This window comes from Acartia tonsa, chromosome 5, assembly GCF_053477335.1.
Source record: "Acartia tonsa isolate MP-2025a chromosome 5, ASM5347733v1, whole genome shotgun sequence".
Taxonomy (NCBI): domain Eukaryota; kingdom Metazoa; phylum Arthropoda; class Copepoda; order Calanoida; family Acartiidae; genus Acartia; species Acartia tonsa.
In genome coordinates, this window is record NC_137264.1 from 2,670,335 (window position 1) to 2,787,503 (window position 117,169).

General features: G+C 32.6%; 4 protein-coding genes across 4 annotated transcripts; 2 read left to right on the forward strand and 2 right to left on the reverse strand.

The window, feature by feature from the left end:
• Positions 1 to 15,637: 15,637 nt before the first annotated feature.
• LOC145320213 (uncharacterized) lies at positions 15,638 to 19,111 on the reverse strand. The gene is made up of 7 exons (XM_080162649.1): positions 19,041 to 19,111; positions 18,758 to 18,981; positions 18,373 to 18,505; positions 17,931 to 18,009; positions 17,713 to 17,838; positions 17,562 to 17,636; positions 15,638 to 15,851 (listed from the first exon to the last, which is right to left on the reverse strand). The coding sequence occupies exons 2-7, from the start codon at positions 18,952 to 18,954 to the stop codon at positions 15,763 to 15,765; spliced, it is 699 nt and encodes a 232-aa protein (XP_080018775.1). The 5' UTR covers positions 18,955 to 18,981; positions 19,041 to 19,111; the 3' UTR covers positions 15,638 to 15,762.
• A 6,852-nt stretch (positions 19,112 to 25,963) lies between these two features.
• Positions 25,964 to 38,903, reverse strand: LOC145320214 (neo-calmodulin-like). Its single transcript, XM_080162650.1, has 8 exons — positions 38,840 to 38,903; positions 37,658 to 37,736; positions 37,088 to 37,140; positions 35,453 to 35,522; positions 30,967 to 31,009; positions 30,099 to 30,134; positions 26,881 to 26,930; positions 25,964 to 26,096 (listed from the first exon to the last, which is right to left on the reverse strand). Exons 1-8 carry the CDS (start codon positions 38,879 to 38,881, stop codon positions 26,008 to 26,010), a joined length of 462 nt encoding a protein of 153 aa, XP_080018776.1. The 5' UTR covers positions 38,882 to 38,903; the 3' UTR covers positions 25,964 to 26,007.
• A 5,732-nt stretch (positions 38,904 to 44,635) lies between these two features.
• Positions 44,636 to 60,655, forward strand: LOC145319898 (solute carrier family 35 member G1-like). Its single transcript, XM_080162299.1, has 15 exons — positions 44,636 to 44,722; positions 45,394 to 45,542; positions 46,116 to 46,218; positions 48,903 to 49,023; positions 49,654 to 49,696; positions 49,884 to 49,940; positions 50,327 to 50,410; positions 50,891 to 50,948; positions 51,835 to 51,955; positions 53,193 to 53,341; positions 54,257 to 54,333; positions 54,683 to 54,756; positions 56,590 to 56,639; positions 58,294 to 58,446; positions 60,515 to 60,655. Exons 1-15 carry the CDS (start codon positions 44,636 to 44,638, stop codon positions 60,638 to 60,640), a joined length of 1,452 nt encoding a protein of 483 aa, XP_080018425.1. The 3' UTR covers positions 60,641 to 60,655.
• Positions 60,656 to 79,655: 19,000 nt separating this feature from the next.
• On the forward strand, positions 79,656 to 112,699 carry LOC145318536 (sex peptide receptor-like). Its single transcript, XM_080159852.1, has 14 exons — positions 79,656 to 79,822; positions 81,029 to 81,056; positions 86,151 to 86,272; positions 88,833 to 88,916; positions 93,131 to 93,261; positions 95,712 to 95,788; positions 99,491 to 99,575; positions 99,696 to 99,789; positions 101,945 to 102,025; positions 105,402 to 105,467; positions 110,832 to 110,981; positions 111,785 to 111,895; positions 112,085 to 112,198; positions 112,340 to 112,699. The coding sequence occupies exons 1-14, from the start codon at positions 79,755 to 79,757 to the stop codon at positions 112,500 to 112,502; spliced, it is 1,374 nt and encodes a 457-aa protein (XP_080015978.1). The 5' UTR covers positions 79,656 to 79,754; the 3' UTR covers positions 112,503 to 112,699.
• The last annotated feature ends 4,470 nt before the right edge of the window (positions 112,700 to 117,169 follow it).

Consider the following 117,169-nt stretch of genomic DNA (forward strand, 5'->3'; position numbering starts at 1 on the left):
TGACATCTGTGATTGATGGATTGAGAACTACCTGCGCTCTGATTGGTTGAATGATGTATGACACTTCTCCAATCACAGATGTCAGTGTTAAATACCTAAAACTGCATTTGCGCTCTTAAAATCTAATGTTGATTTCAAAACTACCTGTTATTATCATTCTTTATTTACTCACTAGCGGCTTCGCCCCTAGGCTCTAGGGGCTTTGCCCCAAGAGGTGATAAAAAAAATTAAGGTGAAATTCGTAAGAGGACCAGGGAAATCTTCAGCAAAAAAAAAGGACTAAGGAAATGTTCTGCAAAAAAGGACCAAGGAAATGTTCTGAAAAAAAATGTGGGGGGATTTTTTTGTTTTTTGGGGGGTTGGGGGTTTCCCATCCCCCAAGAAAATAGCCTAAAACCACCACAGGACCAATAGGTATATTCCCTGAAGAGTAGAATCTGATCGGTTCAATGGTTACCAAGATCTTAAGCTTCAGACGGACAGACGGACAGACGGACGGACGGACGGACAGACAGACATCAAGCTACTTTGTATTATAGATATAGTCTATTGAACAGCCTTTAGTTTGTAAACAAAAAATTGCCTTGCCTTTAAAATGTAAAGTAAAATATACTACTTTATAAAAAGTAAAAAGCTTGCAAAGTTGACTATGCAGAAAAAAAATCCAATATAAAAGGATACTCTACAATGAATAATAAAAAACGGCGACATATGCCTATTAGTACGAGAATATACTTAAGTACTAAACTACTAATTTTATTATTTATTAATGTTATGTTTTTAGAATTACACTGTTTGGTACATTTTAGTTAATAAACCTCCGAAATTTTTAAAAATAATTTTATAACAATTCTTATTTATTAAATTTTTAATAAAAATCTTCAAATATCCCTTTTATTCTATTTATAACTAATTTTGTATCTTATTGCAGGGCAAGACTTTGTGACTGGTTCAACTTTTATCAGAAGAAGCCATATAACAATAATTTGTGATTATGTATTGTATTAATTTATTCTTATAAACAGGGTGTAGCTTGCTATGAAAAATCTGCATAAATAACTTAGATCTTTGAAGTAAGTCTTTTTTACACATAGATGAAGCCCGTGTAGCACAATTGTTAGTTATTATAAATTTAGGTTTGTTAGAATTGTTCTTTCAATCACAAACCTTACTAAAGATTAAATAAGTGTTCTATCTATAATCTTGTTTTAGTTAATCTAAACAAATTTATTTTATAGTTTTATCCCATTGAGTTGAATTTTGAAATAGAGATTACCAGAACGATTAGACACAAATGGTTGTTACGTCTCTATTAGACAACATCAATTCATATTGGTTTTATGGCCGAATTAGATACAGCTTTTAGCGTATTTGTTATGACGCAGTTTTGGCCGAGAGTCGTGTTCCGTCTTAGTCACCGGGTTAGTTAGGCTAGGAGCAAGCAGTGAATTTCCTGATATTTCTCAGTGAACATATGATTTCCAACATATTTACATTTTTTGGCTTCCCTTTATAACTTTCTTTCTCGTATTCATTCGAATCCGGTGGATAGGAACCGGTTCTTATCCATACGAAAAAACTATGTCTAGCATCGTATTATATCCAGCTTTCTACGAATATAAAAATGTACAATCATAAGATTAAAACCAGTTTTTTTAGCCCGTGCCTTCGGCACCTCGGGGCTAAAAAACTGTTTTTAATCTTATAATTGTACATTCTATATCCGCGGAAAGCCGTTTATAATACGATGAAAGAAATAACTATTCTTTTGCCTAGCCCTACCTACATGGTCCCTACCATCTTTACCATTTATAAACACTTAAAACAGATTACAAAAAAAATATATTATGATGAATAAAGAATAAAATATCTGGTTTAGATATTCTTTGAATTGTCCTATCAATTTCAAACTTTGCATGGTGATTCCTGTAGTGGCAAGTAAGTATCCTAAAAGTATTATGTAGGAATTTGATTTTAAACATCTTGATATTTTTTCTTTTTTGACAACAAATTTTTATGTGACATAATTATCCGATTGATCTGTTTTTTTTGGAATACTGATTTCTAGGACAACAAAGTATATCCTGTATATATTATTGCAGTTTTTCAATAGATATACTTACAATTTTGTTTCGACTGTTATACATTTATATTCTGATTATTTGGTTCGGATATTCTACGAGTGTTTATGCTTATTTGTCCTACCGTTTCCGATTTTCGTTTTTATGAATGTTGTCACTAGATCTTTTCATGAAAATACCCATTCTCGAATTTCATTCTTCTGCTAACCTAAAAAGTTACTTTAGGGGCCTAGAAATACATGTACAAAATTTCAGCTCTTTATCTCTACTGGCGACCTAGCGCCAGGCATGTAAAATATCAGGCATGTAAAATATCAGTAGCACGGCGGTTTTAACAATATCTCAGCAATGTGCAGGTTTTAAGCTCTTCTGCATATTTCAATTTAAACACATAAGGCCAAAGATATTATATTCAAAAAATCTTTTGTCAAAGTCTACTCTACACCTAGCGCCAGTCAGTTTTCTAAAATCATGCATTTTATACCTGTGAAAAATGAAATCGCCAGCGCTAGGTGTAGAGTAGACTTTGACAAAAGATTTTTGGGATATCATATCTTAGGCCTTATGTGTTTAAGTTGAAATATGCAGAACACCTAAATTCACCTTCCAAGCCATTCTCTATGCATTTTAAATTTTTTTATGAAATAACGGGATTTCAAAACTGCCTTTTGAAAAGGCCTAAAAAGTATCTTTTTTTGTCCCTTTTTTCACTGTTTATAGTTACAACTTATTAAGACATTATTCTCAGTTAAAAAAAAATTTGTGCTTCCAGCACCAAAACCGGCAAAAACAGGCAGTTAAACTTCTGTACCCCTACTTAACCCCCTAACAGACCCCCCCCCCCTCTATCTCGGCTCCTGTTACAGATAGAGACGTAAAACTTTTTTATGGTGGTTCATGTGTATTTTTAGAGAAATTTACTTTTCTAGTCATAGCGGTCAGACTGCTCCTTATCCGCTTTTTAGCGGCCAGCCGCTAAATATTAAAACTACTGTAGAGCAGCCAATTTTAAAGCTAAGAAAACCAAATTTTATGACGAACTATTATTTTTTATAACAAAAAAAATCCATATTTTTTTATTGTACTACATAAGTTTTGTTGTCCCTCATTTTTATTTTATTTGTCAAAATTTATTCAGAAGGTACCATGTGATCAATCATATATATTTATTCATACTTTTCTACACATTTTGTGTGTCAAATCAGATTGATTCCTAGATTTTCAAGTTCTTGGGAAGTTGTTGTTACCCTCACCAAATTAGTTATAAACCTTCCCAGGACCTAAGAGAAGGTACCCTGTTATGGGGAACCATATCAGTTCAGCAGTTAGTGAGATCCTTCAGTACAGAGAGACATAAAAACAGACATCCTGTTATCCCCCCTAAATAAAATATCCTTCCCCCACCCCTCGCCTAATAAACACATTGGACGTCCTTGAAGGGGAGAATGGTAATATTACTACAATTATTTTTTACACTATATCAATATTAAATATTTTACAAAAGTTTATATAAAGACAACCATAGACACAATTTTTCTCACTATCACTGATTATAAACTTTTTTTTGTTAGATACTATAAAAATAGGTCCTTCACTTATTGTATCCACCTTTCAACTAAAATCAGAAGACATTTCTAAAGTCATTTTATGCATACTAGCACATAAGAATCAACGGCAACTTCATTTTCTGTCAATGATCCAGAATCTTTCTATCAACAGTTAAATTTTGAAAATACATCTTGCATTTGAAAAGGAAAATAAGAAAGATAATATGTAATAGGATGGAAAAGATCATCTTGAAGTTTTTAATAATTAGATTTGTATATTTTGATTTTGTTTTTAACCCTTTGTAGACAAATTGATAATATTTCTAGGAACATGGAAAGATAACAAAGTCATTCCTAAATTAGGACAGAAGTCACCTTCCTAGGAAGGACATAAGTAGCCTTCCTAATGTGAGAATTTGTTAGATGAAGGGCATAATATGCCTCCCTTAAAAAAGATTTTGCAAGATTGAGGACATAAGTAGCCTTCCTTCACCTCACAAAACCTAGCTTTTTGATCCTTCACATAGCAAAATCTTGTAAAATATAGCAAATTCTTGCAAAACATATCAAATTCTTACAAAACATAGCAAATTCTTGCAAAACATAGCAAATTCTTACAAAACATAGCAAATTCTTAGAAAACTTATCTTTTCTGTCCTTCAAATAGCAAATTCTTGCAAAACATAGCAAATTCTTACAAAACAAAGCAAATTCTTGCAAAACATAGCAAATTCTTGCAAAACATAGCAAATTCTTGGAAAAGATAGCAAATTCTTGCAAAACATAGCAAATTCTTGCAAAACATAGCAAATTCTTGCAAAACATAGCAAATTCTTGCAAAACATAGCAAATTATTGGAAAACTTAGCTTTTCTGTCCTTCACATAGCAAATTCTTGCAAAATATAGCAAATTCTTACAAAACATAGCAAATTCTTGCAAAACATAGCAAATTCTTACAAAACATAGCAAACTCTTGCAAAACATAGCAAATTTTTGCAAAACATAGCAAATTCTTGCAAAACTTAGCTTTTCTGTCCTTCACATAGCAAATTCTTGCATAACATAGCAAATTCTGGCAAAACATAGCAAATTCTTGCAAAACATAGCAAATTTTTGCAAAACATAGCAAATTCTTGCAAAACATAGCAAATTCTTGGAAAACTTAGCTTTTCTGTCCTTCACATAGCTAATTCTTGCAAAACAGCAAATTCTTGCAAAACATAGCAAATTCTTACAAAACATAGCAAATTCTTGCAAAACATTGCAAATTCTTGCAAAACATAGCAAATTCTTGCAAAACATAGCAAATTCTTGCAAAACATAGCAAATTCTTACAAAAAATAGCAAATTCTTGCAAAACATAGCAAATTCTTGCAAAACATAGCTTTTCTGTCCTTCACATAGCTAATTCTTGAAAAACATAGCAAATTCTTACAAAACTTAGCAAATTCTTGCAAAACAAAGCAAATTCTTATAAATCATAGCAAATTCTTGCAAAACATAGCAAATTGTTACAAAACATAGCAAATTCTTGGAAAACTTAGCTTTTCTGTCCTTCACATAGCTAATTCTTGCAAAACATAGCAAATTCCTGCAAAACATAGCAAATTCTTACAAAACATAGCAAATTCTTGCAAAAGTTCAAAAATTCAAAGTGTCAAAAAATTTTTGGACTTAACCAAATTTACTAAGGATTCGAACCATTTCCCAAATCTTACCGTCAGTACCAAGGACACCAGGTCACCGTATCTCAAGAACCGGTGGTCGGATCGCGCTGAAACTTTTTTGTAAGAGTTTGCTCTGTTTTGCAAGAATTAGCTATGTGAAGGACAGAAAAGCTAAGTTTTCCAATAATTTGCTATGTTTTGTAAGAATTTGCTATGTTTTGCAAGAATTTGCTATGTTTTGTAAGAATTTGCTATGTTTTGCAAGAATTTGCTATGTTTTGCAAGAATTTGATATATTTTGTAAGAATTTTCTATGTTTTGCAAGAATTTGCTGTTTTGCAAGAATTAGCTATGTGAAGGACAGAAAAGCTAAGTTTTCCAAGAATTTGCTATGTTTTGCAAGAATTTGCTATGTTTTGCAAAAATTTGCTATGTTTTGCAAGAATTTGCTATGTTTTGCAAGAATTAGCTATTTGAAGGACAGAAAAGCTAAGTTTTCCAAGAATTTGCTATGTTTTGCAAGAATTTGCTATGTTTCGCAAGAATTTGCTATGTTTTGCCAGAATTTGCTATGTTTTGCCAGAATTTGCTATGTTATGCAAGAATTTGCTATGTGAAGGACAGAAAAGCTAAGTTTTGCAAGAATTTGCTATGTTTTGCAAAAATTTGCTATGTTTTGCAAGAGTTTGCTATGTTTTGTAAGAATTTGCTATGTTTTGCAAGAATTTGCTATGTTTTGTAAGAATTTGCTATATTTTGCAAGAATTTGCTATGTGAAGGACAGAAAAGCTAAGTTTTCCAATAATTTGCAATGTTTTGCAAGAATTTGCTATGTTTTGCAAGAATTTGCTTTGTGTTGCTAGAATTTGCTATGTTGCAAGAATTTGCTATGTGAAGGACAGAAAAGCTATGTTTTGTGAGGTTTTGCTATGTGAAGGACAGAAAAGCTAAGTTTTGCAAGATGAAGGACATAAGCAGCCTTCCTAATGTAAGAATTTGTCAGACAAAGGACATAAGTCATCTCCCTTAAGTTAGATTTTGTTAGATGAAGGACATAAGTAGCCTTCCTTAGATCAATTAGATGAATTTCCAGTGACTTCTGTCCTAATTAGGAATGACTTTGTTTATTTTCCTATTTCTAAATGTTAATTTATTTAATTGCCTGCGTCTGGCATCTGACTAAAATAAAAATCTATTACATTAGTTTCAACAATTAACTGTGTTGCCCCTTTCCGGACCTCAATCAGCCAATTTTTGTATTCTTTTATTGTGATCATAAACAGATAAAAATATTAATTAGTGCCACCAACCGCCATTTTACTGCCAAAATTGGCGGTTTCCGTTATTTGTCGTTTTTTGGCGATGGTCAAAATAGGTATTTTTTTGTTATAAAAAATAATAGTTTGTCGTAAAATTTGGTTTTCTTAGCTTTAAAATTGGCTGCTCTACAGCAGTTTTAATATTTAGCGGCTGGCTGCTAAAAAGCGGATAAGGAGCGGTCTGACCGCTATGACTAGTTTTTTAACTGAGAATAATATCTTAATAAATTGTAACTATAAACAGATAAAAATATTATTTTGCGCCGCCAACCGCCATTTTACCGCCAAAATTTGCGGTTTCCGTTATTTGTCGTTTTTCGGCGATGGTCAGAAAGGTATTTTTTTGTTATAAAAAATAATAGTTTGTCATAAAATTTGGTTTTCTTAGCTTTAAAATTGGCTGCTCTACAGCAGTTTTAATATTTAGTGGCTGGCCGCTAAAAAGCGGATAAGGAGCGGTCTGACCGCTATGACTAGAAAAGTAATTTTCACTAAAATTACACATGAACCACCAGAAAAAAGTTTTAAGTCTCTATCTGTAACAGGAGCCGAGATAGAGGGGGGGTTCTGTTAGGGGGTTAAGCAGGGGTACAGAAGTTTAACTGCCTGTTTTTGCCGGTTTTGGTGCTGAAAGCGCCAATTTTTTTTTAACTGAGAATAATATCTTAATAAGTTGTAACTATAAACAGTGAAAAAAGGAACAAAAAAAGATACTTTTTAGGCCTTTTCAAAAGGCAGTTTTGAAATCCCGTTATTTCATAAAAAAATTTAAAATGCATAGAGAATGGCTTGGAAGGTGAATTTAGGTGTTCTGCATATTTCAACTTAAACACATAAGGCCTAAGATATGATATCCCAAAAATCTTTTGTCAAAGTCTACTCTACACCTAGCGCTGGCGATTTCATTTTTCACAGGTATAAAATGCATGATTTTAGAAAACTGACTGGCGCTAGGTGTAGAGTAGACTTTGACAAAAGATTTTTTGAATATAATATCTTTGGCCTTATGTGTTTAAATTGAAATATGCAGAAGAGCTTAAAACCTGCACATTACTGGGATATTGTTAAAACCGCCGTGCTACCGTTATCTGTTGATATTTTACATGCCTGGCGCTAGGTCGCCAGTAGAGATAAAGAGCTGAAATTTTGTACATGTATTTCTAGGCCCCTAGAGTAACTTTTTAGGTTAGCAGAAGAATGAAATTCGAGAAAGAGTATTTTCATGAAAAGATCTAGTTGTCACCCTATAATTTAGTAACACTTCTTCTCTATCTCTAACATGGGATAAGATAATTAAGAATGAGGATGAATAAATCTCCTATTCTTAGTTTGAAATCATGTCTTTGAAAGCTGGAAAACTTTTTTGGGAGGAAGAAAGAAATGGATGCATGTTTATTATGAAAGTAATTGTTTCTTCCTTTTCATTTTTGGTTAAAACTGTCCTTTTCAACCCTTTGAATAAGCAAACTGGCAAGCCTCTAGAGGATAGGGGATAATTTTTGAAATAGTACATTGAAAAAAGTTTTTAGATAATACCCAGGGTGGGAGGGGACATTTGACAGTAGTTTACACTGGTACCCAAATTTTTATATGAACGATCCCTCTTTCGCTTGCTCCTTTGTACTTTTATTGAATTTTTATTGATTGATCTGCAGGAGGGATAATTTTGTAAATCATAATCTATCCCTTAAGATTCACGATAAAACTCTTTAAAGGGCGAATATAGGTTCGATATGATATTAGCTTATATCAAAGGTGCCATTACATAGTTTTAGAATATCTATGCCAAATTTAAAAATTCAAAAAAATCCTTAAGTAGATTTTGCAATTTTCTGTTTCAATTGAACATATAATAAATCAGATGGCCTACAAAATCGTTTATTTTAGCCCTTTACAAGACTTTTTTTGACTAGTTTTCTTAAGTTTAATTGATTATTTCATTGGCATGCATCTTAAATGATAATTTAAATGTTTATTTTCTTTAATTATGTACTATTTTATTCAAATTTTAAATAGCGTCAAAAATTTTGCTTTATAGTGCATCATAAAGATAAATATTAAGTTTTTAAATTTATTTTCTCTACTAAGATTTTAGATTGATTCATGATGAATACAATATATTTATATAAAAATATATAATATGTAAAATATATTTACCCTATGGAGCCCACAAACATGATGCAACTTTTAGCAAACAAAAATAATATTTTAATTTTGAAATATTTTTTAAAATTAGTTTTCAGCCCTCCCTTTTTCAATGTACTTTTACAAAATTATGTTATGAAAAATTTATTTGATCAAAAGTAAAAGTTGCAGCATCCTTTTTTTTCCCATTCCTTTCGTCTTTATTATGACTATGATTGAACAAAAGCTTTATAATACAACTTTCGACGCAGCCTTGTGTGATGCAGGGATGTTTGAATTTCTTAGGGAACCACACTAGTTACGCGAAATGGCGTAATTATATCGACGAATCAGTTCGGTTTTAGGCTAGAAACGGACTTATACAGTTAAATATGTCAATGTCTTTTAGTTATTTATAATCTATATAATTGCACGCTTGAAATAAGCTCATATCATATCAAACCTATATTCGCCCTTTAAAAGTATTAAATAGTTTTTATTATTAATGAAAAGAATTTTGATATGAAAATATTACTGAATGTGTAAAGAATTAAGTAAAAAAAAGTTTTGTAATAGACTGTAAAGAGTGGTATCCAGTAAAAACTGCTTTTGATTGCGAAACTATTCCATACCTTCATATGTATATCTTTAGTCCGTTTATTAATTATTTTTAATGGGGAAAATAAAATTTCTGAAGAGCTATTTTAGCTTAACCTTTTTTAGTGCCACATAATTTCCCTGGCTAATTACTGCATTGCTACCTATGATTGTGACTAACCCCAAACTGTCCCAGTTTTAAGCAAGACGATTCCTGTGACGTCATATAAAAAGGAAAGGGAGAAGAAAATATCTTCCCTTTTCTCCCATCTTTTAAAGAGATTTTCTTCCCCCCTTCCCTTTTTCTTTCCCGAAACGTATATGACGTCACTGGAATCGTCTTTCTCAAAGTGGGACAGTTTGGGGTTCGTCCATACCTTCATATATCTGTAGTCTGTTTATTAATTATTTATGAAAATATGATTTCTGAAGTGCTACTTTAGCTAAACCTTTGATTTTAGTGCCACATAATTTCCCTGGCCAATTACTGCATTGCTACCTATGATTGTGACAAACCCCAAACTGTCCCAGTTTTGAGCAAGACGATTTCTGTGACGTCATATAAAAAGGAACGGGGGGGGAAGAAAATCTCTGGCCACTGCCATGTTTGAAATATTCCTGTTAAATAGCAATATTTCCCTTTTTAATTCTAATTTCCCTTTTATTACACTTACCCCACAATTAGAGGTTGATAAGATTCACACAACTCAAAAGTGGTTATTTTGGCATGTTTGTCTGATATGGTGGGGGGTGGGAGGGTAGTGGTGTTTCTTGATTTTAATTGAGGGAGTTGGGAAATGCTATAAATATTGCTACGCTCTGCTACAATTCACAGTATATCAAAAACCTTAAACTGATCAAATTTAAATAATGAATTAGAGAGGGGGGGGGGACTGAGACAAATATCATAAAAATTCCTTATTTCTGATTTTACAACGTTTACGTAGGTGTTAAAAGTAACAATATAAAAGTAGTCAGGAAAAACTTTAAGGTTAATAGGTCCTGGGAAGGTTTTTAACTATTTTGGTTGATTTGAGGGTATCATCCACAATCCTCCTAAGATAAACCGCCACTAGATATGATTTAAATTTTTGGTTATCGGATAGCAAGATCCCTCTATGTACAAAGACAGTCAAACACACACAAAAGCGGACACCCTGTTACTTATAAATAAGTATGAAACTCATTATGTAATTGTAACTTACTTTTCCTAAATATTTTACTTTAAATTATAATCCTTCGCTACTTAATATTGTAAATTATAGCAGTGCGCCCCTAGCATCATGAGGCTCCGTTTTAAATTGATAGTAAGGGGGCAGAAAATAGCCTAAAACCATCATGGGACCTTGTGAAGCTTCTCTAAAATGAAGAACTCAACCGAATCAGTGGTTAGTGAGATCTTAATTGAGAAAAAAAACAAATATTGCTTTATTGTCAGCCTTGCTTGCTTGAGTTTACAAAGCATAAAAAGGGAGGGAAGATACCTAATTTGAATTTAAAACGAATTTATCTCCCCCACTTTTCAATATATTATAAAATAAAAAGGCGCGCCCAAATTTTGGCGCGAAATTGGATATGAAGATAGAAACAGTTAAATGTATACGTAAAGATCTAACTCTCCTATATCCTTCCCCCACCTTTATTAATGAAATAATTGAAGCAACTGTCCCTTATCAATCATTGCTGTTTACCCCCTAAGAAAATGTGATAAGGGGTATGGGGAAAAAACTCCTGTAAGCCAGTAATCTTCTCTCATTGCTGGTAACCTGGAAAATTTGCAGATTGCCAGCTAACAGGAACCTAGGATTTAGGGGAACATGCGTGCTGCTGGATCCAGGAATCTTGTAATATTGCCAGGAACCAGGAAGCATTCGTTACCAGCAATATTTTACCATGAACTGCAGTAGATCCCTGCTTTGCTACCTATGATTGTTATTATTCTTGAAATCTAATTAGCACCTTGCCTTGTAATAGTTTTTAGTAGCGAAGCTACTCTATGATTCGAAATGTCCGTCCGTACGTCCGTCTGTTAGAGACAGATAGGGTGAAACGTGATTTTCTTGGCTCCCATAAAAGATAGAAGGCTGAAATTTTCAGGGATTAACTTAGTTAACATTCGTCATATTTTCACCAAATTTCATAAAGATTCGTCGATTAATTGGGGTGCTAGATCGATTAATACATTTTTAGTTTCCATGATTTTCTCAACTCCCATTCAAGATAGACAGAAGAAATTTTCAGGGATTAAATACTTTGATATTCTGCATACCCTTATCAAGTTTTATTGAGATTTGTGTATTGGTTGGGGTACTAATTCGATTCCTAGATTTTTATGTTTTCTTTATTTTCTTTACTCCTATTCGAGATAGACAGCTGATATTTTTAGGAATTAAATTAGTTCACTATTTACATATCCCCACAAAGTTTCATCAAGATTTGCTTATTGGTTGGGGTGTTAGACCGATTCCTAGATTTTCACATGATAAATCTTACAAGGTTTCGTGATTTTTTTAGTTTAATGTTTTTTTTGTGAATCTGCTCTATAGTTCATTTTTTCCGGATATCCATTAATATTTATCTAGCTGTGCTACTTATGGATGTAGTCATCCTTGTTTTTATTTTATTAACACATTCCGCTAAAACTTATTACATTTTTTTGGTGCTTTCCCTCATATCAATTATTGACAACTGAAAATGCCCCTCTCCCATTGTTTTTAGTAGCGATGCCACTCTATAATTCGAAATATCCGTCCGTCTGTTAGAGACAGAAAGGGTGAAACGTGATTTTCAAGGCTCCTTAAAACATTCTTCATATTTTCACCAAGTTTCATTAAGATTAGTAAATTAATTGGGGTGCTAAATCGATTCCTACATTTTCAAGTTTTCATGATTTTCTCAACTCCTATTCAAGAAGTTTTCAGGTATTGAATACTTTAATATTTTGCATACTTTTATCAAGTTTTATTGAGATTTGCCTATTACTTAAATATTCGAGATAGACGGCTGATATTTTTGGGCATTAAATAAGTTCACAATCAACATATCCCCATAAAGTTTCAATAAAAATTGCCTATTGGTTGAGGTGCTAGTGTGGTATCCGCCGAGGATAAATGGCAGACACCGGAGTTCAATTAGATTACGGCAGTGTGACAGACGTGGACACCTTACTATAGAGAAGCTACGCTTCTCTAGCATTCACTAAATAATAATCAACATCTATTTCAGTTGTCACTTTATTGAAGGTCTAAGAGTTACTAAAGTTGTACAACATAATATAAATACATATGGATTAGGAATAAAGATAGTTAAAGATAAATCATACAAGTAAAACATAGATAATTGCAATGGTTAGGTAGATAGCTATCCCTGTCTGGGGAAGGCAGGATAGCCCATGGAACAGCACAATAGGTAGATAAGCATAGAGGGGTTGAGTGGTAGGTCTGGGTACTAAAGAGGGAAGGTTTGATGATTACTGTGACAACAACAGTCTGTGTGGGGGGTGATTCTATCAGGTGAGGGAAGGCTTAGATCCTTTATCCTCAGGGTTGAGGTGGTGCTGATAACTTGGTGGTTGAAGGGGAAGGTTCCGGTGCTTAAGATGGGAGAGGGAGGGGTAACACCCCTCCCTCCATTTGCAGGACAACTGAGAGATGAAATCAATACCGTTATCTGACATATTTTCAGGTGGCTTTACAATTGTAGAATAACAGGATTTAGCTGGGTGCGTAGCATCACTATAATGTCTTGGTTTCTGCATGGTCCAGAGTTGCCGCATACCACACTAGATCGATTCCCAGATTTTCAAATTTCAATCTTAATAGTTTTTGTAATTTTATTAGTTTTATGTTTTTTTTTATGAAACTGCTCTATAGTTAATTTTTTCCGGATATCCATCCATAATTATCTAGCTTCGCTACTTATGGATGTTGTCATTTGTTTAAAATAAAAACTGCAGGAAACTGCCGTTTTTTAAATAGCCTATGAGGATCAGGGCCGATTTGAAGCAAGCCAAGTTAATCACAAAAAAGAGCAAAGCAGTTGAAGACGCGTTAAGCTGCCCCCCCCCCCCCATCCTCCCACCAAAAATAAATTAAATTAGTGAATGTAGTAAATTAAAAATCATAAAATTAGTACCAGTTTTGTTAGCCAGGACCTTTCACCCCTCGTGTGCAGCAAAAATGGTTTTAATCATATAATTTTTATTTTCATATCTGCAGACAGCTGTCTAATGATGAATAACTACATTTCATTTTTTTTAGATGAACAAAGTGTACAACCTTTTATGCATTGATAAAATGTCTCAAAATGTAAAAATCTCATAATTGATTTCACTTAATTGGATCATTACAAAATCTCTATTCAATCAGTATACATTATATGAAGAGAGTAGATAGTCAGTCACTAAATTTGACCAATTTAAGAATTTTATGTGATTATACATAAACAAAACTCTCTCACTGTTATAAGGGGGAGGGGGGCGGGGTTGGCAATGCAACCATCTCGTAATCAATTCACAAATAGCACTTAGAATCCGAATTTCGTTATGAAAAATGGTTATTGCTTTCATTTAACATGAATTAAAGTAAACATATGCTTCTAAAAGATTATTTCTACCTCATTGATGATAAATTTGCCCTGAAAACAGCAAAAATCTAAGCCGCAGCAAACAAAGGATTATTCATGCCAAGTTTTATAACAAAATTCGGATACTAAGTGCCATTTGTGCACTGATTACGAGATTGTTACTTTACCTCCCCCCCCCCTCATTTATTTTTTAAGTGGACATACTATTTTATCTGATTTACCATCTAGGGTAATTAATCTATTACTGATTATGACAGGATGTATGCTGGAGAAACATGTTCAAATTGGATCAACTGAAAATCAATTGCCTATTTCTCTCCTAATTTCTGAAATTGTACAGCAGATAACCCAAATATTGCAAAACATATTTTCAGCTACTCTGGTCAAAGGAAACAGCGCTATAATGTATAAACGATTTATACCTTATACATTCAAAATTTAAATTTTTCAAATTTAAATTTTTCAAATTTTGATTTTTCAAATTTTGATTTTTTTGGAAGTTTGAAGCTTTTTTAGCTAGTAGTAAATATTGAGATAGGACGAGGAAACTATGTACACAATAGGAAACTCAAATTCAGCTGAAATCAAATTTTGTAATATTTTTTTTAATAATTATGTAGAATGTATTAAAAGTGCATTATGTTAGAAGTTGAATATATCATATTCCTCCCTATTTAAATGCAATAGAGGTCTCCCAGTTTCCCAGAATTACAACTAGCAAATGTTCTATATCAAATAACAAAATTAAATTATTTGGTCCTCTGACATAAATTTATTATCATTAGTTAGATTCCAGTAATTTACTAAGTATATTTGCGAATACTTTTATTTAATGAAATATTCTAATTTTTAACATTTACAAAACGGCCTGCTTTATTGCATCAAGATCCATGACAGATCTATATAGAAAATAAACGTCTATAAATGAGCTCGAGTCTTCCAATGGTAAAGTGTTTAAAACTCATAGTGCTCCAATAATCCTCATTAAACTCTCATTGACCAAAGCAATAAGACCTTTATTCTATTTGTTTATGGAATGAATTAAGTTTTTCACTTCATGTAGGTGTTTGAATTACATTGAAGTATTTAATCCTTTTTTCATAAATTAAAAATATATGTTCATAATAAGGTAAATCTAAGAAAACTGTATTTTAAAAGAATTCGATTGTGGCGACACTTCCTTTGTGTTAAAATATTAAAACTAAAATTTTAATCATATTAACCCTTTCGTGATGGTAATGTGCAAAAAATATAATTGAAAAAACCTTTTTAAAATTAATAAATATTTACTTCTTTCTTTTAGATAGTAATGGCGGGGGGAGGAAAATTGATTTATTGAGAAATAGATAAATAGATATGTACTTATAGAAAACTAGCCAATAGCGATATAGTTATATTGAGCCAACTCTAGTATGACATTTCTTAACAGTTCTAATTGTAAATTTTATTTATTTTCAATTAATTTTTTCAACTAACGAATATTCATTTATTTTTAAAATTTATAAAAGATAATTTTTTTTTTATATATATTTATTTAATAACATCTTATCATTCACATTAGAAGAATTAATAAGAGATTGTAACTTTTTTTATTATAGCATCATAAACGATTAATATCAACTGGATTAGAACCAGTTCTCAGCCATACAGAAAAATCATGTATAGCATCAAATCAAAGACAATTTTCCACAAAAATTAAAATAATAAAATCAATACCAGTTTTGTTAGCCGGGCCTTCAGTCCCTCGGGGCTAACAAATCTGGTTTTAATCTCATTTTAATATCAACAGAAAGCTGTCTATAATACGATGTGATAAATGACTATACTATGTTTTTCTTCTTGTCAATAATTATTCCAGTTCTTCTTTCTTGTAGGAAAGAAGTGAATTAAAGTATCAAAAATGCTGAGAGCTGATAAACCTAACCACAGACCTAAACAAATAAATTGTTATTAGCTTCTAAAATAATATACAAACACCTAAACACCTTACAGACAATCTACCTTTTGTCAGAACTTTGTCTGAAAGGCCTAAATTTACAAGATAATGAGTCAAGCATATGGACAATTGCTATATATAGACACTAGCGGCTACGCCCCTAGAGGCCTCTAGGGGCACTTGAGGAGGAGAGAGTCAAATTTAATAACCCAATTTCTTATTGTAAATTTTAAAAGAAAAAGTAAAAAAAAATTTGGGGGGGCGAAAATTTTTTTTTTTGGGGAGGGGGTGCCTCCCCCCTCATTTTTATTTTAATTAAAAAAATTTAAAATTTTTTTTTGGGGGGGGGATTTTTCATTTTTGGGGGGGGTTGGGGGTGTCCCACCCCCCCAAAAAATAGTTATAAACCTTCCTATGAGAAGCTACTCTGTTAAAGGGCGAATATAGGTTTGATATGATATGAGCTTATTTCAAGCGTGCAATTATATAGATTATAAATAACTTAAAGACATTGACATATTTGACTGTATAAGTCCGTTTCTAGCCTAAAACCGAACTGATTCGCCGATATAATTACGCCACTTCGCGTAACTAGTGTGGTTCCCTAAGAAATCCAAACATCCGTGCATCACACAAGGCTGCGTTGAAAGGTTGTATTATTAAGCTTTTGTTCAATCATAGTCATAATGAAGATGAAAGGAATGGGGAAAAAAAAGGATGCTGCAACTTTTACTTTTGATCAAATAAATTTTTCATAACATAATTTTGTAAAAGTACATTGAAAAAGGGAGGGCTGAAAACTAATTTTAAAAAAATATTTCAAAATTAAAATATTATTTTTGTTTGCTAAAAGTTGCATCATGTTTGTGTTTGTTATGCAGGCTCCATAGGGTAAATATATTTTACATATTATATATTTTTATATAAATATATTGTATTCATCATGAATCAATCTAAAATCTTAGTAGAGAAAATAATTTTAAAAACTTAATATTTATCTTTATGATGCACTATAAAGCAAAATTTTTGACGCTATTTAAAATTTGAATAAAATAGTATATAATTAAAGAAAATAAACATTTAAATTATCATTTGAGATGCATGCCAATGAAATAATTAATTAAACTTAAGAAAACTAGTCAAAAAAAGTCTTGTAAAGGGCTAAAATAAACGATTTTGCAGGTCATCTGATTTTATTATATGTTGAAGTAAACACGAAAATTGCAAAATCTAATTAAGGATTTTTTTTAATTTGGCATAGATATTCTAAAACTATGTAATGGCACCTTTGATATAAGCTCATATCATATCAAACCTATATTCGCCCTTTAAGGAGAACCCGATCGGTTCAGCTGTTAGCGAGATCCTGCAGTACAGACACACAGATACACACACAGACAAACAAACATCCTGTTACTTTAGTATAAGGATACCAACTACTTATTTTTAAACTCAAAATCCCAAAGCAAGCAGGAATGTAATCATTCACTTTGATGCTATTGTTTTAAATAAATTGTTTATTGTCTTTTTTTTCATTCTAAATTTCATATCTGTAGAAATTTAAAGTTTATGTTTTTGAATTCAGCTGCCAGGTTTGGCAGATGACAAATTATAACTTGAGAGTTATGTTGTTGATAATTTAAATACTTGTTGACTATCATAGCTACAGCCTCAGCTGCTTAAATCTAAACACCTATTTTTGTACCTAAAGCACTGCCAAGGTCAACAATCAGACTGAAGACATCATAGGCATAAACATCTGTGTGCACAATAATGTTATCTGAAAGTTTTATTTCCAAAAATTATAACAAAAATCATAAGTTATTTGTGGTAAAAAGTATTAAGAAGAAATATACCTATGAATTTAATTTCCTGAAATGCATAATCAGAAACTCTGTAGGCTTGGTAGTACAATTCTTTTTTCCTCCAACTCATTGTTATGCAGGGAGGTAGACATATGTCAAAGCTTTTCAGAGTTGGTCCTTAAAGGAAGAAAATTTTAGATTAAAAAAAAATTATTTGAGTATTCAATGATTTTACATGACTTTTCAATGAATTGTTATAATGATAATACCTTTGACAAGTCTGAGAATTTCAGTCCAGGTCTCAGTATCATTTGGGGGTTTTATTTCTTGATCACAAACATTACCAGTCTGAAAAAAAACTTTGATGTTGTCTTATAAAAAAAAACCTAGCTTCTTTGCACCTTACCTCTAGAGGCTTTGCCCCAAGAGGTAATCGAAAAAAAACCCCGGAAAAATAAGGTACATAAATTTTTTTTTCTAATTAGGTCCCTAAATCAATTTTGTTTCTTGGTTGGGTTAGGGAGTCACACCTTAAAAGAAAATAGCCTAATACCACCACAGTTCCAATATGTATTTTCCCTGAAGATTAAAATCCAATCGGTTCAGTGGTTACCAAGATCATAGGCTTCAGACAGACGGAGGGATGGACAGACTGACGGACAGACAGACAGACGGACAGACATTCTAAATAATTATAACTCTATTTTGAACCTCTATTGAAGGGAACCAAGGTGGTAAACATCCATACCATTCCAACAATTTTTTCTTTAGTGCATTTTCAATACAGTTACCATAAGTTTGATTATTCCATTTGTAATCTGTACATGTTACTCCATCATGAATACTAATTTTTATCCAGATTTAATTAAAATACAATGACAAACATGTTTTCCTTTATTGAATTGTGGTAAATCAGAAATCTATACTGATGACTTAATCTTTCAAATCTAAATTCTTCAATTCAATTTTATCTTCTTGATAGGTTTGAAAACAAAACAAAAATATATTAATCATTTATTGAAATTAAAAATTCTATTGCCAGGAGTTCATCAATTGTGTAAAACCTGAGTTTAAAAAATTTTAAAACTGAGAAAACCTTGAATCTTCAATACTGATCTGTATCTCAAATAGTCCACCAGTAAAAGTGCCATTGCCACTAGGTCCAAATTCACCCTTTCCATGGTCCATCATGGAGATTCTTAGATTGTTGACCAATCCTGGATCATTGATGGCATAGAATGATTGCTTGGTCACTCTAAAATTCAATCCCTTCTTTATCAACTTTGGCTTCATACAGGATCCTTGTGGTATCACATAAACCTAAAAATTATATGATTGAATTATATTTGATTATAAAAAAGAGAAAAAAATCTCTGCACCTTTTCAGCTGTAGCATAAGACCATTTGCCATCATCCCCAGTTTCAGAGGTTTGATACACAAATCCAGTGAAATCTGTTGTTAAAACTGTTCAGTTTTAGGTAATTCAAAGTGGCTAGTTATTATATACAAAATTTAAAAAGCTCCCACTTTTAAAGTTTGATATTTACAAGATTGAGGATAGATGAATGCACATGGCAATAACACATGAAGGAGAATCAAATATATGTTCAGAAATGAGTTAAAATTAACTTTTAAAAAGATATAATATATGATTAATTGATTTAATATATGTATATATGTAGAGACGGACATAAACCACTTAGAAGTCAGACATATAAAGAAAACTAATCTATACAGAATACTGTTATAAAACAAGACTAAAATATTCTAAACAATTTCCTGAATCAAATATGTTTAGTTGAATTTGTTGAAATGTTAAACTTCCATTAAGTCCATTCCATGATATTTTGTCTGAGTTGAGTAACCTAGTTGTAAATATATTGCTTATCAAATAGTATATTATGTGGAAAATTGAAATAAAATCTCTGCTTAGTGGCATTTAAAACCCTAATTTTATGTGCAAGCAATCTTTGATTGCAATACGTAACTGTGCATTTAAAAATTCTTTGCTGAGAGTCCTTTAGGGGCTTTTGACGGAAGAGTAGGGGGGGGGGAGGGGGGAGAGGTGCAACATACATACATCTTATCTGGTAGTTTAAAGAGAAAAAGAAAAATTTTCTTGGAGGGTGGAGATATCCTACCCCAAAATAGTTCTAGACCTTCCCTGGACCTATAAGAATATTTACTAATAAAGAGAACCATATCAGTTTAGCAGCTAACTAGATCCTTCAGACAGACAGACAAATACTCTCTTACTTTGTTTTGTTATTAGAATATGAAAGTTGGATATTGTCACTGCACTGATTGGATCAATAAACTGTCAAACATGCGTTCATGGTCACATTACAATCCTTATACTAAAGTAACAGGATGTTTGTTTGTGTGTGTATTTGTGTGTCTGAGTGTTTGTAATGAAGGATCTCGCTAACCGCTGAACCGATTGGGTTCTCCTTAACAGGGTAGCTTCTCATAGGTAGGTCTCAGGGTAGGTCCCGGGAAGGTTTATAACTATTTTCTTGGGGGGTGGGACACCCCCAACCCCCCAAAAAATAAAAAATACCCCCTCCCAAAAAAAAATTGAATTATTTACACTAAAATTAAAAATGAGGGGGGGCACCCCCCCCCCCCCCCCCAAAAAAAAAGTACCTGCTAGTAACTAATAAAGCAAAATTATGATATTATTTACCTTCCATAATGAAATCTAGTAACAGAACCGTAGCCAAACTGCTTGGCATGTCCACTATTAAATTGTCCTTCCTCACAGACGTACACAACTGGCGCTGAAATTTTATCAAATGTCGTCGTTGAAGTTTGCTGAACAATAGGGTGGGAGAAATATTTCCTTATCAAATTTAAGCGATGATCGTTTACCCTTTTTGGCTAAAGGCATTGCTACAAACCCCAAATTACAAATTTCAATAATGTTTAGAGGATTTTTTTAAATTGTAGCTTTAAACAAGTCTACTTTTTACAAAATTACTATAAGGCAAGCACATCACAAAGCAATATAATTTAAAATCTTGCTTGTTTGTCTGCAAACTATCCTACCAACAAATATCATTACAATTGCATTACCTTTGTCTGAAGGACTTTACGTCGCATGGTAATGGGATGTGCCTACTATGTGACATAACATTCCCCCACGAGAAAGCCCAATCTTTCCCGCTTTTGTATAATTTTTGAGGAGTACGATTCCTGTGACGTCATATAAAAAGGGAACAGGGGAAGCAAATCTCTTCCCTTTTCTCCCATCTCTTTTAAAGAGATTTTCTTCCCCCCTTCCCGTTTTCATTCCCGAAACGTATGACGTATGACGTAACTGGAATCGTACTCCTCAAAAGTAATACAAAAGCGGGAAAGATTGGGCTTTCTCTCCCCCACTACAATAAATATATGATATGTAGCCAGGACAGAACCTAACCCACCCACCTCCCGACAAATAGTTGAAACTTTGGTCTAAATGGATGGTTGATCATAATTGTATTCCCAGCGGGTGGATCCAAACCTGCAGTGCCCTATCCTTACAGGGTAATATCCATAAGAGGCTCTGTTACCTTTCTTTTATATAACCTAACTTACAATAAGTATCAAAACTATTTTTTTTTAAAACGCCCTTTTGGTGTACAAATTCGATATAAGGGAAACAGTCAAAAAACTTTTGTGATATTCTTTGAACACAATCGTGACGATTTTTCAAAGTTCAAAGTTTTGATTCAACGGGCTTCAACAAAATAGATTTTTACTCAACAAAATTTAATGAGTAAGGTGTCAAATTAAAGATCTTACTATTTTTGTTCATATTGACAATTTTCTTCTTTTTTGTTGCGTTTTAGTACCTTAAAACTAAAATTACTTCAAAAATAAAAGATCTACAAAAAAAATGATTGCGTATCTAAATTCTATGGATCATTTACATCCACTACTAACTAAAAGCACCGACTAGCTATTAAAAAAATCACATGAGCTAGGACACATTCTTTGCATAAAACATTTGTAATATAATTTAATTTCTCGTATTCATTTGAATCCGGTGGATAGGAACCGGTTCTCATGAATACGAAAAAACTATGTCTAGCATCGTATTATATCCAGTTTTCTACGAATATAGAAATGTACAATCATAAGATTAAAACTATTTTTTTTAGCCGGTGCCTTCGGCACCACGGGGCTAAAAAAATAGTTTTAATCTTATAATTGTACATTCTATATCCGCGGAAAGCCGTTTATAATACGATACGAGAAATAACTATTCTCGTATTCATTCGAATCCGGTGGATAGGAACCGGTTCTCATCCATACGAAAAAACTATGTCTAGCATCGTCTTATATCCAGCTTTCTACGAATATAAAAATGTACAATCATAAGATTAAAACCAGTTTTTTAGCCCCGATGTGCCGAAGGAAAGCCGTTTATAATACGATGCGAGAAATAACTATTCCAGTATGGCTTCGAAACCAATGGATTAGAACTGCTTCTCCGCCATGCTGTAAAATCATGTATAGCATCGAATTACAGACAAGAATATTAAGATTAATACCAGAGGCTAACAAAACTGGTTTTTATCTTATAATTTTTTCATTTTAATAACTGTGAACAGCTGTCTTTAATATGGTGCGTTAAATAACTATTCATCACTTTCTCCCTGATGGAGTTCTGCATTTGAAACACAAATATTCCAAAGACAATAACTTGGAATATCATCCTAATGGATTTTAGATGGGACATTTTCAATCATATGAAATACTATAACATTTATTAGTGGCTGCGCCTTTTTTTGCGAGTTTGTAACATTTTTCAGTATGGCTTAACCGATAATAATCCGCCGGATTGGAACAGTTTTTTAGCCAAACTGAAAGTCATGTATAGAATCGTATTACACACAATTTTTCACGACTATTTTAATATCCGCAGAAAGCTGTCTTTAGTACGATGTGAGATGATATCTCAAGGATCTCCGATTTCCAATCTTTAAGGTGATTTTTTAACAACACGGTACAATTTGGAAACCAAATTATGTTTATGGATATTAACTGAACGTCTACATATCTATAATACAAAGTAGAACGATGTCTGTCTGTTTGTCTGTGTGTCTGTTTGTTTGTAGCAAAGGATCTCGCTAACCGCTGAACCGATCGGGTTCTCCTTTACAGGGTAGCTTCTCATAGGTCCCAGGAAGGTTTATAACTATTTTCTTGGGGGGGGGGGACACCCCCAAACCCCCCAAAAATAAAAAATACCCCCCCCCCAACAATTTCTTTTTCTTTTTAAAACTAAAATTTAAATAGTGGGGTCGACTACCCCCCCCACCACCCCATAAAAAAAAATCCCCCCCCCAAAGAAAATTAAAAAAAAAAAGATTTAAAGATTTATTTTTAAAAATTTAAATTACGAAAAATTAGTTTGACCAAACCTCTTGGGGCAAAGCCCCTAGAGGCTAGGGGCGAAGCCGCTAGTATACATTATAACATATTAAATTGGTGTAATTTTAAAAGCAAAGCATCTCTATAATCAGGTCTTAACATTTAAGTATGTCCTAATTATGCATCATGTATTTAAGCAAATTTGGGACCGATTGAAGTTAACCTTTTGTTTAAAATTCTAGAATTCTTTTTCTTTAAATATAAGTAGGTAGTCAATGTCTGGTTTTTAAATGCTTGATTTTATGGTTGTTGCCATCCTTTTATTGAGGTATAACATATGGGGACAAAATGAATATTGTCACAAACCATAAACACTGAATAATGACACCAAACTGAAACTAATTCATATTTATACAAAAATATGACACTTTATCATATTGATGTTAAAAACACTTAGGTAAGTTAGGCTTAATACTAGACCGTTCCATTAAAATACACTTTTCGAATTTTAGTCTTCTGCTAACCTAAAAAGTTACTCTAGGAGCCTAGATATTTTTCAGGCCATTTCAAAAGGAAGTTTTGAAATCATAAAAAAAATTTAAATGATTAGAGAATGGCTTGGAAGATGAATTTAGGTGTTCTGCATATTTCAATTTAAACACATAATGACAAAGATATATTATCTCAAAAATCTTTTGTCAAAGTCTACTCTACACCTAGTGCTGGCGATTTCTATTTTCACAGGTATAAAATGCATGATTTTAGAAAACTGACTGGCGCTAGGTGTAGAGTAGACTTTGACAACAGATTTTTGAGATAATATATCTTTGTCCTTATGTGTTTAAATTGAATTATGCAGAAGAGCTTAAAACCTGTACATTGCTGAGATATTGTTAAAACCGCCGTGCTACCGTTATCTGTTGATATTTTACATGCCTGGCGCTAGGTCGCCAGCAGAGATAGAGAGCTGAAATTTTGTACATGTATTTCTAGGCTCCTAAAGTAACTTTTTAGGTTAGCAGAAGACTAAAATTCGAAAAGTGTATTTTGATGAAACGGTCTACTTAATACAAATATTTTTACACTAAATTATAGGAAAATCATTTAAATTTAATATTTTATAACTATTATTAAGTTATGCTTCTGTATGCAATTATTTTTATATCAAATTATCGGAAAATCATTTAAATTTAATAATTAATAACTATTATCAAGTTAGGCTTCTTCATGCATATATTTTTACAGATCCACAAAAAGTTATAGGATGTCTGTGTGTTTTAGCAACAGACCTCACTAACTACTGAACCGTTAGTTCTCCGACCTTAATAATAAAGCTTCTCACATTTTTTTAGGGGGAATGTTTATAATTATTTTTGGGGAGGGTACCTCCACTATTCTATGATAAATCGCCCGTAGAAAAAAAAATCATAACCTCCCATAACGACTTCGACACTCTCTTTCCTCAAGTGTCTCTAGAGGCATCAGTACCTTCAAATGTATTATTTATTTAATGTTTTTGTCTAATCCCTATTTTTGTACGAACAAGATGACCAGATCCATAAAAGCGAAGCACTGAAACGGTAGGACAAACGGACATTAACACTTGTATAGTGTCAGAACTGAATAATCAGAATATAAAAGCTAAGCACTGAAACGGTAGGACAAACGGACATTAACACTAGTATAGTGACAGTGTGACAACTGAATAATCAGAATATAAATGTAACATTAAAAAAACATTAAACAAGGATGACAACATCCATAAAAGCGAAGCACTGAAACGGTAGGACAAACGGACATTAACACTAGTATAGTGTTAGAACTGAATAATCAGAATATAAATGTATAAGAGTCGAAGCAAAATTGTAAGTAAATTTGTTAAAAAACTGCTTGATACAGGTTAATGTTTATGGACATACTTACATTTTTAGGACTTGATAATAGAGTTGCTTCGCTTATAATATTGTACTTTGTTGTCCCAGGAATCAATATACAAAAATCAGATGAAATGGATGATTAGATCACATAAAAATTTTATGTTAAAAAAGTTAAAAATCAACATGTTTAAAATGGACGTACGGACTTTCCGGTAACGATTATAGATTTGCTTTGCTTTCTAACTCGTTCCTAACTCCTATAGGAATCATCATGCAAAGATTGAAATCGATAGGACAATTCTAACATGCCTAATTAACGAAAAGAGCTATCAGTTACGTACGGACGGGGGTATTGACGAACGGGCCGATTCTAATTATAGAAAAGCTTCGCTTTAAAAAAAGAAACATACTATTTCAACAATAACATTGACTAGCTAATAATTTTGTAATGATTTACTGTTAAGTACGTAAATATTGAGTTTCTTCACCTCTAGGCAACCCATTTATTAAACCACCCGCCTATTTTTTTTTTACAATTATATGTTTGGCTTGCCGTCGGGGAGGTGTCAGGTTCGAATATGAGCCACACTGCGTCATAATAAAGATTTCAATAATAATAATATCAAGAGTAGGGAGAATGTTTGGATCCAAAAGTTCTATGCAAAGTTAGGATTTCCAGACATAGGTTGTGCAATCAAAGGTTCTCTGTTTGGTAACCCAATATCCATCGGACGAATGTACGCTTTACATTGCAATTATAAGACGCGGCGGAGTATGTTTCAAAGTGAGTGGAGGGTGCAAGAACACCTCGCCACCGAGAAGTAAGAAGTACGTTGTCAGCATAAGCGTTCAGAAGGGGATTGTATACATCCCCAAAGTTAAGAAGGTGTTCATTGTTCATTATGGCAAACAATTTTTCACCATGTGCACTATCCCATGTCCATAAAACTATCAGAGGTTTGTGTAGATTTTGGTGCTTTAACAAAAAGTGGTCTGGGCTGACCTAATATCGACATACAGACAGTCAAATGACATTATAACTACAAACTTGGCATAATAATATAACAAATTTTTGACAAGGGTAATTTTTTTATTTTTAACAATGAATTATGGAAATTTAGAACATACAATAATATCTTTGAATTCTTGAAAACTTATTTTTCCATCTTTATTTGTATCTGCTATCTCCATCATTTCTAACAAAAACAAGCTCTTACAATTTACTTTATCTTTTACTAGCGGCTTCGCCCCTAGCCTCTAGGGGCGAAGCCCCAAGATGTTTGATCAACCTAATTTTTCGTATTTTAGATTTAAAATGAAAAAGTAAAAAAAAAAATGTTTAAACCATTACAGGTCCAGTAGGTATATTCCCTGAAGAGTAGAGCCCAATTGGTTCAGTGGTTACTGAGATCTTAAGCTTCAGACGAACAGACAGAAATACAAACATCGTTCTACTTTGTATTATAGATATTAAAATACCCCCCCCCCCCCGAAAAAAAATTAACCCCCCCCCCCGCCCTAAATAAAAAAGCTTGGACGCCCCTGGTTCTTTGAGGAATCAATCTAGCACCCCAACCAATTATCATATCTTAAAAAAAGCTTTATAAAAATGTGTAGAATGTTGACTTAACCAATCCCTAAAAATTCCAGCCGTTTATCTTGAACAGGAGTTAAGATAATCATGAAAACTTGAAAACTAGGAATCGATCTAGCACCCCAATCAATATACAAATCTTAATGAAAATAGGAATCTAGGAATCGATCTAGCACCCCAATTAACAAACAGATGGACAAAACAATGTATAGATTAGATGCGCATATGTCATGGGAATCTTCACTAAAAATTTTAGTTGTCTATCTTTAATAGGAGCCGAGAAAATCACGTTTCCCCCATTTTGTCTCAGACAGACGGATGGACGGACGGACATTTCAGATTATAGAGTAGCTTCGCTACTAAAAAAATAAAATATAAGAGTGTCCCTTTGAGCTGAGATTCCCCAATATTCTCTCCAAGGATACTCAACATGTTACTATATAATTAAACAAGAGCAAATTATTATATTAGCAGCGCAGCAATAAGAAATAAAAATATTTTGATGAAATGGAACAATGAAATGTATTGTAACAATGTAAAATATTTTAGTAATTGTACTCTATATGACGCTATAATTTAATTTACATTTGAACTAGTCAAATTGAAGCACAAACACAAAATATGAAGTAGAATAAAAATATAATGATTTCAGTTTTAAGTAAATTATTAAAATTGATCTAATAGGTATTCAAATATACAATAATATTTTTCAAATATCCATAATACTCATTTACTAAGTATATTTGCGATAACTTTTATTTAATAGATTCTTCCAATTTTTAACATTTACAAAACAGCCTGCTATATTGCTTCAAGATCCATATCAGATCTATATAGGAAATAAATGTCTATAAATGAGCTCAAGTCTTCCAAGGAATAAATGTTCAAAACTCATAGTGCTCCAATAATCCTCTTTAAATTCTCATTGACCAAAGCGATAAAACCTTAATTCTATTTGTTTATGGAATGAATAAAGTTTTTCATTCCATGTTGATATTTGAATTACATTGACGTATTTAATCTTGATTTAATAAACAAAAAATATACGTTCATAATATAGAAAATCAAAGAAAACTCTGTTTTAAAAGAATTCGATTGTGGCGACACTTCCGTAGTGTTCAAATATTAAAACTAAAATTTTAATCATATTAACCCTTTGGTGATGGTAATGTAAATAAAAAATATAATTGAAGAAATCTTTTTAAAATCATTTAAAATATTAAATATTTACTTCTTTCTTTTAGATAGTAAAGGCGAGGGAGGAAAATTTAAATAGATAAGTAGATATGTACTTATAGAAAACTAGCCAATAGTGAGATAGTTATATCGAGCCAACTCTAGTTGTATGATAACAACACGAATTGTAAAGAACATTTGGTGGAACAAGAATAAAATTCCTTATGTAAAAGTAACAGGATGTCTATGTGTGTCTTGTCTGTGTGTAGCAAAGGATCTAAATTATTTTAAACGAGGGAGGGTACCCCTCCCTCTTCACTCAAGTTCCCCTAGAAGATTTTAGATGTGTAGCCAACAGTATCTATAATACAAAGTAGAACGATGTCTGTCTGTCTGTTTGTTTGTTTGTCTGTTTGTAACGAAGGATCTCGCTAACCGCTGAACTGATCGGGTTCTCCTTAACAGGGTAGCTTCTCATAGGTCCCGCAAAGGTTTATAGCTATTTTGGGGGAGGGTGCCACCACCCTCCCAAGAGAAATTGCCCCTAGAAAAAAATTACTACCCCCCCCCAAAAAGAAAAAAAATTCATTAACTAAAATTAAATAATAATTGTTTTTACTTTTTCTTTTAAAATCGAACTTAAGAAATCGGGTTATCCCATTCAATTCCCCCCTCCATAAGTGCCCCTAGAGGCTTATAGGGGCGTAGCCGCTAGTAACTTAAAAAGTAATAAAATAGAGTTACAGCGCTTATTACATAAAAGAAACACAATATTTTGTTGGATAATATGAATAACAAATAGTTTTATGTTAAACAAGGATGACAAAATCCATAAAAGCAAAGCTCTTAGACTGAAATTGAGGACAAACAAACATTTACACTTGTAGAATGTCAGAACTGAATAAGCAGAATATTAATGCTTAGATTATAATATTGTACCTTGTGTTAATAGGAATCAGTATTCCAAAATACAGATAAATAGGACAATTATGTTGTGGTAATACGGCAGCAGACGGACGGGCATTTTACAGAGTTGCTACGCAGTGGCTTATCAAGTCAAGCCTTCTGCACTAATCCTATTATATCACCATTCACCTCATGACCGCAGATGACCCCATCGGCAGCGGTCAGATTGGACTGGCTAAATAGGGGAGGGGCACGGACACTTAGCAACCCCGCGCCCCTCAGGCAACTATCCTACCGGGAGATGGTGCCTTCCCCTTTACTGCAGCTTACCCCACAGATGTCTACCGCCGCGGGCTACGCCCTTGTCTCCCACACCCCCCTTCAAACCTAACTCATTGTTATCATCTATTTTGTATATATATAGTAACCACCCATTGTAAATGTATTCAGTTTAAATATAATTTCTGTATGAGTAAATCCTGCTAGTTTGTTTTGGTAGAATACTTCAAGGCTAGGGGCTCGTTGGATTCGAACTCGCAACCGGTGAGCTGAAACGCTTCGGCTTACCACAATGTCACATAAAAATTGTTGTCAAAAAGATTATCATGCTTTTAATGGACGTGCATCTGCATACCTGCTGCATACGGACTTTCTGGTAACGATTATAAAGTTTTTACGGACTGACAGAGCTACCCTAATCAATTTAATTAGGGTCGGACCGTCCGTCCGTCCGTAATGGATAGCTTTTTTCGTTAAGTTAGGCATGTTAGAATTGTCTTATCGATTTCAAACTTTGCATGGTGATTCCTGTAGTAGTTGGGTACGATTTAGAAGGCGTAGCAACTCTATAATCATTACCAGAATGTCCGTGCGTCCATATTAAATATGTAGATTTTTTTACTTTTTTAACAACAAATTTATATGTGATCTGATTATCCGATTGATCTGATTTTTGGGATACTAATTGCTAGGACAACAAAGTACAATATTATAAACGAAGCAACTCTATAACTAAGTCCTAAAAATGCAAGTATGTCCATAAACATAATTCTGTATCAAGCAGTTTTTCAACAAATTTTCTTACAATTTTGCTTTGACTCTTATACATTTATCTTCTGATTATTCATTTATGACACTAAAGCATTAAAGAAAGAGCAGCTTATCATGCATTTAAAATCTAAAAGAATCTTGTCTAGTATAGGATTCTACGTAGCAGCTTATAGTGCCTACAAAAAAATAAAATGTCGTCGTACAATACAAATGACCGATGATAGGCCAGTATACATTGTAATTAACCAATGGTAAAATGTAAACTGGCCTGTCATTGGTTATTTGTAATATATGACGGCATTTTTTATAGGCGCTATAAGCTGCATTTAAATTAAACAGAAAATGCTCAATTTAGTGAATACTCTTGATTTTTTAAAACATTTTGTAGAAGTCTATCTCATACAGTAGTAAAGTATATCTATTAGACAAAATGCTTACTGGCCAGGGGAATCTTCACAAAAGAAAGGTTTACCTTAACTCTTCTTTGCTGATAAAACCATCTCCATTTCTTTTTTTAAAACATAATTTTTTTAGGTTTTTGTTTCTTCTATCAGATTAAAAGTAAACTCTTCTATGAGAAAAATGGATGTAGAATTAACGTGGATGATATAACAGGAGGAAAATTTTCATTTTAGTTTGCAATTTCATCTCGCATTAATTGGTCGGGCCGTTTATGCAGTTGGAGAAAAGAGGATGGGGGTGATCATTCATTATTCTAGCCACCTACTGCAGAGTTTTCTTTATTATATGTAGTACATGAAAATCTGGTGTTAGATCCAATTAATTATACATCCATTATGAGATAGCTTTAGACGTCATTTAAACAGTTTTATATATTATAAGGAACGGAGCTCCTCTATGTGGGACAGTGAAGCTTCTGAAAGGTCAAGGTGAGATGAACAATTATTTTGGAAATAGTTATCCCAACAAACCCCAAAAAGAAATCGCCCCTAGAAAAAAAAATTCCCCAGAAATATAAATTTTTTTTTCTTTTTAAAACTAAAATGAAAGTGGAGGGTCGACCCCCAACCCACACTTCCCTCAAGTACCCCAAAAGGTCTCTGGGGGGGTAGCCGCTAGTTAATAACTTAGACTTAGGTATTATTTCGTTAGAAAGGGCTTAGTATGGATGCTGTGAGTATTGGTGCAAAAAATATGACGTAACAAAAAAAATTAGCCAATGAGAGGCCGTTATTGACCAATGGTGAAATTTATAGTGGCCTCTCAATGGCTAATTTTTTTTGTTACGTCATATTTTTTGCACCAATACTCACAGCATCAGTATGGTTACAATCAGCCTTGTTTCTAAATTAATTTAATTCAACTTAAAAACTTTTTTCCTGTCAAAAACATTGAATGCTGCTTCTGCTTCTTTCTCAGAACCTTTATATTAATTTAAATTATCAACAGTATATCTAATTTATTACCATCGAAGCTAATTTATAATTAACTTTGTCTGTCAGACCGACTGTAAGCAAGTTCGGGTGCAGAAAATAGGAATACCAGGGCTGTCATACATATTTTATAGTACTTTATTATTAGGTAGGTACTTTTTTACATTATTAAATTATATTACCCCCGGACCCCCCCCCCCCAAGCAAATTTTACCCCCGAGGTAAAAAAAAAAAAATTTTGGATGGGGGGGGGGAATTTGTGGAGCGCTTCGCGCGCCATTCAACACCAACCCCCCACACACAAATTATCCATCCCCCTAAAATAAAAAAGCTTGGACGCCATTGGTGTTTGGTCAGTTTGTAGGTCGTGCTTAGAAGGCCCATAAAATTCTCGGAATAGATTTTTTCTGTGTTATTAGAAACAAAATGTTGATTTTTGTAGAAGCTAGTAAAAGTGGCTGACTCAGATTGTGACGATAAAAAAATAACCAATGAGAGGCCACTATAAACTTTACAATTGGTCAATTACAGTGTATACTGGCATCTTATTGGTTAATTTTTTTGACGTCATAATCTGAGTCAGTCACTTTTACTAGCTTCATTTTTGTACAGCACCTACTCTCAGTGGCGTGCGAACCGAAGGGGGCATTTGGGGCAATCGCCCCCCCCCCTAGCGACCAAAACGCCTCCCCCCCTGCCCCCCCTAGCCACCGCCCCCCCTGCCCCCCCTGCCCCCCCCCCTAAATGTTGAAAAATGCCCCATTTTGCCCCCCCCCCTGGTCAACAAAAATGCCCCTTTTTGCCCCCTACCCTACAAAAAGCAAAACTATCCCAGTTTCCAAAAAAAAAGATCAAGAAATACTCAACAAAAAAATGTTGGCACTTCGCGCCAAACAGACAGTTACTATTCATTTAACCTTACCAAATTTTTAAATTAGTGTAGAAATTAGGTTATAATCTTTTTTCACTGAACATAACAAACCAGGTAATAGGAAGTATTTTATTTTGTATAATATAAACTTTTTATCAAAGAAATTTTGTACATCCCCAATGATGATACACAAAATTACCCCTTATATAGATTACAATTAGTGGATGAAATGTATGGAAACTTGACTTAATTAACCAACCAATCAAAATTCCATTAAAGTCCCCAAAGTTGTTGAGCCAACGAATAAGAAAATTTTATATGAAATATTGGGGACTAGTGTAATAAATAGCCCAAAAACCCATCCTTCCCTGCATATTTGAAGAAAAAAATTTGCGCTTCGTGCCCTTCCAAATGGTTTCTGCTTTTTATCACATTGTTTATTTTGTTTCTATTTCTATAAAAACATGTGTAAACAACAAATATTTAATCAAAGAGTTATTTTATATAAAAAAGAAACAGCATTGATATTTATCTAAGCCTTTTTCTCAACACGGTATGTCTGTCTAAATGAATAACTATATATGATGTCATATTTTTTTCAGGATAAGTTTATCATTTTTTTGTGTACATACCCTTACAAAAAGACATGTTTTTTATGGCAATTTTCATTAAAACCCCTTAAAACTAACTACACTCTATATTCCCAACTTGAATTCAAAGGGGGAGTAAATATTTTTAGGTGCGCTTCACGCACCGCCCTTATAAATCATTGAAACACCACTTAATCAAAAATTAATAGAGTTTTAAAGTGTTATTTAAAGAGGGTAGGATATGTTGATATAACTTTTTAGCTTCTCTATAATTCACTATGGCTGTCAGTATGTAATGCTAAGGGGGAAATGTGATTTTTTCAACTGCAATTAAAGATAGAAGGCTAAAACTTAATGTTAACATTCCCATGATTATGGAGTATAATTAACTATTAAAAATTCATGGAGGTTGGACTGCTTTTCAGGACGTTTTTGGCTATTTTTGTATCTTTTAAATTTCGGGTATAGTCCCTTTTGTGACATTGCCTCTTAAGGTGCATTTCGTTGTATTTTCACAGTAGCTTTTCACCTATTTATAGCTCCTGAGGGGCCAATTGCCTAACCCTGCGGGGAAATCACCTGACCTAACTTAACCTAGAATAACCTATTAAAAGCTACTATGAAAATATGATGAAATGCCCCTTAAGAGGCGTTGCCACAAAAGAGACTATACCCCAAAGATTTTCATATTTCTAAGAGATTTTTATATCTGTAGATGAAAGTACAAGTAATTTTTTTTATTTTTTACATAGTTCTTTATATCTTTGGTTTTTATGGTACGATAAATTTTTTTGTGGATTATAATATTAAAAAAAATATAATTTCTTGCTGTTTCGAGCATCCAGTATGTAATTTACTTTGACTGTCATCACACAACATACAGGAAAAAGGATTTGTGACTTTTTCTAACTAAAATATACATTTATTTCAACAGATGCTTTTTAAATCTACTTGTCTGTATTCTTATTAATGATTTTTTGTGCTTTGCTTCTTAAAGATGTTGTCATCCTTGTTGTCATACAATAAAGAAATATTTAAAATCAGTTTTACATATTAGGTTAATTTTTGGTAAATTATTTCCAAAATGAGTGTTTTTATCTCCCACCCCCCCCAAATTTTTTTAATGGGGTTATTCATCCTTCCTGCTGAGATTTTATAACATCCCCTTCCACCCATAAAAAATGTTTTGTGGTGGGGGGGGGGGGGAGGTTAAATTATCTTGTTCTTTTTTTTCAAAGATGCTTTCTAGCTCACTTCACTTCAGTCATTGCAGGGTGGGGAGAAGGGATGGGGGAGAAGAGATGGGGGATATAAATGGGAAATAGGGATGGGGGAAGGGATAGGGAATAAGGAAGGCTCATAATCAAATAATCCCACCCCCTTAAAACGCCCTTATTTAAATTAGTATATATAATTAAAATGCCCCCCCCTAAAGCAAAGTGCCCCCCCGGGGCACTTTGTTTTAGGGGGGGGCAAAATTTTACAAAATCTTCAAAATGCCCCCCCCTAGACAAAGTGCTTCGCACGCCACTGCCTACTCTATAACTTTATTTTGTCCATCCGTCTATTTGCTTAGCTCAAAAGGACCTTCAATTTCTTCAGAGGAAATATATTGTTTTCTCAACTTCTATCAAAGATAGAAGTTTATTAATAGTTATTTCTCGCATCGTATTATAAACGGCTTTCCGCGGATATAGAATGTACAATTATAAGATTAAAACTAGTTTTTTTAGCCGAAGGCACCGGCTTAAAAAACTGGTTTAATGTAATGATTATACATTTTTATATTCGATGCTAGACATAGTTTTTTCGTATGGATGAGAACCGGTTCCTATCCACCGGATTCGAATGAATACGAGAAAGATTTTTATCAGTAAATATTTGGATACTTATGGATGTTGTTTTCCTTGTTTTCATGAGGATTTTAAAATATAATTAGGTAACCATCTAAAAACAAGGATTACAACATCCCTAGATAGCGAGGCATAAACAATTATGGAAGGAAACACGGACACATAATAGAAGATGGTCAATGGTCATAGATCAAGAATAAATTCTATGAGGAAAATATCATGAAACCTTTTCAATATGATTTTATACATTTTAATATTTAGCGTCACTAACAGAATAGTTATTTCTCGTATCGTATTATAAACGGCTTTCCGCGGATATAGAATGTACAATCATAAGATTAAAACTAGTTTTAATCTTATGATTGTACATTTCTATATTCGTAGAAAACTGGATATAATACGATGCTAGACATAGTTTTTTCGTATTCATGAGAACCGGTTTCTATCCACCGGATTCAAATGAATACGAGAAAATTATATACTCATACTTAGGGGTGTCCAAAGGGGGGGGGAATCACTCCTGGTGGGGTAAAGGGGTGATTTCCCCCCCCCCTCCCAAAAAAAAAAAGCTTGGACGCTCTTGCTGATGATCATTGGTATAGAGGACATTTACAAATAAATTTAGCCGTCTATCCGGAATAGCAACCGAGAAAATCTCATTTCCTTTAATACGCTACAGACGGACGGGCAGACAGACAAAGTGAATTATAGATTACCTTCGCTGCTAAAAAAGATAATATATTTTAATTATGCATCTAATAGTTATTTCTCGCATCGTATTATAAACGGCTTTTCGCGGATATAGAATTTACAATTATGAGATTAAAACTAGTTTTTTTAGCCCCAAGGTGCCGAAGGCACCGGCTAAAAAAACTGGTTTAATCTTATGATTGTACATTTCTATATTCGTAGAAAGCTGGATATAATACGATGCTAGACATAGTTTTTTCGTATGGATGAGAACCGGTTCCTATCCACCGGATTCGATTGAATCCGAGAAAAAGTATTCTATTTAATGTGACGAACAGGCATACTCTAATCAGAGAGTTGCTGCGCTACTTAAAATTCTTAGAAAATGATATTTTTCCTCAAATTATTATTTGAAAATAAAATTTTACCTTCTCCAATTTCTAATTTTCTAATCATGGATGTTTTGAATTCTTCAAAATCTATCATTCTATTTCCATCCTAGCCGAAATAAAACATGCATTAATAATCCTATTATAAAGTGTGTGTTTTTTATGAGAACTTTTTTGAAAGCAATTTTACCCCCCTTATAGTTATCACAATTTAATGATTAATGGCTTATTTTCTTCGTTTTTTAAAACCATTTATAGAACATCAAAAAAATATTTCAGTTTGTATTTAAAAAGTACAGTAAAATCAAAAATTCAAAACTTAGGTGTCAACATCTTAAAATGTTTTTAGCGCATCTTCTACCCTTTGCAAGAAAAAAATTGGATTTTCAGTAGTCGACTTTGGGGGGCCAGTACTCCCTCCATGGTTGAGATATGGCCTTCAAAGTTTAATATGTTCTAGAACATGTCCCCAATAGTATCTGTATCAATTTTTAACTCATCTCAACTTTGAAGCGTTTTGCAGCCATTCTTGCAAAGGGTAGAAGATTTGAGTATGAGAAAAATGCGCTAGAACCATTTTTAGATGTTGACACCTAGGTTTTGAATATTTGATATTACTGCATTTTTTAATAAAAACTGAAATATTTTTTTGATGTTCTATAAATGGTTATAAATAACGAAGAAAATAAGCCATAAACATAAAATTCTGATAACTATAAGTGGGGTAAAATTGCTTTCAAAAAAGTTCTCATAAAAAAACACACACTGTATAAAGTAGTAAGCTTTTATTTTTTCTGTGACTAAATATCTCGCTAACCGCTGAACCTTTACAATAAATCTTCTTTTAGGTACCGAGATGGTTCTAAGCTATTTTTGTCATAAAAAGTCTGGGTATGGTTTAGGTTTATTTTTCTGCCCTTCTATATTCCTTCGAAATATAGAACCCCAAGATGCTAGGGGCAAAGCCTGCAGTCTATAATAGATAGTATAACGATGTCTGTATGTCCGTCTGTGTCATCAGATCATGGTAACCGCTGAACCTACAGGGATTTAGTCTTCAGGGAATATTGTTACTAACTTACTAGTTCTGAGATGGTTTTAGGCTTTAATTTTGGGAGACGGGACACCCTAAACTTCCCCATTACTGTAGTCTTTACAGGTGTTTGCTGGTTCTGGACAAAATATGAGTGTGTGTGTGTGTGTGTGTGTGTGTGTGTGCTGGGAAGTAAGGGACATTAGGCTGTTTATTACTTCAGCCAGCAAAGTTTTACAATAATGTTTTCTCATTCGTTGGCTTAACAATTTTGGGAACTATTATTAAATTTTGACTGGTTGGTTCATTAAGATGAATGTTCAAACATTTCAACAATTATTTGTGATTGGCATTGTGTTTATCGTCATTGGAATGGATACTTCCATCAATTTATCGGCCATTTTCTCATCCCTTTAGATCCCTGGTGTATGTGTAACCTATTTTCTCGTATTCATTCGAATCCGGTGGATAGGAACCGGTTCTCATGAATACGAAAAAACTATGTCTAGCATTATATTATATCCAGCTTTCTACGAATATAAAAATTTACAATCATAAGATTAAAACTAGTTTTAATCTCATAATTGTACTTTCTATAACCGCGGAAAACCGTTTATAAAACTATAATTGCATGTACTTACTGTGTCCACATCATTGATAATATCTATTAATTCTTCTTCTGTTGGATTCAAACCTCATCAAATTAAAAAGTTAATATGTTTTTAAAAATCCAAACATTCTTGACAAATAGCGAAGCTTTTCTATAATTAGTGTAGGATCGTCTGTCCGTCCATAACTTTTAGCTCTTTTCGTTAATTAATACATGTTAGAATTGTACTATCGATTTAAAACTTTGCATGACGATTCCTATAACAGTTAGGTACGAATTAGAAAGCGTATGAACTCTATAACCGTTACCAGAAAGTCCGTACGTCCATTAAAAACATGCTGATTTAAACTTTTGTATGATATAATTATCATTTATTGTTAATTTACTCAAGGATCTTAAGGGGTGCGACCCTGGACGATAAATTAGTTCATATTCCCAATGACCATAAAAAAATAGTATTCTGTATATTAAAATTATTTGTTGACACTACTATTTCGGATCTAAAATTTTTAAAAAGTACCCAAATTTCACGCCTACGAATCTAAAACTTTGGGTCTCAGTATAATTTAGGTTACAATGTCCCCTCCCTGCCCGAATATACCTATGGACTGCATGACTTGTCCTAGCTCCTCTTTGGTTATAAACCCGTCATTATTCTTGTCAAACATTTCAAAAGATTCCTAAAAAATAAAAACCTTTTTTAAAAGCGAAGCTTTTCTATAATTAGGGTCGGTCCGTCCGTCCGTCCGTCCGTCCGTCGGTCCGTCCGTCCGTCCGTCCGTAAAGGATTGCTTTTTTTGTTAATTTAGGCATGTTAGAATTGTCCTATCGATTTCAAATTTTGCTTGGTGATTCCTTTAGTAATTAGGTACGATTTAGAAAGCGTAGCATCTCTATAATCATTACCAAAATGTCCGTACGTCCATTTTAAACATGTTGATTAACAACAAATTTTTATGTGATCTAATCATCCGATTGATCTGATTTTTGGTATATTGATTCCTGGGACAACAAAGTATAATATTATAAGCGAAGCAACTCTATAATCAAGTCCTAAAAATGTAAGTATGTCCATAAACATTAACCTGTATCAAGCAGTTTTTTAACAATTTACTTACAATTTTGCTTCGACTCTTATACATTTATATTCTGATTATTCAGTTCTAACACTATACTAGTGTTAATGTCCGTTTGTCCTACCGTTTCATTGCTTCGCTTTTATGGATGTTTTCATTAAAAACATTAACCTGTATCAAGCAATTTTTCAACAAATTTACTTACAACTTTGCTTCGACTCTTATACATTTATATTCTTATTATTCAGTTCTGACACTATATAAGTGTTAATGTCTGTTTGTCCTACTGTTTCGTGCTTCGCTTTTATGGATGTTTTCATCCTTGTTACAATAAGGATCGTCCATAACGTATAGATATGATTGTTAGAATTTCCCTATCGATTTGAAACTTTGCATGGTGATTCCTGATTCATTAGAAATCTATTCTAATTCTATTCTAATCTATGAATCCATATGAACATGTTGATTTCTTGGATGTTTAGACATAAAATCTAATTTCTTTTGTCTGTCTAGCTGTCTATCACGCGATTGATTCGTACCCATCACTTCCCCGGTGACGAGCGGATGCGCTACGTGCTAAACCACAGTCGCAGGTATGAAAAATAAATGAAAAATAATGGTATTAATTTGAAACGATATCTTAGACATGTGAGCGAGGCATCTACCATATCAACCCTTTTTGTTTGTCTGTCTGTACTAGTTTTTACCTGTAGGGTGCACATGAATTCATCTGACGTCATTTTATCCATTTTCAAAATTCTTTAAGATATATTAAATTAAGGATGACAATATTCATAAAAACGGAAGAACAAACGAGCATTAACAATTTTAGAGTTTCCTCACTATAAACAAAACTAGCGGCTACGCCCCTAGAGGCCTCTAGTGGCACTTTAAATGTTTTTTTTATATTTAAAATATAGCTATTTTGCATTTGACGTTTATTTTTCGTTGAACTCTCTTTCTAAAATCGAGAAATTAAAAAAAAATGATTTCTCTAGGGAGGCACAGTTATAGAATCTCGACCATACAGAATTTTTTATCCAATCTTGACAAGAGAGGTATTTACTATTTTTAGAAAGAGGAATATATATAGAAAACGCCAATGTAAATTAGAAAATCCGCAGAAATCATATTTGCAAGTTATTTGCAAAAATCTGAAATTTTAATTTGCAAAATTAATTTTGTAGCCTTAAATGACAGATTTAGAAAGAAATCTTTTTATGAAAGATGTTTATCTATAAGTTTAGAACATATCTAAGGCAAAAAAAATTTCTTTAGTGTTTCTTTTTTCACCTTATATATGAAAAAAGCAGTTTCTCACATTTTATGATAAAAAAAGGTATAGGAACAAAAAAATATGTTTTTTCTTGATGTAAACACAATAATTGGCATAAAATCTATCATCCTAAATGTAAAAATCAGATATAGAATCCTTTTTAGAGCAAATATAGTGCAAAAAGTAACCAAGACATTTTTGCAAAGTATGAAAATCTAAAGAAAATAGTTCTTTTTTATTTTGATATACATATCAGATAAATGTATATAAAATTAGTGATAAAAAACTATAAAACATGTTATAACTTTTTTCAACACTGTCATTGAGTAAATTGCACTTTTAGGTTTAAGAATTACCGAAGTAGTGCATAAAAACTCTTTTTATGAAGTAATTAAACAAAATAAATGCAAAAAAACAACTACAAAATGGTCTACTGCATTATAAAAACGCCTAATTGTTGATTTGAATTTATTTTGTTTAATAACTTCATAAAAAGAGTTTTTATGTGCTACTTTGGTAATGAGTAAACCTAAAAGTGCAATTTACTCAATGACAGTGTTGAAAAAAGTTATAACATGTTTTATAGTTTTTTATCACTAATTTTATATACATTTATCTGATATGTATATCAAAATAAAAAAGAACTATTTTCTTTAGATTTTCATACTTTGCAAAAATGTCTTGGTTACTTTTTGCACTATATTTGCTCTAAAAAGGATTCTATATCTGATTTTTACATTTAGGATGATAGATTTTATGCCAATTAATGTGTTTACATCAAGAAAAAACTTATTTTTTGTTCCTATACCTTTTTTATCATAAAATTGGAGAAACTGCTTTTTTCATATATAAGGTGAAAAAAGTAACACTAAAGTAAATTTTTTTGCCTTAAGTATATTCTAAACTTATAGATAAACATCTTTCATAAAAAGATTTCCTTCTAAATCTGTCATTTAAGGCATGAAATTAATTTAGCAAATTAACATTGCAGATTTTTGCAAATAACTTGCAAATATGATTTCTGCAGATTTTCTAATTTACATAGGCGTTTTCTATATATATTCCTCTTTCTAAAAATACCTCTCTTGTCAAGATTGGATAAAAAATCTTTATGGTCGAGATTCCATAACTGTGGAGGGTGGTGGTACCCTCCCCAAAAAAAGTTATAAACCTTCCCGGGACATATGAGAATCTACCCTGTTAAGGAGAACCCGATCGGTTCAGCGGTTAGCGAGATCCTTCGGTACAAACATACAAACAAACAAACACACAGACAAACACACAAACATCCTGTTACTTTATTATAAGGATATAACTTGAATACAGGATACTGTTTAAGGACATACGTATGAATTAATTTTTTTGAGGTTGGTAGTAAATAAACCTTCTTACACCTTTAAATCATGAGAAGCTACAGGGTGTTTCAATAGAAACGTCTTTTTTAAAATCTTAATTATGCATAGAAAATAAAACAATTATACAAAGTGCTTTATATATCTGGAAAACCTATTCTGGGACATTTATGTTTCAATATTCAAAAAAGATTTTTTTAACTAATTATGCCTTAAAAACCGGTTTTCCAAAGGCCTTATTTTTAAATCTGTTAATCTTTTTTAAAAAGCGTTTGGAAAAACCGGTTTGTAAGGCATTATTTGTTGAAAAAAATCTTATTTAAAGGAGAACCATATTGGTTCAGACTCCTTGGTATAGACAGACACATAGGCATCCTATGACTTTAATATATAAATTCGCTTATATTATGACTAGTAAATGTTGCAATAGCAATTATATATTTATAACTATTTTATAAAATTGTGCAATTCGTTAAATTTCTGATAAGGCAATGAATTTCACCAGCTTAGTAATAACACTGAATATTATTTTATTTACTTGATAAGAATATAATTTAAGGCGTGTAGAAGATGGGTGTATCCACCCTCTGACACCATGGAAACTGTCCCAATTTTGTATAACTTTTGCGGAACATGTTCCAGTTACGTCATATTTTTCTTTCCCGAAAAAGGGAAGGGGGAAAGAAAAAAAGGGAAGGGGGGAAGAAAAAAGAGATGGGAGAAAAGGGAGTTTTCCCCATCTCTTTTGAAGAGATTTTCTTCCCCCCTTCTCTTTTTCGGGAAAGAAAAATATGACGTAACTGGAACATGTTCCGCAAAAGTTATACAAAATTGGGACAGTTTCCATGGTGTCATCCACCCTCTGACAAAATTAAGGTGTGGGATACAACCCCCCCCCCCCCCCCCCTTTGGGATCAAACAATCAACACACCTCTAAGGGGTGTACACTTTCACAAAAAAAAATCTAAGGACTGTGTCTAATAACAAGGATGACAACATTTATAAAAGCGAAGCTCTGAAATGGAAGGGCAAACGAACATTGTTTATAGAGATGCTTTGCTTATAACATTGTACCTTGTTGTAATAGGAATCAGTTTTTAAAAAATCAGAAGAATCGGATAATTTTAACATACAAAAATTTGTTGTCAAAAAAGTTAAAAATCGACATGTTTCAAATGGACGTACGGACATTCTGGTGTTGATTATAGAGTTGCTACGCTTTCTAAATTGTACCTAACTACTACAGGAATCATCATGCAAAGTTTGGAATCGATAGGACAATTCTAACCTGTTTAAATTAACGAAAAGAGCTAACTCTCTGTGACGGACGTACGGACGGACCGACCCTAATTATAGAAAAGCTTCGCTTTTAAAAATGATAACACCCCCTTTAGAATTAAAGGTTGTCCGCGCGCCTAAAGCTTTGTTGTTCGTCATATTTTAAATTTAAATATCACAAATGATACTTAGGATATGTATTATTTTTTTGTGTGAATATTTCTCTAACCAAGAGATACTTATTGTCTGTTTACACCATAAAGCCCACAAGGTTTACACCCCTTTTGTCGTATGCATTACACCCCCCTCAATTTTTATTTAAAGGGGGTGTCACCCCCATGGCAAAACCTTACGCACGCCAGTGCCACTGAATAATATAATCATTAATAAATTGATAATTTATGACTCATACTAAATCATTGGAGAGTGGGAAATTGGACTTGAATTTACAGCAGTTTTAAAAATTTCATTGTTACGTTCTCTTATTTATTAGCTTCAAAACATTGGGTATTTTATTCAATTTTGATCAGTTGGTAAGGGAGTAGCCAAATCTTTTAATCTATAGGGTTTAAACTACATAAATTCAAAGGACATCATAATTTTAGAAAAGCTTTGCTTCAAGAAAGACCGCCTATTTTTTTTAATTATTAAAAAAGAAAAATCGGGGTTATTCAAGTGGGTGTTATTTATTTTAAGAAAGGATTAAGACAGTCTAAGATTTTTAATTCTTTTTTATTTAACATCCCCTTTTCTTAATGAGATTTCAGAGCCCCTCCCATTTATCTTACCCCTTTAAAATTTCAGTTTACTACTATATTTTTAAAAAAGAATATTCTCACAATACAACAAAGAAAACATTATATTCAAAATATATTTTTATTTTCAGCGCAGCTACTCTATAACTTCTTAGGTATTATATCACTACGTTTTCAAAAGCGAAGCTTTTCTATAATTAGGGTAGGTCCGTCCGTCCGTCCGTCCGTCCGTCCGTAACTGATAGCTTTTTTCGTTAATTTAGGCATGTTAGAATTGTCTTATCGATTTCAAACTTTGCACGATGATTCCTGTAGAAGTTAGGTATGAGTTAGAAAGCGTAGCAACTCTATAATCATTATCAGAATGTCCGTACGTCCATTTTAAACATGTTGATTTTTTTTACATTTTTAACAACAAATTTGTATGTGACCTAATTATCCGATTGGTCTGATTTTTTGTATACTGATTCTTGGGACAACAAAGTACAATACTATAAGCGAAGCAACTCTATAATCAAGTCCTAGAAATGTAAGTATGTCCATAAACATTATCCTGTATCAAGCAGTTTTTCAACAAATTTACTTACAATTTTGCTTTGACTCTTATACATTTACATTCTGATTATTCAGTTCTGACATTATACAAGTTATAATGTCCGTTTGTCCTACCGTTTCAGAGCTTCGCTTTCATGGATGTTGTAATCCTTGTTAAATAGCAAAGCTCTTCTTCGTTTAAGGTTGGTCCGGTAGTCCGTTTTGGATAGCTGCAAGCGTTAATTTATTCGTGTAAACTTTCAAACTATGCATGGCGATTCATGTAACTGTATGGTATAATCAAGAAAGCATAGCAACTCTTTAATCACTCCTAGTAAGTCAACTTAAAAATATTATGCCATTTTGACATATTTATTTTATATGAAATAATTATCGTATTGACTAGATTTTTGGAATAGTGATTACTAGGACTCTTAGGCACAATGTTATTAGAGAAGCATATCTATATCTTAACTTTAATTTTATACCAATATTCATACAGATTTTTTTTGTTTTAACTTTAAAATATGTTGCATATCAAAGGTGCGGATACTCTGTATTTGTTAATGTTTGTTTGTCTGATATTGAGCTTTACCTTTATGGAAGATGCCATCCTTGTTAGATTCTAAATATTTCGGCCAAGCCGTTACGATGATCCAAATGAACTCACAAAAGGACATACTACATACTATTACTATAATTCAAAATATTAATCGCCTTGTTTAAAGAAACACTTAAACAAAGCATTCCAGAAAATGAAAGTGTCATGTCATCTGCCAGTCTTATTGAGATTTTTTCTATCCAAAAAAGCTGACTTTACACAAAGGAACGACAGTATTAATAATCAAATCAGAATCACTCTTCAGCACATATAAGGTAGGAGTTTTTGATTTTAATATTTTTTCTAATAATGCGTTTAATTTCGACGATGAAGAAGCCTAGCACCAAATGGTGTAGAATGAAGGAAACTAGCACCGGTGCTAGTCTCCTTCATTCGAGTCAGAAATTTTGATGCAAGTTTAAAATTAATAGGGCTATTTTATAATTTCTTGAACCTTGATAACAAAGTATATTCTTGTTGATAAACAAAATTAAATTTTTTAAAAAATTACAAATCGTCAGCTTTTTCAGAGACAAAAGAATCTAAATAAATTCATATTTATAGCGGGCGGTCAAATCGGGCTAAGCCCTTGAAAATCAATACTCCAACTAACTAATGTCCCCCTCTCCCTCATCTTAAAATCCCCCCTCCCCACTCACAAGATATGGCATCTGTAACCCTATCCTTATCCACCCCTCCCCCTTTTCATGCAGATCTATATTCCCCGCGCGAACTTTCGTGCCCAGTTCGTGATTGAACTTAGACAGTGCGTGTTCTTGAATCTTGTAAAGACAGTGACTATGCTTATATGCTAGAAAAGACTTTAGTTTCTATTCAAACGTCTTATAATAATGGTAAGATTATTTTTAAAAGCAAAGCTTTTCTATAATTAGGGTCGGTCCGTCCGTAAAAGATAGCTTTTTTCGTTAATTTAGGCATGTTAGAATTGTCCTATCGATTTCAAATTTTGCATGGTGATTCCTTTAATAGTAAGGTACGATTTAAAAAGCGTAGCAACTCTATAATCATCACCATAATTTCCGTACGTCCATTTTAAACATGTTGATTTTTTACTTTATTAACAACAAATTTTTATGTGATCTAATCATCCGATTGATCTGATTTTTGGTATATTGATTCCTGGGACAACAAAGTATAATGTTATAAGCGAAGCAATTCTATTATCAAGTCCTAGATATGTAAGTATGTCAATAAACATTATCCTGTAAAAAGCAGTTTTTCAATAAATTTACTTACAATTTTGCTTCGACTCTTTTACATTTATATTCTAATTATTCAGTTCTGACACTATATAAGTGTTCATGTCCGTTTGTCCTACCGTTTTAGTGCTTCGCTTATAGGAGAAAAGCCAATGTTAAAATACAATGAAACGCCCCTTAAGAGTTGTTGCCACGAAAAAGACTATATCCAAAATATCTAATTCTAAATTTCATTTATATTGTAGAGTAACGAAAGAACCCCACTTCTCGGAGAAAAAGTTTTAGTAGATATAGAGGAGCACCACAGGTACCATTATTCTAGGATCTCCCACTCGGGCCAGGGCACAGAGATCATGCCTTTTAGTACAGTCGCTGCCATCACTAACTTTCGCAGGCATGTATGTGTCAACAAAATTTTCTCTTGCAGACAAATCTTTTTTGAAAAATCTATAGCATCCAATTTAAATCAAACTAGCTAATGGGTGTATATTAAATATTAAAATTTTTTGATCTTATTAACAAACAACATATAACTACTGCATTCGGTTAGGGTTTTAGTAGAGTAAGACTATAAACGGTTCTAGGACAAACGCAGGAGTCCCAAACGTCGGAGTGGACAAACGCAGGAGTGGACACTTAACCCAACCTTTTTTAGATTATCTTATAGGTTTTTAAATGCCTAACCCCTGCGGGGGGCTTATTTGAACATTTATATCTTAACCTAGCCTAATCTGTATAGAAATACTTGATTAAACTAATATTTTTACACTCCTGCGTTTGTCCACTCCTACGTCTGGGACTTCTGCGTTTGTCCTGGAACCCTATAGATAAACACCAACCTATAACAACCCTAAAGTAAAGCTTCCCTAAAAATTACAATCAATTCCGACTAACATTTTTCAGATTTTACAGACTAAAACCTTAATACCTTTATGACCCATTAATCAATTTCCTTTATGATATATAGATTGAACAATGAACCTGACAATTTGCATGATCAGCGTGAACACCACCTTCATCATCACGACCATCATAATCATCATCATGGACACTATCAGTCAGTTGGTCAGGTAAGTTTTAAAATCGTCCTATAATTTTAAAACTTTTTTTTAGTAGCGAAGCTACTCTAAAATTCTAAATGTCCATCCTTCTGTCCGTCAATCACGATGTGGGGGAAACGTGATTTTCTCGGCCTCTATTATAAGATAAAAGGCTAAAACTTTTTGACAACATTCCCATCAATAAGGAGCTTAATTAATTATAGAACTTATTATAATATTCCTAGATTGTTCATTGAATTTGAGAAATTAACTACTAAGTTCTATAGTATACTAAACAATATGACAATAGGCTACATCTACAGTGGTCAGTGGCGTGCGAACCGAAGGGGGCGTTTGGGGCAATCGCCCCCCCCTAGCGACCAAAACGCCCCCCCCCTGCCCCCCCCTAGCGACCGCCCCCCCTGCCCCCCCCTAAATGTTGAAAAATGCCCCGTTTTGCCCACCCCTGGTAAACAAAAATGCCCCTTTTTGCCCCCTACCCTACAAATAGCAAAACTCTCCCAATTTCCAAAAAAAAGATCAAGAAATACTCAACAAAAAAATTTTTTGCCGCTTCGCGCCAAACAGACAGTTACTATTCATTTATCCTTAATAGGAAGTATCTTTTTTTGTATAATATAAACTTTTTACCAAAGAAATTTTGTACATCCCCAATGATGATACACAAAATTACCCCTTATAGAGATTACAATTAGTGGATGAAACGTATGGAAACTCAACTTAATTAACCAACCAATCAATATTCCATTTAAGTCCCAAAAGATGTTGAGCTAACGAATAAGAAAATGTTTATATGAAATATTGGGGACTAGTGTAATAAATAGCCCAAAACACCTTCCCTTCTCCCTGCATATTTGAAGAAAAAAATTTGCGCTTCGCGCCCTTCCAATTGGTTTCTGCTTTTTATCACATTGTATAAAAACATTTGTAAAAATCAAAAAGTTATTTAAATAAAAATGAAACAGCGTTGATATTTATCTAAGCCTTTTTTTCTCAACACTGTATGTCTGTCTAAATGAATAACTATATATGATGTCATATGATGTTCAGGATAAGTTTATAATTTTTTTGTGTACATACCATTACAAAAAGACATGTTTTTTTTATGGCAATTTTCATTAAAGAGCCTTAAAACTAACTACACTCTATATTCCTAACTTGTTAAAATACGTCACTCTTGTTATAGTTAATTGATTTTAGTTAAAAGAGGAAATAAATATTTTTCGGTGCGCTTTGCACACTGCCCTAATAAATCCTTGGAAACACCACTTCATGAAAAATTGACATATTGTTAAATTGCCATTTGAAGAGGGTAGGATATGTTGATATAACTTTTTTCTTCTCTATAATAACTATGGCTGTCAGTTTGTAATGCTAATGGGGAAATGTAATTTTCTTAACTGCAATTAAAGATAGTAGGCTAAAACTTAATGTTAACACTCCCAACATTATGGAGTATAATTAAATATTAGAAATTTCTGGAGGTCGGACTGCTTTTTAGGACGTTTTGGGCAATTTTGTATCTTTCACAATTCTCCCATTGTTTGGTCCAATTCACAAAATTTTTGTAGTTAAGGGTATCAAAATCAAATTTCGGGTATAGTCCCTTTCGTGACATTGCCTCTTAATTTCTTCATATTTTCTCAGTAGCTTTTCCCCTATTTATAGCCCCTGTGGGGCCAATTGCCTAACCCTGCGGGAAAATCACCTAACCTAACTTAACCTATAATAAACTATTAAAAGCTACTATGAAAATACGACGAAATGCCCCTTAAGAGGCGTTACCACAAAAGAGACTATACCCCAAAGTTTTCCATATTTCTAAGAGATTTTCATATCTGTAGATGAAAGGACAAGTATTTTTTTTATTTTTTACAAAGTTCTTTATATCTTTGGATTTTATAGCACAATAAATTTTTTTGTGGATTATAATATCAAAAAAATAAAATCTCTTGTTGTTCCGAGCATCTAGTATGTAATTTACTTTGACTGTCATCACACAACATACAAGAAAAAGGATTTGTGACTTTTTCTACCTAAAATATATATATTTAAACTAATGCTCTTTAAATCTTCTTGTCTATATTCCTGCTGAGATTTTATAACATCCCCTTCCTCCCATAAAAAATGTTTTGTGGTGGGAGGGGGGGGGGGGGGTTGGAAGGTTAAATTATCTTCTGTACTTTTTTTTTCGAAGATGCTTTCTAGCTCCCTTCCCTTCGGTCATTGCAGGGTGGGGAGAAGGGATGGGGGAGAAGAGATGGGGGATATAAATTGGAAATAGGGATGGGGAAGAAGGGATAAGGACTAGAAGGCCCATAATCAAATAATCCCACCCCTTAAAACGCCCTTATTTAAAATTAGTATATATAATCAAAATGCCCCCCCCTAAAGCAAAGTGCCCCCCCGGGGCACTTTGCTTTAGGGGGGGGCAAAATTTTACAAAATCTTCAAAATGCCCCCCCCTAGACAAAGTGCTTCGCACGCCACTGACAGTGGTTGAAACGTTTGAACACTCAACTTAATGAATCAGCCAATCAAAATTCACTAACGCCCCCAAAGTTCTAATGCCAACTAATAAGAAAACTATAAAACTTTGGGGACTAGTGTAATAAACAGCCCATTGTCCCCTCTCTCTCTGGATAAAAGAATGATTTTGTATTTCCACAGCAAACAACTAAATAATGTTATAGGAGGGAGATGCACGCGTGGAAGCTGGAGAGGGAGGAGATAGTGAGATCACTGGTCTTCTAGATGGCAATGAGGACATTCTGGAGGATGCTGAGAAAACTACAGATCCTTATACAATTATAGGTAGGTAACCATTTTAACATAGTTTTGAAGAGCTATGGAGTAGAACATTTGGGTATAGTCCTTTCCACGACATATCTCCATAAGGAGCGATTCTTCGTAATTTTAAAATGGCTTTTTATAGGTTATTTTAGGTTAGGTTAGGTTATATTGTGTTAGGTGATTGCCCCACAGGGTTAGGTAAATGGCCCCGCAGGGTTAGAGCCCCCCGCAGGGGCTAGAAATAGGAGAAAAGCTACTGTGAAAAATACGAAGAATCGCTCCTTATGGAGATATGTCGTGGAAAGGACTATACCCGAACATTTACTGTTATAAAACCATTAGAACCAGCTAAAGTTCAAAGGACGTGTTCCCATCTACTTTATATTTATGCTTTAATCCGTCAAATGTCTGTTGTACTTTGGCGAAATGGGATTTACAAGGCTACTATTTTTTGACCATTTCAAGATAAGTTGAAACCGAAAAGAAATTTTCTCTACTTCTCTATGAAGCAGAATTATCTAGTATTTATCATGCTTTATTTATGATTTTCTATACTTCTAATTTATGTTAATTATACATCATAGCCTATGAAATTTTTTTAGTCAGTTTAAATATATTTTGTTTGATTGTATCTTAATTTATTTTTTTAAGGTTTTGCCTTCTCCGTTTTGGCTGGTATTTGCTTTACATCAAGGTAGTTTATAGTTAGCTAGTGACTGCACCCCTAAAATCTAAGGGTGCTGTTATTTAAGATAGTAAAAATAGCCTAAAATCACAACAAAACTTAACCTAACATTTTTTGTGTAAACCTAGAATATCAATACAAGTAAAACAAATTCTCATATTCACATGGAAAAAACAGAATTAAAATTTTTTTTCAGTAATGTAATGGTGAAGTATCTGCACAATGTCTCTTCCTGGGAGCTTTTATTTGTCAGGTACAGTTTTATTCAGTTTCAACAATTATAGTTCATACAATAACGGGATTTAAAGGGATAAGACAATAGCCGATAAATCTATGTACAATGTACAACCCCAATGATGTTACAGTAAATTAACTCTTATGTAGATTAAAATTATTGATTGAAACGGTCGAACACTTAACTTAATTAAAAAATAAAATTACTGAAGCCCCCAAAGTTTTTAAGCCAACGAATAAGAAAACTTTATTATAAAACTTTTGGGGCTTATCTAAAACACAGCCCATTATCCCCCCCTCTCTCTCTCTTTGCTCTCAATTTAAGTAAAAAATTTCGGAGACGAGGTTTTCTTCTAACTGTTATAAGTTTATAAATTTTCATAACAAAAAAATTGTTTTGTACAGATGTTCGATACAAATGTTGTCCATGCTACCATTAATGGCTTGCTTCCATAAGAATCCATTGGGACCTCCAGATTTTCCAACCAGGTATGCTCCATACAGTATCTACGCAGTCTCCCAGCCTTATGTGTTTAGACAACAGATCTATGTTATAGGTATATGTAACTACAGATAACTACATCGTCCCCCTATTCCAATGACCTTTTTTGTCTGCCAGAAAATTGTTTTCTGCTACTTGGGTTTGTTAATAAATTCCCGACACCATTGGTTGATTTACACAGAGTCGGCACAAGGTCATTGGGATAGGGTTTTGCTCTAAACACTAACAATAATTTAAACTTTTAATATACATAAATTGAAGATTATATTTCTAAATGTATGATTGCAATTTGTTTCATAAGACTTGACTTAGTTCTTCATTTCATTCTTTTTTATTTTATTTTTATTGCTACGATACTACAGAACAATTTTGTTCTTGTTAATTCAATAAAAATCAAAATAGAAATTAAATAGAAAATATTTAAGATATCTAATTTAATTTTATAATCTTATTGCTTTCATTTTTAGGGCTAGAATTGGAGCACAAGGTGCGCTTGGAGGGATTCTACTTTTTTGTATTTTTGAGGTAATTTTATTCATGTTAAAATGAGATTTTTGATAAACAATTCATTATGAGGGGGGGGGGGGTCGTACAAACTTCCCACCTCCCCTAAGTTATATGAACCAAGACAAGGATCTAAGACATGGGATAAGATAATGGCTGATAAATTCCCCAATAATGATAAACAAAATTATCCCTTCTCTAAAAGTTTTAATTTGAACGTTTAGCACTTCCCAAAGTTTTCAAAGTTGTTAAGCCAAAGAATTAGAAAACGTTTAATAAAAATTTTGGGGACTAGTGTAATTAATATAGTGTCCCCTATCCCTGGTACTATGCATTCGTAGAGGGAGGGAGTGTCAGTAGAAGATAAAAAGGTAAAAAAAACGTTTGTCATAAATATATGAAGCTTCTCTAAACTTATGAATAAAATCAGTGATTAGCGTGATTTTGACGAACTAAAAACTACTTTACATCATAAGATAGCTATTGTTCTTCCTCACAATTATAGCCTAAAACCTTTCCTGAACCCCAGTGAAACTTCCTGCAAAATTGTGGAATAATACGAATAATACGAGATCTTAGCGGACATACATGCAAATAAATAAACTTTAGTTTACAATTATCAAATTTTATATTAGGGTTGGGCCGGATATCCGGTCTGGCCGGATATCCGGTCATTTTCAATATTCGGCCGGATACCGGATATTAAAACTATCCGGTTACATGATATCCGGCTAATTTTTGACGCCTGATATCCCGTTATCCGGCCGGATATCCGATAATTTGCCGGATATCGAACTCTGGCCAGATATCCGGCCGGAACTGGATATCCGGATTTAGAAATCAGTCGGATATCCGGTATCCGGTTAAAAAAGTATCCGGCCCAACCCTATTTTATATCCCTTTCTAGGCCGTTGCTGACTTACCACTGGGCGATGCAACCGCTATTTTCTTTTCCTCCCCGGCTTTCACAATGGTTCTATCCACATGTATCCTCCGGGACCACTGCGGGCTATTCAGAACTTTAGTAGGTAACAAATACTTTTCCAGACTAATAACTGCAGGATTAGAACCGGTTCTTAGTCATACTGGTGCAATCGTATTACAGATAATTTTCTATGAATACTAAGATAAAATAATTATTAATACCAGTTTTGTTTGCCCGGGTCCTCTGCAACTCGTGGTTAACAAACTGTTATAATAGATAAATTCCGTAAAGTTGTGAGGTTTAGCGCTTAAAAATAGTAGTAGAACAATAATATTCACTTAATAGACAAAAATATTTTTTTTAAGTTAACATAATTTTTATCGTTCTACTACTGTTTTTAACTTAAAACTTACGGATTTTTAGCGCAAACTACTCCTCCCTTTATTTGGACTTGTTTATTTTATCAATTTTTAATACAACAAATGAAATTTTTAACTATTTTTCACGCTTAAGTATGAAAATTTGAACATTTTACTATTCAATTACTGTGATTTATAATTTCTAATTAACTCACTTTTTTTTGTCATTTATTAACTATTTAAAAATGAAAATAACCATTAACAATAATTATTTTAATTGATGAACCGTGTGCAATCAATTTACATATATTACATATATCTGTTTATAGTGATCATATTAATTTTTATGAGCGTCGCTAAAAGTTCTTAACTCTAATATAATCATTGGGAAAAGAGCTTTTTTATTTGGGAGGGGGGGGGGGGGGGGAGGGGAGGATAAATTGAACACTTCTTGACATGCACAGCCAACTTTATTAATTTTCAATGTCTACAAATATAAATATTAAATAATATGAAAATACACGTGAAAGGTTTCATGATCTTATTCCAATATAATATTCTGCTTTTCAAATCACATTAATTTTTTTTTGTGCTTCACTACTTATTTATCTTATCATCCTTGTTTATTTTATTATTTAAGATATTCAAAAATTGCGTTGTTGCTATGTGCCCTAATTTTTTTAAAAAATCAATAATAATTAGTTTATTTTTAATTTTAATATTTACTTATTGTAGATTCTTATTTCTTAAATAATCTTAATTTTTTCTATAATCATTTATCAAGTATAATAACCGATATATTATTATTTGGATGTTGCTCCAAATTTTCATTTACACTGATAAATTAATACTTGTAGCTGGCTGAAACAACGATACACCCCATCCAACCCTTAACCCATCCCCATCCCTCTTACTTGAGCCGCTAATATAATAATAGTATGACTATCTTGTAAATGTTTATTAAAAAAATATAATTTTCAGCTACAAGTTTGCTGAGCGGGGTGGTGATTCTATCTCGCCCGCCCTCTATCTTTCCCCCGTCCCCTGACCAGCCCGTCCATCCGCACCACAATATCACCGCCGAAAATTCCAACGCCACTCAACCGGATACTGATCATGACCCTAACCAGGTAAAATTTTATAGATTTTTGGAGCGAAGCTTCTCTATACACAAGGCGTGTATGTATAGTAAGTAGATGTAATACAATATTCGCGCACTGAGTGAATTTCCTATTTATACACATATTTTTTTAAAGCAAAGCTTCTCTATAATCTGTATCTTTTAGTCTGTAATGCACTGTTTAGTGAATTTCAAATAAATTTCAAGGTAGCTGTTTATAGTGCCCTAGCAAAATGGGGATTGATGTCATTGCTTTTGGCCTACCTATTCTATTGATGTCAGGAAATACCCTATAGCTAGATGTAGCTAGATCTCAATTAAGGAGCTGCGGTTGAAATTTCCGCCATTTAAGAAGCTGGTGCGGCTGCCGAGCCCTGCCTATTTTTGTTTAGGAATGTTTATCTTAAAATTAAAAATATACTCTGAATGGAAAATTTCTATTCTATTGTTCTGTATTTGTATTTTAGTTTTACCTCTCAGTTTAGTCTTTGTAGTAATTTCCGTCCATTTCCATTCTAATTAAATTGGACCGGCCCCCAAAAGTACTTAATAAATATTTTTTGGGTATGAAGATTTGTATGATTTTATTAAAAATAGTTATGTATACATAATATTTAATGCGTGGATGAAAGGACGTCCAAGGAGGAGGGTAAAGGGGTGGTTTCCCCCCCCCCCATTTAAAATTTACCCTCAACCATATAGGAGGGGGTATTTACCCCCCCCCCAAAAAAAAATTAATTTTAGGGGGGGAAATACCCTCCTAAAATAAAAAATCCCTAACAACAAAATTTTTGGTCCTAAATATCTAATATAATAGTATTTCATTATTAGGTAGGTACCTTTTTACATTATTAAATTACCCCCCCTAAAAAGCTTTTAACTTTTATTTAATGTCTGTAGTGAATATTGGAAATGTTTGTTTCAGGGAGGATACAGCTTGTTTGGACTCCTGGCGGCTTTAGCAGTACCTACACTCTCTGCTGTTATTGTTATCATCACAAGGTATGGGCAAAATTCAGCCTTCACGATCAAAAGAAAAATACTTTTTAAAACTTTTTAAATGGAGGATTTAATGTTTTTTTTTGCATTGATTCTATTCTTGTAACAATCACACAATGACTTAAAATGCTTCCAATTTCACTCATCAACCTATGCATGTATGTTTGAATTATTGAATTATTTCACCGTCAAATTAAATTTTTAATTTAGACTATTTACCTATGTTTGATAAATTTTTCTACCTGATTATGTAGCTCATTCTATTTTGTTCATACTGATCTACTTATTGACAGCATGGACAATTTAATTATTATAATAAAACCAATTAAAAATTAAACCAATTTTATTTTAGGCAAGCCAAGCATGTGCACTATTCCGTTCTTGTTTTCTGGTTTGCTGTGGGAGGTCTTATCGTTTCAATCATTGGTAAGTTGTTTTAAGTAGCGAAGCTACTCTATAATTCAAAATGTCCGTCCGTCCGTCTGTCCGTCTGAGACAGAAAGGGGGAAACGTGATTTTCTCGGCTCCTATAAAATATAGAGCTGAAATTTTCATTGGCTGATTATGTTAACAGTCTTCAAATTTTCACCAAGTTTCATTAAGATTCGTTAATTGGTTGGGGTGCTAGATCGATTCCTACATTTTTAAGTTTTCATGATTATCTCAACTCCTATTCAACATAGACGGCTGAAATTTTCAGGGATTGAATACTTTCATATTCTGCATACTTTTATTAAGTTTTATGGAGATTTGAATATTGGTTTGGGTGCTAGTTTGATTCCTAGATTTTTAGGTTTTCATTATTTTCTTTACTCCTATCTAAGATAGACGGCTGATATTTTTAAGGATTAAATAAGTTCACTATTTTCTTATACTCACAAAGTTTCATTAAGATTTGCTAATTTGCTGAGGTGCTAGATCGATTTTCTAGGTTTTCACGTTAAAAATCGTATGAGGTTTCTTGATTTTTTAGTTTAGTGTTTTTTTATGAAACTGATATCCATCCATAATTTTTGAGCTTCGCTACTTTTGGATGTTGTCATGTTTCATTCTTAATCCTGCTTTTTAATTCAATTGTTTAAAAATATTTCTATTGCATATTTAGAATTTTTTTTTAAAATGTCAAAATCTGTCTAGAATTTTCTAGTTTTTTTTTGAGTATTTTAATTTTCAACGTATTCTTAAAAGTATAAATATCATAGCGCAGCTACTCAGTAGGTCTTGTTTCTTCACCTCTATATCGGTCTTACAGTCATAAGTATTCAAAGAAGCTTTTTATAGTGCCTATGAAAAATGAGGTTATACTGGCCTACTATTTGTCAATTTAAATGTATACTGGCCTGCCATTGGTAATTTAGTCATTTGTATTGTATTACGTACTTTTTATAGGCACTTTAAAGAGCTTCATATTCAGATATTATAGTCTTTAAAAACATTAATTACTTGGTATATGAAATATTCAACGCAGTTTTTGCACCTCACTTTTAATTAACAAATCTTTATTTATCTTTTCCCTTAAAAACATGACATTGCAATGGCCCTATGGACAAATTTACCCTTGTTCAAATATAAATATTTATGTATTAAGAACAGAGAATTTGCAATATGATTTTTAAGCTTAAATTTGTAGAATGAAACACTTGTAAAATATAACCTTTTTGGCCAACATATCATATCAAATATTAATATTTTTCTAAAAATATTTCATCAATATGCTTTAAATATTTAGCATTTTTTATTTCTAGTTCTAATATAGATATTAAATAGAACTTTTTACCTTTTTCTGATACTTTTATTATTGTAATAGTATCGTGTTTTTTTTCTAGGTCCAATCGCTTAAAGGGGTTAAATAATCTTTTATATTAAACTTTTAAAACAAATACTAAGCTTCAATGAAAGTTGTGGACTGGACATCCTCAGGAATCTCAAGAGATGGCCGATAAATTAATGTACATTCCCAATGATGATGCACAAAATCACCCCTTCTGTGGATTAAAATTAGTGGTTGAAACGTTTGAAAACTCAATTTCCCCAAGACTCAAAGTCCCCAAAGTTGTTGAGCCAACGAATTAGAAAACGGGGACTAATAAATAGCCCGTTTTTTCTATTTCTCTGGGACATCTAACTATCCTTATATAAAAAGTAGTAGTCCTTCATGTTTGAATGGTTACATAGGCATTTGATTTTAGTTCTTGGCAAGGTTTTGGACTATTTTTTCCCTCAGAACAGAACCCGTTGATTATTTTTTTTCTATTTTAGGTATTCAGTGTATTGATAAAAGACAAACAAACATTTTTACTGTCATCAGTGTAAGTTATTTTTTTAAAATTCTTGAGGATTCAAGATCTTCAATACTGATCCCAATTAGAATTCAATGGTGGATTAGTTAGATGGGTCTATGTACGAACGAGTTTTTCATTTTTGATTTAATTCATTTAAAGGGATTGTAAACGAAAATATTTCTCATCAGATTATCAAACCTTAACAGTATCTCATTCACATTTTCTCAAAGTTAGATCAAAACTGGCTCTCATTTCCCTAAAAAACGGCTTTTTCCGCCGATCTTTAGTATGTCCAAGATTTATGTCATAAAATAAATGCTTAACAGTAAGTAAATACTTTAAACTATATGTGACAAGTGAAATATCCCTAGAAACATTTGAATAAAGAAAAACGTTCAGATTTTCCCTGTTTTTCCAGCTTTACCTCCCGAAATACTGAAAAATCAAGGCTTAATTACTTGATATTTTTGTATATAGGACGTTTTTGGTTGATCAGTTTATTGAAAGGTGATTAGAAAATGTTAAGATTTGATAATATGATGAGAAATTTTTACCTTTACACTACAGTAGAAATACAAATGATGTTAGGTATTTTTTTGTTTATATACTAGGTGTATGTTAACCAACAAAAGAAAAGATTTTTATCTTTATAGTGTCAAATGTTTTGTTAAATTCAAAGTGTATTTAAAAGAACAAAACAAAAATATCCTTTATCTAAAAAGGCTGAATTACTTTATCATTCTACTAGCGGCTTCGCCCCTAGCCTCTAGGGGCTTTGCCCAAGAGGTGATAAAAAAAAATTATTGCGAGAGACCATAAAGGACCATGGAAACTCCTTCAAAAAAAAAAAAAAAAAAAAAAAAAAAATGGGGGGGGATTTTTTGGTTTTTGGGGGGGTTGGGGGTGTCCCACCCCCCGAGAAAATAGCTTAAAACCACCACAGGACCAATAGGTAGATACCCTGAAGAGTAGAATCTGATCGGTTCAGTGGTTACCGAGATCTTAAGGGACAGACAGACAGACGGACGGACAGACGGTCAGACGGACAGACAGACATCGTTCTACTTTGTATTATAGATTTAATAATTACAAATTATCACCACTTTTTCTAAATATATGACAGACATTTGCTTTATAAAACTCGTACATATTTCATTAGACTATCATTATATTCACGGTTTTAGTTAAAATTGAAAGTTCTAAAATATTAACTACTAGCGGCTTCGCCCCTAGCCTCTAGGGGCTTTGCCCCAAGAGGTGATAAAAAAATTAAGGCGAAATTCCTTAAAGGACCAAGGAAATCTTAAGCAAAAAAAAAAAAAATGGGGGGGGGATTTTTTTTGTTTTGGGGGGGGTTGGGGGTGTCCCACCCCCCAAGAAAATAGCTTAAAACCACCACAGGACCAATAGGTATATACCCTGAAGAGTAGAATCCGATCGGTTCAGTGGTTACCGAGATCTTAAGGGACAGACGGACAGACAGACATCGTTCTACTTTGTATTATAGATGATTTGAAAATTTTCTTTTTAAGATTCTCTCAACTAATGAATCTCTTTAAATCTCTATTTAATGAAAACTTCACATAGGATGTTTTTTACTTAATTATTGTGCTAATTCTTCCGAAACAAAAAAATAAATTCTTTGAAATCAATATTATTTAATATATATTTTATGTTTTAGAACTGGAATAATGATCAATGGGTGCTGACCTTCCTGATAGCTCTGGTTGGTCTCATAGGCAGCATCCTGATGACCAAGGCTGTCTGTTGGGTCACCCCCTCCAAGGTTATGGTCGTCAGGAGCTTCGAGGTGGTCGTGGCTTACATTCTACAGGTAATGAAAAAAATAATAGTTATTTACCCAGGAAGGAAGGGAGGGGATAATGGATCAAATATTCAATGTTTTAGGGTCTCAAACCTTGCGTACAAGCTTAAAGTGTTCTTGAAGTATTTAGACCGAATTTTGGGACTTTGGGTACTAGCGCACAATTGCAGTGCAGTGGAATTTGTTATCAATCTAGCAGACAAAAATAAAATACAACACAATTTCTAGCAGACAATAAAAAATTGAATTAATTGCCCATTGTCCCCTCCCTTCTCCCTGTATTTATCGCATCGTATTATAAACAGCTTTCCACGGATATCAAAATGCACAATTATAAGATAGTTTTGTTTGTCCCGAGAGGCCGAAAGCACTTGCCAACAAAATTGGTATTTATCTTATGATTTTACATTTTTATATTCGCAGAAAACTATAATACTGTACGACACATGGATTTTTCAGTATGGCTTAGAATTAGTTCTAATCCAGCGGACATTAATCGGTTTCGAAGCCATACTGGTAATAATTTTACTTTTTTACTGAATTAATAAATGAATGAAGTACCACTACTAAGGTTTCTTATAGACATTAACCCCAATTTGAATTCATTTTATTGGCATCCTTTTTAATAGCTTAATTAAAAATATTTTTAGCAATTATTTCCTAAGATTTAAGTTTAGAAAATCCTTATTTTTCACCTTGACGTAAATTTAGCAAAGATTATTTTTAACTTTTTATTTGATACAAAAAAAGTTAATTTTAGTCTTTTAATGTCTTTCTTTATTTAAAATCATTATATAAAAGTAACAGGATGTCTCTGTGATATGGTTCTTCATTACAATGTAGCTTCTCAAAGGTGCATGCAGGGTTTCGGATCCGGATCCGCAAGGATCCGCATATTTTTGAGTCCAAGGATCCGGATCTGCAAAAAAAATGCGGATCCAGATCCGGATCCTTGGACTCAAAAAAAAATGCAGAAAAAATGGAAAAATCTACCTAAACGTATATAAAATCTCAGACATTCTCTTGATGAGAGCCAATCTTTAAGGTTTAGGTTCAGACTTGAAAATTAAAAGTATTTTTGACTTCGAAGTAAAGAGAAATTTTTTTGAAAAGTTTGGTGATTTTATTTTTATTGTCAAGGATCCGGAACCGGATCCGGATCCGGATCTGCACTGACCAAATTTTGAGGATCCGGATCCGCATACAATCGATGCGGATCCGAAACCCTGGGTGCATGGAAGGTTTGTAGCTGTTTTTTGGGAGGGTACCACAAAAGAAAAGGTCCCTAGATTAAAATGGTTTTATCATATTTTACCTTCTCTTTAAAACTTGAAAAATCGGTGTAGAATTCTTCCCCTCTCCCGCCTCAAGTGCCCCAAGAGATTTTTTCAGTCTGTGAGGGGGGGGGGGTAGGGAAATGTTAGTCCCTATATATTGGCACATAGTCATTTTTAAAAGCGAAGCTTTTCTATAATTAGGGTCGGTCCGTCCGTACGTCCATAACGGATAGCTTTTTTCGTCAATTTAGGCATTTCAACTTTTGCATGGTGATTCCTTTAATAGTTAGGTACGATTTAGAAAGCGTAGCAACTCTATAATCATTACCAAAATGTCCGTACGTCCGTTTTAAACAAGTTGATTTTTTTACTTTTTTAACAACAAATTTTTATGTGATTAAATCATCCGATTGATCCGATTTTTGGTATATTGATTCCTGGGAGAACAAAGTATAATGTTATAAGCGAAGCAACTCTATAATCAAGTCCTAAAAATGTAGGTATTTCCATAAACATTATCCTGTGTAAAGCAGTTTTTCAACAAATACACTTAGAATTTTGCTTCGACTCTTTATATATTTATATTCTGATTATTTAGTTCTGACAATATAACAGTGTTAATGTCCGTTTGTCCTACCGTTTCAGTGCTTCGCTTTTATGGGTGTTGTCATCCTTGTTACAAATAAATTTAAAAATAGTTATGGGCAATTGAAATATGATTTCCTGTAAATCTATTAGCTTCATAATATTTATTAACAAATGCGCTAGTTTTTATTGTGACTAATCTTGTTAAATTTTAGGTGACTGTGTTCGATACCCCAACACATACCTCTGATGTTTTCGGGACCTTGCTTGTGATTCTGGCCGTGTTGAGCATGGGCTTAGAAGATCCTCTCATGAGAAGATATAGATGGCGGTTTCTATAAAAAAAAAATGAAAAAGGACATGAAACAAACAATAATTTGTGGAAGTTAGCCATCAGTGCATATTTATATAGTTAATACTTTGTTAAAGATAGGTCTACCTAACTGTAGGATATATTTATCTTCATGCTTTTGTCTGAATATATTAGATATTTAATTTATCCATATGTGAACTGTAATGTTTATATAAAGGACCAAAGACTCTATGAGTGATAAAGATTTTGCGAATTTTGAGTGAAGTACCTACTTAACAATTAATTTAAAAATGTAGTTAATACAATTATTGGGTTAAATAATTTAAAATTCTTTTCATTTATTCAAGATAACAAAAGGAATTCATAACTTTGCTTTTGCATAAGGTTATTTGCAAAATAGAATTATGCCTTAATTAATATTTTTATAATGAAATTATGCTCTGTTTTTATTTTTGATTTGCTTATATTTTGGCCCTTAAAGGTTAACAAAACTGGTTCAGTCTTAATTATTTTTATTTTATTACCCTTGGAAAGCTGTTCACGATATTGCGACAAATAACTGTTCTCTTATGTTTCATTAAAGAGAACTATATAATATTGACTCTACTTTATTTTTGACAATTAATATCATGTTCTCATATGTAATTTATATTCATTTTCATTATTTTTGTTTATTTTATTGTTACAGGACGCACCTAGCTTGATATATATTCTTCAAAGTTGAGCGATGTATATTTACAGCTATAAGACATTGGAGGATAAATTGATATACAATATACATGCCCAATGATGATAAACAAAGTTTGTAGTTGTATTATTTGTTGAAATGTAGAACCAATTAATCAAAATTCAATAAAAGTACCCAAAATTTTATAACCACGTTAACTTCTCCTGTTATCTCGTTCGTTGGCTAAAAACCTGGGGTACTATTATTGAATCCTTTTATAACCACGTCAACTTCTCCTGGTATCTCGTTCGTTGGCTAAAAAACTGGGGTACTATTATTGAATCTTGATTTGTTGATAATTTTAATCTGTAATACAAGGTGTAACTTTGTTTTCCATTATTGGAGATGTACATTAATTTTTGCCCAATTGTCTTATTCCTTAAGACTTTGTCAAATTATTTTTTATGCAAAGCTGGTACCAATCGAGTCCACTTGACTTTTTAAAATTCATATCAAGTAGGGTTGGGCCGGATATCCGGCCATTTTCGATATCCGGCCGGTTACCGGATATTGAAACTATCCGGATACCGGATATCCGGCTGATTTTTACTGCCGGATATCCGGTAATTTGCCGGATATCGAGCGTTGGCCAGATATCCGGCCGGATACCGGATATTAAAACTATCCGGATATCCGGTATCCGGCCAAGAAAGTATCCGACCCAACCCTAATATAAAGTTAGCAGAGAGTAATCAGTTGGCGATATTTTGTATGTAATTTCATATTTTTCATATTATTTGATAACTTGTTATTTACTTGTATTGTTAATAAATTCATCAAAATTTGTTTCTCCTCCTTGTTAATTTGTTATTGAAATAACAAAATTATTATATCAACGAAACTAAATGGAAATTTTCTCTTAGATGTTTGTGAAATAAGTTATTTTATATTTATTAAATACTGGCAAACTGTAAGTTTTCCTGAAAGTAATATTTAAAAATAAAATAGCGGCTTCGCCCCTAGCCTCTAAACCAATTTTTCGTAATTTAGATTTAAAAAATAAATCTAGAAAAAATTTTCTTTGGGGGGGGGAATTTTTCTTTATGAGGTGGGGGTGGGTAGCACCCACTATTTTAATTTTAGTTTTAAAAAGAAAATTGTTTGGGGGGGATTTTTTATTTTTTGGGGGGTTGGGGGTGTCCCACCCCCTAAGAAAATAGTTAAAAATCTTCCCGGGACCTATGAGAAGCTACCCTGTAAAGGAGAACCCGATCGGTTCAGCGGTTAGCGAGATCCTTCGCTACAAACAAACAGACAGACATCGTTCTGAATTAACAAGAACAATACTCTACAAAACTTTATAAATAGAGGTGAGAAAATTTCTACGTATTATGGAAACCTCTGTTTGAGAATTATATAAGACAAAATATCAATGTTGATATTTTTTATGGGGTTTTCTCTTGAATGTCAAAGCTGTAAGGAAAAAGTGCGGCTGCAGTGCACCATGTGAAAAGCCGCGCGGCTTGATAGCCGCGGCTAGATTCATGTGAGGATTACGGTGGCTGAACTGAAATATTTAAGTTAGCGCTTGGGGATTATTTAATTCTTGCAGCTGACTGTTAGGCACTTGTTAGCCCTTCTTACAAGCTTCTGCTTATCTATAATACAAAGTAGAGCGATGTCTGTTTGTCTGTCTGTTTGTTTGTCTGTCTGTTTGTAGCGAAGGATCTCGCTAACCGCTGAACCGATCGGGTTCTCCTTTACAGGGTAGCTTCTCATAGGTCCCGGGAAGGTTTATAACTATTTTCTTGGGGGGTGGGACACCCCCAACCCCCCAAAAATTAAAAATCCCTCCTCCCCCCCAAAAAAATTCTTTAAATTTTTCTTTTAAATCTGAAATACGAAAATTTGGTTTGCTTAAACCTCTTGGGGCAAAGCCCCTAGAGGCTAGGGGCGAAACCGCTAGTATCTTTAATAGTATGTCATAATATAGCCGTTTGAAAAAAAAGGTTAAGTATGTGAAATAACACTTTATGTTTCATAAACCACAAATTATTTTTTTTAAGGAACATATAAGTCTTATGCTCTCTAGGGGGCATATACAATACACCCCCTCCCCCACCTCCTGAGATTTAGGTCAGAAAAGGGACAAGAAGCTTTAAGATTAGTAAAAAAAACACAATCTTTTTGATTCTATATGTATATAACCCTTGTTCAGCTTAATATCCGCTGGATTAGAACTGGTTCTCAGCCTAACTGAAAAATCATATATAGCATCGTATTACAGACAATTTTCCACGAATATTAAAATAAAGATTAATACCAGTTTCAATATCATAATTTTTAATTTAATATCCGCGGAAAGCTGTCTATAATAATGTGCGATAAATAATTTATCCAGTCTTGTACTGACAACCTTTGATTTTTACGTGAATTAGGAAAATTCCGATGAAAGCAAACTAATTCCAAATATCAAATAATTTTATATCAACCTGTCGCAAAGTTTTTATCAAGTTATTATGTTGTCTAAATATCAAATATGATGTTGTGTAACGAAATATTTTGATCAAAAGTACTTAATTACGACGAAATTGAGTGCATATTATAGAAATGATTCACTCTTAAATCATAAACAACAGTGTGGTTCAAATATGTACATACAAGTTTAATCTATGTAAGACTTACATTGTAAAAAAAACACAATACTAAAGCACATTATTATATACATGATATAGGATAGGTTACTACTTAGGGTTGGGGGCTAGTTCTACGGCACTGCTTAACCCGATAATTACTCGAGTTAGAATGGGTTAAGCAGGATACATGCAAGCTTCCTTTAATTTTGTATTTTTAGGAATCTAGTAATAGTGTCTAACCTTTTATCTTTGTGTCGTAACAAAAATCGAAGGATGAGAGGGGAGGTGGTAAAGGAAACCCCTAAAAAAGAGATGGATTTTTGTTACGTCACAGTGATAAAAAGTTAGACACTATTACTAGGTTCATTTTTAGAGGGAACCATAGGTAATATTTTCATAACGTGCTGAAGGGAAAGGTGGTTGCGATGGGGATAGCTGTGGCTGTAGTTGTGACTGAGGCATCTTCCAAGTCGCCCAGCTATCTTGATTCTGCATGATGTTTGTTGTGGCTGCGACCACAGCTTTGTCTAATATCATGAATTTAGTCTACTGCGGCTTTAGCTTTTAAAAATGACATTATGGCTTTGACAACCGCGCGCCTGACGGGTTGTTGAATTGAAATTTGGTGGCTTTGAAAGCAGGGTGGCTATCTGTCTGAAAAACAGAATGAAAGTATATAAAACCTTATTGAAAGTCTACATGTATTGTTTATAAATTTAGATTGCCTATTTTATTTAACTTTTATCCACCAATAATTGATATATATTTACTTGGATGTTGCACCAGATCTTCATGTACCCCCAGCTGGCTAAAATAACTATAATCCAAACCACACACTTTACTCCATCCCCTCCCCTCCTACTCGATGAACTAACTGACCAATGAATGTCCATATTAGCAACCTAAATTGACGACAAATTTTACCATGTCAATGTATCCACGTATACTATATCCATTCCATCAATGAATGATTTTCCAAGATTATTTAGATATAGAAATCACTTATAATTAAAAAATTGGGCAATAGTCGGTATGGTAACACCGACGCTGAAATGCCCCTTAAGAGGGACTTTCACATAACTCCATATGATAAGAATGGGCGATACTTAATAAAGTGGCGATAGGGGGTGGTGTCATGAAACCAACTATATATAGCCAAACGTTGAGTATCTGGGAAAAAATTAAAATATTATATAAGAACAAGGGATAAGGAATAATCAACAAGCAAATTATTTAAAAATCTGATTGGGTGATTGGTAAGCATAAAAAATAGAGAGTTGGGACAATGAGCTGTTTATTACACCAGTCTCCAAAGTTTTATGATATTGTTTTCTTATTCCTTTGCTTATCAACTGATTGGTTGGGCTCATTAAGTTGAGTGCTTCGATCACTAATTTAAATCTACACCATTGCATTGGGAATGTACATCAATTTATCTGCCATTGCAAATATCTCCTACATCTTTTTAGTAGCGAAGCTACTCTATATTTATAATGTTTATATTTGAGATATACATTTGTGGGGAAACGAGATTTTTATAAGCTGCTATTTAGATTGATAGGTGACACTTTTGGTGAAAATTTCCTATTTTGATGAGCATATGTATTAAGTTTTCCCGAATTTTAAAGTTAGGGGGAGATTTGAAATCTTCATTAAATTTTGAGGATTTTTTAGAAAATTAGTTTTTTCTATAATTCTTTATTTACTTTATTTAAAAGCGGAAATGCAATTTAAGTTAATTAATTTTGGCATCTGTGATTGGTGGATTTAAAAAATCTGCGCTCTGATTGGATGGCGTACATCATTCAACCAATTAGAGCACAGGTAGTTTAAAATCCACCTATCCTATTGCACGCTTGGACCCTCAGATGTCAAAACTTTATTTTAGTGTTTGGCCAAAATGACTTAGCAATTGTATCTGTAAGTACGTCTAATAACACCCTTTGCTATTTTTAAAATCCTAGAAAATTTTTTTTGCAAGAAAATTGCATAAATTCGCAACCTTTTTTAGAGCCACTACATAACTCAAGTTTTAAAACTTTTTATATAAAATTCTTTTTACAAAAAATATCAATAATTACTTAAAATTAAACCTGAAAGAAAAAAAATCTCATTACACGTGTTAATTTGCATGTTTTAGGTCTTTTTTTGAGGAAAGTATAACTTCCACATTTTTGACAATAATATATTTTTTTAACATTTCAAAGTAAAATATAATAAAACTTAAACGATTTTTCTTGAATTATCAGTTGAAAATTTCATCAAACATGCAATTTAAGTGATGAAAATTTAATAAAATCATTTTTTGAATGTTTAGATTTACCAATTTTCTACATTTAAAACAAAATGTTAACAAAATTTAAAAACATTCTAATATATAACTTTAAAAATCAATAACATTTTATAAAATGATGTTTTAAAAAATAAATCATTAAAAGGTATTAAAATGCATTTTAAGTTGCTTAAAATTAAAACGAGAATATCTTTTTACACTTTATTCTTTGTAATAGAGATTAATCGTCATTTGCTGAAAATGAAACATTTAATAAACTAATTGAATCTTTTTGTGACCATGTTTAAACTTTTTAATTTTTACACTAAGGTGTTTTTTAATGAAAATCTTTGTTGAATTCTCTTTTGCGACAAAAAAAGAAAGGTAATTTTTTACTATTTCTAGGTTATCTTATGTAATTTAAACTATATAATATGAAATAATTTTTAATTGTCTTTCTTTTGAGCAACAAAACACTGTAAAATGTAACATATATGCAAAAATAACAATTTTTTTAATGAATATTATAATATCCTTATATGACATTGCGTCAGAGCTTATTCTTTAGATCATATGTTCATGAAAAGTAGTCATAAACTTGGAGGGTTGCGCTATTTATTAGAATATTAAATAAACTTGAATGGTAAAAATATTAGCATAGCCTTTGTCAATTCAAATGCTTTAGGTATATTATTCGGAAAGTTAGTTAAAAAAGAGAGAATTTGCTGTGTATACTGTTGAAAGACTTTCAAAAATGTAAATTACAAAGCAATCCTAAAAGATCGGGTCGTAGGCGAGTCTTAGTCGGGGGTTTTCTGATAGCAAATAATGCGTTATTGGTATACAATGTAAAAAAAAACATTTTAAAGAAATTCTTTAAATAAAACCCAACGTGTATTGACAGTACAAACATCTTAATGCTAGCAGACATATGTTTATCAACATTTGCAGAAAACTATTTCCACAAGAAAAATTATTCAGGTTTCTACTTCACAATTTTAAATATTTCTTTCTGATAAAATGTTTGACATATATCGTATAATCATTTACCAAAAAAAAATATTTTGATAATTTAGATTTCAGAGAAGATTAATCCTTTCAAAAAACTAAGACGACATTTTGCATCTTCTGTCATGACATTTTAGAAAAAATATAAAAAACCAAAATTTAGTATGAAAACTATTTTCATCGATTTTTCTGAAGGTACTATCGTATTCTGTGGCTTTGTTATTATCATTTACTTATATCGAAAGTGCCAAACATTGTACCCTAACTTATTCATTTAATAAAAAACCAAGCGTGATTGGTCAAAATTAATTAACTTAAAATGCATTTCCGCTTTTAGATAAAGAATTATACAAAAAAACGAATTTTATAAAAAATCCTTAAAATTTGATGCAGATTTTAAATCTCCCCCTAACATTAAAATTCCGGAAAACTTATATATCTTAATACGTATGGATGTTGACATATTTGTTTGCAATAGACTTTTACACCTATATTTATAGTGTACATCTTTGTAAACCCTCTAAAGTTTTAAAAAAAATAAGCTTATTGCTTTTCAGTGTTTATAAAATGTATGTATTTTTATAAAAAAAAGTATCAAATTTTCATTAAGTTGTCTCATCTAATTTCCTTTGAAAAGGATAGAAATTAATAATTTTTGAAATATGAGTATTTTTTTATAAAAAAAAAAGAGAGATTAGCTTTTATATTAATCTTTAAATCCTTTAAAGTGATAAATGAATAAATTGCATTTAAAAAAAACTTTTAGTATCCCAGCTAGTCCCTGAAGTATATATTTACATCTATTCATCGCAGTCTGCAAGTCTGTTTTTAAAAGCAAAGCTTTTCTATAATTAGGGTAGGTCCGACTGTCTGTCCATAACAATTTCCTCCTCTTTGTTAATCGTAACATGTTAGAATTGTTCTATAAATTTCAAAACATTGCATGATGATTTACTAAGGTACGATTTAGGTAGCGTTGCAACTATATAATCGTTTCCAGAATGTCCGTACGTCCATTCAAAACATCCTGATTTATTTTCTTTCTTGATGATAAATTTTTGTATGTTATAATTATCCTATGTATCTGATTTTTAAAAATACTGATTCTTGCTTGGTAATCTACAGGAATAAGGTATAGCTAACAAACCAAATAAATCTAAAATAATTTTTGGGGAGCAGTTGCAAATATCATCAAATCTACAATGTGTTGACCCCCTATAACAGCTGAAAAATGTGAATAGGTTTCGGGATTTTTTACCAATTAATTTCGTTGTTGGTATAAATGGGTAATCTATTGTTAAATTTTCTATGTTTTTATGGGAGTTGTCCCCTGGAATCAATTTTGTGGAACTGCAAGATAAACCAAGTTTACAACATTCTTATAGTAGACATAAAAAACTCTAGATTAACTATGGTATGTTTTGGATTTTTTTTTGTTTGTTTTAATTATTGGTCGTTTTAGCATAAGATATAATATTATAGTAAATAATAAGACTAGCCTCTAGCCCCTAAATAAAATGAATCGCAAATTTCCATGAAAAAATAGCGAATTCGCAAAATTCGTAAAAATTCTGTTTAAAAAATTGGGAGGGGGAGGGATGTTTTCAAGTTGGTTGGGGGTGTCCCCCCCCCCAAGAAAATAGCCTAAAACCACCACAGGACCAGTAGGTATAATCCCTGAAGAGTAGAATCCTATCGGTTCAGTGGTTACCGAGATCTTAAAGGACTGACGGATAGACATCAAGCTACTTTGTATTATAGGTAAATACATAAATTTAAAAATAAATACTTATTTTTACCTTTTAGCTACACTTTATAAAAGTAACTTTTTCTTAAAAGCCTTGTCGGCTTGAAATTTTATTTCTGGTTAGACGGATTATTACATCTGATTGGCCATCTAGGGTAATAAATATTTTTTTTCATGCAATAAGACGGTCCATTATACCTCTATTTTTATATCCTCCTTTTCTGTCTTTTTCTTTTTGTCTTTATCGACACACACACGCACACACACAAATACACTCTTCACACCCACAAATACACACACACACACACACGCACACACACAAATACACACACACACACACACACACACACACACACACACACATAACCTAAATAAGTTTTATATTAGTTTTCGTTTAGCACATAGATTTTACGTCTTTTTGTGTCATAAAAGGTAACATAACCCAGCTTATATCAGTAACGAAATTCATTTTTAAAAAATCACGAAACCTATACGTATTTTTCAGCTGTCTTTGGGGGGCAACATATAGTAAAATTGATGACTTCTTTATGTGCCCTCCAATTATTATTTAAGATTTATTTCACTTGTTGGTTATACCTTAAACCTGAACATAACAATCATAACTATTTTCGGATCTCTTCAAACTAGATTCACCCCCTCTCTTTCTGCATTCCCTTTGAACTGGATAATTCTGGATTATCTATTCCAAAACTTGTTAGCGATAAGGTGTTTATACAAGTGCGCCAATGTTTTTTTTTTATAAAATTGTAAAAAAATGACATCTGTTTGGTTTTCCTTTGCAATTAAGCTTTTTTTTAGGTACAGGGAAGGTTTTTAACTATTTTAGGAGAGCGTATCTCCACCCTCCCAATTTAAAATCAAATCGTAATACCCCTCCCCCCCCCCCCCCATCCATACTTTTCTGTACGCTAGGCATAAGTTTTGTTCTATTATTCAATTCTTTAAAATTATAAATACAATGTAAAGTTTGTTTAATGTTGAAATTCTAAATCCAGTAAAGCTCTTTGAAATCCTTTTTTTCCATATTTCAAATTTAGGTCTTTGAGAGAAGGATAGAAGTATTTGTAAAATTTTCTTTTTTAAAATTCTATCTAATGGCGAAAAATAGGAACCATACAAGATAATTAAATCTATGGCTTTAAGATGACGTTTCACAATTTTCAGGAAAGTTTAGTTGTTGTCCAAGAGAGGTATTTAGTGTCAAGGTTTGCTACCCTCTCCCCCAAAAAATTGTTATGACAAAGATCATGGCTAGGGGCGTTGCCACTAATATATTGTATTAAAGTAGGTTAAAAGTGTTTTTTCATGTGATAAGAATTTTCATTGAAGTCCAACAAAATGAAAAACAACTTATGAAGAAGTTTTGGTTAGGTTTCTTTTTTGCAGAAAATATTTCTTTTTTTGAAAATTTCTAAAACTATTAGTTCACGATTAAAATTATTATTAGGGCACTCCTGCCGCTATTTTAAAGTCAAGGCACAGTCACATACCTTATTTTTAAAGTTACGCCATTATTTTAAAGAACGTGTCCTAACTTTTGTGATTTTTATTTAACCCATTTTGGAGTGGTAAGGATCTCCGCCTGCCACATTCGTGACGAGCTACCAAGCTTCAAATTTTTGATTCTCCGGGCTTCAACAAAATAGATTTTTTTCAATAATAGAGGTCTACAAAAATAAACTTTCTTTCAATTTTAAACAGATATGAATTTTGTGTCTGCTAAGAATCTATTCAAATTGTACATTTTCATTTTCAATTCTCTTTCCTTCAAAATTGGGGCGATTAGATTTATTGCATTTTTGGGAAGAACCAATAATTCAAATTTGGTGTTTTACAAGACCGAATGTAAAAACTCTTATCTAAAAGCTATTTGCAGTGCTCAGTCGCTTTGTGTCATTTACTTATTAGGCATTGGAAAATCGAAGTTTTACAGCTATAAAAATAACTTGATGTTCTAATATGACAATCTAACTGTTCAGTAAAACAGTAAAATAAAACCAAGCACCTTGCGGGTTTAGATTTTTGGCTTTGGCGACCCTGAATCGTGGCTGCCAAGCCCTAATTTTAAGTCACTTATTAATGTCTGGTTGATTATTACTTTTTTAAAATCACATATTTTGTAAATATATATAAAATTAAGTATTTTTTGACTAGTATATTATTAGCTTGTTATTAAAGCTTTTTCTCGTATTCATTCGAATCCGGTGGACAGGAACCGGTTCTCATCCATACGAAAAACTATGTCTAGCATCGTATTATATCCAGCTTTCTACGAATATAGAAATGAACAATCATAAGATTAAAACCAGTTGTTTTAGCCCGGGCCTTCGGCACCTCGGGGCTAAAAAATCTAGTTCTAATCTTATAATAGCACATTCTATATCCGCGGAAAGCTGTTTATATTACGATGCGAGAAATAACTATTCTCTTTATAGACATCAATCTCCCTGTATAACTTTTTTTATTATAATGTTGATTGCTCTCACATCAAAAACCTAAAACACTTCAGCATAGCTCATCAAAACATTAGGAGCATTGACAAAAATTCAAATAATTTTCTATATCTACTAAATGAATTAAACTCTAACATAGATATAATATGCTTCACAGAAGTATGGGGTAACATTAATAACCTTATCATTCCTGGATACCACGAACCAGCAACATTACTTAGAAAAAACAAAAGAGGGGGGGGGGTTAGCATATACTGCAAAGATTACATAAACTTCAAAGTTATAAAAGAAATGACAGTTATAAAGGGTCATATTGAATTCCTAACCATCGAATATAAAACAAAAAACAAAACCAATATCCTTTCAACTCTCTACAGACCCCCTTCACAATGTACACATGACATCGAAAACTGCATTAAAGATATTAAACTGCTCTTGGAATATAAGGACACACATTTCCCAAACACTAACTATGATATACTTGGAGATCTAAACATGGACATCCTTAAATATAACACTATGGAAAGTATTAGAAAATTCTACCAGACCTTTGAAAATCAAAACATAATACCCCTAATCAACAGACCCACTAGAGTCACTAATAACACTGCTTCTATCATTGATAATATACTATCAAATAATTATAATAACAGTAAAAACTATATCATATGCAACTCAATTACTGACCACTTCTTAATCATTAAATCCATTCAAAAAACAGATATCACCTACAAAAATACTACCAACACTTATCACCGCAGAAAATTTAACACTGACAACATAAACCACTTCTCAAATAAACTAATCAATGAAGACTGGTCACACATTCTCAATACAAACAACACAATTGACAAATGGAACAAATTTTTCAATAAAATAGACAATATATTTAATGAATCATTCCCAAACAAAAAATACACCTTAAGAAAAGATAAAAAAAAAGACACCAATGCTTCGCCATGGATAGATGACGAGATTAAGAAACTATTCAAAATTGAAAGGAAATTATACCTTAAAAAACTTAAAAGTAAACTACCTTTACATAACACACAACACGTAGAGTTTAAAAAAGAGCTACAATCCAAAATTAGGAAAGCTAAAATTAAATACTATGAAAATGAATTCAAAAAAACTAAACACGACTCCAAAGCTATGTGGAGATCAATCAACAAAGCCACAAACAGACACACTAATAACAAAAAAAATACTAAACCTGACAAAATAATAATTAACAATAAAGAACTAACTGAAGATATCGACATTGCTACAGAGCTAAACAAATTCTTTAACGGAATTGGTACAGAGCTATCAAATAAAATTCATACAGACAATACCAAACAACAAGAATACATAAATAACATACATGAACAAAACACTAGGTTCAAATTCAAAAACATAACAGCTGATGATATAACAAAAATAAATAAGACACTAAAACCTAAACTATCTGCAGGACCAGATGGAATCCCAAGTGTCATAATCAAAACCATCTTACAAAAAATACCCAGAGTATTAGCTAATATAATAAACAGCTCACTACATTCAGGTATTGTTCACAACAGATTAAAAGCAGCAATCATCGTTGCAATCTACAAAAAAGGCAGCAAAACCGATCCTAACAACTACAGACCAATCGCTCTTATAAATGCCATTTCCAAAGTGCTTGAAAAAGTTGTTGCTCACCAACTAAGAATGTACTTAGAAAAAAACTATATACTTTCATGCAAGCAATTTGGATTCAGATCATTACACTCATGCATACATGCAATGATTGCAACTATGGAAAAAATCGAAAAGGACAAAGATAATAAGATGTCAACATCTTCCATATTCATAGATCTTACCAAAGCATTTGACACCGTTGACATAAACATACTACTAACCAAACTAAAAAAAATAGGAATACAAAATACAGAACTCAACTGGTTCAAAAATTATTTAAATGGCAGAACACATACATGCAAAATCGGAGAAAAATTCTCCAACTTTCTAGCTTCAAAAATTGGGGTGCCACAAGGATCAATACTAGGACCATTACTTTTCATCATTTATATAAATGATTTACCAGACATGATCAAATGCTTCATAAACCTCTTTGCAGATGACACCATGATTGCAGTAAGTGGCAAAAACAAAACAGAAATAGAAACCCTAGGAAACACTATAATGGCAGAAATCACTGAATGGTTCAACCACAATAAACTAACCCTAAACCCCACTAAAACCAGAATTATAAATTTCAACACAAAACAAGAAATTAACATAAAAATAAACGATACCATCATACAAACTGTTAAAAGCAATCACATTAATACTCAAGAATCCTCTTTCAAATTCCTAGGATTTCTATTAGATGAAAAAGCAAATTTTGATAGCCACATCAATAAAACAATAAGTAAATTAAATACATGCAATCATATCTTAAGAAACATAAAAAAAGAGATTCCAACAAAGCAAAAAATACTATGCTACAATGCACTAGGAAAGCCTTTCATAGAATATGGAATTAGCATTTGGGCACCAAACAACACAAAAGCTTTAAATACAATCACTACTATACAAAAACGTATCATTTTAAACATACATGGTTCATCACGAAGAATCCACACTGAACCACTCTTTAAGAAATACAAAATTCTTAAATTCAAAGATCTAATCACATACAATAACCTATTAATAGGACACTCCGTTTTCTATGAATACGCACCAACTGCAATTCTAAACTTAATAAAAAAAGAAGTTCCACATGAGAGACTACGCAGGAATATTTGGAACTTGAAAATAAACGGAGCAAACAAATCATCTATAACAAAATTTACCATTCCCAAAGACTGGAATGAACTAAATATAGAATTAAAACAAATAAAAAACAGAAAAAAATTTAAAAAAGCAATACTAAAACACTTTATAGATAAATACAAACTATTCATAAACTGTAGCGATCATAACTGCAATATCTGCTACTAAAACCTACACAGTAACCCTTGTACATGTCCATAAAATAATTACTTATAAACATACTCTCAGCCTTCAGCCTGCCTTGTCCTCCGCCGTCTTCTCACAATCAGTAACATGAAAATTATAATTAAGTCATGGGTAAATCTACAATAGTATCTATTATACAAATGTAGTGCCATGATCTTCCTAGTTATATTAATTATCTTATTATTGATATTGTTTATTCAATGTAATGAACTTATATAATAATTGTTATAATTAGTGGAATTAATAAATATCTATCTATCTATCTATATAGGGATCTTAAGGGATAAGACCACAGACGATAAATTGATGGACGCCTAAAATAATGTTAAACAAACAAAAATACCCCTTCTGTAGATTAAATTTATTGGTAAAAAAAGTTTTGACCAACCAATCAAGATATGATAAAAGTCTCCTATGTTTTTATTAATAACAGAACTGTTTATAAAACTTTGGGGACCAGTTTATAATTTACACTCAAATGTCCCATCCCACCCTGGATGAATAAGTTTAAAACGTTGCCAAATTTGCCTATTAAAGATGTAACATTTGACTATTAAACATGGGACTACAGTCATTAAAATCATGGATAAAGGCAAAGATAAACATTTTTAAAATTTGAAAGATTTTTTTGAAACTATGTATATTCTCGTTTATCCGTCTGATTTACTGACTTTCGCTTTTTTGGATGTTGTCATAATTGTTTTGTAATGACTATACCTATATGGCTGAGTTTTATGGTTTTTATTTCTTATGCTACATTCTATACTTGTTCTATTTTATGAGCTACTCTTCTGAATATTTTCACACAAAGTGTCTGTTAAGCAACCCCCCCCCCCTAATTTGTGAAATAAATTGAAATTAAGGAGTGTACCTAACTACTGTGAAGAGCCTGCCCCTAACCCTGTGGTGCCTCTATCCTGTAGGGAAACCCAAATAACTAGACCTAACCTAACCTTTAGTTTTAAACAAACCAAGGAAAAAACAAACAAAAACTACCCCTCAATCTAATTTTTAATTTATTTCTAGAGAGGGGGTGAGGAAGGGCTTAACAAAGTACCCTTCTGTATCAAATTATTATATGGAAGGAAGGGAAAGGCCAGTGGTAGAAAAAGCCCTTTGTTTACAAAGGTAAGTCGAATTTTTATTATTTCAGGGAGGATTTATAGAACGTAATATTTATTCTATCCACAATGTCCAAGCTATTTAAAAAACCTAAGTTTAATTTTACAAGAGATATTTTAAGGACAAGATAATTCTGTTATCATATCGATCCTGTTACTTTATTTATAAATTAGCTGGTGCGCCCCTATCATCGTGGGGCTCTATACTTAAAGAAATATGAAAGGTGCAGAAAAATAGCCCTAAACCATACCAAACTTAATCTCAAAAAATAAAATAGTCTAAAACCATCTCACGATATATAAGATGCCTCACTGTAAAGGAGAACAATATCGGTTCAGCGTTTAGTGAGATGTTTCACTACAGACAAAAAAAGCTGGGATTAGTCCCTTTCGTAACATCGCCCCATAAGGGGCGATTCGTCGTATTTTGAAAATGGCTTTTTACAGGTTATTTTAGGTTATATTTGGTTAGGTGATTGCCCCACAGGGTTAGGTGATTGGCTCGCATGTTGAGGGGGTGTGCGGTTCCCCATACTTTTAATTGTAGTGTCACTTTTTTCTAGGATTAATTTTTATTTGGAGGGTGGTGGAACCCCCACTCAAAATATGTAGTTATAAACCTTCCCTTGACCTATCCTAAAGGAGAACCATATTGGTTCAGTGGTTAGCGAGATCCTTTATTTCCAATTGAATACAGTTCTCTTATACTATGAACCCTTTAACCCTTTAGATAAAGTAATAGAAAGAACTACTTTTCTCGTATTCATTCGAATCCGGTGGATAGGAACCGGTTCTCATCAATACGAAAAAACTATGTCTAGCATCGTATTATAAACCGCTTTCTACGAATATAAAGATGTACAATCATAAGATTAAAACCAGTTTTTGTAGCCGGTGCCTTCGGCACCTCGGGGCTAAAAAAACTGGTTTTAATCTTAAAATTGTACATTCTATATCCGCGGAAAGCGGTTTATAATACGATGAAAGAAATAACTATTCTTTAATTTTGACTTTAGTTTGTCCCCAAAAGAATCTTGGCTAGAGACTAAAACATATTTCTTACTAAATATTTATGTAAATCCTTTTACATGAAGTATTAAGCTTTTTTGTCTGTAGCAAAGGATCTCGCTAACCTTTGAACCGACATGGTTTACCTGTGTAAGGAAGTTTCCAGGGAAGGTTTTTTTTACTCTTTTTGGGTTAGTTATCTCCTCCCTCCTTATAAAAATGACCCGCCCGCCCCCCCCCCCCCCTCGAAAAAAATTAATTGGTATGTTTTTTTCATTTTTAAAACTCAAATTGAAGAGGAAAGTTTTCCCCTCCCACCTTAAGTGACAAGAAATAGAAATTGGACTTGAAAAGTAAGAACAATTGGGCAACTCTTTCATAATGTTGTGACGTAGACAACATTACTGTAGAGTAGCTACGCTATAAAACAAATGGAGTAAGAAGTACTATGCATATGCTTTCATTATTTAATCTCTGAATTGAATGGAAGATAAATCTATTTTTATCTTATCTATGATGTCACAGATATATTGTAGATTCCGGGTGCTTTCACACAAAATACCCTGGTCACCACCAATTCCCCACCCTCCCTTTACTTTAAATTAGATTGAAAATAAGAAAGGGGGGGGAGCAAAAAATTTAAACCATAATTTTTCGTTTAACTCATTTCAATAATTTGTAATTCTGATATTATAAACTGGCTAATATGATATCAATGCTTTTAAGAGAATAAGATGAAACATGAAACAGTTCCTGTTTGGTAACCGTGACACAGTTTAAAATTCACTTTTTGTTTTGTTTTTGGATACATAAATTGTTCATTAATTTGTTTTCTCTTAGTTTGTAAAATAAATTCTAAAAATTTCCTACATAGTTATACTTTTGTAACACTCGCGGTTTTGTAATTTCGCGGTTTTGTAACATTCGCGGTTTTGTATCATTCGCGGTTTTGTAATTTTCGCGGGTTTGTATCCACTCCGTTTATAATACCCTAAAGGTATCATAAATCATTATAGAACAAGGATGACAACATTCGTTAAAGAGGATCTCTGGAACGATAGGACAAACAAACATTTAAACATGTAGAGTGACTGGAACTGAATAAGCAGAATATTAATGTACATGTCTAAACAAAATCGTAAGTAAATTTGTTTTATAATTTTTATTGATTTTAGTAAAAAATAAGTATAATTAATGAATAGTCAACCGTACAAAGCAGAATTGCAAATCAAATTTAAACCATTCCCTCTGCCTATCTTTTAATTCGAAAGAATTAATAATTCATACTCTACAACGGACGGTGGGACGTAAGCTTAATTGTAGAGTATCTGCGCTACTAGAAATATGAAGCTATCACAAAGTATCCATAAAAGATAATTGTATGATACACTCAATATAATTAAATATAAGATAAACTTCTTTTTAAAAGCGAGGCTTTTCTATAATTAGTTTCGGTCCGGCCGTAAGTCCGGAACGAATATCTTTTTTCGTTAATTTAGGCATGTTAGAATTGTCCCAGCGATTTCAAACTTTGAACCCAGTAATAGTGTCTGACTAATTATGACGTAAGAAAAAAAAATTAGCCAATGAGAGGTCATTATTGACCAATGTTAAAATTTATAGTGGCCTCTCATTGGCTAATTTTTTTTCTTACGTCATAATCAGTCAGACACTATTACTAGGTTTCAAACTTTGGCTGGTGATTCCTGTAACTACTCTATAATCTCTACCAGTATATACGTACGTCCATTTTAAACATGCTAATTTTTAACCTTTTTAACAAGAAACTTTTATGTGATATTATCATCCTATTGATCTGATTTTTGGAATACTGATTCCTAGGACAACAAAGTACAATGTTATAAGCGAATAATCTCTAAATAGTCCTAAAATGTAAGTGTGTCCTGAAATAGTATCCTGTTTTTAAGCAGTTTTTCAACCACTTACTTACAATTTTGATATTTCAACAAAGATGGCAACATCAATTAGAGCGAATCTCAACAAATAAGACAAACAGACAAATAGCAGATGTTAAGAGGTCATAAAAGAAAAACAAACGAGGATAATGGAATAGGAAATTTCGGGAATATTCCCTTTCGTAACATCGCCCCATAAGGGCGATTCGTCGTAATTTTAAAATGGCTTTTTATAGGTTATTTTAGGTTAGGTTATATTGGATCAGGTGATTGCCCCACAGGGTAAGGTAATTGGCCCCGCAGGGTTAGAGCCCCCCGCAGGGGCTAGATATAGGAGAAGAGCTTCTGTGAAAAATACGAAGAATCGCCCCACAAGGTGCGATGTTACGAAAGGGACTATACCCAAAATTTCTAAGCCTTTAAATAATTAAATAATTTATTGTCCTCTAAAGCATAACAGACAGACAAACGGATCAAGAAAGTTATATGATATATCCACAATGATATTGTGCCATTTTGTCCTAGGCATCATTGTTACACACAAAAATTAGACAAATAGGATAATTATATCATACACAAATTTGTTGTCAAAAAAAAGTTAATAATCACTCTGTTTAAAATGGACGTACAGTTTTAGAGTTGTACCTAATTATTAGAGATTAATCGTAGCCATCAAGCAAAGTTTGAAATCGATAAGACAATTCAATCATGTATAAATTAACGAAAATAGCTAACCGTTACGGAAGTATGGACGGACGGACTGACCCTAATTATAGAAAAGCTTCGTCTTCGTCAACATTTTTAAGTCAAACATTTTGCTGAAGTCAAACTTACATTAATTATAAAACTAATTCAAACTATTTTATGTACTAAATAATAAATATGAAAAAAAAGCTTTAAAGAAATAAGAAATATTATAAAAGGTTTTTTTACAGTTGTCCGCGGATATGTTAATAACGCTTTTTTATATTTGGAAACATGATTTAATTCCTACGGAAAAAAATATCCCTTAAATGTAATATAATATGAAATTATTTTTTCTCCATGGAGTATCGGAGAAATCTACTCCGTTGAATTGGTCGGAGATTTAGTTAGACCAAGCTCTGATTTGCCCCCAGAGTAAAAAACTCATACACTGAGAGAAATATATTAATGTTCATCCGTTTTAATCTCTAGTTACACGTAGAACGAGTAACATCTACCATTAAAATAGAAAGTGTTTTAAATAAAATAAAATAATTATTTGAGTTTAGAATATAGAAAATTATTTAGAACAATTGAAAATCTGCTGTGAGTTCTTAGCTCATTATGAGCCTTAGTGACGAATTTGAGTTTGATTTTGTTGAACAGGCAATTAATAATGGAAGTAATGATAGGTAAGTTGAATAATAGTTATTTCTTTCATCGTATTATAAACCGCTTTCCGCGGATATAGAATGTACAATTATAAGATTAGCGCCATTTTTTTAGCCCCGAGGTGCCGAAGGCACGGGCTAAAAAAACTGGTTTTAATCTTACGATTGTACATCTTTATATTCATAGAAAGTGGTTTATAATACGATGCTAGACATAGTTTTTTTTGTATGGATGAGAACCGGTTCCTATCCACCGGATTCGAATGAATACGAGAAAATCAAATATAGAGAGAAGCTGCATAAAAAGAATTGAAAATGTATTTCGAAAACTTTTAAGTTGAAAAATATTAAGAATTACTGTCTATAAGAATCTCTGCAGGAATACTATTTAAACACAATGACAAAATTAGTGATTTTTTAAAAATTCGCCAACAAACAAGGAAGTTTGATAAAAATAATAATCACTCTCGGCTAAATAACAGACTCATGGTCTGGTATTTATAGAGAAGTATAGAGAACCTGTGCTACAAATAATTTATTCTCATTTGAATTTTTTATAAAATTTTAGCTTTTTAAAATTTGTACAAAGACCACCTCAATAGTTCTATAGAATAACTATTTTGCATCTTTGGTTTCCGCAGGTTCAAAATACTTATTCTGATCAGTACATTATTGTCATAACAATTTTATGTACGTTCACAAATACAAAAAAGAATACATTAAGCTTCCGATGAAATGTTCTTTTCTGTTATTTATATATAAATTAGAAAATTGGGATTAAGTAAAAAATACGAAGAAATATGATTTTGTAGTTTCCCTAAATTGACAACAACATTTTGATAACATAAAAAAAGTAATTTTATGCGTTTTTTTTTATAGTAAAGGTTAAAATCCACTTCTAAACCCTTGGAAATCACCCATTAAAATTTACCTAAAAATCCTTTGTATTTTTTACTTGACCTGAAAATTGATATGATTTTTGTGCACAAGTAATATTATATTTCTTTTACAGAGACCTAATTATTATCATATTTATTGATACCGGCTGCGTTCGCCTCAAGAGGCATAAAGGGGGAAAAAGAGGTCACCAAATTTGTTCTAATTTTGGAAATATTTTGTCAAGGGTCAATTTCTCTTGCCACAGCGGTTTGTAAGATCTTTTGGTACAGATAGACACCCTCAATCTTATTATAAAAAGCTAAATTAATTCTTTTTTTTTATTTCAAGCTGCCTTTCTTCTGGACTATGCTATCAGGTAAATAAAATTTCTGGACACTGAAAAATAAGATTTGTAATAATGTAAAGGTTAATGAACAATAAATTATAAAAAAAAACATATCACCCCCTTGCCTAATAGCGCCCTAGACCATGCTAATCTTTCCTGAAAATTTTGAAACGGTCAGCTCAGCCGTTTATGAGAACTTAGCGAACAAACCTTAAACACACACCATTTTTACTTTGTAATAAAGAATGGTAATAAGATATTAATTTTTGCTCAGTTGTATGGATTAATTATTACATTTGTTGGGAATAATTGGCAACAAATGTAAATTAACAAGTAATTAATTACATTCTGACACATAATAATTATGGAGGGAGGGAGGAGACATTGGGTTGTTTATTACACTAGTCCCCCAATTTTTTAAAATAACGTTTTCTTATAAGTTGGCTTAACAACTTTGGGGATTTAGTGCATTTTGATTGGTTGGTTAATTAAGTTAAGTGTTCAAACGACTTAACCACTAATTGTAATCCACAGAAGGGGAAATTTTGTGTATCATAATTGGGGATGGTCATCAATTTATCGTTCATTGTCTTATCCCTTAAGATCCCTGCATAATAATACAATTACTTAGAATGGGAAGACATTGTCTAAATAAAGATTTAATATACATAAATATAACTTTAATGTTATATGAATAAGAGGAAAATAAAAAATAAAATGTCCAGTTACGCAGATATTGTCAATTAAACACATATAAGTATAATAACTTTTGTAGATTTAAGTAAATATAAAAAAATCTTCTTACAAAAATCAAATGGTTATAAAGTGTGCTAAAAATATCAAAATAATAACTCTAAATTTGGTTTTCTAACGTTAACAATGTTTTAAAATTTTACATAAGATCTAAATGTAAGATGTAACACTAAAAGAAAAAAAATCCTCTTATACATGTAAATTGAATAAAAGTATGGTATAACAGAATTTATGAGGATTTTTATCTTAAGAAAAGTTTATATTCCTTTAAAATTTCCGATGCACCCGTAGCATTAAGGGGCTCTGTTCTCAAGAGAAAGAGGGAGGGGACAAAAAAATAGCCTAAAACCACCAAAAAACTTAAAAATGAAAATAAAATAGCTTTACTACTTTATATAATACTAGCGGCTTCGCCCCTAGACTCTAGGGGCTTTTTTTCTGAAGGTTCAGGGGAGAATTTCAAAAAAAAAATTTAGATATTTTCTGTTTTTTATAACATTTTATAACTCTTTATAACATTTTATAACTTTTTATATTTATTTATATTATTTAAAACCTTTAAATTTTTGCTTTTATTATTGTTATTTAAAATTTCTTTGCCATTAGCCTTTATGGGGCTTCGCCCCTACAGGAGAAGGAAGTTTTTACAATCTTTTAAAAGCGAAGCTTTTCTATAATTAGGGTCGGTCCGTCCGTACGTCCGTCCGTCCGTCTGTCTGTACGTCCGTCCGTCCGTCTGTACGTCCGTCCGTCCGTCCGTAACGGATAGCTTTTTTCGTTAATTTAGGCATGTTAGAATTGTCCTATCGATTTCAAATTTTGTATTTTGATTCCTTTAGTAGTTAGGTACGATTTAAAAGCGTAGCAACTCTATAATCATTACCAAAATGTCAGTATGTCCATTTTAAACATGTTGATTTTTTTACTTTTTTAACAACAAATTCTTATGTGATCTAATTACCCGATTGATCTGATTTTTGATATATTGATTCCTGGGACAACAAAGTATAATGTTATAAGCGAAGCAACTCTATAATCAAGTCCTAAATATGTAAGTATGTCCATAAACATTATCCTTTATAAAGCAATTTTTCAACAAATTTACTTACAATTTTGCTTTAACTCTTATACATTTATATTCTGATTATTCTGTTCTGACACTATATAAGTGTTAATGTTCGTTTGTCCTACCGTTTCAGTGCTTCGCTTTTATGGATGTTGTCATCCTTGTTTATATAATAGGATAGTTCATTGGAGATATCCTATAAAGTTTTACACACTCCCCTCCCCATGGCTCCCATCTTATTTTCTAAAAAAAAGGGGGGGGGGATATTTCACTACAGTAATAGTATTAGGGATTAGACCTAGTTAATTTCAGGGAAGGCAAGCATAATTGGTGCCCCGCAGGCGTAAGCCCTCCCATAGGGGCAAGAAAAAACATTAAGTATCTATCCAACGACTACGCGATAATAGTTATTTCTCGCATCGTATTATAAACGGCTTTCCGCGGATATAGAATGTACAATTATGAAATTAAAACCAGTTTTTTTAGCCCCGAGGTACCGTAGTTTTTTCGTATGGAAGAGAACCGGTTCCTATCCACCGGATTCGAATGAATACGAGAAAAATATATCTTATTTTTTATTCGACTTATTGAATGGTTATGCGCGTTAGTCTATCCCTGGCAAAAACACTTACTCTAATATTTTCCCAAATATAATTTGATAAATTATACCCATTATATAAGTTTAGACTCTTATTAATAGCCTAGGCCTATATTTAATACACAGGGCGATTTTAAAAATATGCATTTTATGCTTGATTTAAAACTTTTTTTATTTGGAAAATTTTATTGCAAATTTGAAGTTAGTTTTTTTGCATGAATTTTAGCATCTATTGCTTTGTTATACCAGAGATCGAAAGTGATAAGATAATGATTAAATGATTTACATTCCCAATGATGATGCACAAAATTACCGCTTTTGTAAAAGACAATTGGTAGTTGAAACTTTGCTCACTCAACTTAATGAACCACTCAATCAAAATTCAATTAAAGTCCCCAAAGTTGTTATGCAAACGAATGAGAAAACGTTATCATAAAAATTTAGGGACTAGTTTAATAAACAGCTCAATGTACCCTCTCTCCTTTCTGTTTTACACAAAAATTGTGAGTTTTTAAGGTAGACACCCTGTGCCTAAACTCTTATTTATAATGTGGGCCTTTCGTGATAATCAAAACCTCTGAACAAACATTTTACACATAAAATACACTTTTTTACACACACACAAAGACATAAAATGACAAAAAAATGGCCTCGCCAAAAGTTATTAAGGAAGTAATATTTAAAATTAGTGAGTAGTTTTTGCTTCCTTTATTGTTCATTGTTCTACAAATATGTAAATTCCCTCACATTTTAATAGAAAGACTAACGGCTGCGCCCCTGGCATCAGGGGTTTTATATTCAAAAAGATAAGAAAATAGTAAAAAATCAAAAAGGTGTTAAATAGCTAAAACTACCACGGGACCTATGAAAAGCTTTCCTAAAAAGGAGAACTCAATCAGTTTTAGTAGTTATAAAAATCTTAGTCATAAGAGCCTTCCCCCCCCCCCACCCCCTCCATAGGTCACCATATACAATGACATAATTTATGGATGATGTCATCCTTGTTGTACTTTATTCTTGATATGCCTGCAGCGTAGAAACTTTTAGAATTATCATGTAATTTAAAAACTTTTCCATCTCAATTGTTCAAGATTATTGAACAATTTATTTCATTTTCACTTTTCTTTCAACTTTTTTGAGGTTTTATAAAAAGAAAAAAAATATTTGTTTGGGGGGTTGTAATACACCGAAATAGTTATAAACCTTCCCAGGACCGATGTGAAGCTACATTGTAAAGAAGAATCGTATCGTATTCGGTGGGTATGCAAGATTCTTTGGTATAGATAGACGGATACATAAAAAGACATCCTGCTACTTCTAAGGATAAAAATTTGAATCTTACACATTAAAAAAAATTCTTATCCTAAAGTAATTAGAATATGCTTTATTTTAAAATCTTAGAATTAATTGAAATCTTAGATATTTGAAATTACGTAAGTATTTAATTATCACTGAAAAAGATTTTTGTTTTTTATTAGGATATGAATGGTTATTACATATAAATCACATTAAATTTGCAGAAAAATTTAGTAAAAATTAGTTGTAAATTTATAAAAATCACTTGGCTTAAAGATTTAAACAAAATTAGGCGAAAAGGATTTTGTCAAGTGTTTTAATTCTTTAAGTATCATTAAGTTACTTCCCTCTTCCCTCTCCCACTACAAGTGCCCCTAGATGCCTTCGGACGGTTTAACAAAAAAAATAATCTTATACGTAGCTTTACTACTAAAAACATACTATAAAAGGGAAGTGAAGAAAATATTTTTTCCTTTTTTGATTAAATCAGCTTCGTTTCCTTTTAAATCAAACAATGTATACAGGGGTGTGTTTGAGAGGGGTTGTCAACACTCTCCATGAAAAATTTCTGCCCGGGGGGACGGAGGATCTAATTTTTTCCTTTCTACCTTTCTGAAGAAAAAGATAGAGGTTACAATTTTCTGTGCACTTCCCCCCCCCCCCCCTTCTTTATAAAATCAAGTGCACGCACCTAGGCTAAAAATCTAATTCAATAATAAACTCAATTCTTCACAAAATATATACAAATATATGTGAGGTAAAATAAACTTACATAAGAATCAAGTTTTTCAGATAAAATAAGTTTTATAACTTTTGAAAGTTAATAGTTTGTAAAGTTACCAAACAAGACAAAGTGGATGCTGTAAGTATTGGTGCAAAAAATGGGGACGAATTTCAAATTGATTTGACGGGGCTGGTTTTTTTTATGTCACAAGTGAAGGGAAAACCCCATCTCTTTTCAATGGGGTTTATTTCCCCCTTCCCTTTTCTTTCCCTTCACTTGTGACGTAAAAAAATCAGCTCCGTCAAATCAATTTGAAGTTCGTCCCCATTTTTTGCACCAATACTTACAGCATCGACAAAGTAAAATTCCACCAAAATGTGTCGACATAATATCAGTTTAATCCCAAATAGGTATACTCCACTAACTTAATCATATATCCAAAAAATAAGCACTTAATAAAACTTTTCGAATCATGGAAAGAAAACTAAGTAGCGAGTTTCGTCGTATTTTCACAGTATCCTTTGATAGGTTATTTTAGGTTAGGTTAAGTTAGGTAAATGTTAATGATTGCCCCGCAGGGTTAGAGCCTCCTGCAGGGGCTAGAAAATGAATAAAAGCTAGTGTGAAAATTCGACGAAACCCTCTACTTCGTTTCCTTTCCATGATCCAACTTTTCTTCCAACTTAGGTGAATGCTAGCAACTGGCTGGGTCCCCTGAACATGGTGTCCCCCATCTATGGATACATCATGCCTGCCTTGATCTCCATCACAATTGTGGCCAACTCTCTTATCCTTGTGGTTCTCAGCAGGTCATTATGAATTCCAGTATTGCTTTGAAACCAGTTCTCTCTCAACCATACTGAAAAATCATGAAGAGCATCGTGTTACCGACAATTTTTCAAAAATCATAAATTTAGTGTCAGGTTTGTTAGCCCGGCCCTTCAGCCCATCTCTGGGCTAACAAAACAGGTGTTAATCCTCTAATTTTAATTTTAATCATTTTAATCTCCGGTGTAGGTAGTCCATTACAATAAAAATGGTTTTGCATAAAACGAAGTATGGTTGATAATAACTTAAAGTGAGGACTTAATATGTTATGTTATATCCATCTCAACTATTACAACCTTTTGATTGCATTATCCTTTTCTGGAGGTCCTAAATAATAATGGAAAAAGTTGCACCTTTAAGGGGGTTTAAACAAACCACTTAAAATTACTATTTCATAAATAATTTATTTTATCATATTCTAGCCTCATATTCTACAAGGGACTGCTTATTTTACACTTCAGTTCCAAGTAACCGATTTACAATTAAGATTGTTTTTTTCCTATTTCACATGTGTTAAAATTTTTTTTGCTTAATGGAAAAACAGCTAAAATTTTTATTTTTCATACTTTAAAATTCATGGAAATATAATAATTGAAATAAGTCGTAATTATTTCATATAAATTTACTACTGATTAATTTATTTTAGTAACATGCTGTCAATTAGTGTAAATAAAATTCCCTATTCAAACACTTGCTTGAAAATTAAATAGTCACTTAATGTCACGAAGGAAAGGCATACATAAAATAGATAGATATGTGGCAAAGTATCTCGCTAATCAAAAATATTAGGTTGATGATAGTAGACTAAAATTCTTTAACCTAGAAAATAGTTATCTAATACTTTTAAAAACTTTCCTAATTTCTTAAAAGGACTTTTATTAAAAAATGTCAAAGCATTAAACATTAGAGAAAAAATTATAAACAATTGTTCTATCAAAGAAATATTTGAATTGTTTTTTGATGAAACAAGAGTATCTATGTATGTATAGTAGACCACTTAGTAGAAATTGATTGTTTACTCTCAACTGATTAAGCCTTGATTGGTTTCATATTCCCAAGTGAGAACTTTCAGATGAAACAAGAAAAACTTAATTTATTTCAACAGAATAATATAATATCTCTTACTCTTTGGATAAAATATATTAAAGGTTATTACTGGTTTTGTCAAGAATATAAGTAATTGATGTACTTTTCTCTTATTAAAAATTAATTTAAGAATTGATATTTCAAGTATGGCTTCGAAACCGATTGGAACTGGTTCTCAGCCATGAAAATAATCTTGTGTTGCATCATATTAAACTTTTCCACGAATATTAAAATGAAAATCATAAAATTTATACCAGTTTGTTATCCAAGGGCTTCGGCTCATTGTGTCTAACAAAACTGGTTTTAATTATATAATTATTTATTTTAATATCTGTGGACAGCTATATACATACAATGCAATAAATAACTCTTAATAAGAAGAAAATTTAAGAGGATATTGTAACTTAAATTAACATGGGTTGGGTATATAACTGACCAAAAAAACTCTCATTTAAAATATTGAATTAAAATAGATCTTGAATTAGTTGAGGTGTAATCTAATATACTACCAATATTTTCTCTTAATCAACTTTAGATATCTTAATCAAATTATAATATTATTTGAGGACAAACTGCAAAAAAAGATGCTTACATAACATATTAAATAAGAATACTTGTTGAATATAATTTAAATATTTCTGTGACATTTAAAAAAAAAATTAAATAAAAAAGAGTATTAAAGAATATACTTAACAAAACCAACACTTTTACATGTTATTGAATCTGTATCAAAAGCATAAACCTTACTTTTCTGATGGATTGAGTGTTAGAGTCTGTTAGTAAGTTAAAAAATTTTAAGAATGCCATTACACCAAATTGCTTTAAATGTGATAACAAATTAAATATATTTTTTTAAAAGCGAAGCTTTTCTATAATTAGGGTCGGTCCGTAAGTTCGTCCGTCCGTCTGTAACAGATAGCTATTTTCGTTAAGTTAGGCATGTTAGAATTGTCCTATCGATTTCAAACTTTGATTAGTGATTCATGTAATAGTTGGGTATAATTTATAGAGCGTAGCAACTCTATAATCGTTCAGACAAGATTTTGATGAGTAACAACCAAAACAAAAATTGCTTGAAATCCTTATACTAAAGTAACAGGATGTTTGTTTGTCTGTGTGTCTGTGTGTCTGTACCGAAGGATCTCGCTAACCGCTGAACCGATCAGGTTCTCCTTAACAGGGTAGATTCTCATAGGTCCCGGGAAGGTTTATAACTTTTTTCCCAAATGAAAAATACCCCCTCTCCCCCAAAAATGATGGAGGGGGGACAACCCCCCCCCCCAAAAAAAAAAAAGATTCTACCCCCCAAAATATTTTTTTAAAAATTTTCTTTAAAAATCTAAAATAAGAAATTGGGTTATCAAATTCGACTTCCCCATCCTCAAGTGCTCCTAGAGGCCTCTAGGGGCGTGGCCGCTAGTGTGAAAATAAATTTTTTATGTTACTTTTTTTTAGAAAACACATGGCGAGTCCTACAAACATAGTTCTCTTTGGTATGGCGCTCTGTGATCTCATCACTGTTGTAGTTCCTCTTCCTTGGTAAGTAATAGTCATACATTACATTATATTCTAAACAGGTTTCCACGCATATTAAAATAAAAAATTTATAAAATTAAAACTAGTTTTGTTAGCAGTGATTTTATCATTATTACTTCAATATTCATGGAAAATTGTCTGTAATACGATGCAGTAACCGGTTTCGAAGCCATTCTGGAAGAATTATTTATCACATCGTATCATAAACTGCTTTCAGCGGATATAAAAATAAAAATTTAAGTGATTTTATGGTTTTTATTCAATATTCGTGGAAAAATGCCTGTAATACGATGCTAATAACCGGTTCTAATCCTGCGGATAATAATCTGTTTCGAAGCTATACTTGAATAGTTATTTCTCGCATCGTATTATAAACAGCTTTCCGCGGATATAGAATGTACAATTATAAGATTAAAACTAGTTTTTTTTAGCCCCGAGATGCCGAAGGCACGGGCTAAAAAAACTAGGTTTATTCTTATGATTGTACATTTATATATTCCTAGAAAGCTGGATTTTTATACGATGCTAGACATAGTTTTTTCGTATAAATGAGAACCGTTTCTTATCCACCGGATTCGAATGAATACGAGAAAAATAGTTCTTACCTACTAAAGTCTACGAATGAGAGATCGTGTTTATAAAACTCTAGGGACCTGTCCCATTAAGAGTTAAAGACTCTAGGGGGCTAGGTGTCGTCGCTTCGGGTACTAGACCTCTCTCTACGCACCTTGGAACATACATACAATACTTATGATTGCGGTGTAAAGCGTCCAATCACTCATGAGACAACCATTTCTCTGAGAAGCACGACCTTTGTCTGAGAAGTCCCAACTGTGCATGGTAGCGAGTTGCGCCTGTTTTGGGCCAAAGCATCCCCCCCCCCACTCTAACTATTTACGTCGCGCATCTGGCATAGTAGCAGTTGGAATAATTTTTAACGTCTTTAGTTATGACGCAGGGTCGGACCGAGATTCGAACCTATCTCCTTACCGACGACGAGCGGATGCGCTACGTGTTGAGCCACGGTCGCGGGTTGACCTGTCCTATTACCAAAATTGTTTCAGTAATCTGTTGTAAAGCTAGACCTTTGTGTATTCTTTTATTCACGCTGAAAGTTAAAAAAAGTTTTCTAAAGTTTGACATTGATTAAGATTCTTTTTCTACATTTCCACTTAGTTATATTGCAGTTTAATGTTGGTTATTAATTTAGAGAGAGAGGGGACAGTGGGCTGTTTATTACACTATTCCCTAAAGTTTTATGATAACGTTTTCTTATTCTTTGGCTTGACAACTTTGGGGACTTTAGTGATTTTTGATTGGTTGATTCATTAAGTTGAGAGATCAAACGTTTCAAGCTCTTATTTAAATCTACAGAAGGTGTAATTTTGTGTATCATCATTGGGGCTATACATCAATTTATCAGCCATTGTCTTATCCCCTTAGATCACTGTAATTAATTAGTTTGAAGACAATTTTTTTCATTGAATGTGAAAAGTACAAAAGTACCATTTTATTAGCAATGTAAGTTGCAAAAAGATGTTAAGAAACAGTTTGACTGATTGTGTTGCTTAATTATCAAACGTTTCTCATAATAATTAATGTAAATTATCCTACCAAATTTTACATGTGGACAAATAGTTATAGAGTAGCTGTAGGTCCAAGCATAAATAGCGTTGAATAATCCCAAGTGATTTATTGTAATCTCTGATCAATGATGCATTGGTGTTTTTAATCCTGTTATTCAGTTTAGCTAATCTTCATCAACAGATAACTAATAATATATTTTTTACACTAGTGGATTTGCCCTTAGCCTCTAAGGGCTTTGCCTCAAAACGTGATGGAAAATCCAACTCCCCCCCCCCTATTTTCTGTTCTGTGTGTTATGAGATGATTAAAGTCCCTCCACAGATTATGACGTCATACGATATAATAGCCAATGAGAGGACGGCATAAATTTTACCATAGGTCAATTACAGTGTTTACTGGCCTCTCGTTGGCTATTTAATCGTATGAAGTCATAATCTGTGGAGGGACTTTAATCATTTTCGTGTGTTATAATCTGCGTAGTATTTATTTAATACCTTTATTTGTGACAATCTTTTACCTAGATCTTAGGATTCAGACAGACGAATGGACGGACGGACTCAGACTGATAGCGTTCTACTTTGTATTATAGATGGGACACACGTACTAATACTCAAAAAAAGAAAAAAATTGGGGACAAGATTTGTTTATTCTCCATTGGCGCATCCCTGTATCCCATATAATTAGTGGACATATTCTTAGACTAAACAAATATTATTATGGTTTTATATTTCTGAGAAAACAGGCATACAGACATTTTTTTAATGAATATTTGGTCGACAAAAAATATTTTACACATTTGTACAGTTAATTCTGTGTTCTAAAAGTTTACAATAAAGAATTCCGAATTTAGACTAGATTACATTTTTAGCGGATGTTAAGGACAAAATATAATCTTTGTAATGGAAAAGGGCAGTTGTTTGATTAAAAAAACAATCTGTACAAACATTGGATTTATTTCTAGTCGACCATTATTTGTATAATGTTTACAGTACATAGGTAAAACTAATCTTCTCTATTCTACGCTGAACAAACAATATTTTATGTACATTCACTCTTGAGAACAAATGAACAAAGGCAAAAGTATGTTGCAGATAAAATCCGTAAAAGTGTGTGTTTTAAGGCTTAAAAATAGTATTAGAACGATAATATTCACAAAATATGTGTATTTCTTATTGAAAAGAACTATAGACAACAAATTTTTTTTTAAAGTTAACATAAATTTTTATCGTTCTACTGTGGTAAGCCGAAGCGTTTCAGCTCACCGGTTGCGAGTTCGAGTCCAACGAGCCCTAGCCTTGAAGTATTCTACCAAAACAAACTAGCAGGATTTAGTCATACAGAAATTATATATTTAACTGAATACATTTACAATGGATGTTTACTATATATATACAAATAGATTATAACAATAGGTTAGGTTTGAAGGGGGTGTGGGAGACAAGGGCGTAGCCCGCGGCGGTAGACAGTCTGTGGGGGTAGCTGTGGTAAAAGGGGAGGCATCGCCTCCCGGTTGTAGTGAGGGGCGCGTGAGAGCTGCGTGTCCGTGCCCCTCCCCTATTTAGCCAGTCCAGTTTGACCGCTGCGCAACGGGGTCATCTGCGGTCATGAGGTGAATGGTGATATAATAGGATTAGTGCAGAAGGCTTGTCATGATAAGCCACTGCGTAGCAACTCTGTAAACTACCCGTCCGTCTGTTGCCGTATTACCACACTACTACTGTTTTCAACTTAAAACACACAACCTCTACGGATTTTATCCGCAACCTACCTTTAGTAATTTACAATATATCTATTGCAAGTGGAAAACCTACTTTACAATTAGAGCTGTTTGTTTGCCACTCTATCCTCAACCTCCCCCTTTTGTATTAATTCACTTGACTAAAAAAAATATTTGAGTTTGTAATTTTTTTCGTGGCGCCGCGCTTGTTATGGATAGAATTTTTCTTTTATTTGATTTATACTTTAAAACTAATTAAAACTAGAACAATAATAAATTTTTTCTTAAAAGTTTAATATAGTGATACATTTGCAATTTTATGGAAATTACCAGATTATATTTTGTAGGATTCTTATACAAATAGGATTTAAATTTTGTATAGAAACATTTTATTATTGAAAAACAGCATTCTTAAAAATGTTATTTGACATAACTTCAAATTTGCTGTCAATGTGAAATTAATTTTATTAAATTCTAGTAATTTATGCTAACAATCATTTCTATGAAGGTGTAACTTTTTGTTGTTTTAAACTTTTTAGTAGATTCGCCTCAAGCCTCTAGGGGGAGAGGGGCTTGAGAAGTACACCAGGAAAATAGCCTAAACCCACCACTAAAAACATTTATAAAATTTGCCTAAAAAGTACAATCAATTGAAACCAACAGATTTCAAGATCTTTTGTTCAGAAAAAAACCCTACTTCTTTTAATTATTGGATATACCAATTTAATCACCTTTCATTATATTTCTTTTTTTAAGCTACATATTTTTTATCCTTAACTGATCTAAAATTATTCTCATAATTTTCATTAATTGTTTCGTACAGTAGACCACAACAACGACGGTTTGTATTTCTGTTAATCTACAACAGCAAAAAATTATTAGTTTTTCATTAAAATTTCTAATTTTGTTTCAGGTACCTGTATTTGTTTACGTATGGCAACCACAGCCACGTGAACTGGACAGCCTTGACCTGCTACATGTTCGAGTTTATGCTGGAGACCTCGCCACAAATCTTTCACACGGCCACCAACTGGCTCACTCTAGGTTGGTGCATAATCAAGCTGCACATAGTGCATATAAAAAATGTCGTCTTTCTGGTTTAACATTGGTCAATAGGATACCTAAGTTTGAAGGAATTATAATGTTAGAGGGAGATTTGAAATCTGTATCAAATTTTAAGGATTTTTTATAAAATTCGTTTTTTGTATAATTATTTTTCTAAAAACGGAAATACAATTTAAGTTCATAAATTTTGACCAATAGGATAGGTGGATTAGAAACTACCTGCGCTCTAATTGGTTGAATGATGTGCGACACTTAAGCTTCTCCTATCAAAGCAAAGATAATTTTCGATCCACCAATCCCAGATGTCAAAATTAATTAACTTAAATTGTATTTCCGCTTTTAGATAAAGAATAATACAAAAAACGAATTTTATAAAAAATCCTTAAAATTTTATGCAGATTTCAAATCTCCCTCTAACATTAAAATTCTTTCCAATTTATATATCTTATTGGTCAATTAAAGTGTATACTGGCCTGCCATTAGTAATTTAGTCTGTGTAGTGGCCTATCATTGGTAATCTAGTCTTTGTAGTGGACTATCATTGGTTATTTAGTCTTTGTAATGGCCTATCATTGGTAATTTAGTCTGTGTAGTGGCCTATCATTGGTAATTTAGTCTGTGTAGTGGCCTATCATTGGTAATTTAGTATGTGTAGTGGCCTGCCATTGGTAATTTAGTCTGTGTAGTGGCCTATCATTGGTAATCTAGTCTTTGTAGTGGCCTATCATTGGTAATTTAGTCTGTGTAGTGGCCTGCCATTAGTAATTTAGTCTGTGTAGTGGCCTGCAATTAGTAATTTAGTCTGTTTAGTGGCCTGCCATTAGTAATTTAGTCTGTGTAGTGGCCTATCATTGGTAATTAAGTCTGTGTAGTGGCCTATCAATTGTATAACGTGATTTGTTTATAGGCATTATAAACAGCTTCTATTTTTGCCTTTATTCCATCTTTCCCAAAATAGAATCTGGAATCTCAATTATTTAATTATTCATATTTCTTATGATCATAAAAGTATTTTTATCACATTTGTGGTTACTAAGCAGTTAATAATTCATAAATCTAAAGTTTAAAATTTAAAAATAGTTTAGCAATTTATATTGTGCATTTTTGAAGAAGTTTCTAATGCCATCAAACGTTTTGGATAAAGTCTATAATACAAACAAGGATTTTTAAAAAAATTTAAAGGTTTTTTATGTTCAACCCGCCTAGGCCTAAAATTAATCTGAAATATATATACATAGAAAGAGAAAAAGGCAAAAAAAATATGCTAAAAAATCTAATTTAATTCCCTTATTTTTATCCGTTTGCTTTCTGCAGATTAAGTACTTTTTGGAGATCTTAAAGGATGAGACAGTTTATTTACACCTCCAATTATTATGAACAAAATAACCCCTTGATTAACTTACAATAATTAGTTAAAAAGTTCTAAATCACGAAGTTCTAAAACTGTAAGTAGCATAGGAATATTTCTTAAACACCCAAAAATTAGAGTTTGTGACGATTCTAACAATATGCATAGCATTTTTCTACTATTAACACAAGCCGTGTAATTTGAATTTTAAAAATATACGCATTTTAGCACACCCTTTAAATTGGTCATTATCCAAAAATCTTCCAAAAATAGGTCCTTTGGAAAAATCAGTTTTTAAGGCATAATTGTTGAAAATCACCCAAATTGCCCCAACCAAATGAAGAAATTAAGATATAGATTATTAATTTCTGTCAATGGCAAGTGGTTTACATTTAGCAATACTTTTGTCCTATTTAAAAAAAACACCCTGTACCAACCAATCAAGATTAAATGAAAGTCTCTAAGATTTTTTAAGCCAACGAATTGGTGTTTTAAAGTATATTCATGGTTATTAAAATAGTTATTTCTCGCATCGTATTATAAACGGCTTTCCGCAGATATAGAAAGTACAATTATAAGATTAAAACTACATTTTTATATTCGTAGGAAAATAGATATAATACGATGTTAGACATAGTTTTTTCGTATGGATGAGAACCGGTTCCTTTCCACCAGATTCGAATGAATACGAGAAATGTCTTTCTTCCTATTTCTTGATCCAAAGATGGCAAGTTTAATTTTTTATCAAAGTTGAAACTTCTTGGCTTAATCTTGTTTAAAAATACTTTTTTTGTCTGGTAACTAATCAATCAATCAACTACAAATTAGACAAATATCATGAGTTACAAAATGATAATCATTTATCGCATTCTATTATGAACAGCTTTCCACATGACTAACAAAACTTCATTTAATCTTATGATTGTATATTTTCATACTCGTAGAAAATTGGATATAATATTATAGTATAGCTGAGAACCTATTCTAAACCAGCGGATATTTATTGGTTTCGTAGTGATGCTAGAAAAAATTTAAAGGTAATATATTTTTTTGCCTTCTAAAACAATTTGTTTATATTTAGCTTTAGCTGTGCAACGGTATATCTATGTGTGTCACCCAGCTATGGCCAAACAATGCTGTACAAACTTCAGATCAAAGGTGAGAAAATTTTGAGTATACTGCGCGCCTTCGTACACTGTAGCTAATTTTAAGATATACCATGATGTAACATGTTACTCGATGAACTGAATTTTAGTTTCCGAAAGTGTGCGTAGCTTCCGCGTCCTATCTCAATATTTGCTACTAGCTAAAAAAGCTTCAAACTTAAAAAAAATTTAAATTTGAAAAATTTAAATTTTTGAATGTATAATGTATAAATCGTTCATACATTAAATCGCTTTTCCATTTGACAGGAGTCGCTGAAAATAGGGTTTGCAATAATTGGGTTATCTGCTGTACACTTTAGGAAACTAGGGCTCGAATAGGAAATCCATTTTCAGCTGATCTCTTACTCGGTGTATATAAGTAGCGCAGCTACTTTACAAATAGGGTATCTCCGCACATCTGTTCGAAAATAACTGTAACTTATATGTTCTATATTATTTTCAAAAAATATCAACTTAGTATGATATATGGGATATTTTAGTGTAATTGTAATTTTACATACGAATTCTTGTTCGCCTATACGCTCCAAATAGACATAGTTTATCTTGTTACATGAAGAGAAATTTCTCTGAATAAAAAATTGATAAAAGTTTTTTTTTTGACTTTTAAAAGTTTTGAATATTTATAAATGGTCTTAAAGTAAATTATCCTGAAAATACCAGTTTAATTTGAAACTTTAATCTTGCAACTCTTAGGGTAAATCATCCAGAAAATATAGATTTAGATCTGAAAGGTTGATGTTATAACTATATTTATCTGTTTATATTTTTCTAATACCTGGTTAAGCTTTTCCTACATGGATTTAGTCATTACAGTACGAGTTTTATTTATTTTTAGCAGTTGGGGAGGCTAAAAAAACTTTAGCCCGGCCAAAAATTAATTAATCTTGTAACATCTAATTTCCATTTTTGCATCAGGCACTTTTTGTTTCTGAAAATCTGAAAATAAAGAACACAGTAATAGTGTCTGACTGATTATGACGTAAAAAAAAATTAGCTAATGAGAGGCCACTATAAATTTTACTATTAGCCAATAACGGCCTCTCATTGGCTAATTTTTTTTGTTACGTCATAATCAGTCAGACACTATTACTGTGTTCAAAATAAACAAGAAAATAAGTTAGTATATGTCTACTGGAATAAAGAAATTACTAGGTCCAGTTTCGGGTATAATCCATAATATATATATCCATATTTTTCATAGTAAATTTCTTTAAATATAGAAATTATAAGCTAAAGAATACACATTCTCTTACAACAGCATGCTATTATTGCAAAAGATTATGGAAAAGAAAAAACATTTCAGCTGAATCTGCTAATTATTATTTCTATTGTTCTTGCAATACTTGAAAGTTTATCTGTTCATCTGGATTAGCAAATATTTGTTATATCATTTATTTTTCTTTTGATAATTTGAAAACTTAAAAATTTCTGTTATTAGAATTATTCAATGACCCTACAAAATTTCTCTAATCTTTTTTTGTTACTTTTTACTTCAATAAAAATCTCTAACACACTGGAAAATCTTCAAATTTTTTGTTATAATTCTAAAAATAAAATATAACAAAATATGCTTCTAAAGAATAAGAAAAAAGATTTTTTCATATATTAACAAATATTCAGATTTCCAGTACTTCTGCTGGAAATTTTATCTTTGCATAAGGAAATCTATTCTTTTTTTCTGCAAATTTACCTTGTATCTACTTACACACTATTAGTTGTTTAAATCAAATTGATTCACTGAATTTTTTTTCAAATTGTTTGTATTTCAATGCATTTTGACAAACAATCAAAAACATTTCAAATTATATAAGATTGAGTTTTTTCATTCAATTGATTTCTTTTTAAAAGCGAAGCTTTTCTATAATTAGGTTTGGTCCATCTGTCTGTCTGGAACAGATAGCTTTTTTCATTCATTTAGTTATGTTAGAATTGTCCTATTGATTTTAAACTTTGCATGGTGGTTCCTGTAGTAGTTAGGTACAATTTAGAAACTCTATAATCACTACCAGAATGTCTGTACTTCCATTTTTAATATGTTGATGTTTTACCTTTTTAACAGCAAATTTTTATGCGTTCTAATTATCTGATTGATTTGATTTTTGTAATACTGATTCCTTGTACAACAAAGTACAATGTTATAAGCGAAGCATCTATAATCAAGTCCTAAAAATGTAAGTATGTCCTTAAACATTATCCTGTATTTAACCCTTATAGCTCGGGCCCCAATTCCCACCTTAATAGATCGGGGGGGGGGCTCCAAGAGCCCCCCCCTCTATCTCGGCTCCTGTTACAGATAAAGACGTAAAAATTTTTTCTGGTGGTTCATGTGTATTTTTAGAGAAAATTACTTTTTCTAGTCATAGCAGCCAGGCCGCTCCTTAGCCGCTTTTTAGCGGCCAGCCGCTAAATTTTAAAACAGCTGTAGAGCGGCCAATTTTGCAGCTAGGATGACCAAATTTTAGAACGAAGTTTTATTTTTTATAACAAAGAAATTACTTTTTCTGATCATCGCCAAAAAACGGCAAATAACGAAAACCGCCATTTTCGGCGGTTACGGCGGTAAAACGGCGGTTGGCGGCGCCGATTAATATTTTTATCTGTTTGATGTTGCTCAAGGATTTACCAAAAAAATCTATAGGACTCTAGCTGTAATAGAAGCCACGATATTCATGATATATGTCTGTAGTAAAAGCCGGACAAAAATCGGTCATAAAGTCGGTCAGGGAGCGGTCAAACGGTCATAACACATTTTTTCTCAGAAGGTCATTGATATCTAAGTATTCACCAAAAAAATTTTAGGTTTCTCCTTATACACAAAAGTCATAATGTAGAAATTAAGATTTTTTTAGAATTTTTTTCTAATTTTGGTGCTACCCAACCAACTTTGACCGGACACCACGACCGACACAGACCAGATATCCTAATAAAATCAACTCTTGCCGACGTATAATTACTAAACTTAAAAAGTCATGAAGTCACAGCACTCCATCTTACCTACAAAAAAAATGAGATTGAAAAAACTAGAGGGGGGGGCTCTTGGAGCCCCCCCCCCCGATCTGTAAGGGTTAAGCATTTATTCAACAAATTTACTTGCAATTTTGATTCAACTCTTATACATTTATACTATGATTATTCAGTTCTGACGCTATACAAGTGTTAATGTCCGCTTGTCCTACAGTTTCAGAGCTTCGCTTTCATTGATGTTGTCATCCTTGTTTCTGCTAGAAAGACTACATTGATTACTTTTGAATTTCATCGGTGTTTTAAGTAGAAAGCTTAAGTTTTACTGTTTTTGAATTAGAATGAAAAGAACCTAAACATAAATGACTTTGTTATAAAACTTAAGCCTAAGCTAGATAAAAGTTGTTTTGCATAAAATGAACTGGAAAAAACTCTAAAAATAAAATCCCTTGGGCATACTAAAACAAAAATGTATTAAACCAATAAAAGAAAAATCTGCAAAAATGAGAGAGAAATTGGTCTAGGAAATAAAATTATTATGTCTACATTTTTGTTTTATTTGTCAGAACCAATCACACACACACATGCTCACCATGTAACATTAGTTTTATTACATATTAATCCTTCAAGATCCGGGCAAGAAAATTAGGTTGTTGTCGCTGTTTCAATAACAAATATTTTTAGTAATATTTTTGCACAATAGTTTATAAATTATGAAACTTTTATTTTTTAGATGTTAGTATGGATTCTTGTATCAGTCTCTTGCATTCATATGGTTACAAGAATGTTTGATAGAAATTATATCATTCAAACTCAAGGTAATGATTGTTTTATCTCTAAATTGTTTTTAATTTCCCCAACTGAAAATATTTTTGTGGTCCACAACTTTCAGAGTTACAAATTAAATTTTATTAGTACTAATAGATTTCTTTGTTTAGATGTAGATGGAATCTCAACATCAGTGTGTACTGTGGCCTTCTCTCATTGGTTGAATATTGTCACCATTGATGCTTACTTTCTTTCATTCTATTGGTGAGTTTTAACTATAACCTTCTCTCATTGGTTGAATATTGTCACCATTGATGCTTACTTTCTTTCATTCTATTGGTGAGTTTTAACTTCAATCGTCTCTCATTGGTTGAATATTGTCACCATTGATGCTTACTTTCTTTCATTCTATTGGTGAGTTTTAACTTCAATCGTCTCTCATTGGTTGAATATTGTCACCATTGATGCTTACTTTCTTTCATTCTATTGGTGAGTTTTAACTATAATCTTCTCTCATTGGTTGAATATTGTCACCATTGATGCTTACTTTCTTTCATTCTATTGGTTAGTTTTGACCATTATCCTTCCTCATTGGTCCAATATTGGTACCATTAATGCTCACCTTCTTTCACTCTATTGGTGAGTTTTAACTTCAATTGTCTCTCATTGGTCCAATATTTTTACCATTAATGTTTACTATTATTCCAATCTATTGCAGATTTTTTTACAATAAGTTTCTATTATTTGAAATTTATGAAATTTTCTTCCATTAATCAGTGAATTTTAGTCTCATTGGCTAATAAATATGAATCTCTATGTTTACATGATGTACTTTTCATCTTGAAAACTGAGTTCTTAAAGATTACCAAACCACATTCATGTCACAAAGGATATTGATTAATATCTTATCTACGTTCAAAAAAAAACAGTTTTATGCAACTTGTTTTTTAAAATTATTATTTGATAATTTTGGACACTGCTTGTTTGAACCAACCAATCAGGTTTAGTAAAATTCCATGTATAAAACTTTGGGTACCAGTTTAGAATACAGTGCAATGTACCCTCCCTCCCTAAGCTGTAACACCTAAAGTTAGAAATTAGGGTTGGACCGGATATCCGGCCATTTTTGATATCCGGCCGGTTACCGGAAATTGAAACTAAACAAATACCAGATACCCGGCTGATTTTTACTGCCGGATATCCGGTTATCCGGTAATTTGCCGAATATCGAGCGTTAACCAGATATCCGGCCGGATACCAGATATTGAAACTATTCGGATACCGGATATCCGGTATCCGGCCCAACCCTATTAGAAATATATATGCATGGTTTTCTATGTACTTTGTAAAAATATATATTTTTCTGAAGAATGTTTTGAAGACCGGTGTCATAACATGTATATGACATTGCAAAAAGGATTCAAGAAAATTGAAGATTATTCATGCTCAAAATTCTTATACTTTTCAAAACTGGGGATAAACATCTTAAAAATAGTTTGGAGTATATGTTTCATTTTTTTTCACCTAACCCCTTAAAATTAAAGATTAAGGGGGCGTAGATAATGTTCAGGGGTTTTATGTTCATACATGTGAAAATGATTCTAAATTGTTTTAGGAATTTTACAACATCCCCCTCCCCTAGATGATCGTCAAAATTATTATTTAGTGAAAATAAAAAGGGGGGAGGGGAGAAGCTATATAACACCACTTTTTTGCAACTAGCATTGACTATCATATATTTCAACTTTATTTTATCAAAATACATATTTCGCTTCCAATTGAAATTATGAAATGCAGACATATATGCAATTTTATCATATTTTTGCATTCTTTCAAGTTTTATTTTATTGGACAAACATTGTAAAAGTTATATAAAAAGTAAAAATAATATATGCATAAGGATGCAGGGATGGAGGGGACAAAGGGCTGTTTATTACACTAGTTCCCAAAGTTTTATAATTAGGTGCATTTTTTTATTTGTTGGCTTAACAACGTTGGGGACTTTTTGATTGGTTGAGTAGTGTCCAAATGGTTCAACCACTAATTGTAATTCATAGAATGGTTAATTCTGTATATCTTAATTGGCGATGTATATCAATTTATCGGCCATTGTCTTATCCTTTAGATCCTGATAAAGATGTATATTTATCGAATAAATGAATAATAGTTATTTCTCGCATCGTATTATAAACAGCTTTCCGCGGATATAGAAAGTACAATTATGAGATTAAAACCAGTTTTTTTAGCCCCGAGGTGCCGAAGGCACCGGCTAAAAAAACTGGTTTAAATCTTATGATGGTACATTTCTATATTCGTAGAAAGCTGGATATAATACGATGCTAGACATAGTTTTTTCGTATGGATGAAAACTGGTTCCTATCCACCGGATTCGAATAAATACGAGAATAATTTTTTTCAGGTTCCGAGTACTGTTTGTCCAGCTGATACCCTGCTTTACTCTGGTCATTATAAACACACTTCTATTCCAGGCCATGAAGAGGTACGTACAGATATGGCTAGTAGCGCAGCTACACTTTCATTTTCTAGATATGCATGTGTAGGAACAATATGACACCATTATTAGTTAGATTATTTGGTTTAAAATTAAAATAAAGATGTCTTTTAGCGCAGTCGCTATATAGTTTTACTAGCGGCTAAGTCCCTAGAAGCCTCTAGGGGCACTTAAGGTAGGAGGGGAGAAAGTCGACCTAATTCAATTTTAAATTTGAGTTTCAAAAAGTAAAAAAAAAATTGGGGGGGAGGGGCGTGAAGACACCCTCCCCAAAAATAGTTTAAAACTTTACCAGGAACTACAAGAAGCTTCACTGTAAAGGAGAACAATATCGGTTCAGCGGTTAGCGAGATCCTTCGGGACAGACAAAAAACGCTTAATACTTTATATAATAGGATATGAATTGTGTAAAATATGAACTTTTGTAAATTAAAAAGGTTTTAATTTGTTCCATTTAAAATTTTAATTAAGATGAAAACGTGATTTAACAAAGGATTTGGCGTTTTCTCTCAAAGTGATCTTGTTAAGCAAAGTACCCCCCACCTTTATTTTTAAAAATAAATTAAAAGTAAGAGGTGGAGATTTTGCTTGTTTGTTTTTTGCTTTTGGTCAGGTTATAATGGTTACCAGTCCTGCAGCATTAGTGCACCTTTAAACCAAGCTTAGGGCTTCCCACAGGGTTTAGGCATAAAAAAAAAATAAGGAGAGGGGTGCTGGGTTTATAGATAGACAGGCAGTTTTGGTTAAGTAATGAGATGTAGACAGACTTACATAAGTTAATGATAGAGTAGATTCAATATTTAATTCAAAATACAAACAGTTTTTTAAGTATTTATTTATATTGGATTAAATGCAGTTTTTGGGTAAATAAGATTAAATATGTATACTTTATTTAGAAATGGTTAAATATATTAATAAGTCAAACTACTGATTATTTAAGCTGGAAAGTTCTGAAGTAGCGGGATGTCTGTTTGTATGTCAGGACACCAAAGCAGTAGGATGGCTGTCTGTTTAATTAATACAAATGTATTAATTAACTATGCACTTTGAAGTAGCAGGATGACTGTCTGTCTAATTAGTACAAATGTATTAATTAGCTGTATAACTCTGAAGTAGCAGGATGACTGTCTGTCTAATTAATACAAAGGTATTAATTAGCTGTATAACTCTGAAGTAGCAGGATGACTGTCTGTCTAATTAATACAAAGGTATTAATTAGCTGTATAACTCTGAAGTAGCAGGATGACTGTCTGTCTAATTAATACAAAGGTATTAATTAGCTGTTTAACTCTGAAGTAGCAGGATGACTGTCTGTCTAATTAATACAAAGGTATTAATTAGCTGTATAACTCTGAAGTAGCAGGATGACTGTCTGTCTAATTAATACAAAGGTATTAATTAGCTGTATAACTCTGAAGTAGCAGGATGACTGTCTGTCTAATTAATACAAGGTATTAATTAGCTGTATAACTCTGAAGTAGCAGGATGACTGTCTGTCTAATTAATACAAAGGTATTAATTAGCTATATAACTCTGAAGTAGCAGGATGACTGTCTGTCTAATTAATACAAAGGTATTAATTAGCTGTATAACTCTGAAGTAGCAGGATGACTGTCTGTCTAATTAATACAAAGGTATTAATTAGCTGTATAACTCTGAAGAGGTGGAATATTTGTCTGTGTTGAACTAGTTGAAGTAGTAGGATGTCTGTAAATAGCTGAATTGGTCTAATAAGACTCGACCCCAAACCAGATAGTATTCTGTGTAAGGACTCTCAATTGCAACTGACTAACTAAATAAATGTTCTCTTAAATGTTCTCTTAAATGTTCTCTTAAATGTTCTCTTAACTTTTACAGAGCAATAAAGAGTAAATGATGTTTCTACTTTTAAGCCAAAACTTAAAACTGAATTATACTACAGTAACAAGGATTTAATTAATTTTTCTAAAATCTTCAAATTCTTTGTTGCTGTGCATTTATAAATTTGTATTCTTAAATGGTTTATTTTTTGAATGGTTTCGCTTTTTAAAATATAAGTAGGAGGATTTCGGTAGTTCCCCTTAAATATTTAGTCGAGCCAGAGATACTATTATTTTAAAATTTACTTTTTTAAAAATGCGTACATTCACGGCCTTCTTAGTCTCTGTAATAGAATATAAGAACATAACATTAAAGAATAAAGACATGTTATTTGTATATCTTTAGAACTAATGATTACACAGACCCACTAGACCGGGAATGTACACAAGTTTGAAATGTACAAAGCCAAAATAACCACAAGAAAAATGCTTCTTAAACATTTCAAAATCCCATTGTTTTGTACATTTTGATAAATATATACACCAATCTTAATATACATTATATTATAATATACATTTTTAATAAACATTTAATATACTTTATGTACAAAATGAGACTCTGTAGTGGCCAAAGATCGAATTTATTTCTTATTTCCTTAACAGAAGGTACGATCAAACGGATTTCCAATCAATATCGCATATTACCAAATTCAAATAATCTTTAATGAATTACCCGCAATGCAAGTTTTAGGTCAGTTGGGACATTTTACTACGCCGCTCCTTAACTATAAGTAGCATACTATTTTTATATTTAACTATTAGTAGCACAGGAAGGGTTCTTATATTTCCTAAAACTAGAGTTCATAGCGGTTTAAACGATATGCATAACATTTTTCTATCATTAACACAAGCCGCGCAATTTTGTGCTCACCCTTTATCTATCCCCTCAATTCATGCGATGAATATATTAATCTAAATGAATAAGAAAAATATTCCTCTTATTTCTCTAGAATATTCATTTCTTGGAACGCCTATCATTCTCACAAAGAGAAGCTTTTTATAATGCATACAATTGGTCAATTTCAATGCATACTGGCATGCCATTGGTAATTGTGTCTGTGCATTGGCCTATCATTGGTTATTTGTATTGTAAGAAGTAATTTTTTTATAGGTACTATAAACAGCTGCTCATTATGATCATTTTAATAGAACAGCTAAAATTGTAATGGCAATATATAAAAGCCTAAAAAATGTCCCAAATTCCAGATACTCTAAAACTACTTGACTATCATAATTGTATTATTTTTTAAGATAATTTGTACTGTTGATATTTTTGCGGAACTGATGACAACCACATTTTTTTTAGTTTTTACCTTTCCTTGGCATTTCCATATTCATTCCAAAACTTTTTACTATGTTTACTAGCAGCTACACCATATTGGTTCGGTGGTTAACAAGATCATTTTGTACACACAGACAAACAGACAGACAGACATCCCGTTACTTTTATATAAGGATATAATATTATTGTTGAGGATTTATTTATTTTTTTATTTAATTTTCAGGGCTGAAAGAAGAAGACAAAAGCTGATGGTCGGTAGGGTCCGTTCTGCTATCTCTCAACACTCCAGGTAGGGTCCGTTCTGCTATCTCTCAACACTCCAGGTAGTGTCCGTTCTGCTATCTCTCAACACTCCAGGTAGGGTCCGTTCTGCTATCTCTCAACCCAGGTAGGTTCCGTTCTGCTATCTCTCAACTCTCCAGGTAGGGTCTGTTCTGCTATCTCTCAACACTCCGGATAGGGTCCGTTCTGCTATCTCTCAACACTCCAGGTAGGGTCCGTTCTGCTATCTCTCAACACTCCAGGTAGGGTCCGTTCTGCTATCTCTCAACACTCCAGGTAGGTTCCGTTCTGCTATCTCTCAACACTCCAGGTAGTGTCCGTTCTGCTATCTCTCAACACTCCAGGTAGGGTCCGTTCTGCTATCTCTCACCACTCCAGGTAGTGTCCGTTCTGCTATCTCTCAACACTCCAGGTAGGGTCCGTTCTGCTATCTCTCAACACTCCAGGTAGGGTCCGTTCTGCTATCTCTCAACACTCCAGGTAGGGTCCGTTCTGCTATCTCTCAACATTCCAGGTAGGGCCTGTTCTGCTATCTCTCAACACTCCAGGTAGGGTCCGTTCTGCTATCTCTCAACACTCCGGATAGGGTCCGTTCTGCTATCTCTCAACACTCCATGTAGGGTCCGTTTTGCTATCTCTCAACACTCCAGGTAGGGTCCGTTCTGCTATCTCTCAACACTCCAGGTAGGGCCTGTTCTGCTATCTCTCAACACTCCAGGTATGGTTCGTGCTGCTATCTCTTAACACTCCAGGTAGGGTCCGTTCTGCTATCTCTCAACACTCCAGGTAGGGTCCGTTCTGCTATCTCTCAACACTCCAGGTAGGGTCCGTTCTGCTATCTCTCAACACTCCAGGTAGGGCCTGTTCTGCTATCTCTCAACACTCCAGGTAGGGTTCGTGCTGCTATCTCTTAACACTCCAGGTAGGGTCCGTTCTGCTATCTCTCAACACTCCAGGTAGGGTCCGTTCTGCTTTCTCTCAACACTCCATGTAGGGTCCGTTTTGCTATCTCTCAACACTCCAGGTAGGGTCCGTTCTGCTATCTCTCAACACTCCAGGTAGGGCCTGTTCTGCTATCTCTCAACACTCCAGGTATGGTTCGTGCTGCTATCTCTCAACACTCCAGGTAGGGTCCGTTCTGCTATCTCTCAACACTCCAGGTAGGGTACGTTCTGCTATCTCTCAACACTCCAGGTAGACAAAATTAGCCAGTCTTACCTGTAGTAATCCTGTTATATAAAGTAGTAGGTAAGGTTTTTATACAGCATGACCCTCAAAAAAGTATTTTTAAGCATCTGCAGCCCTTATTTCTCAATGAATTATAAAAAAAATGCATATGTCCTTGTTCTCCATAGTATTCCACACAAGTAGATATAAAAATATTTTTTTTACCTCCATTAACACCGGAGATTTTTAGAGCTAAAGTTTTGAAAAAGTGACTGAGAAAAAGAATTTTTTTTTGTTTCTCTTATTTTTTGGATGGTTATATTATGTTTTTCTGGCAACTGAATAATGATACACAAAGAAAAACAAGTTAACTAATTATTTCTTTTTTATTCCACCAAAAAATATAAATTTTTAATGGCAAAAAATACTACTGAATGAATTGATTATTTGCAAATTTTAGGTTATTTATTAACCCTTATTTGAGAAAAGGATTAATTATGACAGTTGCTCCGCCCCCTTTTTTGACATCTCAATCACTTAATAGGGGGTTAATTAAGCTTTTTAGACTAAAAAATCATTATGTTTTAATTTTATTTTCTTTATAACTTTTTTGTTATTAAAGTTAGGATTGTGAAACAAAAACAATTTTCCTGCTATATTCATAAAGATTTATTTGGTTTTTTAATCTTAAACAATTTTGCCTAATAAGTAAGTTTTTCAAAATATCATTAAACTAAAAAGACTCAAAAAATATGTGTAAAAAAATGCTTTTTACTCAAAAACTAAATTTTTTATTTCATTTTTGTATAAAGTTTCTGCTAGTAACAAAAATAAAAGGATTTCTAGCTTAATTTTGCTAAAAAAGTCGTTTCATGTTAAAAGTTATTTTTCCTCAGTCACTTTTTCAAAACTTTAGCTCTAAAAATCTCCGGTGTTAATGGAGGTAAAAAAAATATTTTTATATCTACTTATGTGGAATACTATGGAGAACAAGGACATATGCATTTTTTTATAATTCATTGAGAAATAAGGGCTGCAGATGCTTAAAAATACTTTTTTGAGGGTCATGCTGTATATGAAGCTTGGGATTTCAATAACTACTAAAATGACTGAATCTCTTTCCAAGAAAAGCTTCATATAGGACATGGGATGGTTTTAGCTTTTTTGTTTTAGATTAAAGCCTGATGAAGGTTTTAGGCTTTTTTGCCCCCCCTTTAAATAAAAAGTCCCTAGATGCTAACGGTGCAGTAGCTAGCAGTAATAATAGGATAATTGAATTTACAATTTTTAAATAATTTATGGGTTGCAATTTACCTATCAATTTTTTGCTCCTTTGGGTGAGGAATAGCTTTGCTTGTTTGTTTTACAGAAGGGTAAAGATTATGCCAGTGATAATTACGTGATAATTTGTCAGCCACTTTTGTTTAAAACTATAATACGATGTATAGTCAATATAAAATAGATAAAATATCATGTGATGTTTTGTCTAAAAATCACTTCTTTCTTTACAAATTTTAAAATTAAATTCAAATACAAATTTAAGCACTTTAAATTTGAGAGATAGAAAAAATCTGTTAAATGTAATATCAAATTTCCAAGTGTTAGAAAGGAAAACGTATGAATAAATGAATTAATGTGACCGTAATGGTACAAACCCTGAAACAGTTAGTGTATCATGATTACCCCCCACCCCTCCTCCCAACTATTCTTTTTTAAAGAAATGAAAATTACGGAAGGGAACGAGGAGCTGAGTCCCCATTCCCTTTTGACAAAATGATTAGCTTTAGGCCCGGTAAATTTTACGCGTTGTAAAAAGGTGGGGGGGGGGGGGGAGAGTTTGAAAATGATTGGAGGGATATTGGCAGTGTAATTCACATGTACATATATATGTAAAGGATGTATGTACTATGTGCCAGGATATGTACCAAGTAGTCCGAGAATGTATTTAAGTTAGAACAGTACATGGACAAATAACAACTAAAATGCTTCTTCTCAAACTTAATATTTTTAACATATCTTTGTTTTGGTGATTTCAGTAAATTAGTTTTTTTTTTAAATGTATGCAAAACTCTAGAAAAAACTCATTTGTACAGAAAATATACTGTTCAAAATTTGTCCCTAAATTTACATATCATCCTATTTTCTATATGTACATACTACTCCATAAGTTTATCTGTCTGACCGTCTCTCCGACAGTTCGTAACAATTTGATAATTTGAAATTTGATTTTCTCGGCTGTTATTTCAGATAGACTGTTTTTTTTTATATATAAAGGTTCTATTATAAGTGCTTCGCTTGTTATGGATGTTGTTATCCTTGTTTACTTATCATTAGAAGCAACGTCGCTTTACATTCATTTGTCCATTTTAATGCCAGGCAAAAAATTTGTTAGCTAACAAACGGACATAGGCTAAATGTAGAGTAGTTGCCTTTCTTAAAAATTAAAATGTTGCGTGACTTGAAAAGCTACTTTTCTAAATATCGATTTTTCATTAATATTTATGGGAATTTCCTTTTAGCAGATAAAATATAGGTTGGCAAAATTTTTTTTAAACATAAGCAAAAATAAAATGAATAATTTTAAAAAGGAAGCTAGTAAAAGTGGCGGCACAGATTATGACTTCAAGAAATTAACCAATGAGAGGCCAGTATACACTGAAATTGACCATTGGTAAAATTTATAGTGGCCTCTCATTGGTTAATTTTTTTGACGTCATAATCTGTGCCGCCACTAGCTTCTTAAAATCATAAATTTGAAAGGCCTTTTTAATTGTATGCAAGTAAAAAAACAAGAGATCAATCATAAGTAGTATATATAAAAGACTCCATGGGCATTTTAGGTGGGGAGGGGGGGGGGGTAAGGGGGGAGAATTTGACCCCTCTCCTTCCATTTTCATTTAAAGATTTAAAAAGAAGTAGAAATTTTTTTTTGTAAATAATTAAAAACCTTTCCTGGACCTATAAGAAGCCTCACTAAAAAGGAGAACCATATCGGTTCAGCGTTCAGTGAGATCCTTCGCTACAGACAAAAAGGCCACTTCTTTATATAATAGAATATATGACGAATATATGACCGACGTTTAGACATACACATAAATTTTAGTTACGCCTGTAAGCTTAATACATTATTATATGCTTACGTAAACTCTAAATATAAATCTGAATACTGAAATTTCTGAATATTAAAATTTGGAAAAATCCACTAAATTATTTATCAATATGTTAAGAATATTAAAAGCAAAGCTTTTCTATAATTAGGGTCGGTCCGTACGTCACAAACGGATAGCTTTTTTAGTTAATTTAGGCATGTTAGAATTGTCCTATCGATTTCAAACTTTGCTTAATGATTCCTTTAGTAGTTAGGTACGATTAAGAAAGCATAGCAACTCTATAATCATTACAAGAATGATCGTACGTCCATTTTAAACATGTTGATTTTTTTTACTTTTTTAACAACTAATTTTTTTGTGATCTAATCATCAGATTGATCTGATTTTTGGTATGTTTATTCCTGGGACAACTAAGTATAATGTTTCAAGCAAAACAACTCTACAATCAAGTACTAAAAATGTAAGTATGTCCATAAACATTATCCTGTATCAAGCAGTTTTTCAACAAATTTACACTTACAATTTTGCTTCAACTCTTATACATTTATATTCTGATTATTCAGTTCTGACACCATATACATAAGTGTTAATGTCCGTTTGTCCTACAGTTTCAGTGCTTCGCTTTTATGGATGTTGTCATCCTTGTTTAGCAACAATGAAATCAATAAGATTATTGAATCAAATAAGTGATGCGAAAGAGGGTTTAAAATAGATATTAATAATTATATCAATATCATAACATATATTTTTGTACAGAAAATAGATATTTCTCGCGCGTTTTAAGTCTGGCTAAGGCAAAATAATAGGATTAATTAGCTAACAGTGAGCATGGTTATATGGTCAAACGTCGTTCAGACAATTAACCCTTTGATTGCACGACCCTTGTCTGAAAGTCCTGACTACGCATGGTAATAAGTTGGGCCATATTTTTGACATAGCAGCAGTAGAAACCATTTTTAACTTCTTTAGTTATGACGTGGTATCGGGCCGAGATTAGAACCTATCACAGTTCCGAAAGCGAGTAATTGCGAAACTTTATACGTCATAGTCGCATGTTATCTTCTGCAAGATACTTAAATTCAATCTTTTTTCAGTCAAAGTGTTGAGCAGCCGCACGGGAAAGAGACGAAGAGACAGAGGGACGCGAACAGCACCACTCTCATGCTCATTATTGTCATCGCCGCCTTCCTCATTGTTGAGGTCCCGGTCATGGTTATTACTGCGCTACACACAATCTCTTCTAGGTAGGCAAATTTATTCCAGTATCGTCGCTTCGAAACCGATTAATATCCGGTGGATTAGAACCGGTTCTTAGCCTTACTGAAAAATTATGTACAGCATCGCATGTTATGTTAAAAAAAAACTGGTTTAAATCTTATAATTGTGCATTTTTATATCCGTGGAAAGCTGTTTATAATACGATGCGATAAATAACTAGTATAAAGTCTGAAATCTATCTATGTATAGATTTATCAAACGCTGTTCTTTAGTCAAACTGTTGTAAATACAATCCCAATATACTAATTAATTGGCTTCTGATTGTTTGTCCATTAAGATCAATCGAACCAACTAACCGATTGAGTTTAAAAGTTTAGGAAAACTTCATATAGCTTTCTGGATGGGTTTAAGCTATTTTGGTGTTTTACCTCAAAATGTCTATCGAGCACTGAAACCCACATAGTTTCACTCAAATGTATTTCAAAAATAAATTGAAAATAAATGAGGAGAGAATTTGAATAAGGTAGGTTATCTGAGAATAAGGAAGAACTTGGAAGAATTAGGTTAATTTTCTTAGAATTAGGAAGATTAAGTGAGATTTAGGAAGATGATTTTTAACCTCTTTTTCAGATATGTGAGAAAAGGGAAATGATTTCTGTCCTTTTTGGAAGGAAATTTCTGTCCTTTTGTAGGAATGACTTCATTTCCTTCACATGATGCGAGGTTTTTTCATATGCCTAACTTCTGCAAGGGGATGACCTGTATAACCGGACCAAAACAAAAACACACTGCAAACGATAACAAAATATAAAATGTTTCTTTTTTTTAGTTTGTATGAGTTTATGGATTATGACGTGGTGAAGAAGATAACCTTGATGATGAACGTAGTGCTGTGCCTGTCCTACCCTCTCAACTTTGCCATCTACTGTGGCATGTCCAGGTAATTTCATTTTTGTAAAGGGCTAGACAGCCGCATCATTAGTCGCATTCACAAATTTGGACGATCCTCAGTCACAGTCTTATCTTTGCAGATTTGTTTGCAGATAAAATTACCAGCCACTATTGTACTCTCTCTTACTAGATATAGGTCAATACCTACTATGGCTTTAAATTAATTTTATATTTTTAGGCAATTTCGAGTAACTTTTCGCGGGCTTTTCTATGACCCAGTGTTGCGCGTGCTGTCAGGTGGACAGCTGAGTCGCTCAGATCAACACCTTGGAGAATTAACTTGTAGAACAAGGTATGCATGCTTTTATTGTCAAGAATGTAGTTGGTTCCACTCCTACACATAAAAAAATTGGTCAATCAACAAAAAACTCAATACTTTTAGAAAAAATGACTCAGTCTGTCGGACTAACGTACTAAAACTATTTCTATTTAGGTTCCAGATAAGCCCGTGTACCACTATGAAGAAGGGAGACCTCCTGGAGGCTACGGACGCCTCCAAACTCATGAAGACTGCCTTCAGACGAGACTCAGAGGTCGAGGAAGTTGATCGCAAGTCCCAGCGACCCAGACAAGATATAGCATGTACTGCTGTTTAAAAGAGAACAATCTTATTATTTATTGCCAAGTTTCTTTCTCAACACTTTGAGATCTATTTAAAAAAGAACGGTGCTTTCCCTCAAACTGGCTAAAGTGCACAGAATCCAAAACCCATTTATTTTTTACCAAATGGAAAATAGGGGTGGAGTCGTTATTTTTCTAAATGTGGGGGCTATTACCCAGTTGAGCCTAAAACTGTGGTGCCCTAACCTTACCGGATTTAAAAACTAACACCATCCTCATTTAAAATTTATAATTTATTTCAAAATTAGGAATGGGGGGGGGGGTTCCGTGCTTGACTATGAGCACTTTGAGGGAAAATGGGGGGGGGGGGGGTTCTGTGCTTGACTCTGAGCACTTTGAGGGAAAATGGGGGGGGGGGGGGGTTCTGTGCTTGATTCTGAGCACTTTGAGGGAAAATGGGGGAAGGGGGGTTCTGTGCTTGTCTCTGAGCACTTTGAGGGAAAATGGGGTGGGGGTTCTGTGCTTGACTCTGAGCACTTTGAGGGGAATGGGGGGGGATGGGTTGTGCTTGACTCTGAGCACTTTGAGGGAAAATGGGGGGGGGGGGTTGTGCTTGACTCTGAGCACTTTGAGGGAAAATGGGGGGGGGGGGGTTGTGCTTGACTCTGAGCGCTTTGAGGGAAAATGGGGGGGGGTTGTGCTTGACTCTGAGCACTTTGAGGGAAAATGGGGGGGGGGGGGTTTCTGTGTTTGACTCTGAGCACTTTGAGGGAAAATGGGGGGGGGGGGGGTATGTGCTTGACTCTGAGCACTTTGAGGGAAAATGCCAAAAAATAAATGTAAAAATTTTGTGTAATAATTAATATCGTCATAAGTATGTATTCATATTGTCAATAAAAGGATAAAAATTTCAACTGATCACCCATTACAAATAAAAAGCCAATTTTCAAATATTATTTAACCAATGTTACTTTGTTTCTTGTTTAATTAAAGTTGATTATAGAATTATTTCGTGTACAATTTTCCTATAATTTTGATAATATGTTAGGAAAACAAAACGTAAAAAAATCAATAAAAAAATTACCTAAAAAAAGTTATGTACTAAAAAATGATAAGAAAAAAAATCTACTTAAAAGTAGCCCAATAAAAACAACCAAAAAGCTCTTATATAAAAAAAGATGACGGTAAAGAATTTATTTTAAAAAATAAATGATTACTTTTTGTTTCAACGTTTAAAGAAGATAAACATTTGACTATTTGTGGTGTCAGGGGCGTCTAAGCTTTTTTATTTGGGAGGGGGGGGGGGTAAAATTTAGAAAATAAAAATTTGGGGGGTGGGTAATCTTTGTTTTATAGAGACATTTTTTTATTTGGGGGGGGGGGGGAATTGAAAATCCAAAATATTGTGGGTGCCGTTTGGGGGGGGGGGGAGGGAGGTTAATCAACTCTTTACCCCCCCTTGGACGTCTATGGTGGTGTATAGTATAAAAAAATATTCCAGAAATTACAATTGAACGTGTTTCCTCAAAATTTAAAAACTGCCAAGTCCCTTAACTTTCTAGGAGAAGAGTCCAAAGAGCATTATATTTTTTCAACTCAACAAAACCTTTTTTAATAATTTTTAAAAATATTTTTGAAATTATTGATAAAAAATGACATTTACTAATCTATAATACAAAGTAGAACGATGTCTGTGTGTCTGTCTGTTTGTAGCGAAGGATCTCGCTAACCGCTGAACCGATCAGGTTCTCCTTAACAGGGTAGCTTCTCATAGGTCCCGGGAAGGTTTATAACTATTTTCTTGGGGGGTGGGACAACCTCAACCCCCCCCCCCCAAAAAAAAAAAAATGAAAAATCCCCCCTAAAATTTATTTTATTTTTTTAACTAAAATTAAAAATAAGAGCGTAGTCGCTAGTGTAAAATAAAGTAAACAGAAGGGAATCAAGTCGATAATACGAAGGAATATGTTTTATTGCTACGAACAAAAACTTTGTAGTTCGCCGTTTAGCTGAAATTATGGGAAAAAATCTTTCGTATTTTCCACTTAATTAACTGTATATAAATGTAATGTGTTAATATGATATAAGTGTGCCTATGTAAGATGTATTATAAATATTTTATATACTTCAATAAAGATATATGTATACGTTTAATATTATTTATTGTCTTAGCAAAAATAATGTAAATCTTTTACAGAAAAGCTGAAAGCAATTGGTTTATGATAGGACTAGCGGTTTCGCCCCTAGCCTCTAGGGGCTGTGCCCCTAGAGGTGATAAAAAAAATTAAGGCGAAATTCGTAAAAGGAGAACCCAGTAAAAGTGTCGGACTGATTATGACGTAAAAAATATAATTAGCCAATGAGAGGACACTATAAATTTTACCATTGGCCAATAATGTCCTCTCATTGGCTAATTTTTTTTCTTACGTCATAATCAGTCCGACACTATTACTGGGTTCGTAAAAGGACCAAGAAAATCTTCAGCAAAAAAATAGCCTAAAACCACCAGAGGTCTAGTAGGTATATTCCCTGAAGAGTAGAATCCGATTGGTTCAGTGGTTACCGAGATCTTAAGGGACGGACGGGCGGACAGACAGATATCATTCTACTTTGTATTATAGATAATAGATTTTGTGTTAAAAGCAGAACCATATCTTTAACCTCATTAGGGTGGGATTCTCTTTCGAATTCAAGTGATACAATACTCTAAAGCCCACTATTGGATATTAGGTTAAGTAACAGACAACAAACCCTTTGGATTGCACGGTCTTTGTCTGGGAAATACTACAGCTAAAACTAGCCGCTTGGATTCGAGAAAGCTGACCTGCTTGAAGGACACCAACAGAAGCATCTTCACAGCTGTCGGCCTGATTTTCATACTTTTTTGTATTTAAAATAGAAACAGATAATATATACTAGACTAGAGTTGGGCTCGATATAATTATCTCGCTATTGGCTAGGTTTATTCAATGTTTTATTTACTTTCTTTTGGTTATCTGAATTCTGACTATTTTAACCCTATTCTTCCATTATCTTCTCCCTGACAATTTCTTTCTTTAAACTATTTTAGGATCTTAATATTTTTTATTTCAAATTATCATCCTGAAAGGGTTAAAATGTTCAGGTAACTGTTAAATTTTAGTTCAATATCTGACCACATTACGCATGTATCGCTAGTATCAAATTATTTTAAAACTAAGTTTTCTTTCATTTACTATATTATAAATTAAAATTTTCTGTTTTATGGATAGATATTTAATACTTTAATATAATTCAAATAGCAACATGAAATAAAAAAATGAATTTATTCTTCATACAGTAAAATAATGGGTCTTATCATTCTGGTCAATGAGAGTTTATTACGGATTATTGGAGCACTATGAGTTTTAAACATATATCGCTTGGAAAACTTGAGCCCATATATAGACATTTATTTCCTAAATAAATCTGTCATAGATCTTGATGCAATAAAGCAGGCTGTTTTGTAAATGTTAAAAATTGGAAGATTTCATTAAACAAAAGTTCCCGCAAATATAAGTATTAAATGACGCAACAAATGATGCAAATCTAAAATACCAAACCTAGTATTATATATTACATTTCTTGCATACCTAAAGTGATAACAGCGACCAAGTACACAGAGAATTTGTCAGAGGTTAAAATTAATAATACTTTGTTATAAAATTGAGAACACAACTGCATCAGTGATTACCGAGATTTTATCGTCAAACAACAAAATATACTAGTTTTTATATTTAATACCTAGAGACTGCGCCCCTATCCATAAGGGGTCTTGTATAAATAGCCTAAAACCCCCCTTAGGCCTATGTAAAGCTTCCTTAAAATGAAGAATTCAATCGGACAAGTAGTTATTGAAATCTTAAGCTTCAGACAAAAACCTGTATTCTGTATTCAATGAGGCAGAGAGCCGAGAGAAACTAGAAAAAAGCTTAAAGCATACCAGTCTAAAAACAGCCCAAAACCATCCTAGACAAAGGTGAAGCTTACCTAAAATAGAGAACCCAATCGGTTACGTAGTTATTTAAATCCTAAGGTTCTTACAAAAACCCTTACTACAATAGATAATAGGATAGGATAAAGCCTTCTGCTCTATTGTAGCCACTTGCCAAGCCCTTCATTCTTAGAACCTATTGAAAATAATTACCTAACAACAAATAAAGACAATTTAACATTATAAATGCAAACTCGTGTAAAACTGAATGCAATTTTAGTAAAATTGTCAAAAATTTCTTCCATACATTAAAATGTGAATAGGTACTTGAAAAACTCCAATCATTAGCACACAAATTTTGCTTCAGAAAAGTGCATTTTATTTTTATGAGTTATGCTCCTCTATGTGTAAAGCATTCCGTATGGCCGACAATTTATAAGATTTCTATAATAAATTTTTCTCGTATTCATTCGAATCCGGTGGATAGGAACCGGTTCTCATCCATACGAAAAAACTATGTCTAGCATCGTTTTATATCCAGCTTTCTACGAATATTAAAATGTACAATTATAAGATTAAAACCAGTTTTTTTAACCCGTGCCTTCAGCACCTCGGGGCTAAAAAACTAATTTTAAACTTATAATTGTACATTCTATATCCGCGGAAATCCGTTTATAATACGATACGAGAAATAACTATTATAGTTTTAAAATTAAAAATCTTAAAATAAATCCTGGCTCTAAAGGATTC

Excerpts from the sequence above, each read along its gene's own strand:
- LOC145318536 (XM_080159852.1), top strand. The coding sequence starts at position 79,755 with ATGAGCCTTAGTGACGAATTTGAGTTTGATTTTGTTGAACAGGCAATT. Across the intron at positions 86,273-88,832 it reads ATCCTTGTGGTTCTCAGCAG|AAAACACATGGCGAGTCCTA; the intron begins GTCATTATGAAT and ends ACTTTTTTTTAG. Across the intron at positions 102,026-105,401 it reads CTATTCCAGGCCATGAAGAG|GGCTGAAAGAAGAAGACAAA; the intron begins GTACGTACAGAT and ends TTTAATTTTCAG.
- LOC145319898 (XM_080162299.1), top strand. The coding sequence starts at position 44,636 with ATGCAGATCTATATTCCCCGCGCGAACTTTCGTGCCCAGTTCGTGATT. Across the intron at positions 50,949-51,834 it reads TACTTTTTTGTATTTTTGAG|GCCGTTGCTGACTTACCACT; the intron begins GTAATTTTATTC and ends ATCCCTTTCTAG. Across the intron at positions 53,342-54,256 it reads CTGATCATGACCCTAACCAG|GGAGGATACAGCTTGTTTGG; the intron begins GTAAAATTTTAT and ends TGTTTGTTTCAG.
- LOC145320214 (XM_080162650.1), bottom strand. The coding sequence starts at position 38,881 with ATGGATAAAATGACGTCAGATGAATTCATGTGCACCCTACAG. Across the intron at positions 35,523-37,087 it reads TTATCAATGATGTGGACACA|GATGGAAATAGAATGATAGA; the intron begins GTAAGTACATGC and ends TATTTCGGCTAG. Across the intron at positions 30,135-30,966 it reads GCATTCAATGTTTTTGACAG|AAATGGAGATGGTTTTATCA; the intron begins GAAAAAAGTTTT and ends TTTTAAAAAAAG.
- LOC145320213 (XM_080162649.1), bottom strand. The coding sequence starts at position 18,954 with ATGAAGCCAAAGTTGATAAAGAAGGGATTGAATTTTAGAGTGACCAAG. Across the intron at positions 18,010-18,372 it reads CTTGGTTCCCTTCAATAGAG|ACTGGTAATGTTTGTGATCA; the intron begins GTTCAAAATAGA and ends GTTTTTTTTCAG. Across the intron at positions 17,839-17,930 it reads AATTCTCAGACTTGTCAAAG|GACCAACTCTGAAAAGCTTT; the intron begins GTATTATCATTA and ends TCTTCCTTTAAG.